This window comes from Aquarana catesbeiana, linkage group LG13 (genome assembly GCF_042186555.1).
Source record: "Aquarana catesbeiana isolate 2022-GZ linkage group LG13, ASM4218655v1, whole genome shotgun sequence".
Lineage (NCBI taxonomy): Eukaryota > Metazoa > Chordata > Amphibia > Anura > Ranidae > Aquarana > Aquarana catesbeiana.
This window is the reverse complement of record NC_133336.1, coordinates 233,137,341-233,281,519: the sequence shown is the minus strand read 5'-3', so window position 1 is coordinate 233,281,519 and position 144,179 is coordinate 233,137,341. Positions and strand designations below refer to the sequence as shown.

The window sequence follows — 144,179 nt, the reverse complement described above, 5'->3', positions numbered from 1 at the left end:
GCCCCCTTTAACAAGGGGACCCCCAGATCCCAGCCCCTCCCATTTGAAATGGTAACGGGTACATTGTACCTGTACCATTTCACGAAAAAAGTGTCAAAATATAAAAAAAAAACAATACACACCTTGGGACAAGTCCTTTATTAAAAAATAAAAAAATAAAAATGTCCCATGAAGTCCATTCATCTTCTTCTATGGCTCCGCCGATGGACTGAAAAATAAAATAAAAAAGATCCGCCTCCATGGGAGGCACCCGCCATATGACGCTTCAGCGCCGATGACAGTTCTTTTATAAGTAAAGGCGGGGCCACACTGTGATGTACCCGGGTCACTCCTACCCCCTCTGACACAGGGGACTTCCCAATGGTTTCCCCGTGGCATCAGAGGGGGCGGGGCCACCCGGGTGCGTCACTGTGTGGCGCCGCCCTTACTTATAAAAGAACTGTCATCAGCGCTGAAGCGTCATATGGCAGGTGCCTTCCATGGAGGCAGATCTTTTTTATTTTATTTTTCAATCCATCGGCAGAGCCATAGAAGAAGATGAATGGACTTCGTGGGACATTTTTATTTTTTAATAAAAGGACTTTTCCCAAAGTGTGTATTTTTTTTTTTTTAACATTTTGACATTTTTTGTGTGAAATGGTACTGGTACAATGTGCCCGTTACCATTTCAAACAGGGGGGGTGAGATCTGGGGGTCCCCTTGTTAAAGGGGGCTTCCAGATTCCGATAAGCCCCTCACCCGCAGACCCCCACAACCATCGGGCAAGGGTTGTGGGGATGAGGCCCTTGTCCCCATCAACATGGGGACAAGGTGCTTTGGGGGGCTACCCCAAAGCACCCTCCCCATGTTGAGGGCATGTGGCCTGGTACGGTTCAGAAGGGGGGGCGCTCTCTCGTCCCCCCTCTTTTCCTGCAGCCTGCCAGGTTGCGTGCTCGGATAAGAGTCTGGTATGGATTTTTTGGGGGACCCCCACGCCATTTTTAAAAAAAAATTGGCGCAGGGTTCCCCTTAATATCCATACCAGACCCATAGGGCCTGGTATGGAATTTGGGGGGACCCCTACGCAATTTTTTACAAAAATTTTGGTTCAGGGTTCCCCTTAATATTTATACCAGACCCTGGATATTGGACTGGGGGGGATCCCATGCCATTTTTGTCAATGACTTTTATCTGTATTGCTGGGACCCAACAATTCATTATAGCCGCGAGTAGTTTTAAATTACTTTTTTTTCCCTTAGAAATGTCATTTTGTAAAGGGACTGTTCTAAACACAGGAAAAATGCACCACTTTACAGGCATACTATAGACACCCCCCAGGTATGAAATTTAAAGGAATATTTCACTTTTATTGTTTCACTTTAAGTATTATTAAAATCACTGCTCCCGAAAAAACTGACGTTTTTAAAACTTCTTTTTGCATTGATACATGTCCCCTGGGGCAGGACCCGGGTCCCCAAACACTTTTTATGACAATAACTTGCATATTACCCCTTAAAATTAGCACTTTTGATTTTTCACGTTCGTGTCCCATAGACTTTAATGGTGTTCACGTGTTCGAACAAATTTTTTGCCGGTTTGCATGTACTTCTGCAAACCGAACTGGGGGGGGGGTGTTCGGCCCATCCCTAGTTGTGCGTTTAGTAACACTTTAACCACTTCCCGCCCATGGACATCATATGATGTCCTTAGGATGAAGTGGTGATATCTGAATGATGCCTGCAGTTACATCATTCAGATATCTTTGTTTTCAGCCGGTGATTCCCTATAATGTAAAAGCCGGGCTCTCCCGTGCGATTGGGAAGCTGGATTACTGATCTGGCGATGCCGCAAAATTATCATAGAGCTGGCTGTGGACCGGATGGTCTCTGGCCATCTCTATGATCCTGGGAGGCCGGAAGCGACATCATGACTTCACTTCCGGCTCTAGCTGATGTAAACACTGCCATTTTTCCCCCCAGAAAACAGAGATCAATGTTTTTTTTTTTACCTCCTGCTTTTCAGGCTAGAGGAGAGATCTGGGGTTTTATAGATCCCAGATGTCTCCATAAAGAGGACCTGTCATGCCTTATTCCTATTATTTTCTCTTATGCCTCGTACACACGATCAGATTTTCGGACGAAGAAACTGGTGTTTTTTGTTGCATGCTAGTCTCATGTGGAAAGTGAAGAGGTTACTCACAATATGAAAATTTTTGGATGACAGAATACAACATCAGAAGTGTTGAAAAGTTTTGTATGTATCGTGCATAGTCTTCCGCTTTTGATTTTTTTCATACAAAAACCGTACTAATTAAATGAAAATCGGACATTGATTTCACATCCAACAAAAATTTTATAGTCTGCACATCCAGCTTTTGTCTGACGTAAAAACAAAATTGGCTGTCGAAAGCACCGTACTAACGATCCGAAAATCTGCAGATTGTTCGTCGGACGAAATTTGTCTTCCGATTTTCGTATTGTGTGTACGGGCCTTTAGACGGTAAGCTCTAACGAGCAGGGCCCTCTGATTCCTACTGTATTAAAGTGTATTCTTTATGTTCTGTCTACCCTCAAGTTGTAAAGCACTGCGTAAACTGTCGGCACTATATAAATCCTGTATAATCCCCCGAACCTGTTCTTCTGGGGTCCCTCGGCGGCTGTCTCGGCTCCCCCCCGCAAGGACTCAACACCTTTATGCGAGCTCCCTCGCATGGTGTTGAGTGCTTGCGGGCGCGCTCCCGTGAAACAGCCGGCGACCATAGCCGCTCACTGTATCACTCGGCCGCGCCCCTCCGGCGCGCCGCGTCATTGAATGTGATTGACAGCAGCGCGAGCCAATGGCTGCTTTCAATCCATCCACTGTAACCAATCAACGGCCAGGCTGAGCGGCGAAGAGGATGTCGGGGGTGAGCGTGGGACTTTCGAGGGGTCAGGTAAGTAAAACGGGGGGCTGGGGGGGGGCGGTATTGTTGGATGTTTTTTCACCTTAATGCATAGAATGCATTAAGGTGAAAAAACTTTTACCTTTACAACCCCTTTAAGGGACAGTTTAAAAATAATTAAAGGAGTTGTAAAGTCTCAAGGTTTTGCATTCTATGCATTAAAGGTGAAAAACCTTCTTTGCTGCAGCTCCCCCCAGACGCCCCCTTTTTCTTACCTGAACCAGTTCCTTCCACTGATGTGCATGAGCCCAGTGACTCCAGCCGCTGTCTCTGGCCTCATTGGATAGACTGATGGCAGGAGTATATAATGAAATTGGCAATTCTAGAGGAAGGCTTCAAAAATGCATTGCAATTTAACTAAACCCATTGGATTTTAGTCAACCAAAATGCACTGGAGATTTTAGTGGATTAAAATATTACTAAAACGAAAACAATTCAGATGACTAAAATATGACTAAAGCTAAAATAGCATTTTAGTCAAAAGACTATAACTAAAACAAAATCAAAATTTGACGTCAAAATGGTCACTAGTGACAGTATTAAGTATAGTATGTATACGAGAGGATGGGGGCAGGAAGGTGTTAAAAAACAAAAACAAAAGCGGCCACAGGCTAATTTAATTGTGAGAAAGGAAGGGGGTGGACAAATAGGTTGTTATATAGGTAAAGGTTTAACCCTGTTCACATCGGCGCGATTTAATATGTCAAATCGCATGCCAAATCGCAGCCTATTGCTGGCAACGGCACCGTCCCAATCCTGCACTACTTTTGGCGACTTCTGGGGCGATTTCAACAGACATCTGTGCATGAACCCGCACAGGTGTCTTTCCAAACCCCCACAGGTGTCTTTCCAATCGCCCCTGAACTTGCGCTGAAATGCGGGTTTGAAATTGTGCGAGTTCAGCTGTGCCAAATTGTAAAAAGTCCTCCGGTCATTGAGCTGCCAAATCCTCCGGGGCTGAAGTGGTTAAAACCGCAGAGGGGATCAAATACCACCATTTTTGATTTAACAATCTTAACATGTCTTATATGTGGCTTCAAATTCAAAAGTTGCTTCATATGTAAAAAAGAAGAACAAACAAAAAACAGTTGTTAGCAGAGACAAATACAGAGAGAGATTCACCTACAAATCTCTCTTAATATACACGGAATGATCGTTCCCACCAGAGGTACTACTCCTTCTGTTATATAGGGGTTAAATTTTAACTCACCATAAAGATCAGACGTGAACAGATGATGTGGGAGTTCTGAATCTGAACACGGAAACAAAATGGAGAATATTGGGTGGAGAAAAGATTGGAATGTGATTTCTAATTATCAGATTCACAGGAAGCAGATCTCATCTACATTGAATGTCGTACGCTTTAAAGTACACAGAGCAGGGCAGGTTATCCTGGAGCTCAGATTCAGCTTCTGATTTAGATTGATTGAAGAGATGTCACCTAAGGGTAACTCCACTTTTGTGGGAAAAAATAGCAAAAAAAAAAAAAAAAAAAAGTTAATATATTGTATACAATTGCTCCACATGTCATATTGTAATGCTCATAGCTCCCAACTGTCCCTGATTTTGAGGGACTGCCCCTGATTTGGAACAAAGTTCCTCTGTCCCTCTTTACCCCCCATTTGTCCACTCATTTGTCCCTCATTTTGGTTTGATCTATATCAGGGATATGCAATTAGCAGACCTCCAGCTGTTGCAAAACTACAAGTCCCATCATGCCTCTGCCTCTGGGTGTCATACTTGTGGCTGTCAGAGTCTTGCTATGCCTCATGGGACTTGTAGTTCTGCAACAACTGGAGGTCCGCTAATTGCATATCCCTGATCTATATAGTTGTATATAAAATGCACTATTTATCTTTCAGAAAGCGTTTCCCAGCGCTAAACCTTTCATCCAAATTTCTGTAGTGCTGCATTTGTAAATTTCAAAAGCCAGTATTAGGCTCGGTTCACACTGGTGCGATGCAGGAACCACCGCAATTCCTGTATGCGGGAACACTGCTCTCTGAGTACTGCTGCGAGTGTCAATGTAAAGTTAACGACACCCCCAAATTGATTCGCAGAATGCAGTGCGAATAGGGTTGCCACCTTTTCCTTTTTTTTTTTTTTTTTTTTTTGGGTGCTATGATGATGTTCTTTTTTTTTTATTATCAAATTTTTTATTTAATTTTCCATTATATACATTACTTCATACTTTGAATCTACAATATTCAAGTTTATCCAAATAGATACATTTATCTTAACAATTAAAGCGGTTGTATACCCGCAATTTTTTATTTTTATTTTTTAACCCTGTAAAGCAAAAGGCATAATGAGCTAGTATGCACCGCATACTAGCTCATTATGAAATACTTACCTTAGAACGAGGCTTCAGTATCTTACCTGGTCCACGCCGAGCTGTCATGTTGCCTCTGCGTGTCTTCCGGGTATCGCGGTTCCAGCGCTGTGAGTGGCTGGAGCCGCGATGTCATCACTCCCGCGCATGCGTGCGGGAGATTTCTTACTCGGCAAGGTCCGGCAGCTGCCGGGCTTCAGCCAAGAATCCCCTGTGCGAATGCGCCGCTGCAGTCAGCGGCGCATAGCAAGGGGAATATCTCCTAAACCGTAAAGGTTTAGGAGATATTTTTTTTACCTACAGGTAAGCCTTATTATAGGCTTACCTGTAGGTAAAAGTAAAAAAAAGACTATACAACCGCTTTAACAATTCTTAACAATTCTTCCCCCTTTCAAGCACAAAAAAAAAAAAAAAAAAAAAAAAATAAAATTTAAACACCTTCCCCCTTCCTTATTTCTCCCACCCCTACACCAGTAGTGCTCCCTCCCCCACTCGTCTCATCTCTTCCTCTAGATATAGTGTTTCCATTGTGCTCCACACTTCCCTTCCATATCCACAAAATTGAAAAGTCATTTCGTCCTTGTGATAGAGAAAAAAAAAAAAAACCCTCAGCCTGTACAAAAAAATTCTGTTTAGGAGGCTACTAAGCCAATTCAAATCACTCTTAAACGTCAACCTTAATATCCCAAAAAAAAAATAGAGAGAACTATATGAGGCTTCTATGAGCCATACATCCTTCATAATCAGTGAGTAAATATGCCCTCTTCCCTTAAAGCGGAGTTCCGCACAAAAATGGAACTTCCGCTTTTCGGAACCCTTCCTCCCTCCGGTGTCACATTTGGCACCTTTCAGGGGGGAGGGGGGTGCAGATACCTGTCTAAGACAGGTATTTGCACCCACTTCCGGCATAGACTCCCACGGGAGTCTATGCCTCTTCCTGTCCCTCCGCGCTGTCTCCTGGGAAACACACAGGTCCCAGGAGATAGCGGGGACCGGTTACGACGCGCAGCGCAACTCGCGCATGCGCAGTAGGGAACCGGGAAGTGAAGCCGCAACGCTTCACTTCCTGATTCCCTCACCTAGGATGGCGGCGGCAGCTGCTGAGAGTCGAGCGATTTATCGGCGTCGGCTGCCGACATCGCTGGACCCTGGGACAGGTAAGTGGCCATGTATTAAAAGTCAGCAGCTGCAGTATTTGTAGCTGCTGGCTTTTAATATTTTTTTTTTTAGGTGGACTCCCTCTTTAACTATATCTGTTCAAACTATCCCTTCTCTTCTGTGCCCCCCTTCCTCCCTAAGTGTTCTATCCCTTCCCATTTCCCCACCTCTTATCCCTTCCCTGTATTCAACCCCAGGTGAAAGGTGAAAAAAACTAATGAGGGAGAAGAGGAGAAAAAAAAAAAAAAAAGGAAAAGTATTATATCTCCCCCCCCCCCCCCCCCGGGACACCCACGATCGAATCGAACCCAGAGACCACACTGCTCGAACAGTTGCCACCTTTTCTTCAAGTCAAACCCAAACACTTTTTTTTTTTTTAAATCAGAAAAGAGTTTTTATTTTAACTTTCACAGTACATGGTATATGACATTCAGCATACAGTAGCAAAACAGAGATGTAAAACGTTCACCATTCTATAATATACTGTCAATTGGTACAGTGTATAGAGTCTTATAAGTGCTTTTTCTAGTACTGTGTTATATAGTGAAATAGTATATGAAAAAGGGAAAAGAAAAGAAAAAGAAACAAACAGTTAAACTCCCTCAGAACCCTGAGGGTGTGATAAACAAATAAGAATTATCAGAACAAATAAGTTACCCTGACCCACCAGGGTTTTCGGTATCCCTTGGGATTGTAGATGTCGCCAAGCATTGATAGACACTAATTCATATTTCACGAGCCTCCTACCCTTGTAAGAGCCTGTCCTTAATCAGCTGATGTGGTGCCAATCCTGGGACATCTAACCAGGCCTGCCATAATGAATAAAATTTACGTGGGACATTTCTGTGTTGGTATGTTAATTTCTCTTTTATTAGTAGTTTGTTAACTTGTTCCACCCATTGCTTCCTACTAGTGGGCACCCTGGGGATGATCCACAGTTGTGCAGTTAATTTGCGAGCAACATACAGCAATCGTAAGACCACCGTATGAACCGATGGGGTTAAGACCTCCTCGTTCGGTGCGCCCAATAGACATACAACTGGTTCTCATGGAATAGTTATCATATAAATCTGTCATATCACATCTAAGACTTCCTTACAATAACGGAAAAGTTTGGGGCACTTCCACATCATGTGGATTAGGTCCCCATGGTCACCTTCACATTTCGGACAAAGTGGAATATCGCTAATCCTCCATTTGTGCAGTCGTACGGGAGTCCTATATACTCTGTGTAGCATGTATACACCCTGTTCCAAATTATTATGCCAATGATATTTTTCTCATTTACCTAAATAATTTATGTAAACAACAGTCAGCATAATTCTATTAAGAGTAAAATACAAATTTTATTGAACAAACCTCCTAATGATAACAGTTTGTTTTTTTCAAAATAAAAAACTTACAATGCACTGTTCCAAATTATTACACACAGTAAGTTTCAAAACACTTTATAGGTTGTAAAGAACTGAAAATTGTCATTTGTTGTGTTTGCAGCATATTTACTGAAATCAAAAGCTATTTCAATCAAACTTTGAATAACATTTTAACTTTTTAAACATTGTAGCCTCCCTGGCGGTAATCCCGAGTGTGGCTCGGGGTTAAAATTCAGTACCATTAGCGGTAACCCCGAGCCACACTCGGGATCGCATTGCAGGATCCTGGGGCGGCTTTACTTACCTTGTCCCCGGGATCCTGCGATGTCCCCCGCAGTGTCCGAGGGCTCCGTCCTCCTCCGAAGCCTCTCCGTGCCAGGCTCCGTTCCCTGCGAGCGGCGCGACGCATGGGGGCGGAGCCTGGCGGCAAATTCAAAAAAATGTCAAAATCATAACACATACAGTACTGTAATCTTACAGATTACAGTACTGTATGAAATGATTTCACATCCCTTTTGTCCCCAGTGCTCTGGCCCATGCCCTGCATGCAGTTTTACATGATATACACTGTTCTTTCTGCCTGGAAACGAGATTGTCCATAGCAACCAAAAAGTGTCCCTTTACGTCAAAAGTGGCTTTAGACCAGCTAGAAAACAGCGATAGTAAATTAGAACACTTGCAGAATTGAGCGATAGTGAATTGTGGGGAAATTTATTTTATTACTATTTTTTTAAAATTTTTTTTAATTATTTATTTTTATTTATTATATTATAATTTATGTTTTTGTGTTTCAAACTTTATCATACCCGGGATATCTACTAGACTCTGGTTTGGACAGATTTAAGTGTGTTATTGTTAAGATTTACAGACCTACAATATAAAACGCCAAATTTCCATGCAAAATAATTGTACCGCTTTCAGCACCTAAAATCCGAAAGAATCATACCGCCAGGGAGGTTAACAGGTCACGTTACATTTTAACATAAGACCCCTTATTTGATAGAAGTTTCACAAGTCTTGCATCCATTGAACTTAAGAGTTTTTGGACAGTTTCTGCTTGAATTTGTTTGCAAGATGTCAGAATAGCCGCCCAGAGCTGCTGTTTGGATGTAAACTGCCTCCCACCCTCATAGATCTTTTGCTTGAGGATGATCCAAAGGTTCTCAATAGGATTGAGGTCAGGGGAGGATGGAGGCCACACCATGACTTTCTCTCCTTTTATCCCAATAGCAGCCATTGATGCAGAGGTATTCTTTGCAGCATGAGATGGTGCAATGTTATGCATGAAATGGATTTTATTACGGAAAGCATAGTTCTTCCTTCTGTATCAGGGAAGGAAGTGGTCAGTCAGGAACTCCACATACTTTGCAGAGGTCATCTTTACACCTTTGGGGACCCTAAAGGGGCTGACCAGCTCTCTTCCCATGATTCCGGCCCAAAACATGACTCCACCACTGCCTTGCTGACGTCGCAACCTTGTTGGAACAGGGTGGCCATCCACCAACCATCCACTACTCCATCCATCTGGACCATCCAGGGTTGCACAGCACTCATCAGTGAACAGGACTGTTTGAAAATTAGTCTTCATGTATTTTTCTGCCCAATGCAGCCGTTTCTGCTTGTGAGCATTGGTTAGTGGTGGCCGAATAGAAGGTTTATGCACAGTTGCAAGACTCTGGAGGACTCTACACCTTGATGTCAGTGGGACTCCAGAGGCACCAGCAGCTTCAAATATCTGTTTGCTGCTATGTAATGGTGTTTTAGCAGCTGCTCTTTTGATCCGATGCATGGATCTGGCAGAAATCTTCCTCAATGTGCCTTTATATGTACAAAACCCGTCTGTACTCTGAATCAGCCACAAATCTCTTAATAGTGAGATGATCACGCTTTCATGAAATATGTAATGTTTTCATACCTCGTCCAAGACATTGAACTATTTCACTCTTTTCGACAGCAGTGAGATCCTTTTTCTTCCCCATATTGCTTGAAAATGGTGCTCTGCTTAATAATGTGGAACACCCTCCTTTAGTAGTTTTTCCTTTATTTGGGCTCACCTGGCAATCTAATTATCACAGGTGTCCGAGAATGTTTTCAGTGATCAAAAGAGCCCTGAGACACAATGCCATCCATGAGTTAAACTGAAAAACAAAATATTTAATCTTTGTGACATTGAAATAGAATTTGCATAATAATTTGGAACATGGTGTAAATGTGACAACTTCTGAGAGGCGGATACCGACACCAAAGGGGCAGATGAGACACAGATCCCATGTTTCCCCATCTATGGTCCCTATATCCCCCTCCCAACCTCGCTTACAGGGCAGACTGGAAGGGTCCTGTATGACGTTAAGAAGGATATTATAACATCTAGAGATCATTCCCTTTTTATTGTGTTCAATAAAGATCCCCTGTATCAATGCATGGTCGATCAGCTGGAGGGGAGCGTGGTTTGATTGTGTTTGTAGTGCGAGACATAACTGCAAATATTTGAAAAAGTTGGTGCGTGCTATGTCAAATTGCGTTTGGATTCCCATAGAGGACCATAAAGGCGATTTGGTCCATTGTATAGTTGGAAAAGATAGCAAATTCCTATCATTTCCCAATTCCTGAACCCCTTGAGCTTCAGTATTTCTTTGTACTTTACATTGTGCCATGTTAGTGTGTGACTTAAAAAGCCCTTTATCCCCAACATTTTTTTTGTATATGCCCATAAAGTTTTTAGCATCCTCACCGTGGGGGCTCAGGGTCCAAGTGCATGTATCCTGCTTCCAGGCACACAAGAGCTGTCATATTCTCATCCTGCGTGGCTAGGAGTCTGTGTATGGGGTCAGCTAGATCCATCACTCCCCAGCCCCCCAGTTGCTGAAGCTGGGACACTAGGTAGTAGGCTCTGGAAAGAGGGACCGCCAAACCTCTCTCATCTTTCCTATATTGAAGTGTCGATAAACTAATCCTCGCTATTTTTTTGGGCCAGATCAATTCCCTAAATTGGGAATCTATCTGATCAAACCATCTTCGAGGGATCCATACCGGGGAGTTTTTGAACACATATAATAATTGTGGTGCCCATACCATTTTTATAAGATTAATTCTCCCTACTACTGACAGCGGCAGTTTGCACCATGAGGTATATTTTTCACGGAGTTTGCTGAGTGGAGGGACTAGATTAAGAGCAATGTATTGAGACAGGTCTGGGGACACCTGTATACCTAAGTAGCGAAAAGAGGATACTATTTGCACCATATCCGCACCTTTAGGCAGTGGGTCTGTTATGGGATCAACTGGCAGTAGCACAGGCTTATTCCAATTAATGGAAAAGCCAGACAGTTCTCCAAAGTCTTTGATAAGGGACATGACGTTTTGTAGGGTACCCTGCGTGTCCCCCAAGTAGAGTGGGGTATCATCTGCGTACATTGATACCACATCTGTGCCCATGTTCCGCTTAAACCCTATTATCTTTGTGTCCCACCGTATCTGTGCCGCCAGGGGTTCCAAGGCTAGGGCAAACAGCAGGAGTGACAAAGGGCACCTGGTGCCTTGAAACAGTGAAAAAGGTTCCGACAGCTCCCCATTAATTCTGATCCTAGCCAATGGTGCGGCTGTAGGTTCAGGAAAAGCCTCCTAATGTTTTGGGCCATAGAACTGGTGGGGATGAACCCTGACTGGTCCCTGTGCACTAATTTGTGTATAACTTGAGCTAATCTGGTTGCCAGCATCCGAGCCAGTAGCTTAATATCTGCTGTGAGCAGGGAGATGGGCCTGTATGAATCTGGCAAGGCAGCATCTTTACCTGGTTTCAATAAAACGATGATGATCACCTCGTTCATAAAGCTTGGAAGTGTACCCTCTTTAAATGCCTCGTTGTATACCTTTAATAACTCGGGTAACAATGTAACTGCATAACACTTGTAGACCTAGGACGGAAGGCCATCCATTCCGGGAGATTTGTTATTATGTGAATGTGCTAAGGCGGCTGATAATTCCTCCTCAGACAGTTGCGCATTAAGCAGGGCAGCATCCAAGGCCGACAAGCGAGGCATTTCACACTTCTCTAATGCCCCGTACACACGGTCGGACTTTGTTCGGACATTCCGACAACAAAATCCTAGGATTTTTTCCGACGGATGTTGGCTCAAACTTGTCTTGCATACACACGGTCACACAAAGTTGTCGGAAAATCCGATCGTTCTGAACACGGTGACGTAAAACACGTACGTCGGGACTATAAACGGGGCAGTGGCCAATAGCTTTCATCTCTTTATTTATTCTGAGCATGCGTGGCACTTTGTGCGTCGGATTTGCGTACACACGATCGGAATTTCCGACAACAGATTTTGTTGTCGGAAAATTTTATATCCTGCTCTCAAACTTTGTGTGTCGGAAAATCCGATGGAAAATGTGTGATGGAGCCCACACACTGTCGGAATTTCCGACAACAAGGTCCTATCAGACATTTTCCGTCGGAAAATCCGACCGTGTGTACGGGGCATTAGAATTCATCTATCTGCGTCCCTGTGGGCTGAACTTTAGAAGTGTACAGAGAACCAGAGAACGATCTAAAGATTTGCAGTATAATTGTGGTCTGGGATTGGGGGGTTCCCTGATCATCACAAATGGCCGAGATGAGAGAGGAGGACCTCTGCGCACGCGCCATCATAGCCAGCATGTGCCCAGTTGCCTCTCCCTCTTCAAAATGGCTCTGTTGTAGAAAAAAACGTGAATTCTCAGCCAGTTGTAACGCCAGGTTCCTGGACATGGATTGAGCCCCCAACCGTGCTCTCTTTGTGTCCTCAGTAGGGTTGGCGATAAATCTATTCTGCGTTTCTGTAACCTTTCCTCTCACCATTATTTCCCATGCCTTGGTGTCTGTTTTAATGTGGGTTATTAGCTTAATAAATTGGCCTCTCATATATGCCTTTGCTGTATCCCATACAACATTTAGTTTGGCACTTGCTATGTTGTCTTGCAGAAAAAACTTCAGTAAATCCCGCATGGGATCTGGCTCCGGGAATAGGGAGAGCCAGAAAGGGTTTAGTTTCCACCCTGTTTTTTTATCAGTGCCAGGGAGTGAAATAGATACCTAGAGCGAGGAGTGGTCAAAGATGTACCTATCGCTGTAATCTGATGCTGTTACCAATGGTAGTAGTGCATCATTACCCAGGCCCATATCTATCCTGGACAGTCCCCCATGTGATGCTGAATGATATGAGAATTTTTTAGTTGTTGGGTGCCCATGTCGCCATATGTCCGTCAGTCCAAGCTCCCCCAGTAGTCTGGCAAAGGGCGTATGTCCCTCACCTCCAGAAGGTGCATGGGTGGGAACTGGTATTTTGTCCCATTGATAATTTATATAGTTGTTATAGTCTCCCATCGCTAGGAGTGGAATATCTGGGAATTGAGCCATAAACCCCGCCAAACACCTGAGGACCTCGGACGAGAATGGTGACGGTATATATATTCCAGCTATTATACATGATAGACCAATAACTTTGCACAGTAAGAGCACATATCTCCCCCCTGGGTTTATAACCTTATGGGAGCATTGAAACCTGACATCCTGACGTATCAGGATGCTAACCCCCTCCTGGATTATACAGAGTAGGTCTAATGGAATTGGGTGTATATATATGCGGGAGCTGAAACTAGTTGCAGTATCAAAGGGGAAGTGGGTTTCCTGTAGGCATACAATGCCAGCACCCACAGACTTAAGGTGTCTAAGGACCGCCAATTTCTTCACTGGGTTATCAAGTCCTCGAACATTCCAGGACATAAATTTCAAATTTACCCCCATAAGGGAGTACATCTATCAATAGCAGTGGTAAGAGCATATCTACTATATAAGCAACTTACAACATTGCATCTACCATTAAATGTAATTAAAGAGTGTAAAGCATTTGTCAAACCAATATTACCATATGCATAGGTGGTCAGGCAAGTGGAATCTATAAAGTCCATGCCGGAGATAACCAGTGGTGGGTCAGAGCAAGAGCAGTAAATATAACATAAATCAAATAAGAAAAAAAGGGTTAACTGTTGGGGCCAACAGGGCTCTGTATAATCCGTCCCCAGGGCTCATCCATGTGGGGGGAACCAGTGGAAACTCCCGATGAGATGGTAAGGGGGTTTCACTTCTGCAGCGTGCGTGGGACGGCCACGTAGTAAATAATTCCAATGTTCTCCGTTATCCGCCTTGTCCAGGGGTAACGAATCAGCTTATTAAAACAGCAGAGAAAAGAGTGGGGTCAATAGACCCCGTGCCTGTGATCAGACAGCCATGAGGGGGAATCAAGGGGGAAGGATAACTTCTCACCTGCCACCCTGTATAATGTCAGTCTTTCAAGCAGGGGCATTGCGCTGCAACTTTAAGCACTCTCTCGATCCAACCATTGCGCTGCTGAGGTGAGGCGATCAAAGAAATAGATCTCCCCAAGGCAGCCACCCTTAGGCATGCAGGATACAGCATTGCATATTGTACATTGAGATCCCAGAGCCTCTTCTTCACATCGAGTTGCTTTTGCAGCTCTGCCGAAAAGTCTGGAAACAGAGATATCTTGGAGTTATCAATGGCCAAATTGCCACTCATGGCCCTAACTTTGGATAGGATAGCGTCTCTGTCCTTATAATTTAGTAGTTTGAAAAGAAACGGGTGTGGATGGTTGCCCGGTGGCAGGTTGCGTGCTGGGACTCTGTGTGGCCTTTCTATTGCAAAGAGTGGGGAGAATGCCTCCTTGCCAAAGGTAGTTATCAGCCATTGCTCTATAAAGGTGACAGGGTTTTTGCCCTCGGCCCGTTCAGGGATGCCTAGAGCACGTACATTATTGCGCCTCATGCAATTTTCTAGGTCATCTAAGCGTGCGGCGTGCTGGGCTGTGAGATGACAATTGTATTGCAAGTCTCTTTGCATGGGGGCTATATCATCCTCTACTGTACTCATTCTGCCTTCTATGGCAGATGTGCGTTCCCGCAATTTCTGCATGTCATGGCGCACAAACGAAATTTCTGCCTTTACCCTTTTAAGTTAATCGGCTAGAGCATTGATAGACATATTGCAGGATGTCACTGCAGAGAATATGTCCCTAAGAGTGGGTTCTGTATTATCTGTAGCTGGGGATGTAGTTAGTGGCCCTGTGAATATATCCCTGGGAGTACTCACCGTGTTCCATACAGGCAAAAAGGAGGAGAAAATGGGACTTTAAATGAGGCAAAGATCAGATGTCTCTAGCCTCCATCCCGGTTATATTGGAAAAAGGAAAGCAAGGTGGAACTTTAAATGACACATGCAGTCACCAATAGGGGGTCAAAACACGGCATATTTAATGTAAATCATTAAAAATTCATACAGAAAATGCATAATAAAACAGTAAAATTCATAATGTACATAAAAGGAACATGAATTACATGACAGTGTGTAGAGACTTGGATTACATCAACTGAGAAACTTCCCATATGTTAGAAAACACTGATAGCATTACAAATGTCCATATGAATAGAAATAAGATACATGATCGGTGAAGCATTGCATAACTAAGGCTCTACGCGTTTCGTGGAGTATTATGTTCCACTCGTCAGGAGCAGCAATGTATATTTATTACCACTATGTAGAGGTGCCAACTTGAGAACTGGAGGCTCCCCATAGGGACATCTTGTCCGGGAGCTGTGGCAGCTGTGGCAGCGTGTGGTACAAGCAGGTCCCCCCCACAACGGCCCCATGTGCTAGGGTAACTGTCCGTACAGCAGTGGCACATATAAAGCATTGACAGGTGGTGGCTAGGCACCTTTGAAGTAACTCTGGTATTGAGCTGCAAACAGCTATAATGTGCATTGAATAAGTGCTAGCCAAGTGATGAAAACGAACCATCAAAGTCACCGTGTTCCATACAGGGGACAATCCATCTGCATCCTCCAGTGGGACCATGTCATCTGTTTCAAATTGGCCTCCTGTAGCTTCCCTTTGAGCAGATGGAGAGGGCTGAGGGTCTTTGGGAGGCTTACCACCAAAAAGAAGTCTCTGTGCAGCCACCTTGTACTTCTCTTTTGAGGAGCGCTGTGCCCAGGTGCCATCTTGGCTGGAGTCACCCATGAGGCTTCTGGACTCTTTATTTCTCTTTGCCATGCTTACAACTGCAGCTATATAGCGGCGGTTCGGGTCGCGATCGTGGAGGTATCGGTTCCAATCGGCAGAGGTCCGGGAGGGACCGGTAATAATGTAATGCAGGATGGCTTATCCTGATTCTCAGCGGAGAGGGAGACAGATGTGACCATCTACATCTGCAGCTAAGTTGCGCCCCCTCAAACCCGAACACTTTAGCTGCGCACAGAAATTTGTTTTTTTTTTATAGTATAAACTATACATATATTTTGCAATTAAGTAACATTTCTAATGATATGAAGTTAATCACAAGAGTCACAAGGAGACTCCACAGAGTTCCCCTTTTACATCTGAATCCACTTGCAGAGTTATCTTACACTGTAAGGGGGGACTCTGCAGACTCTGATGTAAGGGAGAACTCTGGGGAGTAAGGGATGCTCTGGGAACCTTGATGTAAGGGGGAACATTGAGAACTCTGATGTACGGAGAGGACTCTGATGTAAGGGGGAACACTGTGGCCTCTGGTATAAAGGGGAACTCTGATGTAAGGGGTGCTCTGAGAACCCTGATTTGCCTTGATGTACTCACTCAGAGGCAGGAGAGAGAAGGGAGGAGACTTCAGTCACAAATAGGGATGGATGGTGAGCTCACTCACCCCTTGGACATATATGTGTCACCGGCGCAAAATATAAAACTATAAACCTTAAGTACCTATCAAAAGAATATTAATATAAAATTGAGTTGCTGCAATCAAAAAAACACCACTAGGTGAAAAAATAAAAAGTAAAATATGTGTTGGGTGCGCTACTCTAATCTGGATACACCACTCTTTTAAAATTCATACCTGTGCAAACATCATAACCCCAAAACCTTATGTCACATGCAATAGTGCATTATTATCCAACCAACTAAATATATCCTAAATATATCTCAACATAAATAAGTACAAAATTGATATTCAAACTATATTATCCAAATTATTGTGCAATGTGCAATATGCAATAGTTGCAGAGGTTTCTGTGAAAACCTTCCTTTGAATTTGTAACGTGTATCATCCGTGACTCTTCGTGACAATGCCACCACCACATGGATTAGCCACTCACCAGATGCCAATGAAAATGCGCCTTTGGTTCATTTAGTAGGGATAACCACTCCACCTGCAACATTTCTTTGCTGACCCCAATGCGCTATATTATGAACCATGTCCTCCTCATAAAAAATAGACAGCGATCATTGTGCAATATGTAAAAGCTGTTTATTTATAACTAGGTTAAAAAAGAGACTGTACACTCACAGTTCATGGTGCTCGCATAGGTGTGCGCAGCCTATTGCATTAGGGTGTGCACCCCCAAAACTCAAACACATTTGCATGTGTATATATACTGACGGTGTCAGTAGGGAAGAGATTGCTTGCAGTAGTTTTTACTTTTTACAATTTTTTACTTTATCTTAAAACATTTTTGGAGCCTTTAGGGGTCTTAACAGGGGAAATCTGCACCACACGGGGTGATTAGGGTGTGCCCAGGCACACCTGGCACACCCTGTGCGCACGCCTATGGGTGCTCGTAAGCCGGCACCAAGCTATTCCAGCAGTTTGTAATGGGTGTAGAGATGGCGTCGTATGATTCCTGTGCCGGCGTGCGGTGCAAGCCTCATATTCACCCGACTTGCGCTTCAAACCTCGCTTTCGCCTAGCCCGGAAATGACGTATTGACGTGGTGAAAATCTCCCAGCAGCCTCTACGCGTTTCGTTTCAATGTTTGCGTCATCAGGAAGTGACATAAGGTTTTGGGGTTATGATGTTTGCACAGGTATGAATTTTAAAAGAGTGGTGTATCCAGATTAGAGTAGCGCACTCAACACATATTTTACTTTTCACTCGCCCTTTGGCAGTCAGCACCTCTCATCCAGCTCTTCTCCTGTGTGTGTGTGGGGAAAGGAGGGGTAATTGTTAGCACTGGCTTTGTGCAGTGTGAAAGAGAATGTAGCAGACAATCTTGGCTTAGACAAGCTTTGTGTTTTTATGGGTTTTTTTGGAAAATGTGTTGGGCAGATTTAAAAACGCAAATCGCAGCAAAATCGCAGTAAAAACATGGTAAAAAAAAGTCCCTGACCCTTTCCAAAAAAAAACGCAGAGGCACAAACATTCATTGATGTGAACGTGTTCCATAGAAACCCATGTTGAAAAAAAATGTCCTGCATTTCTGCAAAAGGCAAAAAACATGAAAAAAAAAAACGCAGTAGCGTGAAAAGAGCCTTAAGGGGGCGTGGCAAGGGGTGTGTCCTATGCTTACATACTTTTGCTAAAAGTATTGCTAAAAGTATTGCCTCATTGTCATCTCAAAAAGTTGGGAGGTATGTAATTGAATTGTATTAAAAAGTGACCTTTCCTTTTCAGTCTGCAGCTCTGTAATTGTGAACACAGATGGTTTACAGGATGCCCCCCAGAAATGTAATTTCCTGCTTGTGTGATTGGCTCGCTGACCTTCCCAGAAGTCTGCACTGAGATACAAGTCAGATTTCAGGCATCCCCTGCAGCAAAAATTTCATTTTTGGTAAGACACTCCCAATAGGAACACGTCTAAAGGAATGCAGACCCTGACACTTTTCCTCATTAGAGCCTTACAGGTGCAGCAGCTGGTTGATAATTATAAAATCTCTCCCATACAGATTCACTTTCCACATGGGCACAGACAAACAAACAGCTATTTCTTCAGAATAACAAAAGGGTAGGAATCTGCAACAAAGTTTGATAAAATCCCTGCAATGTACAGAGATCACCCAGAGGGGGGAGGGTTTGTTTCTCAACAGAAGTGGAGTTACATTTTAAAAGTGAACGTACACTATCCAATCTGATTGTACAATCTTTTTTACATCTACCATCAGCTATAGAGCAAAGGATGCCTGTCTTCAATGGATTGTTTAGATGTGTCCTCTTATTATATTGTTTTGGTAGATCTAAAGTTGGGTATACATGTACTGAAATTCAGGCAGTTCAGCAGGAAACAGCCAAATTTCGGTCTGTGTGTACCACTGTCTATTAAGTAGAGGATGATCTAACAACTGATTTCTGATGAACTGTTCTGCTGGAAAACCAGCATTTGATCAGAGCTTGCAGGCAATGGCTGCAGCACTGATCTATGTATTCTAATGGGGGGGGTTACCTTGGCAAAATACAATAGGGCAGTTGGGGAGATCCCTGCATCGCTTGTGTTCATGCAGGGTTCTGTTCATGCAGTGCAGGGTTCTGTTCATGCAGGGTTCTGTTCATGCAGGGTTCTGTTCATGCAGTGCAGGGTTCTGTTCATGCAAGGTTCTGTTCATGCAGGGTTCTGTTCATGCAGTGCAGGGTTCTGTTCACGCAGTGCAGGATTCTGTTCACGCAGGGTTCTGTTCATGCAGTGCAGGGTTCTGTTCATGCAGGGTTCTGATCATGCAGTGCAGGGTTCTGTTCATGCAGGGTTCTGTTCGTGCAGTGCAGGGTTCTGTTCATGCAGGGTTCCGTTCAAGCAGTGCAGGGTTCTGTTCATGCAGGGTTCTGTTCACGCAGTGCAGGGTTCTGTTCATGCAGGGTTCTGTTCATGCAGGGTTCTGTTCATGCAGTGCAGGATTCTGTTCACGCAGGGTTCTGTTCATGCAGGGTTCTGTTCATGCAGTGCAGGATTCTGTTCACGCAGGGTTCTGTTCATGCAGTGCAGGGTTCTGTTCATGCAGGGTTCTGTTCATGCAGTGCAGGGTTCTGTTCATGCAGGGTTCTGTTCATGCAGTGCAGGATTCTGTTCACGCAGGATTCTGTTCACGCAGGGTTCTGTTCACGCAGTGCAGGGTTCTGTTCATGCAGGGTCGGTTGCGTTCTCTCAGTCTTTTTTGTGTCTATTCAGTAAACCAGGCATGTATACCCTGCCTAAAATGACGATACAGAGATTGTACAATCTGATTGTATAGTGTATGTCTAGCTTTAGACTAACAAAACTGAACTCCAGATAACACCTTTTAAGCAGTTAGGACTCATTCTCACTAGTGTACAAAAAAAGAGGGGAGAGAGAGATTTCCCAAGTAATTCTTCAACAAGGAACAGCCGGGTTTATCAAAATATATATAAATCTTTCTTGAAAAAATCCACACAAACACTGATAGCCAGTAAAAAATATGTGTATAGCAAAACCTCCACCACATACATTGGGCAGCACAGTGGTGTAGTGGTTAGCACTCTCACCTTGCAGCAATAGAGTTGCTGGTTCGAATCCCAACCAACACTACCTGCCTGGAATTTGCATGTTCTCCCTGTGCCTGCGTGGGTTTCCTCCGGGTTCTCCGGATTCCTCGCACACTCCAAAGACATGCTGGTAGGTTTATTGGCTTCTGTCCAAAAATTGGCCCTGGTGTATGGGTGTGAGTTGGGGACCTTAGATTGCAGACCCCTTGGGGATGTGTGTGGAGCGCTGTGTAGATTGATGGTGCTACATGGGTACCATAAAAAAAAAAAACTAACTATATAACTATACAATAAAAAATAGACAACATTGTCTAAGGACAGACACTAATCACAAATATCATGAATTATTAATCCACATAATGAAATCCCAGTGTGGACATGAATGGATGTAATCTTAAGCTTGGATTTTCCAAAGGGAATTGTGTGAGGACAGGCTGTTGGCTGAAAATCCGACTGTGTGTACGCTCCATCGGACAAATGTTGGATGGCAGGTTTTAAAATTTTCCACGGAAAAATGTCTGTTGTCGGATTTTCTGAGTGTGTGTACACAAGTCCATCAGACAAAAGTCCAAAGTACAAACACGCATGCTCGGAAGCAAGGACGAGCCAGAAGCGGTCGGTCTTGTAAACTAGCGCTCGTAATGGAGAATTAACATTCATGACATGGCAAATGATGAAATCTCGAAATGCAGCGCACAATTCTCTTCTTCTTTAATGGGACAATAATGAAGCAGCTTTGCTGGTGATACTGATGGAGTTATTGCAAATTAATTTTAAAAAGGCTTTTTTTTCTAGTTATATCAAGAATAATATTATTATGTTTTTTTGGGGGGGCAAGTTACCACAACACCATTATCCCGTTCAAGATCAAAGATACAACTATGTTGGTGTCCCTTGTTAATTTTACACTGTATTTTTTAAAATGTAACTGCCTACTCCCAAACTGTCATTTCAAGTAAAACACAAAGCCAAGTATTATTCTACACATTTTTTTATTGTGCATTAAAAAAATAAATAAATAAAATTAGACATGTTATCTGCCAATAGAACTTAACCAAAAAGTGCATTCTATGCATCCAAAAATATAGAAAATATAACAAATCAAATCAATATTATTCAGCCAAAAAATAAAATAAAAGCCTCATGCATGTGTCCTGCTTCTTAATATAGGGGGTCAACAATGCCAAGAGTTGGTGAAAGCAGGGGTCCGTCATCCGGAGATAATTCCGAATATCATCCGGATTATTCTCCTGGAGCTCCCTCAGCAAAGGCATTTGACAGAATTGGTCACCATTAATTAAGCAAACAATTTTTTGGTCCAATAACTCCTCCTCCTCCTGTTCCTGGACTTGACTTGGGTCGAAGCAATAACTCCAAGACCAATAATAAAAAACACGTTATCTCCTCCGATTCCGCAACATGTCTGGTTGACAAACGGCCGCTCAGTAACTAACTGAAAAGCACAAATCAGCACTCACCAAACTTCTACTAACACGAAATTAGCAGAAGGAGCCCAAAGGGTGGCGCCTGACAATTAAACTTCCTCTTTTTTGGCTCGTAGTACGTCACTACGTTCGTGTTTGTTGGCCGACAATTCCTTGCCATTTGCATGCAAGACAAGTTTTGGGCCAATGCCCTTCGGACAAAAGTCCGAGGCTTTGTCTGCAGAAAATCCGATTGTGTGTACGAGGCTTTAGAGCAATTGGCTCAGTATCTCGTGGGTACCACACAATTAGTGTTTTTCCTGTCCACAGCTGAGTTGGGTAGACGATATAGGAGGAATTCACAAATTTAAGCCCCCGGTAAGGCAAGATGAAAAATTAAAGAGGCACGAATAGCAGATGTAATAGTGGGATAGGAGTACAGTTTAGTAATAGTATAAATTGAGCATGCATGGACACGGCTCACTAGTGGTTGAAGAGTGGTAAAACCCTGCAGATAAGCCACGTTTTTAGCTGTAGAGGCAGTGGCCAGGAATGTACACATGTTGTGGTTGTGATGCTTCGCGGACATGGCAGGAATTATACCCCCTCCCCCCCGGTTGATTTCAGAGGTCATACCTCCGAATGTGACCCATTCAAGTAAATGGAATCACTTTGCAAGCACCCTACAACCACATGCACTGTCCACGTTGGGGCATGCTAGTGCTGGTTCAAGGTTTTACAATGTGTCCTCACTTCCTGTAAAATTCTCTCTGAAGAGTGACTGGAATGTGGATCCAACTAGGATGGTGTGAAAAAGCCATACAGAAACAATTTTATTTCCTTTTGTAAGAATGATTTTACATAAATAATAATAACATTGCAGCACATGAAATAGTGTAACATGCAATCTTCTGCATAGCACGCAGAAATGCGGGTGGGAGCGCACGCAGTCCTGCATTGTGGTGATCTGAAAGGAACCTTAAAGTGGTTGTAAACCTCAGACATGACATATGAACAAAGCATATCCCTCTATAGTGTGCACTTGTCTCCATCCAGTGTCATTTATGTCCATTACCTTCTTCCTCTGCTATCAGCATGAGTCATTTCTGACAAGGTTTCATGACACCAAGAGATAAATGGTGACAGGGGAGGGGCACAGTCTGTAATTGACAGCCTCGTCTCTGTTCCTGTGTGCTGTGTGAATGGGGTCCCCCTCATCCATTCTGAGACATACAAACAAATAGCAGGTAGACTCAAAATCTGTTAACTGCAGCAGATCAGGCAGCGATTGCAACTGGTTGCCAGAGGTTACAGCCTATCATTACCACCAACTGACAGGTTGCTGGAGGTTACAGCACATAATTACTGCTTGGTTGCTAGGGGTTGTAGCACATAATTACAACTCACTGATTTGCTGCTAAAGATTACAGCAGATCACTACTGTTCACTAATTGGTTGCAGTGCCCCCAACCTCCAACAGTGTCACGCAGTGCCCTCCAACCTCCTACAGTGCCCCCAAACTCCAACAGTTTCACACAGTGCCCTCCAACCTCCTACAGTGCCCCCGACCTCCAACTGTGTCACACAGTGCCCTCCAACCTCCTATAGTGCCCCCACCTCAAACAGTGTCACACAGCGCCCTCCAACCTCCTACAGTGCCCCCAACCTCCAACAGTGTCACACAGTGCCCTCCAACCTCCTACAGGGCCCCAACCTCCAACAGTGTCACACAGTGCCCTCCAACCTCCTACAGTGCCCCCGACCTCCAACAGTGTCACACAGTGCCCTCCAACCTCCTGCAGTGCCCCTGACCTCTAACTGTGTTACACAGTGCTCTCCAACCTCCTACAGTGCCCCCATCCTCCAACAGTGTCACACAGTGCCCTCCAACCTCCTACAGTACCCACGACCTTCAACTGTGTCACACAGTGCTCTCCAACCTCCTACAGTGCCCCCAACCTCCAACAGTGTCACACAGTGCCCTCCAACCTCCTACAGTGCCCCCAAACTCCAACAGTGTCACACAGTGCCCTCCCACCTCCTACAGTGCCCCCAACCTCAAACAGTGTCACACAGTGCCCTCCAACCTCCAACAGTGTCACACAGTGCCCTCCAACCTCCTACAGTGCCCCCGACCTCCAACAGTGTCACACAGTGCCCTCCAACCTCCTGCAGTGCCCCCGACCTCCAACTGTGTCACACAGTGCTCTCCAACCTCCTACAGTGCCCCCAAACTCCCAACAGTGTCACACAGTGCCCTCCAACCTCCTACAGTGTCCCCAAACTCCAACAGTGTCACACAGTGCCCTCCAACAGTGTCACACAGTGCCCTCCCACCTCCTACAGTGCCCCCAACCTCAAACAGTGTCACACAGTGCCCTCCAACCTCCAACAGTGTCACACAGTGCCCTCCCACCTCCTACAATGCTCCCGACCTCCAACAGTGTCATACAGTGCCCTCCAACCTCCTACAGTGCCCCCAACCTCCAACAGTGCCACACAGTGCCCTCTAACCTCCAACAGTGTCACACAGTGCCCTCCCACCTCCTACAGTGCCCCCAACCTCCAACAGTGTCACACAGTGCCCTCCCACCTCCTACAATACCCCCAACCTCCAACAGTGTTACACAGTGCCCTCCCACCTCCTACAGTGCCCCTAACCTCCAACAGTGTCACACAGTGCCCTCCCACCTCCTACAGTGCCCCCAACCTCCAACAGTGTCACACAGTGCCCTCCAACCTCCAACAGTGTCACACAGTGCCCTCCAACCTCCTACAGTGCTCCCTACCTCCAACAGTGTCACACAGTGCCCTCCAACCTCCTACAGTGCCCCCAACCTCCAACAGTGTCACACAGTGCCCTCCCACCTCCTACAGTGTCCCCAACCTCCAACAGTGTCACACAGTGTCTTCTAAATTCCTACAGTGCCCCCGACCTCCAACAGTGTCACACAGTGCCCCTCCAACCTCTTACAGTGCCCCCAACCTCCAACAGTGTCACACAGTGCCCTCCAATCTCCAACAGTATTACACAGTGCCCTCCCACCTCCTACAGTGCCCCCAACCTCAAACAGTGTCACACTGACCTCCAACCTCCTACAGTGCCCCCGACCTCCAACCATGTCACATAGTGCCCTCCAACCTCCTACAGTGCCCCCAACCTCCAACAGTGTCACACTGTGCCCTCCAACCTCCTACAGGGCCCCCAACCTCCAACAGTGTCACAGTGCCCTCCAACCTCCTACAGTGCCCCAACCTCCAACCGTGTCACACAGTGCCCTCTAACAGTGCCCCCAACCTCCAACAATGTCACACAGTGCCCTCCAACCTCCTACAGTGCCCCCGACCTCCAACAGTGTCACACAGTGCCCTCCAACCTCCTACTGTGCCCTCCAACCTCTGTAGGCAGTTGTAGAATACTGTAGGAGGTTAGGGGTACTGTAGTAGAGTGGAAGGCACTGTTGGAGGTTGGGGGACACTATGGAGGGCTGGAGGCTCTGCAGCAGGCTGAAGGAACTGCAGGAGGTTGGATGACATTGTAGGAGGTTGGAGGGGGGGGCACTGTAGGAGGTTGGAGGACATTGTAGGAGGTTGGAGGGAGGGCACTGTAGGAGGTTGGAGGACATTGTAGGAGGTTGGAGGTGGGGGGCACTGTAGGACGTTAGTGGACATTGTAGGAGGTTGGAGGGGGGGCACTGTAGGAGGTTGGAGGACATTGTATGAGGCTGGGGGGGGGGCACTGTAGGATGTTAGAGGACATTGTAGGAGGTTGGAGGTGGGGGGCACTGTAGGATGTTAGAGGACATTGTAGGAGGTTGGAGGGGGGGGCACTGTAGGAGGTTGGAGGACATTGTATGAGGCTGGAGGGGGGGCACTGTAGGATGTTAGAGGACATTGTAGGAGGTTGGAGGGGGGGCACCGTAGGAGGCTGGAGGACATTGTTGGAGGGAGGGGCACTGTAGGAGGTTGGAGGACATTGTAGGAGGTTGGAGGGGGGGCACTGTAGGAGGTTGGAGGACATTGTAGGAGGTTGGGGGGGGGGGCATTGTAGGAGGTTGGAGGGCATTGTAGGAGGTTGGGGGCCCTATGGAGGGATGAAAGCTCTGCAGCAGACTGAAGAAACGGTGGGAGGCAGTTTAAGAGGCTGGAGGTCACTGTGGGTGCTGAGGACTCTCAGGGGGTCTGGAGGCACTATGAGAGGTTGAGGGTGCTGTCACACTACTCTGCTGAAAAATACATAAACAATGCATGTGCATTTTTGCTGTATTTCCGGTGTGATTTCTGGTTGCCTTACTCCCAGCATGCACCTGTGAAACATGTATGTGACTTAAAGAAACACACCAAAAAATACAAGCGTAATGCATTTTGATGCATTATCCATTCATTTCAATGGGGACCTGTATTTTGCAGCATTTAGGACTTATCAAAACGCACCGCACTGATGTGAAGAATCCTATAGCGTTTAAAAGACAATTTTTTTGCATTTTCTTGTGTTTTTAGCAAGGTAAAAATGCAGCAAAAACACATCAGTGTGAGGGGCCCCAAGAGGATTACAGCTGAGGGAGGATGAAGGGAGGCCGGGGCCTGGCAGTGCTCTGTATTCTGGTGGTTGAGAAGCTCGGCTCTACAACATGGTGAGGGAAGGTGGACGGTCCAAGGCTGAAGAGAACAATATCAGATACCCCCCCGAAGGGGGACTTCTCATTTCATTTACTTACATCTGACCTGACAATAATTCAACTTCCTGTTATTCTTTACACTCCCCTCCCCCAATGTAATAACATTATATCACATTAAGAGACAAATTAAAGATTATACAGAACTCACCTCACACAGAACACTGTGATGTCACACTCTTTCAGCTGACCATTTATCTCTACAGACATCTCCTCATAGGTTGATATGTGTGTCTCATGTCTGGGAGGGGAGTGAGAGGATTTTCTCAGCCAATCACAGAAGAGTATCTGAAAGGCAGTAAGAGCTGTGAGCCAATCACAGGTGAAGAGCTGGTTGGAGGGAACATCTGAGGTAAGAGCTGTGAGGTGAGTGAGAGGCCTCCACAACCAATCACAAGAAAGCAGCTGGGAGGCTGGAAAACCTGAGGTAACATCTGTGTGGGGAGTGTCAGACTTTCCTCAGACAAGAACAAGAAAAGAGCTTGGAGGCAGGGCCACCTGAGGGGACAGCTGTGAGGTGAGTGAAGGGGGAACTCAGCCAATCACAGGAGAGAATCTCAGAGGCGGGAAAACCTGAGTGGACAGCTGTGAGGTCAGTAACAGGTGTTGTCAGCTAATTAAGGTAAGAGGAGTTGTGAAGTGGGAACACCTGAGGAGACAGCTGTTAGTGACAGGTTGTCTCCAGGCAATCATAGTAGAGGACAGAGTCAGGAACAGCTGTGAATTGAAGGACAGGTCTCCTCAGCCAACCACAGAGGAGGAGCTGAGAGGTGGGAACCCCTGAGGTAACATCTGTGAGGGGAATGACAAGTCTCCTCAGCCAATCACAGGTCTGGATGTTTGAGGGAAGTGGGCGGTCTCTCTCAGAAGATAACACTCCTCCTCCTAGCGATGAGCCCCCTAGACTCAGTGAAGTCCCCTCCTCCGGGGCAGTGCTCTGTGTCCTGGTATAGAAATCCCCCCCTCCGCATATACACACACCCTGACCCCTCCCCTCCTCATATACACACACGCTGACCCCTCCTCATATACACACACACACCCCTCCCCCTCCTCATATACACACACCCTGACCCCTCCCCTCCTCATATACACACACGCTGACCCCTCCCCCTCCTCATATACACACACCCTGACCCCTCCCCCCTCATATACACACACCCTGACCCCTCCCCCTTCATATACACACACCCTGACCCCTGCTCATATACACACACCCTGACCCCTCCTCATATACACACACCCCTCCCCCTCCCTCTCTTTATATACACACACCCTGACCCCTCCCACTCCTCATATACACACACCCTGACCCCTCCCCCTCCTCATACTCACACCCTGACCCCTCCCCTCCTCATATACAGACACCCTGACCCCTCCCCCTCCTCATATACACACACCCCTCCCCCTCCTCATATACACACACCCCTTTCCCTCCTCATATACACACCCTGACCCTGACCCCTCCCCAAATACACACACCCTGACCCCTCCCCCATCTCATATACACACACCCTGACCCCTCCCCCTCCTCATATACAGACACCCTGACCCCTCCCCTTCCTCATATACACACACCCTGACCCCTCCCCTTCCTCATATACACACACCCTGACCCCTCCCCCTCCTCATATACACACACCTTGACCCCTCATATACAGGCACCCCTCCCCTCCTCATATACACACACCCCTCCCCCTCCTCATATACACACACCCTGACCCCTCCCCCTCCTCATATACACACACCCTGACTCCTCCCCCTCCTCATATACACACACACACACTGACCCCTCCTCATATTCACACTCACTGACCCCTCCTCCTCCTCATATACACACACCCTGACACACCCTGACCCCTCCCCCTCCTCATACACAAACACCCTTACTCTTCCCCCTCCTCATATACACACACCCTGACTCCTCCCCCTCCTCATATACACACACCCTGACCCCTTATATACAGGCACCCCTCCCCCTCCTCATATACACACCCCCTGACCCCTTATCATATACACACACCCTGACTCCTCCCCCTCCTCATATACAGACACCATGACCCCTCCCCTCATCATATACAGACACTCTGACCCCTCCCCCTCCTCATATACACACACCCTGACCCTCCCACTCATATACAGACACCATGACCCCTCCTCCTCCTCATATACAGACACCCTGACCCCTCCCCCCTCATATACACACACTCTGACCCCTCCCCCCCATATACAGACACCATGACCCCTCCTCCTCATATACAGACACCCTGAGCCCTCCCCCTCCTCATATACACACACCCTGACCACTCCCCCTCTTCATAGACAAACACCCCTCCCCCTCATATACAGACACCCTGACCCCTCCCCCTCCTCATATACAGACACCCTGACCCCTCCCCTCCTCATATACAGACACCCCTCCCCCTCCTCATATACAGACACCCCTCCCCCTCTCCAGTACACTGCACCTTATACCAGTATAATCGTTTTACAAAACGGATTTGTTTTTTTCATGAACTTTACTAGGTCTTATATTCGGGGTAGGGCTTATTTTTGGGGAAACACGGTAGTAGGTGTCCCTCGTTCCCCTCTCAAAAAGTTGCGAGGTATCTATAAAAGGTCAGCTTGTTTAGCTAAGCCTCGCCCTCTTTATCAGGACTTGGAGGACACAAGATACTAAACATGAACAGATATCAAATATGTTTCAGTCATTTTGTTGAACTGGTAAAAGCTCATCTGTAGCTCGTTGTTGCAGTCTGTGGCTCTGATGAAGGGGTCAGTTTAGCTCCCAAAATGTGATGACCATAGGTGTGCGCAACCTATTGCATTAGTGTGTGCACCCCAAAGCTCCAACACATATGTGTTTGACATACTTACTGGCCTTTTCCCCGCTCTCCATCCTGAAACAATGGGATGAAGGGGGAGCAAGGGAGCACATGGGGGACCAGGGCAACAGAAGGAAGAGGAACAGGGAAAGGAGGGGTGGCATATATTAGTACCAATCCCCTATATTTTCCTCCTGTGGCAGCTGAATGTTGACAAAAGGGAGAGGAGGAGAAGCCTACTTTCACCTACTGCAGGAGGAAAATACAGATCGGATCCACTAAATTCCATCTCCGCCGCCTCTCCTGTCCAGGTTCTGAGGATCGGTAAGAAAGGATTGCGGTTTACCTGTCACCTGCTCACCATTAACAGGTTGCCAACCCCAGGATTAGGGTGTGCCCAGGCACACCCCTTGCGCACGCCTATGGTGAAGACCTTTTCTACAGTTTCCACCTGAATTCAAAATGGAATAAAATCTGTGTTTGGACTCTTACAGTACTGTCTGGTGCCTCAGTCTTAGCCTTTCCTATTTTATCCACAAGGCATGTCTGCGCATTGGTTTTTATTATTCATCAACTTAAAGTGATACTATAGGCAAAACTCCAGTGTCGGTAACACCCCCACTACCTCCTTACAGGTGTCTGACTGACAGCAGGAGGAGCTTATGGCTTCACTGCCTTTGGTTTCTCCTATGAAAGCAGGAAGTGAAGGGAGCAGTGCTGGAAAAATGACAGGAGCCAGGTAAGTGTTTAGGGGTAGAGGGGGTAGGACCGGTAGTGGGGTGCTTTTACCTTATTGCAGAGAATTTATTAAAATGGTTGCAAACGTCAGACATGAAAAATGAACAAAGCATATCCCGCTGTACTGTGTATTAACCTAAACTCAAAGCACCAAGTCTGGTTCCTCTCTGATCTTTCCTCTGCTATCTGCATTAATCACTCTTAATAGATTAAGCAACACCTCAGCCTCCTGTGAGATGGGTGCTGCCCCCCCCCAGTATACAGAAGCTGATTCATACCCTCAGCAATATGTTTCTCAGAGCCTGTGATGAGGGGGGTGTCACTTCCTACACTCAGCTCTCAGATTACATCCAGCTTTGCGCTGTAGCTCTGTAGTGTGTGTGTGACATCATATCCCACCCCCCCACCCCTGCTTTCTGCTGCTGAGAAAAATCCTTTCCTCTGTGTGTTGTAGAAGGCTGTACCGGACAGATGGCTGAAGATAAACAGGTGCAACTTATGTAGGAGAATTTGTTTCATCTCTGTGTTTCACCTGAGACCAGTCACTTTACTGGACATATGTAAGGGTTTACAAACACTTTAAAGTGGTTCTAAAGCCTTAAAGATTGAGTCCCACGAAAAAAAAAAAAAATTTAAGTCAAATACTGCAGCTGCTGACTTTTAAAATATGGACACTTACCTGTCCCAGGGTCCAGCGATGTCGGTACCCGAGGCCAAACCATCCCTCGGTCCTCAGATGCTGCCGCCGCCATCTTCGGTATGGGAATCAGGAAATGAAGCCTTGCGGCTTCACTTCCCGGTTCCCTACTGCGCATGCGCGAGTCTGAATGGTCCGTGCTGTCTCTGGGACCCGTGTGTGTCCCAGCAGACAGCGCGGCGGGACAGGAAGACGCATAGACTCCCGTGGGAGTCTATGCCCGGAAGTGGGTGCAAATACCTGTCTTAGACAGGTATCTGCACCCCCCTCCCCTCTGAAAGGTGCCAAATGTGACACCGGAGGGGGGGAGGGTTCCGGAAAGCGGAGGTTCAATTTTTGTGTGAACCTCCGCTTTAAGGTTTTTCACCTTAATGCATTCTAAAACTTCTGTTCTGCAGCTCCACCCCCAATCCCCCCTTCTCTTACCCAAGCCCAATCTGATCCAGCGATGTGCAAGAGTGCAGCGACTACCACTCTCCCACCTCAGTGGACTGATTGATAGCAGCGGGAGCCATTGACTTCTGCTCCTGTCAGTCAAAAGCTGTGACACAGGAGTGGGGGGCGGGGCTGAGTTCTGCTGTCTGTGTCAATGGACACAGCAGCATGGCTTGGGAGCGAGCATGCATGGGTGCCCCCAGTAAAAGTAGCTTTAGATGGGGGCACCCGCCGAAGAGGATGGGCTTGGAAAAGAAAAGGATCAGGGCTTCTCTGTGCATAAGCATTGCACAGAGGAGGTAAGTTTGGGCATGTTTGTTATTTTGATTGAAATAAAACAGGGTTTAATACTGCTTTAGGGTAAAAACATTTAGGCTTTAGTACCACTTTAAAGGCCCATTCACACCAGAATGCGTGCATGTTTTTGTGTGTTCCTGTGCAGTCCATTTCTGACAGCCCATTAATTTTAATAGGCTACCAAACGCACAAGAAGTATGGCAGATGTGTGACTTTTAAAAATGTGCCACACCAAACTGTATGGTATTGAAGTGCTATGCAGTTTGGTGGCCACAAAACACGCATGTTTTCTAGATGCATTTGGGGTACCATTAACAATTCATGGCACCAATGCATGTCTAGAAAGGGCAGCCCGTTCCAATGCAATGCAAGAAACGCACTCCAAATGCATGTTTCCTGTACTGCATATGGTGTGGACCAGCCCTAAATCAGCTTTCTCTTCTTTTTGATGCTTTAAATAAAATGAAATTATAGAGAAAGTAAGATGTTTGTACAGATATTTGCTTTATTTATGTATTCTGTTCAAATACAAGATAAAATACCATTTTAACCCCTTCCCGACCAGCTGCCGCAGTTGTACTACGGCAGGTTGGCTCCCCTGGGCGAAACGTTACCTTACATTGCTTTGCCTTTTGGCCACTAGGGGGCGTGCACCGCTGGAGGCACGCACCCGTGGCTCGCCGCCGGAGCTGATGCGAGTGCCAGGCAGGCGCGATGACTGCCGGGCATCTGCGATCGCTCCTGACAGAGCAAAAACTGGGATACCGGTTCTCTCAGGAGAGAGGAGACTGATTGTGTGTTCATATGTATGAAAACCGATCTCTGTCTCCTCCTAGTCAGTCCTCCCCCACCTCCCCCCACAGTTAGAACACACATTAGGGAACACAGTTAACCCCTTGATCGCTCCCTAGTGTTAACCCCTTGCCTGCCAGTGACATTTATACAGTAATCGGTGCATTTTTATAGCACTGATCGCTGTATAATTTTCACTGGTCCCAAAGATGTGTCAAAAGTCTCCGATCTGTCCGCTGCAATATCGCAGTCCCGATAAAAATCACTGATTACTGACATTACTAGTAAAAAAAATAATAATAATAAAAATGCCATAAATCTATCCCCTATTTTGTAGACGCTATAACTTTTGCGCAAACCAATCAATATACGCTTATTGCGATTTTTTTTTAACAAAAATATGTAGAATATATATCGGCCCAAACTGAGGAAAAAAATAGTTTAAAAAAAATAATAAATTAGGATATTTATTATAGAAAAAAGTAAAATATATTGGGGGTTATTTACGAAATGACGTTTCCTCACGTTGCACGCTGGTGGATGATTGTATCTCGTGTGCGCGTGCTTATGTCCAGCTGTTTTTCGTTTGGTGGATCATTTCCCCTCTGATCCACTTATCAATTTTCTTATTTATATGGCGTGCGGTGATCAGTGAAGCCATGTCTCTGAAGACATCCGTTGGGATGAAACATGTCAGGCAGGTTGACACCAGCACGCTGAACGATGCAGCCGATTGTCTTATTTGATGTATGCATTTCTGAACTTAAACTATTTGAAAGTCCCACTTCTGATCCGATTTCTGGGAGATGTTGATCTGTGTAGAAAGCCATCTGGATGTTGTTGTCTGTATTGATTAGGGGTTCCAGAGAGCTGAATTTGCTGGATGTTACTGAGAGTATCTATACATGTCTACTTTTTACAGCCATCTGGTAAGCAGACTACATTATCACGTGGTGTCGAGTGCTCCTTCATATCTGCACTATACCTGGTGATTGGATTTCTCCTACTCTTCAGACCTTCCTTGGACTGTTTTTTATTAGTTAGTGCCGCATTACACACACTTTTGGTTATTTACGAAAGGCAAATCCACTTTGCACTACAAGTGCAAAGTGCACTTGAAATTGCACTGAAAGTGCACTTGGAAGTGCAGTCACTGTAAATCTGAGAGGTAGATCTGAAATTAATGGAAGCTCTGCTGATTTTATCATCCAATCATGTGCAAGCTAAAATGCTTTTTTTAAATTTTCCTTGCATGTCCCCCACGGATCTACAGCGACTGCACTTCCGAGTACACTTTCAGTGCAATTTCAAGTGCACTTTGCACTTGTAGTGCAAAGTTGATTTGCCTTTCGTAAATAACCCCCTGTGTTGAATAAAACATTTTATATATAAAAAAATAATGTAAAAAACACATAAATATGTTTTCAAGAAAAGAGTGTCCAAGCACTGGTAGCTTTACCACTAGTAAAGTATACAGAGAGCAGCAAAAATCTGATTCTCTGTCCTCTCTTTTTCATATCTTTCCCCATGAATGGGTGTATTCTGGCTTCTGATTGGCTAATGCTGATATTGACAAAACAGAATCCACAAGTAGAGAGACCAATCACCTTCCAGGTGAGAAAAGGACTGCTCCTATAGGTTACACTCCTCACTGCAATTGTTGACAGACACGATGAGGACAATGGTGTTGGTGGTGGATTGAAGGGGGTTTAGGGTTGCTGGAACAGGTTCCGGAGCCTAGCAGCAGTCAATGTATGAAGGTGATATAGGGTGATCATTGTATTTATTAAGGATTCTCCTACTTTGTGCTGTCTCTTCATCAATAAACCTGTATTATCTCTGGATGAGTCTCAGCTCCTCTTAAAAATAATAATTCCATCAGTCATAGGCAGTGTTAATTTCATCGCCGAAAAAGTTTTCGTCAAAATTTTCATCAGTGGCCTTTATACAGTGACGAAAACGAAACAAAAAAACAAAATTTCCACTGATGAAAACTATGACGAAAATCAATTCCAATTTCATTAACAAACGAAAATGAAACAAAAATGTGAGACAGGGACGTTTACCCTCATGAACTTCTGGTTTCCACAGAGCTCTACTTGCTTCTGCTCCCAGCAAGCAAGTAAGCTAGTTGAGTCCGTAGCATGCTCCGTTTAGCCGCAGTTGCAGCACTATGCATCCAGCATTACAGGCCCCTGAGTCTTCAGACGACTGTCCAGAGAGCACTGTGAGTGTGTACATTACAATAACAGGCCTGAGGCCTCCCCTCAGACCACCATCCAACCAGAGCATTGTGTGTGCATTACAGGCCTCCTCAGACCACCGGCATCCAGAGCACTGTTCATACAGGCCTCCCCTCAGACCAACATCCATCCAGAGCACTGTGTGTGCATTACAGGCCTTCTCTGACCACTGGCATCCAGAGCACTGTGCATCACAGGCCTCCCTTCATCCCTGAAACCACTATCCAGCACTGTGCAGAATTACAGGCCTCCTAAGACCAATGTTCAGAGCACTGTGGGGCATTGCAGCCACTGTCCAGAGCACTGTGGAACATTGCAGCCACCGTCCAGAGCACTGGTCCTCAGAGCGCTGTGGAGCATTAAAGGTCTCCTCAGACCACTATGCAGCATTACAGGCCCCCTCAGACCACCGTCCAGAGCACTGTGGAGCATTACAGGCCTCCTCAGACCACTGTGCAGTATTGCAGGCCTTCTCAGGCTCAGACCACAATCCAAAGCACCGTCCAGCATTACAGGCCTCCTCAGACCCCTGTCTAGAGCACTGTGCAGCATTACAGTGAATGGCAAAAGCTCACATCATTGCATTACCTACTGCTGCCTTTTGCGTAACATACTAAAACCCTCCAGAGTGACACCATGTCAATGTCCCTGGCTGTCCCTGCCCTCTTTGATCTACTCAGCCACCTTGAGCACTTTAAACAAAACACTAGCTAGCAAGACCTTGCCACAATTGCACAGGCAATAAAAAGGAATGTAAACCAGCAGTTTGCTTCATTCTTAAGCCTCGTACACACGATTGAATTTTCTGCAGACAAGGCATCGGACTTTTCTCTGAAGGGCGTTGGCCAAAAACTTGTCTGGCATACAAACGGCACACAATTGTCGACCAACAAACACGAATGTAGTGATTTACTAAGTGAAATTTCAGCTCTTGGGCACCACCTTTTGGACACCTTCTGCTAATGTTATGTTTGGTGAGCATTGCTTCTGAGCATGCGTGTTTGTACTTTGGACTTTTGTCCGACGGACTTGTGGACTTGTGTGAAAAAATTATAAACCTGCCATCCAACATTTGTCCACAGAATCTTGGCCAACAATTGTCTGATGGAGCGTACAAACGGTCGGATTTTACGCCAACAGGCTATCAACACACAATTCTCATCGGAAAATCTGATTGTGTGTACGAGGCCTAAGATCCAACGGATGTGTTCTCACCACTTGCAGCAGCTGCTTGTTTTGTCAACCCTATAGGGTATATACAGAATATACAGGTACTGCTTAAAAAGGTAAAGGAGTATGCCCGTGGCATAAGAAAATCCACATTGCCCCCACACAAAGAGGGTATTCAGTGTCACAGATGACCTCTCTAGAGGCCGGTGGAATAGCGCAAGGTTTATGTTGGCACAAAGTGCCTTTCTTAAAATGAATCAAAACAAATAGAAGTGTTTTATTCTCCGGTTATTTCTATTTCTAACATAAGAACCATACCTATTACTTGTGGGTTGTGCTTATTGGGATAGGAAGAATCAATATTTTCAACAACAGTTTTAATTGGCAATTTAAATTTGTAGGAAAAATGCGCAGGCTACAAATGCCATTAGTATGTTGAACTAGAACAACAACCACTTTTTATCAACTACCCTCTCTCTTAGCATTGACAAATTTGAGAATAGAAATATCACACTGCTGAAAAAGAAAAATAGATCAGTAACTGTCAAAAAGGGCAGCCTTATGTCGGTGTCCTGCCCCAAGTATTCTTTTTAGTGTAATATTTACCTTTATTGTCATTGCTAATGCTGAGAGAGAGAGGAGTTTATAAAAAGTGGTGACTGTTATAATCCACACACTAATGGCATTATGGACTGTGCACTTTTTCTTTGAATGTATCTGAGAATTAGAACTGTTGAAATAATAAACTGACAGTAAACTGATTCCAGTGGCGTCACTAACGTGGGGCCAGAGGGGGCCCTCACCCCCCAACATTATGCTGTGTCCCCTCATGTGCCCCCCAATTAAAATGCCTTTTGTTGCAACGGCCCGCATCTTGCTCGTGCCGCCATCAGAATAACATAGGCTCTCCTGAGAAGGAGAGCGTCCTGTCACTTCTGCGGGAGATCCCCCCCTCCCTTCACTCCCTCCCTCTCCATCCACGCTGACAGTCTGCGATCTGAGAGAGAGCCGCCCAGGTGTTCAGAGTGCAGCACGGGGAACACAGCGATAACAGCTTTCATTTCAATGCCGTGTTCCCCGACGCTCGCTCTCAGATACAGCCCCTCCTCATGGTCCCGGGAGTTTGAAAAACAGATCACCTGTCCAATCCCAGTGACGGGTGATCTGTCAATCAAAATTCCCCGGCCAGGGGGCAGGGCTGTATAAGACGTTGCGCGGTGGGAACATGGCAATGAAATGAAAGCTGTTTTTTACAGATGATGGGGGGTTTTGGACACAGACAGGAATTGGTTCAGACGAGTCTCCCAATCCCTAATTGTATACAAATAAAACTAAAGTTGTGATTCTTTCAAGAAAATGGGATTTTTGTAGGGACATGGTATGTCTATTTTCCAGTAGGCATAAATAAGTAAAATAGTTAAAATATAATTTTTATTTGAATTGTAATGCCGCGTACACACGGTCGGACTTTCCGGCATACTTGGTCCGGCGGACCAGAGTGTGCCGGACAATCCGCCCGTGTGTAGGCGCCGGCGGACTTTTCCGGCGGACTTTTTCCCAAAAGCCCGCCGGACCTAGATTTGAAGAAAGTTCTAAATCTTTCCGCCGGACTCAGTTTCGGGCGGAAGGTCCGCTCGTGTGTGTGCTGGTCCGACGGAAAGCCCGCTCGTGTGTATGCTGGTCCGACGGACCAGATACGACACGAGGGCAGGGTATTGCATCTCGCGCTCGCTGCAATAGGAAAAACACATTTTCCTATTGCGGCGAGCGCGGGGCATACCAGGCCCTTAGGTCTGGTATGGATTATAAAGGGAAGCCCCTACGCCGAAAAGACGGCGTGGGGTCCCCCCTAAAATCCATACCAGACCCCGATCCGAGCACGCAGCCTGGCCGGTCAGGAAAGGGGGTGGGGACGAGCGAGCGCCCCCCCCCTCCTGAACCGTACCAGGCCGCATGCCCTCAACATGGGGGGTGGGGCGCCCGCGGGGCCCCCCCCACCCCAAAGCACCTTGTCCCCATGTTGATGAGGACAAGGGCCTCTTCCCGACAACCCTGGCCATTGGTTGTCGGGGTCTGCGGGCTTATCGGAATCTGGGAGCCCCCTTTAATAAGGGGGCCCCCAGATCCCGGCCCCCCACCCTATGTGAATGAGTATGGGGTACATGGTACCCCTACCCATTCACCTAGGGAAAAAGTGTAAGTAATAAAACACACTACACAGGTTTTTAAAATATTTTATTAAACAGCTCCGGGGGGGATCTTCCTCCGGCTTCGGGGGTCTTCTTCCGGCTTCGGGGGTCCCTCCGCTTCATCTTCTCCCGGCGTCCGGTTGGTTCTTCTCCCGGTGTGCCAGTTCTTCGGCCGGCTCCTCTGCTGTCTTCAGGTAGCTCTCTTGCCAGCAGAGGTCCGGACTTCTGGGCTTCTGGGCTTCTTCTCTTCTCTTCTCTTCTCCAGATGTTGACACAACGCTCTCTCCAGCTGGACTGCTCTCCGAGGGCTGCGTTGTGACTTATATAGGCGGAGACCCCGCCCCCTTTTGATGTCACAGTCCCTGGGCATGCTGGGACTGTGACGTTTTAGGGGGCGTGGTCACTGGGTGATGTTGACCACGCCCCCTAAAACGTCACAGTCCCAGCATGCCCAGGGACTGTGACATCAAAAGGGGGCGGGGTCTCCGCCTATATAAGTCACAACGCAGCCCTCGGAGAGCAGTCCAGCCGGAGAGAGCGTCGTGTCAACATCTGGAGAAGAGAAGAGAAGAAGCCCAGAAGCCCAGAAGCCCAGAAGCCCAGAAGTCCGGACCTCTGCTGGCAAGAGAGCTACCTGAAGACAGCAGAGGAGCCGGCCGAAGAACTGGAACACCGGGAGAAGAACCAACCGGACGCCGGGAGAAGATGAAGCGGAGGGACCCCCGAAGCCGGAAGAAGACCCCCGAAGCCGGAGGAAGATCCCCCCCGGAGCTGTTTAATAAAATATTTTAAAAACCTGTGTAGTGTGTTTTATTACTTACACTTTTTCCCTAGGTGAATGGGTAGGGGTACCATGTACCCCATACTCATTCACATAGGGTGGGGGGCCGGGATCTGGGGGCCCCCTTATTAAAGGGGGCTCCCAGATTCCGATAAGCCCCCCGCCCGCAGACCCCGACAACCAACGGCCAGGGTTGTCGGGAAGAGGCCCTTGTCCTCATCAACATGGGGACAAGGTGCTTTGGGGTGGGGGGGGCCCCGCGGGCGCCCCCCTCCCCCAAAGCACCCACCCCCCATGTTGAGGGCATGCGGCCTGGTACGGTTCAGGAGGGGGGGGGGGCGCTCGCTCGTCCCCACCCCCTTTCCTGACCGGCCAGGCTGCGTGCTCGGATCGGGGTCTGGTATGGATTTTAGGGGGGACCCCACGCCGTCTTTTCGGCATAGGGGCTTCCCTTTATAATCCATACCAGACCTAAGGGCCTGGTATGCCTCGCAACGGGGCTCGCAAGGTGTCAATCTCGCCGATAAAAGCGGCAAGATTGACATCCTTTGCTAGTCCCGTCGCACCTGAGTCACGTTCAAAATGAACGGACTTGTCCGTGTGTGGGCAAGTCCGTTCATTCTGAAAGTCCGCCGGAACTCCGGCGAAAGTCCGTCGGAAAGACGGGCGGACCTAGCCCGCCGGAAAGTCCCGGCGTGTGTGGGCAAGTCCGTCCGTTTTAAAGTCCGGCGCACCTGGCGGACAAAGTCCGTCGGAAAGTGTGCCGGACCAAGTAGGATAGAAAGTCCGACCGTGTGTACGCGGCATTATAAAAAAAATTACAAAACAGATATTAATATATACAAAGGTATGACCATCCAGTATTGTGTTAAAAATTCATAAACAACAAATAAATAGACTTGCACCAGTAGGTGAGACTACTAGATTGAAGGTTTTGATTAAATATTTTTGCACTTTATGTGGTTACATAATTATGTATGACCACCATATAACTGTAGTTTATTTATTTGTTGTTTATATAGTTCAAATGAACCAGTGATGTCGATTTATGCCCTGATGAAGCAATTAGTTTTCTGCGAAATATGTTGGCTGACAGTCACAAATGAATTTTGAACACAATACTGGATGGTCATACATTTGTATATATTAATATCTGTTTTGTATATTTTTTTTTTACAATTCAAATAAAAATTATATTTTAACTACTTTACTTATTTATGCCTACTGGAAAATAGACGTACCATCTCCCTACAAAAATCCCATTTTCTTGAAAGAATCACAACTTTCGTTTATGTTTGAAATGAAAGCTGTTATCACTTTGTTCCTCGTGCTGCGCTCTGAACACCTGGGTGGCTCTCCTGTTCCTCTCCTCCCCTGCAGTGCGCAGGTAGGCTGCATAGTGGATATAATAAAGGTGTACACTGCGCTAAATTGAAAGAATATATGGTGCGGAGCAGCTACTTACAAGGTGACAACAACCAAAGAAACATGTGAAAATGAAATAAAAAGTAGCGCATAAATGGTGCCAAAAGTCTTCAATCAAGAAAACAACTGAAAAAAACAAATGTCCACAAATAATAAACATAACAGTGAAAAAACTTGTAAGTCTCTCAATATAGGTGAATAAAATCCTGTCGGTGAATAGGAAACAAATGACATGGAATGTCCCACTGAAAACCATGCATGGATGCAGGGAGACAGAAGTTAAAACGCAGGTGAATCAACAAATCATCCCCAAGTTGTATCTCTCAACAACATGCGACTTGGTAAAGGTGGTGTGTAAGAAACTCTTACTAGATATGATGGACTCCCTTGTCAGCGACAGGGAGTCACTCGAGCGGGTTGCCTCTCAGGGCCAGTGAACGGACATCACAGCTCTGCGAACCTTCTGGGTCAAACTCTGCGCGGATCTCCCGGGGTCGCCAGGTGGGTCCTCCCAAAGGATGGCCAAGGTGCGGATCAGAGGGAACAATGCGTCACGTACAAAGGCTGGAGTGAAGGCTGGTTGAATCTCTCAGTAAGTATGTGGAGAAAAAATAAACAAGCTCCACATAGTGTAGATGAGCAAAAATAGGATTTTTATTGCTAAAAACGCCAGGTAACAATAAAATGTGATCACAGAGTATAAAATCGAAAATGGGCAACAAGGAGGATGCTGGAAGCGCCCAGCATCCTCCTTGTTGCCCATTTTCGATTTTATACTCTGTGATCACATTTTATTGTTACCTGGCGTTTTTAGCAATAAAAATCCTATTTTTGCTCATCTACACTATGTGGAGCTTGTTTATTTTTTCTCCACATACTTACTGAGAGATTCAACCAGCCTTCACTCCAGCCTTTGTACGTGACGCATTGTTCCCTCTGATGCGCACCTTGGCCATCCTTTGGGAGGACCCACCTGGCAACCCCGGGAGATCCGCGCAGAGTTTGACCCAGAAGGTTCGCAGAGCTGTGATGTCCGTTCACTGGCCCTGAGAGGCAACCCGCTCGAGTGACTCCCTGTCGCTGACAAGGGAGTCCATCATATCTGGTAAGAGTTTCTTACACACCACCTTTACCAAGTCGCATGTTGTTGAGAGATACAACTTGGGGATGATTTGTTGATTCACCTGCGTTTTAACTTCTGTCTCCCTGCATCCATGCATAGTGGATACAAGAGTGCATTGGTGGGCACAAGGCTGCATGGCGGACACAAGGCTGCATTCGTGGGCACAAGGCTGCATTGGTGGGCAGTGGGCACAAGGCTGCATGGTGGGCGCTGGGCACAAGGCTGCATGGTGGACACAAAGCTGCATTGGTGGGCACAAGGCTGCATTGGTGGGCACAAGGCTGCATTGGTGGGCACAAGGCTGCATTGGTGAGCACTGGGCACAGGGCTGCATGGTGGATACAAAGCTGCATTGGTGGGCACAAGGCTGTATTGGTGGGCACAAGGCTGCATGGTGGGCACAAGGCTGCATTGGTGGGCACTGAAAACAAGGCTGCATTGGTAGGCACAAGGCTGCATGGTGGGCACTGGGCACAAGGCTGCATTGGTGGGCATAAGACTGCATGGTGGAAACAAGACTGCATTGGTGGGCACAAGGCTGCATGGTGGGCACTGGGCACAAGGCTGCATTGGTGGACACAAAGCTGCATTGGTGGGCACAAGGCTGCATTGGTGGGCACTGGGCACAAGGCAGCATGGTGGAGACAATGCCGCAGAGGAAGATGGACAGGACGAGAGGGCAGGTGAGCTTACACTTTAATGGCTACTGGAGCGATACTAAAAAAAATCAATTTATTTAAATAGGCAGAGGGATTTGGGATAGTGCGCAGGTAACTTTCTCCTTTGTTTTTTATTGTATGTATTGGGGCATTGTTGCAGGAGTACAGGGCTAATATTGTATATTTTTATGCATTTTATACCCATTGTCAGGATATATAAAGCTATATATATATATATATATATATATATATATATATATATATATATATATGCTTTCTATAGTTGGCCCCCCTACTTTTGTCCCTGTCCCCCCATGTGCCCCCCCTAAATAAGAAAGCTGGAGACGCCACTGACTGATTCTTATTATAGAAGTAAGCATTACCCTCGAGTATCAGTTTATTATGCTGTGCCAGACTGCCAGTGACAGTGCCTGTGCAGTGTGGTGTGTGCTTGTAGCCGCTGAAATGATTTGCTGTGTTCTGTTCCATTTCTTGAACTGTTAAAGTTCATGTAAATGTGCACTGCATGGTGGCATCATCACGCAAAGACTTTTTTTTTTTTAATTAGTTTTTTTATTTTAACGTTACACTTCTGTCAAAAAAGCAATATTCCTGGAATGAAATTTGGTTTTACTTAAATAAAGACGCTATATAATGACTAAATCTGTGTCTGTAGTGCATGTTTAACCACTTGAGCCCCGGACCATTATGCTGCCTAAGGACCAGAGGTCTTTTTCCAATTTGGCACTGCGTCGCTTTAACTGCTAATTGCGCGGTCATGCAATGCTGTACCCAAACGAAATTTGCGTCCTTTTCTTCCCACAAATAGAGCTTTCTTTTGATGGTATTTGATCACCTCTGCGGTTTTTATTTTTTGCGCTATAAACGGAAAAAGACCGAAAATTTTGAAAAAAAATGATATTTTCTACTTTTTGTTATAAAAAAAATCCAATAAACTAAATTTTAGTCATACATTTAGGCCAAAATGTATTCGGCCACATGTCTTTGGTAAAAAAAATGTCAATAAGCGTATATTTATTGGTTTACGCAAAAGTTATAGCGTCTACAAACTAGGGTACATTTTCTGTAATTTACACAGCTTTTAGTTTATGACTGCCTATGTCATTTCTTGAGGTGCTAAAATGGCAGGGCAGTACAAAACCCCCCCCAAGTGACCCCATTTTGGAAAGTAGACACCCCAAGGAAATTGCTGAGAGGCATGTTGAACCCATTGAATATTTATTTTTTTGTCCCAAGTGATTGAATAATGACAAAAAAAAAAAAAAATATTTACAAAAAGTTGTCACTAAATGATATATTGCTCACACAGGCCATGGGCCTATGTGGAATTGCACCCCAAAATACATTCAGCTGCTTCTCCTGAGTACGGGGATACCACATGTGTGGGACTTTTTGGGAGCCTAGCCGCGTACGGGGCCCCGAAAACCAATCACCACCTTCAGGATTTCTAAGGGTGTAAATTTTTGATTTTACTCCTCACTACCTATCACAGTTTCGGAGGCCATGGAATGCCCAGGTGGCACAAAACCCCCCAAAATGACCCCATTTTGGAAAGTAGACACCCCAAGCTATTTGCTGAGAGGCATATTGAGTCCATGGAATATTTTATATTTTGACACAAGTTGTGGGAAAGTGACACTTTTTTTTTTTTTTTTTTTTGCATAAAGTTGTCACTAAATGATATATTGCTCACACAAGCCATGGGCATATGTGGAATTGCACCCCAAAATACATTTAGCTGCTTCTCCTGAGTATGGGGATACCACATGTGTGGGACTTTTTGGGAGCCTAGCCGCGTACGGGACCCCGAAAACCAATCACCGCCTTCAGGATTTCTAAGGGTGAAAATTTTTGATTTCACTCTTCACTGCCTATCACAGTTTCGGAGGCCATGGAATGCCCAGGTGGCACAAAACCCCCCCAAATGACCCCATTTTGGAAAGTAGACACCCCAAGCTATTTGCTGAGAGGCATGGTGAGTATTTTGCAGCTCTCATTTGTTTCTGAAAATGAAGAAAGACAAGAAAAAATATTTTTTTTTTCTTTTTTCAATTTTCAAAACTTTGTGACAAAAAGTGAGGTCTGCAAAATACTCACTATACCTCTCAGCAAATAGCTTGGGGTGTCTACTTTCCAAAATGGGGTCATTTGGGGGGGGTTTGTGCCACCTGGGCTTTCCATGGCCTCCGAAACTGTGATAGGCAGTGAAGAGTGAAATCAAAAATTCACGCCCTTAGAAAGCCTGAAGGCGGTGCTTGGTTTTCGGGGTCCCGTACGTGGCTAGGCTCCCAAAAAGTCTCACACATGTGGTATCCCCGTACTCAGGAGAAGCAGCAGAATGTATTTTGGGGTGTAATTTCACATATTCCCATGGCATGTTTGAGCAATATAACATTTAGTGACAACTTTGTGCAAAAAAAAAAAAAAAAATGTGTCTCTTTCCCGCAACTTGTGTCGCAATATAAAATATTCCATGGACTCGACATGCCTCTCAGCAAATAGCTTGGGGTGTCTACTTTCCAAAATGGGGTCATTTGGGGGGGTTTTGAATTGTCCTGGCATTTTATGCACAACATTTAGAAGCTTATGTCACACATCACCCACTCTTCTAACCACTTGAAGACAAAGCCCTTTCTGACACTTATTGTTTACATGAAAAAGTTATTTTTTTTTTGCAAAAAAATTACTTTGAACCCCCAAACATTATATATTTTTTTAAAGCAAATGCCCTACAGATTAAAATGGTGGGTGTTTCATTTTTTTTTTTCACACAGTATTTGCGCAGCGATTTTTCAAACGCATTTTTTGGGGAAAAAACACACTTTTTTAAATTTTAATGCACTAAAACACACTATATTGCCCAAATGTTTGATGAAATAAAAAAGATGATCTTAGGCCGAGTACATGGATACCAAACATGACATGCTTTAAAATTGCGCACAAACGTGCAGTGGCAACAAAATAAATACATTTTTAAAAGCCTTTACAGGTTACCACTTTAGATCTACAGAGGAGGTCTACTGCAAAAATTACTGCCCTCGATCTGACCTTCGCGGTGATACCTCACATGCATGGTGCAATTGCTGTTTACGTTTGATGACAGACCGCCGATTGCGTTCGCCTTAGCGCGAGAGCAGGGGGCGACAGGGGTGCTTTTTTTTTTTTTTTTTTTTTTCTTTATTATTTTTCTGCTTTTTTTATCTTATTTTTAAACTGTTCCTTTCATATTTTTTTTTTTTTTTATCATTTTTATTGTTATCTCGGGGAATGTAAATATCCCCTATGATAGCAATAGGTAGTGACAGGTACTCTTTTTTTAAAAAATTGGGGTCTATTAGACCCTAGATCTCTCCTCTGCCCTCAAAGCATCTGACCACACCAAGATCGGTGTGATAAAATGCTTCCCCAATTTCCCAATGGCGCTATTTACATCCGGCGAAATCTAAGTCATAAAATGCTCGTAGCTTCCGGTTTCTTAGGCCATAGAAATGTTTGGAGCCACTCTGGTCTCTGATCAGCTCTATGGTCAGCTGGCTGAATCACCGGCTGCATTCTCAGGTTCCCTGTTGAGACAGGAGAGCCAGAGAAAAACACGGAAGACGGTGGGGGGGGGGGCATTCCCTCCCACGGCTTGTAAAAGCAGTCTAGAGGCTAATTAGCCGCTAGGATTGCTTTTACATGAAAGCCGACCGCTGGCTGAAAAGAATGATACCAAGATGATACCTAAACCTGCAGGCATCATTCTGGTATAACCACTCAAAGTCGTGAATGGCGTACCTGAAGACAAAAAAATGGTTAACAATAAAGCACAGTAAATGGTAAAGTATAAAAAATTGCATACCTGAAAAAGCAAACATGATAAAACATAATAACAATAAAACATTGCAGAATAGAATACAGTAAAAAAGAGCAGAACAATAGAGAGAGAATAGAGAGAGAGAACAATAAAACGACAACTATTTTTTTTTATTTTATATATATTTTTTTTTTGACACTTTTTTTGTAACTAACTTTTGTAACTGTAACCGGTTCCAGGTTCGGGTCTCTCAAAATGCGATGGCATCTTGGGAGACCCTGTGAAAGTGTGCCTAGTCTGTGCAATGCTGTACCCTACGCTAATACTCAACTAGTGAATGGTAGCGTTCAAAACATTCACCAATGCAAAGACCAGGATTGTCGGGACAGGAGGGACAATAATAGCGGGTGTCACGCCTATATCCGCGCTTCCTGCAGACACGACATCTTTTTTGGGGGGGTTCGTTGGGTAGGGGTACTCGGGAGGACATAAAAATGCCTCTCATGCAGCCGACTGCATTTGATTGGGGATGTGAATGGGGGAAGTACGGGCGCTGCAGAAGTGGTGGGTTCCCAATTAGGATTGGCGAATGCAGCAGGAAGGGCACTATGGGCACGACGGGCCTGTGTTTGTCTTCTTGGTGGCAGCTGGACACTACTTGTGCTTGCCACCTCACCAGCTTGAACTGCACTTATGGGGCTCGCCACGTCACCAAGTGTTGCTGCAGTGCTGGTTTGACTACGACCGGGGTGTACTAGGCCGCTGGTGCTTGCCAGTTCACCAAAACACTACCAAAAAAACTGCTAGCGATCGCAGGGATCAAAGCCTGACTCTGCGAATGCTGCAGTTATGTGTTTAGTGTTTTGTAAGTGTCAGTGATCGATCGATACTGCACTTGGGTGGGCTGGGCTGGGCTGGGCTGGGCTGGGCCGGGCGGAGGGGCAAAACACAGGTGCTAGCAGGTATCTGGGCTGATCCCGCTAACACTGCGTTTTTGGGAACCCTAAACTGCTGGGGACGCTAGTATAGATCTGATCGGATCAGATATTGATCCGTTCAGATACTATACCACTAAGGGAGGTGTATGCTGCGTGCGTGGGTGTTAGCGGTACTGGCGCTAACCTGACGCTGCCTGGGGCTGGTGCTTGCCAGTTCACCAAAACGCTACCAAAAAAACTGTTAGCGATCGCAGGGATCAGGCCTGACTCTGCGAACGCTGCAGTTATGCGTTTAGTGTTTTGTAAGGGACAGTGATCGATCGATACTGCACTTGGGTGGGCCGGGCCGGGCGGAGGGGCAAAACGCAGGTGCTAGCAGGTATCTGGGCTGATCCCGCTAACACTGCGTTTTTGGGAACCCTAAACTGCTGGGGACGCTAGTATAGATCTGATCGGATCAGATATTGATCCGATCAGATACTATACCACTAAGGGAGGTGTACGGTGCGTGCGTGGGTGTTAGCGCTACTGACGCTAACCTGACGCTGCCTGGTGCTTGCTTGCCAGTTCACCAAAATGCTACCAAAAAAACTGTTAGCGATCGCAGGGATCAGGCCTGACTCTGCGAACGCTGCAGTTATGCGTTTAGTGTTTTGTAAGTGACAGCGATCGATCGATACTGCACTTGGGTGGGCCGGGCGGAGGGGCAAAACGCAGGTGCTAGCGGGTATCTGGGCTGATCCCGCTAACACTGCGTTTTTGGGAACCCTAAACTGCTGGGGACGCTAGTATAGATCTGATCGGATCAGATATTGATCCGATCAGATACTATACCACTAAGGGAGGCGTATGCTGTGTGCGTGGGTGTTAGCGGTACTGGCGCTAATCTGACGCTGCCTGGGGCGACGCATATCACCGCCGGGCGATCAGGGGGCTAAACCTTTATTCGGTAATAAACGGCGGGTGCCCTGACACTATAATAAATAAACGAACTAACCAGCGTCACCCGTAACACTTATACGGTGATCAGTGGTGAAAGGGTTAACTAGGGGGCAATCAAGGGGTTAAAACATTTATTAGATAGTATATGGGGGTCCCTGACGCTATAAAACGCTGACGGCGAACCTAAATATTTACGTCCCTAACTAGCGTCACCAGTGACACTAATACAGCGATCAGAAAAATGATCGCTTAGCGACACTGGTGACAGGGGGTGATCAAGGGGTTAAAACTTTATTAGGGGGGGTTAGGGGGGTACCCTAGACCTAAAGGGGGGTAATACTCACTGTCCCAACACTGTAACTGTCACAAACTGACACTATGCAGTAATCAGAAAAAAAAAAAAAAAAACCTGCTTGGTGTCAGTTTGTGACGGGGGGGGGGTGATTGGGGGGGGATCGGGGGGCAATCGGGGGGGGGATCGGGGTGTTTTGTATGCCTGGCATGTTCTACTGTGTGTGTAGTGTGTTGTGCACTTACATTGATGTCTTCTCCCCTCGGCGCTGGAACGGAATACCGAGCTGAGGGGAGATGACATCATTTCCTTTGCTGCTGTTTAGCATACAGCAGCAAAGGAATGTTCCCATTGGCCGGCGGCGATCGCGAGGGGGGGGGCACGAACGGATGGCCTCCCCCTCATCTCGGATCGCCGGGGAACAGAACGGGACCGCTTCGGGCGGCGGGGGGGGGTCCGATCGGACCCTCCACCCGCGGAAGGCAAATCACGTACATGTACGTGATTTTGCCTGCCCGTGCCGCTTTGCCGACGTAAATCGGCGTTAGGCGGTCCTTAAGTGGTTAAAGGAGAAGTCCAGCTTAAGGTTTTTAGGCTGGTCTTCTCCTCTGGGTCACAGGAGTGCAATTCGTTTTGCACTCCCGTGACCCGTTTTCAGCGGAGAGGGGTCTGAAGTCCGCTCTCCGCTGACGTCACTGCCATCAGTCGCGGCAGTGCATCATCACGATTCCAAGTCAGGATCCGCCAGCTGCCCTGATTGATGGCAGTCTCAGTGAGCCTTTGAAACAGCCTCTCCCCCTCCCCCTCCACAGCTCAGCGCTCCAATGAATGTGGAGGAGCAGAGAGGAAAGACGCTGGCTGACAGTCAGCAGCTTTCCTCTTGGGGATCGGCTATGTTCGGTGGCTCGGTTCTCAGTGCAGAGACGGCGGGGGACAGATGGAGCATTGGTCTGATGCTCCATCCACCGAGGTAAGTATGAATAAAAAAAAAAAATATATAACCCATACTTACAAATAATAACATATTCAATTCTTCACTCCAGGAGCATATAATGAGTTTGGAAATTGTAGAGAAATGCTTAAATAATGCATTACAATTTAACTAAACCAATTAGATTTTAGATGACTAAAATGAGTTTTAGCCAACTAAAATGATTTTAGTCAACTAAAATGTACTGGAGATTTTAGTCGACTAAATACGACTAAAACTAAAACAATTGCAGAAGACTAAAATGGGACTAAAACTAAAATGGGATTTTAGTCAAAATACTAAAGCCTCGTACACACGATCGGATTTTCCGACAACAATTGTGTGATGGCAGGGTTTTGTCGGATTATCCGATCGTCTGTACACAAGTCCGTCAGAATAAAATCTAAAGTACAAAACACGCATGCTCCGAACCAATGCTAACCATCAGACAACTGATTAGCAGAAGTTGCCCAAAGGGTGGCACTAAAGAGCTCACGGCCAACACCCTTCAGACAAAATTCCACAGATTTGTCCGATGTAAATCCAATCATGTGTACAAGGCTTAAGATTTAAACTAAATCAAAATTTGCTGCCAAAATGAACACTTCATAGGGTATTGTGAGAGGGCAGCCAGCTATGTAAATTAACCGCTTGCCGATTGGCTCATGACGATACACGTCGTCAGAAGGGCACGTACAGGCAGATTAACGTACCTGTATGTTGCCCTTTAGGAAGCGGTTTGCGGGCGCACGCACGCGCGCCCGCCACGACCTCCATGAGTGTGATCACGGGTCCCGCAGACTCGATGTCATATCATATCAAGGAGAGGTGGAACGGGGAAATGCTGATGTAAACAAGCATTTCCCCATTCTGCCTAGTGACAGGACACTGATCACCGCTCCCTTTAATCGGGAGCGGTGATCAGTGTCGTGTCACACGCAGCCACGCCCCACCACAGTTAGAATCACTCCCTAGGACACACTTAACCCCTTCACTGCCCCCTAGTGGTTAACCCCCTTCACTGCCAGTGTCATCTACACAGATATCAATGCTTTTGTATAGGACTGATCGCTTTATAAATGACAATGGTCCCAAATATGTGTCAAAAATGTGTCCGCCATAATGTTGCAGTCCAGATAAAAATCGCAGATCGCCGCCATTACTAGTAAAAAAAAAAATTAAAAATAAAAATGCCATAAAACGATCCCCTATTTTGTAGACACTATAACTTTTGCGCAAACCAATCAATAAACGCTTATTGCGATTTTTTTTTTTTTTTTTTTACCAAAAATATGTAGAAGAATACGTATCGGCCTAAACTGAGGGAAAAAAAAAATTATAGATTTTTTTGGGGATATTTATTATAGCAAAATGTAAAAAATAATGTGTTTTTTTTCAAAATTGTCGCTATTTTTTTGTTTATAGCGCAAAAAATAAAAACCGCAGAGGTGATCAAATACCACCAAAAGAAAGCTCTATTTGTGGGGAAAAAAGGACGTCAATTTTGTTTGGGAGCCAATTAGAAACAATTAGGCTCGGTTCACACATGGGCGGCACGACTTGCAGGTCGCCTCAGCGAGGCGACCTGCAAACGACTGCCGGGGCGACTTGCGAGACGACTTCTGCATAGAAGTCTATGCAAGTCGCCCCAAGTCGCCCCCAAAGTAATACAGGAACCTTTTTCTAAGTCGGAGCGACTTGCGTCGCTCCGATTAGAACGGTTCCATAGCACAGAACGGGAGGCGACTTGTCAGGCGACTAGGTCGCCTGACAAGTCGCCCCAGTGTGAACCGAGCCTTAGCCTAACAGCTGTGCTACTAAGCCACTTTATAGGGAAAATGTTCATGACTGACTGGAGTGTGCCTTTCACCCGCTTCATGCTCGGAATTATTGAAGACTAAAAAATATTAAGAGCCCTCTCAATCCTGTCCTGGATGTATTAGTTCATCTATGATGATCCATTCTCCTCTTGGGTTGGGTTTGTCATCTCTAAATCTCGTTCTCATCATCATCCAGAGAAATGTTCCGGCACAATTCACAGCTGTGACAGAGATTCTTCCTCAGGGGTCATCATATGATAACTTTTAGTCCTGGCCGGAGGGATTCCAACTTTTCCCGTTCTCTATAAGCTTCATATGACAAATGACTGTTTTTGATCCTAGAAGAGAGGATAGAAATGGTCATCAGATTTCAACAGATCACTCTAATATCCTTTATTCCCTGAGTATTCCCTAATATTATTATTATTCACAGGCCTAATTACTGATAACGGACCTCTTGCAAAATGACTAACATTTTGTACATCCTTTAACAGCCAATCAGGATCTGCCTTTCCAGAACCTGAACACTGAGAAATTATTATTATTATTATTATTATTATATTAATTTATGGGGCTATAATTATACCCCTCTATCCAGAATCTTTTATATCAGAGTGTATGTTATGCTGTATAATACACCAAAACCTGCACAGATTTATGGGCAGAGATGCAGAATGACATGATGGTGGACACTGAGATGAATACACATACATGGACAGACAGATACACCTGGGGTATTCTGGGTAAAATAAAGTCGCACCGTTAAAACACTTATTCTCATTTTGATCAGAGATATGAACGTGAGATCAACGTGTCAACCGTAATTAGCCCCATGACTGGAAAGAAATAATCAGGAATCGGTGTGAAGGAAGTCAGTGTGTGAAGTTAAAACGACAGACATGATTTGCAGGAGAGGAGAACCATCAAGGATGGAGGTAAAGGACAGGTACTCTTTTTATGCCCTGTACACACGATAGGATTTTCCAAAAAACAAAATCCATGTTTTTTTTCAGATGGATGTTGGCTCAAACTTGTCTTGCATAGGTTTTACATGTACTGTATATCTGCTTTATATATTCTTTAGAAAGTGCACATCATTTTAGAGATTCTCCCTTCTTGTTCAGCACTGGGAGTGGATTCTTGGCACACAGCCAAGACAGCTGATTGGAACAAAGGCACACACCCCCACTCCACATAGGCAGAAAACAGAGCTGTGCTGTGACAAGTCAAGCTCTCTGCTAATCCATTTATAACAATCTCCCTCAAAACAAATTTCAGGCTATTTTTATCTTGGTTAACAGAGAACTTGTCAGAAGTTATCATGCTGATAACAGAGCAATGAAACAGCAAAAACACATGGGACTCAGGGCTTTGGAGAGAGATAAGAAAACACTACAGATATATGTCAATTTTCATTAATCAGGTTTACATCCACTTTAATACCAAAATAATAACATGTTATTAGATTTTTACTCCAGGAGTATATTATGAGTTTGGCAATTCTAGAAAAATGCTTAAGTAATGCATTGCAATTTAACTAAACCCATTGATCAGGTCCACCGCATACCAAGCACACTCAACCCTGCCGTTGTCCAACCTAGAGATGTACTATGTAGTGTGCATTTTTATAAATGTAAAGAGGAAATCCTACATAAAGCACACAATCATGGTCCCGTGGACTCTAATGGTGCCCAAATTACGCTCTATTCTGTTCTCTCTCCCCGAACTCTTGCAAGTCGGAGATCCTTACAGTCGGAGGGCCCTGAGCTGGTATAACTTATATATATAACTTAAAATTGGAGGTATCCTTTCCATCTTTCGGCACGTAAAAATGGCCATGCATATAAATTTCAATCACCATTGGACCTTCTAGCCTCTATGAAAATTTGGACATCCTGCAAGTGGAACATGACCCTTGGCCTGATCCCCCCATGTCACATCTCTGTCACATCCCTGAGCTTCTGCTGTGGGAACCATGGATTCCAGCAAAATCTCCATCACATTGTAATTATTCCCTTATAATTATTGGTCTGAGAGATTTTTGGTGAACACAGACTTTATTTGGTACACTGACCTTATCTGCTATAAGGAGTTTATCCAGTGGAAGGGATTGAGAAGAAAAAGAAAGGGAGAGGGGGAGGTGAGCAGGGAGGAAGGGGAGGAAAAAAGGGAAATGTGGGTGAGGGGAAGGAGGGTGAGAGGGAGGGGTGAATAATAGGGTTGTCCCGATACCACTTTTTTAAGACCGAGTACAAGTACTGATACTTTTTTCAAGTACCCGCCGATACCGATTACCAATGATTTTTTTTTAATGTCATGTTACAGTTTGACTGATGGGCACTGATAGGTGGCACTGATTGATGGCTGGCACTGATAGATGGCAATGACTGATGGGGACTGAAAGATGGCACTGATAGATGGCACTGACTGATGGGCACTGATAGCAATGATAGGCAGCACTTATGGGCACTGATAGGTGGCACTGATAGGTGGCACTGACAAGTGGCTGGCACTGATGTATGGCACTGAGAGGTGGCACTGACAGGTGGTTGTCACTGATGGCTGGCACTGATAGATGGCACTGACTGATGGGGACTGAAAAATGGCACTGATAGATGGCACTGATTGATGGGCACTGATAGCAATGATAGGCAGCACTTATGGGCACTGAGAGGTGGCACTGACAGGTGGTTGTCACTGATGGCTGGCACTGATAGATGGCACTGACAGGTGGCTGGCACTGATGGCTGGCACTGTAGGGCACTAATAGATGGCACTGATAGGCGGCACTTATGGGCACTGATAGATGGCACTGAAAGGTGGCTGGCACTAATAGATGGCACTGATAGGTGGCACTTATGAGCACTGACAGGTGGCTGGCACTGATGGCTGGCACTGATGGGCAGGCACTGAAATGCAGCAATAAATGACATGAGGAAAGGATTTCTTTTGCAATGCTATGCTGTGACGCCCATCTTGGTAAACCCTGCACTCGGCCACGGTAAGCAGCAGCAGACATCTTGTTACACCCAGCCCAAACTATATGGGCTGGGTGTAACAAGATGTCCGCTGTTGGCTTACTGTGGCCAAGTGCACGGTGTACCAAGATGGGCATCGGGATGTCCAAGCTGACGGCGACCGAATGTGGTGACTCCGGTCACTGATCCTGATGCGGCTGCGCCCTGTGCCCTGCACCCTGCCAGCTTACCTAGCTAGTTCCACTGCATGTGAGGACTTGCTCTCCGCCTGTTAGCTATTCTATGGGAACCTCTACCTCAAGCGCACATCTATGTGCCAGACGTCTCGCAGGGATTCCCTGACAGGCAATGCATTTTGGTATAGAAAGAGGCCGGCGCCAAACCAGCTGTGGGTACTTATGCTTCCTCTGACACTGGGCTTCTTGACCTGAACTGAGAGCGATCCTCATCCAGGTCCCCAGCTAGCAAAAATGGTATCACTTGAGCTTCTAGCCCTTCTGCCAAGCTCACAAATTCAGACCACAATTCAGTATAGCCACTCTCCATTCTAACAAGGTATAGGTGCAATCTAAGTCAAACTCGGTTCTCATATCTACATGACAGGACCTTTGTTCTGGCACAGCCTTCCTCACCAGCTGCCATTGGTCTACTCGACTCGGGGTATCTCTACCACTGTACACAGCTCCAACCGACTGCTTTGCTCTTGACCCCAAACAGCTCCTGCGGCTTAGTCTATCCTTCCTTCCACTCTTGACTCATCACACGACTTGCTTGAATGAGCCCCCAAATGTAGCGCCACCCCCTATGAGGGCTGCTTAAAGATGATTGACCCCAAGAATTGCCCTGACCTTGCAAGTCCCCTGACACCTCTGACACTCTGGGTTCAGACATTTCTGAATGAAAATGCAATTATATAGACACTAGATTATGACACAGTAATCAAGTATATTTTTACTTAGAGTTCTGCAGTCAGACAAATCAACAAAATGTGGCTTAGGCAAATATATTGTTAGTATCAAACGCTTAGCACCAATAAACAGGAGAATTATGAATATAGAGCTTCAACAGAATGGAGGGCAGAAACCAGTGACCTGGATAAGGTCTATGGCCACAGGTAAGAAAAGGAAAGAAGAATGACTGTCTTTATGTTAGACTAGTCCCTTTTGCCCATTGATGCCACAACCCAAACTAAACACAGACACTCAAGAATATTCCAACAGATTACTCAAATATAATATCCTGGTCTCTAAAAAGAGTTCCTTATTAATATGGAGATGTATTGTACTCAATGTCCCTTTAGTGGGGGGAGAAACAGAGGGATCCTTGTGTTGTGGATGTTCTTTATCTTCATCTAGCTCAAACAAGGGCCCAGGAGAGTTCCTGTATAGTGACATTCAATGTCCAAGTAGTAAATGTAAAATGTCTCCTTATTAGGACTTTAGCAAAGAGAAATAAGGTAAAGGTGTCAGCATGCAGTGTCTCTTGGGGTGTAAAAAGGGTGGGCTTTTGCACGGTCACCAATCCAGATGATACCAGACTCAAAGGAATAGCGGGAAGATCCTGAAGCAGACTGCTGGAGATTCTGTAATCAGGAAAAAGGTGCTTGACTGCTCACCCTGCAGCGCTGTTGTACAGCCAGATCTGTGATGCAGGTGATGAGAGTGACCCCTGATTGTGACTTGACTGATAGGAAGCTGCTGATGATGGATGTGCTCATACATGGCCCCTGAAGGCTCTCCCTTGATGTCTAGGCCGCAATGCCAGCTCACATCCCCCTGCCTGTCTGGGTCTCTGCTTACAGCTGAAGGCCATGGTCCCAAGAGACCAACTCCTCCCCAACACAGGCTATTCATCACCTCTCCTAGCATTCTGTTCTCTCCCTCCAGCCATTGGAACTTGTAGTCCACGATGATTAGTCCTCAGTGTAGATTTGTCTTTTTGGACTACATGTCACAAGATAATTGATAATTTGGTCTTCTGTAGGTTCTCACTCTGCAGTCAGGATATGACCCTGTAAAGGTCTAAGCTGAGTGCTGGAGGAAACAGCCTCACTGTGGCTAATGTTGTAAAATGCCACCCACCCTCCCGCCGGATAATGACACAGGCAATTAGGTCAGCACCAGGCTAGACTGTAATTTCCTGCTATTTTTCCTGTAAGACACACATTGAAATGGAGAAGGAAATATTACTTTATATCACTTCAAATACCAACTTCTACCATATTATATAGTTTGCCTTAACTTCCTGCATACAAGAAAAATATTCATGATTATATGATGAAAATTGTCGGCAGTGATTGCCTGTGCTTTATTTAGGCCAGGCATAGAGATATTTAGGAAGTTTTTAATGTGAACTGTCCCAGACTATTGTTGTCTCAGTCAGTCCTGTTATACTCACAGTAATTTCTCTATCCGGCTTGTTGTCAGAGCTGCCATCAGATCCCTGAACTGAGGACCCCCCAGATTGTTCCCAGACAGGCTCAGTGTCCTCAGTGTCTTGTTATTTCTTATTCCAGATGCCAGGTGGGGGCAGGAACTGTCTGTTAGGTGATTATTATCCAATCTGTATAACAAGAGAAGAATGTTACCAGAAGAAAATGAATTTATCCCCCATAAATGAATGTAACTATTCTTTACATGAATGGAGCTAATTTCTCTTTATTGGAATAATTTATATCAGAACTTTATAAAACTTCAGTATATTTAATTTTATAAGAAAAATGTAATAATGGAGTAGACCCTCCAATATTATCATCCATGTGTAGAGATGGTGATATCTCCATACACAGGATGAGCACACAATACCACTGACATGACTTGTATTGTGCTATAATCTCCTTGTGTATGGAGCATGAATGATATAAGCAGACATTGTGAGGCTGGCATCAGCATTGCTAGTGATTGGATTTTTATCTGATATTCTATTTATCTCTGCAGATAAGAGCTCTGTACCCATAGGAGGTAATGGCGCTATATAACAAATGTTCATTAATGGGGAGGTCTTCCAGCACTGAATAGCAGATGGTCACGCGGATGAAAAAAAAGTTGTATGAGACTCTGATCACTCACTGCATTAAGATCAGATTCTCGGAAAGACAGATGTGCAGCTGCTCCGAACATAACAGGGTAATCTAGGAACTCTGTCCCACTCCAGCTGTTTCTGACCCACCACAGCTATTAGACCGTGCTGCCCCGCTATCATTACCTGCTAGAGATCGCTGAGGGACTCTGGCTTGCTCCCATGCCGGGTGGGTCCACTAGAAGGACCTGTCCCGCCAGCTGAGCTCTGGCTTCCTGGCACCTGAGGCCTCCAAGATTGTACCCGCAGCTCCAGATGGAGCAGACACAGAGGGTGAGGACACTATGGCAGACATGAACTCTTCCTCCCATGCAGCTCCTGATCCAGCAAGCCCTGCAGTTAGTAACCCCAATCCAGCTGTATTTTCTCCGGCCTCTACTGAATCCCTCTTGGAGAGGACCCTTGATGACCTATTACTATCACCTATGAGGGATGTGGCTGCAAACCCATCCATGTTGGATATGAATGCTCAGATCCCTCCAGCTACCCCTATGGATATTTCATCAATAAAGGCCACATTTTCCAAGATGTTGTCCAGTGGATTCGCTGAGATTGCCAAGCAAATCACCTCTGCCATCCAGGCCTATTTACAAAACCAGGGATAGAGACCATAGAACAAAAAGTGACACACACACAGTCACCAGGGCCAACTAGAATACTGCTAGACTACAGGATCTGCAGGATCAACTGGACTTTGATGATCTTGAGAACAGATCTAGACAATATAATTTTTGAATCAGAGGCCTTCCTAAATCTATTAAGGATGTTCATCCAGTGACCCACTCCTTTATTAAGGACCTAATTCTAGACATTCCTGCCCATTGCTTACAGACACTACGTTTAGATGGGCTCCCTAGGGGCATAGGGGTTAAGCCCCATTAGTACCAACTAAAAGAAGAAGTCATGCAAATCTCTGGAAACGCAGACCAACTTTACATCCAGGGCCATCCTAGTCAAGTCTTTGCAGACCTTTCTCTCACCACTATCTAGAGGAGGCACTCCCTGAAACGTCTTCTGCTAGCCTTGTCCCAAAAGACCATTAAGTTCTGGTGGTCCTTTCCATTCCATCTCAGCTTTATTTTTCTGGAACAAAATGTACAGATTTTCATCATTCCAGGATGGAGAACGCTTACTTCTCCAGTTGGGCCTTAGTTCTCAAGATCCTCCATCAGCATCCTCTCATAAAGGCCCTGGCTCATCAAAGAGGCCTTCTCCACTGAGCCCACTTATTACTGTGTGGCAGAAACAGCAACCAAAGAAGTCCCGGGACTCCTGTCCCCCCTATTCCAGAGATCAATGTCAGGGTGAAAAGATGTCTCGATTTCTTGGTTTGGCCTTCGGGAGTTATCCTTTTACTCCTGATTCTGCATGATGATATTGAAAGAACTTTGTTTTTTATTTTATTTTCCAGTTAGCGTTTTACAGTTTTATTCCATCCTGTAGGGCTGTTACTCTCCCGAGGGGACCTTTACAGTACTCTATATGTCTTATACACTGATATATGTTATTTAATACATTTGATTGTTTGCCTAGAGTGCACTCATAGGTGTCTGTTTCATTGAGAGTTCTAACTCTTTTAAAAAAAAAGTATTTCCTTTTGGGGGCTCTGGTTGGAAATAGGGCCACCTTTATTTACTGAGATGGCCACTTTCTGAACTGATGCTCCTGGGAGGGGCTTTGAGTTACTGTGGTTTTTGAACCTGGGGGGAGAATGTATCCTCCTAGGGCAGGGGTCTTCAAACTACGGACCTCCAGTTGTTCATGAACTTCGATTCCCATCATGCCTAGTCATGTCTGTGAATGTCAGAGGTTTTACAATGCCTCATGGGAAGTGTAGTTCTGCAACAGCTGGAGGGCCGTAGTTTGAGGATCCCTGTCCTAGGGCATGTAATTAAGGTGGTGTAAAGGACCAGAGCAGTTGTCTTGCACCTCCATTGTGTTGTGTACTCTAGTGGGAATAGGCTGGGTCTTTCCTACTCCTTTGGGGGGGGGGTTGGGGGGTATTTGTTTTGGATACTCCCTTGTCTCTATGATTTCTCTCTCCTTTCTATTCTACTCCCTCCATTCCTTTCCTTTCCTTATTTCCTTTTTTAGTCACCAAGTGGTCAGCACTAGTAAGAAGTCCCCTGAACTTGGTACCATTTACTAATACTTCACCAAGACAGAACCGGCCTGACAAGGGTAAGTCTCTATTTTGTTGTGCAGTTAACCTCCTCTCCTATCAATGCACCTGATTGCGACTGACACCTCACCTCTCCGTATTGTGTCACACAACGTCCAGGGACTAAATTTGCTGATAAAGCACTGGAAATTCTTTCAGCACTTTCACTTTCAAAAGATTGATGTGCTCCTCTTGAAAGAAACACACTTTCAGAAACAATACAATCCTTCCTTTATCCATCAAAAATACCCACAGTTCTATTTGGCCAATGATGAGGACAAAACGAGGGGGGTAGCGATACTTTTTCCTAGACGGATGACTTTTTCCCCCTTGAGAGAAATTAAAGACCCTGATGGTATATTCATCCTTCTGTCTGGTAAAGTAGATGGCAAAACTTACACCTTTGTTTCTTACTATGCCCCAAATCGTGGCCAAGCAACCTTTTTCTCTTCCATGTTGGAATCCCTATCATCTTATTTAGAGGGCACGGTAGTGATGGGCGGTGACTTGAATGTTGTCTTAGCTTGGTTAATATCTGGAGGGAGTTTAACCCGATCTCCAAAGATTATACACATTATTCAGCTCCACATCAGACCTATGCCAGGATAGATCATATCTTCATTACTTCTGTTCTCACATTTGTATCTAAATTCCTTATAAGGGATTTACCCAATACCACTTTATCTGACCAATTCTATGGTCCTTCTGATCCTTAAGCGACCCCAAAATGCGGAGGGGCCGTTCCCTTGGCACTTGAATGAAGCTCTGCTTAGCGACCTAGTACAGTGTACTACATTGGAGAGGGAATTAGTGGAATTTTTTCACACAAATGATAACAGAGAAGTCTCTCCAGAGTCGCTTTGGGCAGCCCACAAAGCCGTGATTATGGGAAACTTATTCAGATATCCTCTCAACTGAAAGGTGGATGACAGCCAGAGCTAGTCAAACTCGAACAGGAATTTTGAAAACTATGCAAACTTCACAAGCAGAATCTTACAAGCGATTCTTGCTTTCAATTAGAATCCGCTAATTGTATATGGCGCTGACCATAGTGGCGGAAATAGCCTTTGTTGGACTACAGTGAGTTTCTACCTCCATGGGGACAAAATAGATCCTAAGCTAATGCCTAGATTGACACCCAAACCTCCCTCTTTCTATTTTCCTAAACTCCATTTTACCTCCGGTACACTCACCCAAAATCCTCAACGTATTATTTTGGCCTTCAACGATTTCTACTCTAGGCTATACAGGGCAGAAAACCAGCTCAGTCTCCTCTCTTAGCTGACTATCTACATGAGATCACTCTCACCAAATTGGCTTTAAAACACAGATCTAGCCTTGAAAAACCCATTGCGGAATCAAAGTTATTAGGCGTTATACAACACCTTAAGAAGGTGTTATTCGGAACCTTTTGATACTTCTAAAGGAACGACACAGGGCTGTTCCCTCTTACCCTTAATTTATGCGATTGCAATACAGACGCTGGCTATAGTAATCAGGAATCATCCTGACTAGGGATGAGCTTCGAGTTCGAGTCAAACCCATGTTCGACCGTTCGTCGAATTACGAACGATATGGGCCGTTCGCGCCAAATTCGAGTGTCGCATCATGGCCCACAATACACTGCAGCATCGCAGTGCATTGCTGGCTGATGATTGGCCAAGCATGCACTATGACCCACATGCTTGACCAATCACAGCGCCGTCTTTACAGAGAGCCGTAATTGGCCAAAGCCAGGGTGGCTTTGGCCAATTATGGCACAGGGGGTTTAGTGCACAGGGGGTTTAGTACACGCCCAACACTATATAAGGCCACCTGCATGTCAGCCCTGTGTAGTGTGTTCCAGCTTTGAGAGAGAGATAAGAGAGAGAGAGACAGTGTAATTTGATTTAAGTTAGATAGTGTGTATGTGTATATATATATATATATATATATATATATATATATATATATATATATATATACACAGTGTATTCAGTTTAGCTAGATCCATTTACAGTTAGTGTAGTGCGTCCTCTGCACAGTGTGCACCTAAAGTTACCTGAAGAAAATTGGTGGTGTTCTTCTGATCCTATTAGTACCGCAGGCAGCTGCAGTATTTACGAGTTAGTGTAGTGCGTCCTCTGCACAGTGTGCACCTAAAGCTATCTGACGAAAATTGGTGGTGTTCTTCTGATCCTATTAGTACCGCAGGCAGCTGCAGTATTTACAAGTTAGTGTAGTGCATCCTCTGCACAATGTGCACCTAAAGCTACCTGAAGAAAATTGGTGGTATTCTTCTGATCCTATTAGTACCGCAGGCAGCTGCACTATTTACAAGTTAGTGTACCGCCTCCTCTGCACAGTGTGCACCTAAAGCTACCTGAAGAAAATTGGTGGTGTTCTTCTGATCCTATTAATACCACAGGCAGGCAGCTACAGTATTTACAGTTAGTGTACTGTGTCCTCTGCACAGTGTGCACCTAAAGCTACCTGAAGACAATTGCTGTTGTTCTGCTCCTATTAATACCACAGCCAGGCAGCTACAGTATTTACAGTTAGTGTACTGTGTCCTCTGCACAGTTTTGCACCTAAAGCTACCTGAATAAAATTGGTGGTGTTCTTCTGCTCCTATTAATACCACAGGCAGGCAGCTACAGTATTTACAGGTAGTGTACTGTGTCCTCTGCACAGTGTTCACCTAAAGCTACCTGGAGACAATTGCTGGTGTTCTCATACTAATAATACTACAGGCAGGCAGTTGATTCTGCTAGCTGCAGCATCGGCATATATATACATCCCAGCTTTGTGTAGCTACATCTCACTGCAGGCCATTAGTATGTCTGGATGGCCAACAAGGAGAGGCAGACAGTCACAAGCCAATAAAAGAGGGCAAGCAGGCTCTGTGTCTAGAGGCAACAGTGCTGGTCGTGGAGATGGCGCATCCTCATCAGCACGTGACCGTGGGACACGCTTGTCCTTTTTTTCGGCAGTTGGCCATGTTGAGCAGCAACATGCAGAAGACTTAGAGTGGATGACCAAGCCGTCCTCATCCTCCTCATCCTCTCTCACCCAGGCTCAGGGTACTTTGTCTGGCAAAGCAGCTGCCAACGCGGCCTCTTCCCTTGGCTCAATGGCATCAGTCACTCCTTCCCTAGCCCCACCATGTCCTCCTCTGAACTGTTTGACCACAGTGTTGGGTACATGCTGCAGGAGGACGCCCAGTGTTTTGAAGGCTCCGATGATGGTACCCAACTAGAGGAAGGCAGTAACGTGAGCCCAGAGAGAGGGGGTGCCCAAGAAGGACAGCAATCTGGCAGTCATGTTCCCCCAGCTGCAGCATACTGCCAGCTTTGCTCCAGTGATGAGGAGGGAGGGGATGATGAGGTCACTGACTCCACATGGGTGCCTGATAGGAGGGAGGAGGAGGAGGAGGCACATCACCAGCGAGGCAGAATGCCCTCCAGGGGCCAGCTTAAGGGCAGCACACCGACTGCATCACCACACCGCAGAGCTCCGCTGCTGTCTCTGCACGTTATTCCAAAAGTTCTTTGGTGTGGGCCTTTTTTGAGACAAGTGCATCAGATCCCACCGCTGCTATTTGCAACATATGTCTCAAGCGTATCTCGCATGGCCAAAACATCACCCGCTTGGGCACCACATGCTTGACCAGACATATGTAGACCTGCCATGCAGTTCGTTGGCAAGTGTACCTAAAAGACCCACACCAAAGAGGACCTCTCCTTGCTCCTCATCAGCTGGGATCTCCAACCCCACTATACCTTCAGTCCTCTCTGAGACCTGCACTGAGAGGAATGAAGGTGTAGAATTAGGTGTGTCACAGCCAGTACTTTGGGGCAATCTGCTATCGGTACACCAACGTCAGATTGTACCAGGCAAATTTCCCTGCCTCAGCTGCTGCACCGCCAAAAGAAGTTCGCTCCCAGCCATCCACATGCCCAGCGGTTGAATGCTAGCTTGGCTAAATTGCTAGCACTCCAACTGCTGCCTTTTCAGTTGGTAGACTCTGCCCCCTTCCGTGAGTTTGTGGAATGTGCGGTTCCTCAGTGGCAGGTTCCCAAACGCCACTTTTTCTCACGGAAGGCGATTCTGGCTCTCTACCGGCATGTGGAAGGCAATGTCTTGGCCTCGCTGGACAGGTGGTCAGCAGTAAGGTGCATATTACCGCTGACTCATGGTCCAGCAAGCATTGATAGGGATGTTACCTATCTTTCACGTGCACTGGGTGACTCTTCTGGAAGTTGGGAAGGATGCAGGACAGGGTGCAGTAGTGTTGGAGGTTGTTCCGCCACCACACCTCCAAAATTCTACTAGTGGTGATTCTGCTACACCTCTCTCCTCCACCCCCTCCTCTTCTTCTTCTTCCTCCATGGCCTCTTCCTGTGCTGATTTATCCTCGGAACCAGCGGTGCTCCGTAGGCGTTCAAGGGGCTATGCAAGCACACAGGCAAAAAGATGCCATGCGATGTTTGAGCTGGTGTGCTTGGGGGACAAGAGCCACACTGGGGCAGAGACTCTGTCAGCTCTGCAGGGGCAGGTTCAGAGGTGGTTGATGCCACGCCAGCTTAAGCCAGGTATGGTGGTTTACGACAATGGCACCAACCTCCTCTCCGCCCTCTGACAGGGACAACTGACCCATGTGCCCTGTTTGGCTCACATCCTTAATTTGTTGGTACAGCGATTCTTGGGCAGGTACCCGGGCTTACAGGATGTCCTGAGGCAGGCCAGGAAAGTCTGTGTGCATTTCTGCAGGTCATATAATACCAGTGCTCGGCTGGCTGACCTCCAAAAGGAATTTAACCTGCCCAAGAACCGCCTAATCTGTGACATGCCCACCAGATGGAACTCAATGTTGGCCATGCTGCAGCGGCTGCACACGCAGCAGAGGGCCATCAATGAGTACCTATGCGACTATGGCACCAGGACAGGGTCTGGAGACCTTGGTTTTTTCCCCACGCCATTAGGCTATAATCAGGGATGCATGCACTGTCCTGTCACCATTTGAGGAGGCCACAAGGATGGTGAGCAGTGACAGTGCATGCATCAGTGACACTGTACCTCTTGTCCACCTGTTGGAGCACACGCTGCGTTGAATAATGGAGAGGGCACTTGAGGCAGAACAGAGGGAGGAAGAGGAGGACTTCCTTACCTCTCAAGGCCCTTTATCCAGACAGTGTTCCTGTGTGCCCGCCGATCACACAGCAATAGGACGATGTGGAGGAGGAGGAGGAGGATTGTGTCAGCATGGAGGTGGAACCTGGCACTCAGCATCAGCAGCAGTCTTCAAGGGATCATTTACAGTCCCAAGAAACCCATGGACTTGTATGTGGCTGGGAGGAGGTGGCTGCGGATCATGTCCTCCTTAGTGACCCAGAGGACTCCGGACCGAATGCCTCAGCAAACCTACGCTGCATGGCCTCCCTGATCCTGCAAAGCCTGTGGAAGGATCCTCATATTCGTGGTATCAAGGAGAGGGATCAATACTGGCTGGCAACCCTCCTTGATCCACGTTACAAGGGTAAGGTTGCGGACCTTATCTTGCCGTTGCAGAGGGAGCAGAGGATGAAACATCTTCGGGAGGCCTTGCAGAAAGGTCTGTGCAACGCGTTCCCAGAGACTGGTAGGTTACAAACTCCTGTTCCTGGACAATGTGTTGCTGAGGCTTCGGTCAGTCAAAGAAGAAGCGGTGGAGAAGGTGGCCGTCTGACCGATGCATTCAGACAATTTTTTAGTCTGCAGCCCCAAGGTATGATTGGTTCCAGCAACCATCGCCAGCGTCTATTTTACATGGTGCAGGAATACCTAGGGGCAAGATCTGACTTGGACACCTTTCCCACCGAAAATTCTCTGGGTTACTGGGTCTTGAGGATGGATCACTGGCCAGAGCTTGCACAGTATGCAATTAAGCTACTGGCCTCTCCTGCATCCAGCGTTCTTTCAGAACGCACATTCAGTGCTGCTGGAGGCTTTGTAACCGATCACAGGGTGCGCCTGTCCACCGACTCGGTCGATCGACTGACCTTCATAAAAATGAATCAGTCTTGGATCACCACCAGCTACCAGGCACCTGATGCTGATGTAACCGAATAATTTTTTTTTGAAATGTCAGATCCCTTCAAGACTGCCTATGCTGATGCTGAGTGACTATCCTGTTATGCTGAGTGATTATCCTCTTACTCCTCAATGATCATGCTGATAGCTTGTAAGAACATTTTTGGTTCTGGGCGCTGCCACCAGTGGCTAAGCCCAATTTTTCAGCCCCTGTTTAACAGGGGTGTGTAATTACAATTTTTGATGCAATATTATGCAGGAGGGTTCGTTGCTGCGCTCAACTAGAGTATCTGTGAGGGGTTGCAGTGTTGTGGCACCAGCACCAGTGGCTAAGGCCCAATTTTTCAGCCCCTGTTTAACAGGGGCATGTAATTACTATTTTTGATGTAATATTTTGCAGGAGGGTTCGTTGCTGCGCTCAATTAGAGTATCTTTGAGGGGTTGCAGTGTTGTGGCACCAGTGCCTAAGGCCCAATTTTTCAGCCCCTGTTTAACAGGGGTGTGTAATTACAATTTTTGATGCAATATTTTGCAGGAGGGTTCTTTGCTGCACTCAATTAGAGTATCTTTGAGGGGTTGCAGTGTTGTTGCACCAGCACCAGTGCCCAAGGCCCAATTTTTCTGCCCCTGTTAAACAGGGACATGTAATTACAATTTTTGATCTAATACTTCACAGCAGGGCCCATTCCTGCGCCCACCAAGGGTAACTGTGAGGGCTTACAGTGTTGTGGCAACACCACCACCACCAAAGGCCCAATTTTTCTGCCCGTGTTCAACAGGTGCATGTAATTACAATTCTTGATATAATATTTCACAGCAGAGCCCGTTCCAGCGCCCACCAAGAGTAACTGTGAAGACTTACAGTGTTGTGGCACCAGCACCACCACCACCAAAGGCCCAATTTTTCTGCCCCTGTTCAACAATGGCATGTAATTACAATTCTTGATCTAATATTTCACAGCAGGGCCCGTTCTTGCGCCCACCAAGAGTAACTGTGAGGGCTAACAGTGTTGTGGCAACACCAGCACCTAAGGACCTAATTTTTGCAGAGTATATCCAACTTACAAACGACTCCTACTTGAAAACGGAAGGAGACAACAGGAAGTGAGATGAAATCTACCCCTAGGAAGGGAAATTCTCTCCTATAAGAGTTAATATGGGGAAAAATGTGTCTGCTCTCCACTGATGCTTTATCACCAATCCTTGTTTCACTAAAAACCCCAAATTTTCAAAAAACATTTAAACATTTGTCATTGGGACAGAAAGTGAGGTGAAATCTTCTGAAGAGGTGCACAGACAGCAAAACAAATGTTTCAGGGGTTATAACCCTTCCCTATGTTTTCCAAAAAGCTTAAAAATAGATTTTTTTGGCTGGAGTTTAACTTTAAAAATGTACCAGTTCAAAATTACAAACAGATTCTACTTAACAACAAACCTACAGTCCCTGTCTTGTTTGCACTGCCTGTATACTGCTGTTCAGAGTATATAGGGCCTGGTGGCCCCATGCCTTTCCTTTTTTTAATTTAGGTGAGGGGTTCCCCTTAATATCCATACAAGAAAAGGGCCTGGTAATGGACTGGGGGGGGGGTACCCATGCCGTTTGTCAAACTGATTTTCATCCAAATTGCCGGGACCCGACATTACATTAAAGCCGCAAGCAGTTTTAAATGACTTTTATTCCTTTAAAAATGTCATTTTGTGCAGGGACTGTTCTAAGCACGGGAAACACGCGCCACTTTACAGGCATACTATAGACACCCCCCAGGTACGATATTTAAAGGAATATTTGACTTTTTTTTCACTTTAAGCATCAATAAAATCACTGCTCCCGAAAAAACGTCAATCTTTAAAACTTTTTTTGCATTGATACATGTCCCCTGGGGCAGGACCCGGGTCCCCAAACCCTTTTTAGGACAATACCATGCATATTAGCCTTTAAAATTAGCACTTTTGATTTCGAACATTCAAGTCCCATAGACTTTAATGGGGTTTTAAAGTTTGCGCGAACTTTCGGTCCATTCGCAGGTTCTGGTGCGAACCGAACCGGGGGGGGTTCGGCTCATCCCTAATCCTGACATACATAGGGTTTAATGTGGCCCTCAGACACATAAATGCACTCTATTTGTTGATGACCTCCTCCTGTTCGTTACTTCCCCCTTATTTCTACTCCCAATATCTTCAAACTTTTAAATGACTTGGGTATATTGTCCGTTCTCCAGGTTAACATGTCTAAATGCATAGCACTGAATATTTCTGCCCAATCTTCACTGGTTGAAAGCCTACAGGTCCGACCACTTCTCATTTGCTTGGAGCTCCTCTTCTATTCCATATTTGGGTGAGAATCTAGCTGCCAGTATTGATCAATTTTACAAGGCTAAAAATCCCCTGCTTTATAAAAAAATTGGGCGATGACCTGGGACAATGGTCTCGACATCATCTGTCCTGGCTTGGTTGGGTTAACTGCATATAAATGACTCTTTTATAACGCTTACTCTACCTATTCCAGTTGCTGACCATACCAATTATAATATTCCACATGAATAGCTTCCAATCTAAAATCTTACGCATTATTTGGGGTAATAAAGTTCATTTTTGCCCCAAAAGTGTGCCATTCAGATTGAGATCTCAAGGGGGCCTATCCCCTTTTAATTTATGGTGGTATTACCAAGCAGCGCAATTGGCACATATTTCCACTGTTTACCCATGAGGTTCAAAACCAGATTGGGTCCACATAGAGTGAAAAGTGGTTCCCCGTCATAGCATAGATATTTTTAATTTGAAGAGAAGGCTCCAGATTCTAGCACCTACCCTCCCACACTCCATGGTCTTATGTGACTCCCTTCACAAACATTTATCGTTAACCTCACTGTTTCACCCTTTAGCCCATCTTTTCCATAATTTGAAATTTCCTCCAGGCTTAGATATTAAAGCTTTCCAATGGTGGTTAAACAAATGATTGTTTAGGATTGGCCATTTCATTTCCTCCATGGGGCCTTTAACGGTGAGCTATTGTGTTAGTAAATGACATGTTTACATTTTAAAGCTTATAGGGTCACCATATGTGTTATAATCTGATATTATGCTCTTTCTACAACTTTAATTCATTTGTGGACCTACCCATTCTATCCAGTCAATTTGTATCCAATTAGGACTACATAAGAAAAAAAAAACAATATTCCCAGCGCTACCCTTCCCTGTCTAAATATAATAAAAGCTAAAAATAACTGAAAATAAATGTCCACAGAATGGTATAGTGCATAGTCCACATAAATATCAGGGGCATAGACCTTAATATAAGTCCAGAAATTGCCTGAAACAGGTAATAAATTGCTGACTGTGATCCAAGGTGGAAGCAGGGCTACCTAATCCAGAAGGGCTAGGACCCCACACTGCAATAGGGGTCCTAGGGGGAGAAAGGCACCAAGCGACCACTTGGTGTAGCACAGTTTTATTTAAACCAGTTTAAAAAATACATAAAATGTTCCACTCACAAAGATGACAGGTTCAATGTAGTGTGTAACCACGGAGAGCTCAGAGTGTTTCCTGCCCGTGTCTGGGCTGTTAATCCATGCGGCTGTGGCAGCTCCAATGGTGGTGGGTGTCAGAAGACGCTGTGGTGCGAGCTTGCAAGAGCACCACCTGTCAAACCTCAGGGAGGAACAACCAATGAGAACACATTTCGAAGGCTATCCATACCTCCTCCCTCAGCCAGTGGGAAGGAGGCATGGCTAGCCCCTGAAATGCACACTGTGTGTGGTGAACTTTAGCCATAGATTATACAATAGTCTCTCCTTCCACTATGGGTGGAAGGAAAGAAAATTGCTCAATTCCCCCATCAACATATTCGAGGTTGATGGGGGAATCACTCCCACTGCACTATTGTGTTCAATCGACAGGGAGCCTTCCGTGCCAGCAGAACACAATGATCAATGCTAGCTGCTATAGACCACTGGCAGTGATTGCATGAAAGAAATCTGAGAGGCGGGTTTTACTGAATTCAATTGATGAATCAACTTTAGTACAATCAGCCTGCCAATAGATGGATCAAATCTCGGCTTGTCCATGCTGAACCGGTTGAGATGAGATCCATTTATGGCCAGCTTTAGAAAAAGTCTAATTTATAGATGTTAACAGAGTTAAATAAGATTCTAAGATTTAAAAAACTGAATGTTAAACTGTCCCAGAATATTATTGTCTCAGTCAGTCCTGTTATACTCACAATAGTTCCTCTATCTGGCTTGTTGTCAGAGCTTCCATCAGATCACTGAAATGAGGACCCTCCAGATTGTTCTGAGACAGGTTCAGTATTCTCAGTGTCTGGTTATTTCTTATTCCAGATGCCAGGTGGGGGCAGGAACTGTCTGTCAGGTCATTATAGGACAAACTGTAGAAGAGAAGAATGTTACCAGAAGAAAATGGATTTCTCCCCCAGGAATGAATGTAACTATTCTCTACATGAATTGAACTCATTTCTCTTTATTGGAATCATTTATAATAGATCACTTTATAAAACTCCAGGAAACAGAACTTTATAAGAAAATGTTATAATGGAGTAGACCCCCCAATATTGTGATCCATGTGTAGAGATGGTGATATCTCCATACAAAGGATGAGCACAGAATACCACTGACATGACTCATATTGTGCTATTATCTCCTTGTCTATGGAGCACAAATGATATCAGCAGACAGTCTGAGGCTGAAATCAGCATTGCTAGTGATTGGACGGGATGGTTTTTAGCTGATATTCTATTTATCTATGCTGATAAGAGCTCTGTACTCATAGGAACTAATGGGGAGATTTCTGAAATTGAACAGCAGATGGCTATATCAAGTAAGGCTCTGTTCACATTTCGGATGTGACTCGAGTCATACAGATTTGCATGACAATGGAAATCACATTGTTTTCAATGATGCCAATTCACATCCATGCAACTCAGCATGGTGCAATTTTTGAAAAGGTTCCAGTACTACTTTTGTGTGATCCCAATGCAATTTTGGCCCTTATAGAATATGCAAACCACATCTAAATTGCTTCCAAGTTACACATGGTACATAATCACACTAAAAGTCAGATCTAAATCAGATTGCAGCAATGTGAACCAATCCTAAATGAAATTATGTATTAGGCTCTAATTACTCACTGCTGTAAAATTAAATTCCCTGTTTATGATATAATATAATCTTATCTCAGATATCCACATAAACTCATTATAAGACTTTAATAAGATGTTAGGATGTTAAGATGTTTTTTATAAATTTGGGATATAAAACCAGAATATTATTGTCTCAGTCAGTGCTTTTATACCCACTCTAATTCCTCTATCTGGCTTGTTGTCAGAGCTTCCATCAGATCCCTGAAATGAGGACCCTCCAGTTTGTTCCAGGACAGGTTCAGTGTCCTCAGTGTCTGGTTATTTCTTATTCCAGATGCCAGGTGGGAGCAGGAACTGTCTGTCAGCTGATTATAACGCAATCTGTAGAAGAAGAGAAGAATGTTACAAGAAGAAATTGAATTTCTTCCCCAGGAACAAATCTATTCTCTACATGAATTTAACTCATTTCTCTTTATTGGAATCATTTATATTAGATCACTTTATAAAACTCCAGGAAATAGAATTTTATAAGAAAAATGTTGTAATGAAGTAGACCCCTCAATACTGTCATCCATGTGTAGAGATGGTGATATCTCGATACACCGTATGAGCACAGAATACCACTGACATGACTCGTATTGTGCTATAATCTCCTTGTTTATGGAGCATGAATGGTATCAGCAGACAGTGTAAGGCCGGAATCAGCATTGTTAGTGATTGTACGGGATGATTTTTATCTAATATTCTATTTATCTTTGCTGATAAGAGCTCTGTACTCATAATAAGTAATGGGAAGATCCCCTGACACTGAATAGTGATTGGTCATGTCAGGTAACAGGAAGCTTATATGAGTCTCTGATTGTTCATTGCAATAAGATTAGATTCCCCATGTATGACCTACAATAACCACTTGAGCTCCAGGCCTTTTCTGACACGTTTTGTTTACATGTAATTTTAGAAGGCCCAAACATTATATATTTTTTTATTCAAAGCAAAGGCCCTAGAGAATAAAGTGGTGGGTTTTACAATTGTTTATGTCACACAGTATTTGTACAGCAGTTTTTCAAACTGTTTTTTTTTAAAATACACTTTTTTGAACTTTAATGCAAAAACATCATCTTTTTTTTTTAAATGATGGCTATTGGCCAGCCCACAAACTACAAAGGCTACTCAGCAGCTATTTGTCAGTGCATTGGAGTTTAATGAGAGAGGGGAACATCTGACAAAGCTTTTAGCCCTGTTCACACCGGTATGACTTGTCATGCGTTTTGACAGTTCCAATTCGCATGACAAGTCACACCCTATTTGCCTATGGAACTATGCTTTATGCACTGGTGCGCAGTCATGTTGGAACAGAAAGGGGCCATCTCCAAACTGTTCCCACAAAGTTGGGAGCATGAAACAAACAAGAATCAAAAATGTCTTAGTATGTTGACACTGGAACTAAGGGGTCAAGCCCAACCCCTGAAAAACAACCCCACACCATAATCCCCCTCCACCAAATGATTTGGACCAGTGCACAAAGCAAGGTCCATAAAGACATGGTGTCAGGACCTGGGCTTGAACCTGGGACCTCTTCTGGTTCTGGCATTGACTCTTCCTACTGAGCTATCTGGAATGCTGGACAGCTCCCTGCCTGATCTGCTGGACAATCCTATCCGATTCATTGGACAAGCCTGCCTTGTGTCTTGATTGCTGTTGAACCTTGAACTCCCTGTTCCTCCCATGAACTATCTATATAAGCCTTGTCTCAGTACTTCCTCTTTGCCAGGTTATTGTGCCTTCTTAGCCAGTGGCTTGCCCTTGTCTTCCCTGCTGCTGTCTGTATTGCTACCACTCGTAATTGACCCTTGGCTTGTTCCTAGACTAGTCTACTGCCTGATCCCAACCTGCAACTATTCGTTACCAACCTTTTGGCTTGTTTACTGACCACACTGCTGTTTGATCCTTATCTGCTCATCCGCTACTGGACCCCGGCTTGCTCACACCCTGGTGGGTCAAACCTGAGGACCGCGACCTGGTACTGGCATGCAGCTAAATCCATCTCCACCATCAGGAGGTCTGGTGAACACCAGCTAGTACTTAAACACCCACCTCAGGTGAGCCTGTTTCATCTGCCAGGGTGATTGCCTGTGCACCTATCCTGCTGGTCAGTGGTATTCCTGCAACTGCTATAGCAACTGGTCTTCAAGCCTGACGCCTGATCGTGACACATGGATGAGCAAGTTTGGGGTGGAGGAACTTGACTGGCCTCCACAGAGTCCTGACCTCAACCTGATAGAACACCTTTGGGATGAATTATAGCAGAGGCTGAGGGCCAGGCCTTCTTTCCAACATCAGTGCCTGACCTCACAAATGCGCTTCTGGAAGAATGGTCAAACATTCCCATAGACACTCCTAAACCTTGTGGACAGCCTTCCCAGAAGAGATGAAGCTGTTATAGCTGCAAAGGGTGGGTCAACTCAATATTGAACCCTATGGACTAAAGCTGGGATGCCATTAAATTTATTGTGATTGTAAAGGCAGGCGTCCCAATACTTTTGCCAATATAATGTATGTAGCAGAGTACATATTGGCCTAAATTGATGAAGACATTTTTTTTAATTATTGGATAGGTTTTATAACAGAAAGTAAAAAATATATATTTTTTTGTTTTTTGTTTTTTACATTTCCGGCCTTTCTTTTTTATACTGCAAAAAATAAAAACGCAGTGGTGATCAAATAACCACCAAAAGAAAGCTCTATTTGTGGGAAAAATAAATTACATTTTATTTGGGTACAGCATTGCATGACCGCACAATTGTCAGTTAAAGTAAAGCAGTGCCGTATCGTAAAAAATGGCACATAGCCCTGATCCTCCTCTTCTTAGGCAAAAAAATGTAAAGATGGCAGTGAAAGTGATAAAATTATATCTGCAATTACTCTATAATTATAACTAAAACAAGCATTTCAATTAAAGTGAAATTATATTTTTTAAATAAAAATACCCCTATAATACACAAGCTTAATGTATTCTAGTAAAGTTAGTCTGTAAACTAAGGTCTGTTTTGTTAGTTTATAGCAGTAGTTTGTTATTTTATAAACTTCCAGCAGGCCGTGGCCATCTTAAGTGTGGGCATCTGAAGACAGACTGTATTTCTTCCTGGATCTCATCCTTGCAGATCTCGCACATGCTCAGTGCAGCACAAGCAGTGTAATAGGTTTCAGGTCAGGTTTCCATAGCAACGGCAGTGTCAGAGGAAGTTCCCGCCCCTTCCCAGAAGGCATTGCAAACAGGAAATGATGCGATGGGCCACGGCCAGGAAGGAGGAAGTGAAAAATGAATACAGCAGATATACACTAGGTGCTGAGAAAATTTTTTTAAAAATATCCAATTCGTTTACAGTGCGCAGTTTAGTGAGGGATGTTGAAGAGTTGTAAAAGTGGGTGGAACTCTACTTTAAGTCATCTTCTTGGCTAATTATGGATGGAGGATTTCCTTCTGTGGTCACACATAACAGTAAGGATTCTTATATTCATACTTTTTCACATTTTCCCCTTTTTCCTTTTAGGGATTGCCTTTTTTTACATCCCTTTTTACATATCTGCATCTTTGCACACATTTCTCCTTGGCCTCATTATAGGTCCTACCATCTCAACAGATTGGTTTTTACATGCATTCCATTATATACTTCATGGTCATTTTGCTAATTTAGCAATGTTTGATTACATACATATTATATTATATTATATTATATTATATTTGACACCTGAACGGATTATCCAAGGGTGGAGCCCGCTGAAGCCCTTGTGGGGTTATAAATGGGAGAGCACACGTGGTTGGGATTTTTCATTTCACTCTTTCACTTCACATGGGACAGCTCCTTCTGCTGCTGCAAGCTGCTGATGCTACACAGGTACATATATCGTTCATCCTTCACATTGAGCACTCCATTGTGTCTGGTCATTGTCAGACTTTACTTACTAGACCGGTGAGTCCGCTTGGGCAGAGGGTGGTCTCCCGTATGTATCCCACTTGCGGCCCCTGGTAGAATGGACAGGAGGCACGGGAGTAAGGAATGATAAGTGACCCTGATGAGGGATCCAGGTGCTGGATGGAAGAGGAACTTCAAGCAGCAGATGGTGAACTGGAACACAGGCAAACAGGTGCTGAACAGGAGCAAGCAGGCAGGTTAGGATACAGGCAGAGTTCGGCAACAGACAGGCAGCACGGTACAAAGGAGCAGGCAGAAGAAGGGTCAAACAAACCAAGGTCGGGTACGGGCAGCAATCAAAGGAGAGTCAGAGGCAAGCCGGGTCGTCAGGAGATCAGGAACACAGGAACACTGGAACAGGTAATGGGGAGCTAAGGAACCGGAAGCTGATGATCAGGCAGCACCGAGCAGAGTGCATGGCAAACCTAAATAGGCCGATTGTCGCCAAACAGCGCGCACATGTGCACACCGATGCTCACAGGCACGCACGCGCGTGCACACGCACGCGCTCGCAGTACACCGATTAGCGCCTGCAGGGACATGCACAGCAGCACACACAGGAACGTGCGCGCCAACGCGCCCCAGCGCGCACCGCTGCGCACCGTCGCGCACCAGCACCGCGACCAATCAGGTGGGCTCTCTGACAGTGCCCCCTCCTAAAGGGCAGCCTCCAGATGCCCAGCTGAGGCAGCTTGGAGGCATGAGCGTTCTTGAAAGACCGTAAAAGTTCTGCGGCATGCAAATTGCTCTCAGGCTCCCAGGATTTGTCTTCCGGCCCATACCCCTTCCACTTGATGAGATATTGAATTCTGTTGTTCCTCCTTCTACAATCCAAGATTGCCTCAACCTCAAACTCTTCCTCATCATTAATTATGACAGGTTTAGGTGGGGCGGTCCTACGGCCAGTAAAGGGATTCGGAATAGCAGGCTTCAACAGAGACACATGAAATACCGGATGTATTTTTAAAGAATCAGGCAGATCAAGCTCATATGCAACATCATTTATCTTCCTCTTTACAGGGAAGGGACCCATGAATTTGGGGCCTTGTTTCCTTGAGGGACAGGCCATTTTTAGGTTAATGGTGGATAACCACACTTGGTTGCCGGTTTCCAGGATCAGTTCTCCACGCCTCTTCTTATCATACATCCTTTTGTTGTACTCTTGAGACTTGGCCATCGTTTCCTGCAAAAGCTTATTGGTAGAGGAGAAAAAATCCATGGTTTCAACAACTGCAGGAACGGTACACTCGGGTAAAGAGCTCGGCAAGAAGAAAGGATGAAAACCGTAGTTAGCAAAGAATGGCGTTTGGTTGATAGCTGAATGAAATTAGTTGTTGTAACTAAACTCTGCAACAGGTAGTAGAGAGACCCAGTCGTTTTGCGAGAATGCAGAGAAGCAGCGAAGGTATTGCTCTAGGGTTTGATTGGTTCTCTCTGTTTGCCCATTTGTCTGGGGATGGTAGCCTGATGAGAATGCCAACTCTATTTCCAGGGAACCACAGAGAGCCTTCCAGAACCTCGAAGTAAATTGGACTCCGCGGTCAGAAACAATACTTGCCGGGACTCCATGCAGCCTCACCACTTCTTTAACAAAAATCTTTGCAGTGTCCATAGCCGAGGGTGTGCCCTTCATGGGCAAGAACAGTGCCATCTTGGATAGCCTATCGATGACAACAAAAATGGTGGAAAATCCCTCCGACGGAGGGAGTTCTACGATAAAGTCCATCGATATCCTTTTCCATGGTCTCTCTGGAATGGGTAAAGGTTTTAGTAGGCCCCAAGCCTTTGTCTGGCTGTTTTTGCTTTGAGCACAAGTGGTGCATGAGTCCACATAACTTTTGCAATCACTGGACAGTTGGGGCCACCAAAAGGTGCACTGCACTAACTCTATAGTTTTCAACACGCCAAAATGTCCAGCTAATTTATAGTCATGACAAAGTTCCATTACCGTCACCCATAAAGGTGCCAGGACTACGATTTTATCTTCATGCCAAAACAGGCCGTCACTCAGATTGGTTTCAGGATATGGGGACATTCCCACAGAGGCCTGTTTTATCCGGGTCAAAAGGTCCACTTGAAGGAGCAAAAAGTTTCCAGAGGGAAGGATCGTGTCAGGAGGCAGAGTTTTTTCGGAATCCAAAAACATACGCGAAAGCGCGTCTGGCTTAATGTTCTTCGAACCTGGTCTATAGGTTATATGGAATTGAAATCGGGAAAAGAAAAGTGCCCATCTGGCTTGCCGTGGTCTCAATCTTTTGGCTGTCCTCAAATATTCCAGATTTTTGTGATCTGTATACACCAAGATGGGATGAGCAGCACCCTCCAGAAGGTAACGCCACTCCTCCAGAGCCGATTTGATAGCAAGAAGTTCCCGATCTCCCACATCATAGTTCCTTTCCGAGACTGAAAGCTTGTGTGAGAAAAACGCAACTGGGTACAAAAGAGCTTTGGCACCTTGCCGCTGAGACAGAACCGCTCCAACTGCTATTTCTGAGGCATCAACTTCCAGGACAAACGGTAAAGCAGGATTAGGGTGTTTCAGGATGGTAGCCGACGTGAAAAGCTCTTTAAGTTTCTCAAAAGCTGTCTGGGCCTGAGGAGTCCAAGAGAATCGGGTTCCCTGCCTGGTTAGTTCAGTTATTGGGGCGATTATTGCTGAAAACCCCTTAATAAACTTCCGGTAAAAACCAGAAAAGCCGATGAAGCATTGCACACCTTTTTTATCCACAGGCGCAGACCAATCAAGGATGGCGGACACCTTCTGAGGGTCCATCTTGATGCCATCCACCGAGATGATTAGACCTAGGAATTGGATGCTCTGGAGCTCAAATTCACATTTCTCTAATTTTGCATAGAGGCCGTGTAGTCTGAGCCGGGTTAGGACATTCTGGACATGTTCGCGGTGATCGGCCAGTGAAGAGGAGAAGATCAGAATATCATCCAGATACACAATTACGTACAAATCCAGATAGTCACGGAAAATGTCATTGACAAAGTGCTGGAATGTTGCAGGAGCTTTGCAGAGGCCAAAGGGCATGACAAGGTATTCGAAGTGCCCAAATCGAGTGCGGAATGCCGTTTTCCACTCGTCCCCTTCCCGGATTCAAATTAAATTATAAGCTCCCCGAAGATAGCGGTTCTTAATAGTTATCCTATTCAATTCCCAATAATCTATGCAGGGACGTAGGGAATGGTCTTTCTTTTCAACGAAAAAGATGCCCGCACCGGCTGGGGAAGTAGAAGGGCGGATAAACCCTTTTTCCAAGTTTTCGTCGATGTAGGTTTTTAGTGTGCTTAACTCCTGCTCAGTTAGCGGAAAGATTCTTCCGAAAGGGACCTCAGTTCCTGGTAGAAGCTCTATAGGGCAGTCATAAGGCCTGTGCTCAGGTAATGTTTCTGCTCCTTTCTTGCTAAATACATCTGCAAAGTCTCGGTAAGGTTCAGGAATGGACTGTCATAGTTCCAGATCTGAGTCCATACAAAGGAGGGGAGAGGTTTCAGTAGAAGACCTGTACAGGCAGTGTTGTTGACAGTATTTGGAAGGAAAAGTAACTTCCCCTGTGGTCCAGTTAATGCTGGGATTATGGGCTTGCAGCCAAGGTATTCCCAAGATGATGGGAAAGAAGGGAGAGGAGATGGCATCCAGACGAAGGAGTTCCTGGTGATGGGTGCCAATGATGGCCAGTAAAGGGACGGTCTCTTGGGTGACCAGACCAGAACGTAGGGTAGAGCCATCTGCCAGGTGTAGGGATGAGCTTCGTGTTCGAGTCGAACCCATGTTCGACTCGAACATCGGCTGTTCGCCCGTTTGCCGAATTGCGAACGATATGGGCCGTTCGCGCCAAATTCGTGTGGCGCGTCACGGCCCATAATTCACTGCGGCATGGCAGTGCATTGCTTGCTGATGATTGGCCAAGCATGCACTATGACCCGCATGCTTGGCCAATCACAGCGCCGCCTGAACAGAGAGCCATAATTGGCCAAAGCCAAGGAGGCTTTGGCCAATTATGGCTCAGGGGATTTAGTACACGCCCCACACTATATAAGGCCGCCTGCACGGCGGCCCTGTGTAGTGTGTGTTCCGGCGTTCATTGAGAGAGAGAGAGAGACAGACAGTGTCATTTGATTTGAGTTAGATAGATTAGGCAGAACAGTCAGTCAGTTAGCTGCACTTACAGTGTATTGTGTATATATATGCATCCCAGGTGTTGCATATATATATATATATACACTGTATTCAGTTTAGCTAGATCCGTTCCTGTTATCTTCTAGACTATTTACATTTAGTGCAGTGCGTCCTGCTCACAGTGTTCAGCTAGATCCGTTCCTGTTATCTTCCTACTGACAGGCAGGCTTGTCTGGTTACAGTATATAAAGCTACCTGAAGAAAATTACTGGTGTTCTATTTGATCCTATTAGTACCACGGTCAGGCAGCTAGACTATTTACATTTAGTACAGTGCGTCCTGCTCACAGTGTTCAGCTAGATCCGTTCCTGTTATCTTCCTACTGACAGGCAGGCTTGTCTGGTTACAGTATATAAAGCTACCTGAAGAAAATTACTGGTGTTCTATTTGATCCTATTAGTACCACGGTCAGGCAGCTAGACTATTTACATTTAGTACAGTGCGTCCTGCTCACAGTGTTCAGCTAGATCCGTTCCTGTTATCTTCCTACTGACAGGCAGGCTTGTCTGGTTACAGTATATAAAGCTACCTGAAGAAAATTACTGGGGTTCTATTTGATCCTATTAGTACCACGGTCAGGCAGCTAGACTATTTACATTTAGTACAGTGCGTCCTGCTCACAGTGTTCAGCTAGATCCGTTCCTGTTATCTTCCTACTGACAGGCAGGCTTGTCTGGTTACAGTATATAAAGCTACCTGAAGAAAATTACTGGGGTTCTATTTGATCCTATTAGTACCACGGTCAGGCAGCTAGACTATTTACATTGAGTACAGTGCGTCCTGCTCACAGTGTTCAGCTAGATCCGTTCCTGTTATCTTCCTACTGACAGGCAGGCTTGTCTGGTTACAGTATATAAAGCTACCTGAAGAAAATTACTGGTGTTCTATTTGATCCTATTAGTACCACGGTCAGGCAGCTAGACTATTTACATTTAGTACAGTGCGTCCTGCTCACAGTGTTCAGCTAGATCCGTTCCTGTTATCTTCCTACTGACAGGCAGGCTTGTCTGGTTACAGTATATAAAGCTACCTGAAGAAAATTACTGGTGTTCTATTTGATCCTATTAGTACCACGGTCAGGCAGCTAGACTATTTACATTTAGTACAGTGCGTCCTGCTCACAGTGTTCAGCTAGATCCGTTCCTGTTATCTTCCTACTGACAGGCAGGCTTGTCTGGTTACAGTATATAAAGCTACCTGAAGAAAATTACTGGGGTTCTATTTGATCCTATTAGTACCACGGTCAGGCAGCTAGACTATTTACATTTAGTACAGTGCGTCCTGCTCACAGTGTTCAGCTAGATCCGTTCCTGTTATCTTCCTACTGACAGGCAGGCTTGTCTGGTTACAGTATTTAAAGCTACCTGAAGAAAATTACTGGTGTTCTATTTGATCCTATTAGTACCACGGTCAGGCAGCTAGACTATTTACATTTAGTACAGTGCGTCCTGCTCACAGTGTTCAGCTAGATCCGTTCCTGTTATCTTCCTACTGACAGGCAGGCTTGTCTGGTTACAGTATATAAAGCTACCTGAAGAAAATTACTGGTGTTCTATTTGATCCTACTAGTACCACGGTCAGGCAGCTAGACTATTTACATTTAGTACAGTGCGTCCTGCTCACAGTGTTCAGCTAGATCCGTTCCTGTTATCTTCCTACTGACAGGCAGGCTTGTCTGGTTACAGTATATAAAGCTACCTGAAGAAAATTACTGGTGTTCTATTTGATCCTATTAGTACCACGGTCAGGCAGCTAGACTATTTACATTTAGTACAGTGCGTCCTGCTCACAGTGTTCAGCTAGATCCGTTCCTGTTATCTTCCTACTGACAGGCAGGCTTGTCTGGTTACAGTATATAAAGCTACCTGAAGAAAATTACTGGTGTTCTATCCCAGCTTAGTGCAGCTACAGGCCATTAGTATGTCTGGAAGGCCAAGAAGGAGAGGCAGACAGTCACAAGCCAATAAGAGAGGGCAAGCAGGCTCTGTGTCTAGTGCTGGTCGTGGAGACGGTGCATCCTCATCAGCACGTGGCCATGGGACACGCTGGGCCTTTTTTTAGGCAGCTGGCCGTGTTGAGCCGCAACATGCGGAAGACTTGGTCGAGTGGATGACCAAGCCGTCCTCATCCTCCTCATCCTCTCTCACCCATGCCCAGGGTGCTTTGTCTGGCAAAGCAGCGGCCTCTTCCCTCAGCTCAATGTCATCAGTGACTCCTTCCCTAGCTCCACCATGTCCTCATGAGGATTCCCTCGAACTGTTTGACCACAGTGTTGGGTACATGCTCCAGGAGGATGCCCAGCGTTTGGAAGGCTCTGATGATGATACTGAGCTCGATGAAGGCAGTAACATGAGCATGGACAGAGGGGGTGCCCAAGAAGGACAGCAATCTGGCAGTCATGCTCCCCCTGCTGCAGCATACTGCCAGGTTTGCTCCAGTGATGAGGAGGGAGGGGATGATGAGGTCACTGACTCAACGTGGGTACCTGATAGGAGAGAGGAGGAGGAGGCGGCACATCACCCACGAGGCAGGATGCCCTCCAGGGGCCAGCCTAAGGGCAGCACATTGACTGCATCACACCCCAAAGCTCCACATGTGCAGGGCGCTGCAGTCTCTGTGCGTTATTCAAAAAGTTCTTTGGTGTGGGCCTTTTTTGAGACGAGTGCATCAGATCGCACCGCTGCTATTTGCAACATATGTCTCAAGCGTATCTCACGTGGCCAAAACATCTCCCGCTTGGGTACCACATGCTTGACCAGACATATGTTGACCTGCCATGCAGTTCGTTGGCAAGCGTATCTAAAAGACCCACACCAAAGAACAAAGAGGATCTCTCCTTGCTCCTCATCAGCTGAGATTTCCAACCCCACTAGACCTCCAGTCCTCTCTGAGACCTGCAGTGAGAGGAATGAAGGTGTAGAATTAGGTGTGTCACAGCCAAGTACTTGTGGGCAATCTGCTTTTGGTACACCGACGTCAGATTGTACCAGGCAAATTTCCCTGCCCCAGCTGCTGCACCGCCGAAAGAAGTTTGCTCCCAGCCATCCACATGCCCAGCGGTTGAATGCTAGCTTGGCAAAATTGCTAGCACTTCAACTGCTGCCTTTTCAGTTGGTAGACTCTGCCCCCTTCCGTGAGTTTGTGGAATGTGCGGTTCCTCAGTGGCAGGTACCCAAACGCCACTTTTTCTCACGGAAGGCGATTCCGGCTCTCTACCGGCATGTGGAAGGCAATGTCCATGCCTCGCTGGACAGGGCGGTCAGCGGTAAGGTGCATATTACCGCTGACTCATGGTCCAGCAGGCATGGACAGGGACGTTACCTAAGTTTCACGGCACATTGGGTGACTCTGCTGGCAGCTGGGAAGGATGCAGGACAAGGTGCAGTAGTGTTGGAGGTTGTTCCGCCACCACGCCTCCAAAATGCTGATTGTGACACACCTCTCTCCTCCACCCCCTCCTCTTCTTCTTCCTCCATGGCCTCTTCCTCGGAACCAGCGGTGCTCCGTAGTCGTTCAAGGGGCTACGCAAGTACGCAGGCCAAAAGATGCCATGCGGTGCTTGAGCTGGTGTGCTTGGGGGACAGGAGCCACACTGGGGCAGAGGTTCTGTCAGCTCTGCAGGGGCAGGTTCAGAGGTGGTTGACGCCACGCCAACTTAAGGCAGGAATGGTGGTTTGCGACAATGGCACCAACCTCCTCTCTGCCCTCCGACAGGGACAAATGACCCATGTGCCCTGTTTGGCTCACGTCCTTAACTTGGTGGTGCAGGGGTTCTTGGGCAGGTACCCGGGCTTACAGGATGTCCTGAGGCAGGCCAGGAAAGTCTGTGTGCATTTCCGCTGGTCATATAATGCCAGTGCTCGGCTGACGGACCTCCAAAAGGAGTTTAACCTGCCCAAGAACCGCCTGATCTGTGACATGCCCACCAGGTGGAACTCAATGTTGGCCATGCTGCAGCGGCTGCACACGCAGCAGAGGGCCATCAATGAGTACCTGTGCGACTATGGCACCAGGACAGGGTCAGGGGAGCTTGGTTTTTTCCCCACGCCAGTGGGCCATGATCAGGGATGCATGCACTGTCCTGTCACCATTCGAGGAGGCCACGAGGATGGTGAGCAGTGACAGTGCATGCATCAGTGACACTGTCCCCCTTGTCCACCTGTTGGAGCACACGCTGCGTGGAATAATGGACAGGGCACTTGAGGCAGAACAGAGGCAGGAAGAGGAGGACTTCCTTAGCTCTCAAGGCCCCCTTTATCCAGACAGTGTTCCTGCGTGCCCGCCGATCACACAGGAAGAGGACGAGGAGGAGGAAGATTGTGTCAGTATGGAGGTGGAGCCTGGCACTCAGCATCAGCAGCAGTCTTTAAGGGATCAGTCCCAAGAAACACATGGACTTGTACGTGGCTGGGAGGAGGTGGCTGCGGACGTTGTCGTCCTTAGTGACCCAGAGGACTCCGGACCGAATGCCTCAGCAGACCTACGCTGCATGGCCTCCCTGATCCTGCAAAGCCTGCGTAAGGATCCTCGTATTCGTGGTATCAAGGAGAAGGACCAATACTGGCTGGCAACCCTCCTTGATCCACGTTACAAGGGTAAGGTGGACCTTATCTTGCCATCGCAGAGGGAGCAGAGGATGAAACATCTTCGGGAGGCCTTGCAGAAAGGTCTGTGCAATGCGTTCCCAGAGACTGGGAGGTTACAAACTCCTGTTTCTGGACAACGTGTTGCTGAGGCTTCAGTCAGTCAAAGAAGGAGCGGTGGAGAAGGTGGCCGTCTGACCGATGCGTTCAGACAATTTTTTGGTCCGCAGCCCCAAGGTATGATCGGTTCCAGCAACCATCGCCAGCGTCTGTTTTACATGGTGCAGGAATACCTAGGGGCAAGATCAGACTTGGACACCTTTCCCACCGAAAATCCTCTGGGTTACTGGGTCTTGAGGATGGATCACTGGCCAGAGCTTGCACAGTATGCAATTGAGCTACTGGCCTGTCCTGCATCCAGCGTTCTTTCGGAACGCACATTCAGTGTTGCTGGAGGCGTGGTAACCGATCACAGGGTGCGTCTGTCCACCGACTCGGACGATCGGCTGACCTTCATAAAAATGAATGAGTCTTGGATCACCACCAGCTACCAAGCACCTGATGCTGATGTAACCGAATAATTTTTTTTGAAATCTCAGATCCCTTCAAAGACTGCCTATGCTGATGCTGAGTGACTATCCCTGAGTAATTATCCTCTTCCTCCTCAATCATCACGCTGATAGCTTGTAAGAACATTTTTGGTTCTGGGCGCCACCACCAGTGCCTAAGGCACAATTTTTCAGCCCCTGTTTAACAGGGGCGTGTTAATTACAATTTTTGATGTAATACTTTGCAGCAGGGCTCGTTCCTGCATTCCAACTAGAGTGTCTGTGAGGGGTTGCAGTGTTGTGGCACCAGCACCAGTGCCTAAGGCCCAATTTTTCTGCCCCTGTCTAACAGGGGCGTGTAATTACAATTTTTGATGCAATACTTTGCAGCAGGGCTCGTTCCTGCGTTCCAACTAGAGTGTCTGTAAGGGGTTGCAGTGTTGTGGCACCAGCACCAGTGCCTAAGGCCTAATTTTTCAGCTCCTGTTCAACAGGGGCATGTAATTACAATTCTTGATCTAATATTTCACAGCAGGGCCCTGTGAGGGCTTACAGTGTTGTGGCCACAGCAACACCTAAGGCCCAAATTTCTGCTGAGTATATAGGGCAGGACCCTACTTTCAAACATCTAACTTACAAACGACTCCTACTTGCAAACGGAAGGAGACAACAGGAAGTGAGATGAAATCTACCCCTAGGAAGGGAAATTCTCTCCTGTAAGAGTTAATATGGGAAAACAATTTCTCCTTTCCACTGATGCTTTCCAATCCTTGTTCCACAAAAAACCCAAATTTTCAAAAAACATTTTTCATTGGGACAAAAAGTGAGGTGAAATCTTCTGAAGAGGAGGAAAAACAGCAAAACAAATGTCACAGGGGTGATAACCCTTCCCTATGTTTTCCAAAAAGCTTAAAAAAGATTTTTTGGCTGGAGCTAAACGCTTTAAAAATGTACCCGTTCAAAATTACAAAGAGATTCTACTTAACAACAAACCTACAGTCCCTGTCTTGTTTGCACCGCCTGTATACTGCTGTTCAGAGTATATAGGGCCTTTCCTTATTTTAATTTGGGTGCGGGGTTCCCCTTAATATCCATACAAGACCCAAAGGGCCTGGTAATGGACTGGGGGGTACCCATGCCGTTTGTCTCACTGATTTTCATCCATATTGCCATGACCCGACGTGACATTAAACCCGCAAGCAGTTTTAAATGAGATTTTTTCCTTTAAAAATGACATTTGGTGCAGGGACTGTTCTAAACACGGGAAACACGAGCCACTTTACAGGCCTACTATAGACACACCCCAGGTACGATATTTAAAGGAATATTTCACTTTTTTTTTTTTACTTTAAGCATCATTAAAATCACTGCTCCCGAAAAAACGGCCGTTTTTAAAAGTTTTTTTTGCATTGATACATGTCCCCTGGGGTAGGACCCGGGTCCCCAAAACCTTTTTAGGACAATACCATGCAAATTAGCCTTTAAAATGAGCACTTTTGATTTCGAACGTTCGAGTCCCATAGACGTCAATGGGGTTCTAACGTTCGTGCGAACTTTCGGTCCGTTCGCATGTTCTGGTGCGAACCGAACCGGGGGGTGTTCGGCTCATCCCTAGCCAGGTGTATTGTAAGTCCTTGGGTCTTAGGTTGAAGCGGAATGCGGAGATTGGCAGCGAAAGTCAGGTCGACGAAGCAACTACAGGCACCGGAATCAATGATGGCCGTCACTGGGGTAGTCCCTCCTGGAAGCTGCAAAATGATGGAGAGAGCAAGGTGAGAACCGGTCTTAGGTACCATAGATGCACAAAACGAAGAAGCAGGAAGGCACTTACGCATCTTGTTGGGGCAGGTCCTGCCCAGGACATGTAGTGCCCAGGTTCACCGCAATACAGACAAAGATCGTGGGCTTGTCTATGCAGCTTTTCCTCAGGAGTCCGTGTGGGACGGAGCAAACCAAGCTGCATAGGCTCTGGGGTGTCTAGAGCAGGTGCGGTGGAGATGGGAGGAGGCTGACTGACCGCACTGGGAACTGGTGAGAAGACCTTTCTGACCGACATTCCCTCAAACGATGGTCAATCTGGATGGACAGGTTGATGAGTTCATCCAAGGAAGGGGGTATCCCAACACGTGCCAGCTCATCTTTTAGTGGGTCCGAAAGTCCCATTCTGAACTGGTGACACAAGGCAGCGTCATTCCAGTTGGTGTCGGAGCTCCAGCGTCTGAACTCCACCGCATAATCTTCTGCTGCCCTGCGACCCTGCTGAAGAGAGTGCAGAGCGGCTTCTACAGTCGCAGTCAACTGTGGATACTCATACAGTTGGGACATGGCCAGGAAGAAGGCATCAAAGCTATCCAACGATGCTGATTTTTGTTCCAGCAGGTGGTGGGCCCAGGTTTGGGGTTCACCGGACAGTAGTGAAATAACAAAGCCCATTTTTGTTGCTTCTAAAGAAAAGGTGCGTGGTTGCAAAGCAGAATAGAGCTTGCAGGCGTTGCAAAACCCACGGTACTTGCTGCGTTCTCCGGCAAACCTTTCAGAAGTGGGTACTCTAGGCTCAGGAGGAAGCATTACCATGGAGGGTGCAGATGAAAGTCCAGCAGAAGATGCTCCCTGGGGATCAGAGGGAGCGGAAAGGACCGAAACTCGCTCCTCCAATCTTGCATAGCCTTCCTGAAGGCTCTTCACGGCTTGGGTAAGACCCGCCAGGTGTCTGCAAAGTTCATCCATGGGGGAGGCCCCGTGCCCGGACTCGGTCATGGCTGCCTGATACTGTCAGACTTTACATACCAGACCGGTGAGTCCGCTTGGGCAGAGGGTGGTCTCCCGTATGTATCCCACTCGCGGCCCCAAGCAGCAGATGGTGAACTGGAACACAGGCAAACAGGTGCTGAGCAGGTGCAATCAGGCAGGTCAGGATACAGGCAGAGTTCGGCAACAGACAGGCAGCATGGTACAAAGGAGCAGGCAGAAGAAGGGTCAAACAAGCCAAGGTCGGGTACGGGCAGCAATCAAAGGAGAGTCAGAGGCAAGCCGGGTCGTCAGGAGATCAGGAACACAGGAACACTGGAACAGGTAATGGGGAGCTAAGGAACTGGAAGCTGATGATCAGGCAGCACCGAGCAGAGTGCATGGCAAACCTAAACAGGCCGATTGGCGCCAAACAGCGCGTGCACGTGCACGCTGACACTCACAGGTGCGCGCCCACGCACGCGCCCGCACACCAGTACACCGACTAGCGCCTGCAGGGACATGCACAGCAGAACGCACAGGAACGCTCCCCGGAGTGCACCAGCACCGCGACCAACCAGGTGAGCTTTCTGAAAGTCATGTTTTTTACATTCACACTTTTTCACATTTCCCCTTTTCCTTTTAGGGATTGCCTTTTCTGCCATCCCTTTCTTCATATCTGCAGTTTTGCACACATTCCTCCTTGATCTTATTATCCATGCTGCCATCACAACAGGTTGGTTTGTACATGCATTCCATTTTGCCAATTTAGCAATGTTTGATTATATTATATTATGAAAAAAAGAGGAAAGAAATAAAACTAGGCTCACTTATCTCCTTCCAACCCAGCGCAATGAGTTTCCAAACAGATTAACACATGCTGGCACTGTGATTAATCACAATAAGAGAGAAATATATAATCTGGCTGCCACTTAAACTAAAAAATAAATGAATGAATATGAGATACAACAGTCTGTCACATTAAACAAACAAATGTGAAAAGACACATAATATCAAAGCGGCGCTCCTGTCAAATTGCTGAGAATTGACACAATTGCATATAGGGTAAATGCACATAAAGTGGCTAAACATTGGATCGCAGATCTGACAAGTGCTGAAAATTGACACAATTGCATATAGGGTAAATGCACATAAAGTCGCTGAACGTTAAATCGCAGAACTGACAAGTGGATAAATGTGAAGGTAAAGTTCGTGGCTAGCTTCATAAGTGAATAAAGAAGTGGAGATGGTCGGATAGTGCACCAACCACTGTATTCAAACCCGTGCTCCACACGCCCCTCTGGGGTTCAAACTCACCACAAAGTTGCAGATAATAAGCATTCACGATCTCCCACTGATTTACTGCTGGGCCCGCTTGGAAATCCACATCATCAGCGTATATAAGGAAAAAAAGACAGGCTCCACATAGAGTAGTACTATTTTTCAAAGGATTTATTAAAGATGTGTGTTGTTCAAGTTGTATATAAAAAAACCTTGCTGTTTCACATAACTGCCGTCAATATCCTCTCATCCAGTGACTTCGTGTCAGGTTTCCAAGCTGACAGTGTTCAGCCAAAGGAACGAAAATGGATCGGAAATGCCAGAAAGCCGTGCGGGAGACACTGTAAACCAGTGAGCCGCTCAGTATAAATCCTTCCAAAAAACTATGCTGGACATTACATCGCAGTACATGTAGATCTATTCCATACGCCATGAGATCGTTCCCTAACTATTATACTATACCATTATATTATATTGTAGTTGACACCTGAATGGATTATCTAGGACCTCCAAGGTCACTCATTTCTACCCATGCCATGTTTTTTTTTCTCCCATTGTTCCTTGGTAGAGGTTTTTTGGTTAGCTCCACTCCCTCAGCTCCCTTCCCAAGCACATATTGCTGCCATGCTCGGTGAACACAGCCACAGGCACCTAGGCCTTGCCAATTGGTGAGTATGGGGTCCTTACTTTCTCTGCAAGGCCCCTCTGTTCATTTGTTGATTATTTATCCATGTGTTACATTACCTTTTTGGTCATTCATTTCTAGATATATCTTACATGTATCTACCCCTGAAGAGTGAGTCACATCTCGCAAAATGCGTCAGATGTTCTAGATGTCATGTATTTCAAATGCAATGTAATCTTAACCATGTGCAAAATTGTATCAGTTTACACTACTCTTTCATGCGTGATCATTTCTGCAATAAATGTTTTTATGATGTAGCACCCTGAGTTTAAGTAGGGTTGCTAAGTAAACTTAGTTTGCCAGGCAGTAGTTGCCCTGCTTAATTGTTAGTAGATCCCCTGATTCCTCTCTAGTACTGGACTTGCTGCACCTTCTCTCTTCTGTCGCTAGGTGGCATTATGCTGGTGACATTAGAAAGACAAGGGCTTAGCAAGGTCAGGTTACGAATGGATGGGGTGTCTCAGCCAATTGGTGGGGGTTTCTTTAGTCCCTTGGCCTGCTGGGAGAGCCTATTTATTTAGGTGGAGTCAGGTGATCGGGGTTCTGTGCCACCTGGACGGGTGTCTGGGTGGACATGTGTTATGCTGCCCCCAGGCTGCTAGGCCGTAAACCTGAGGCCTATCCTGGGGACATCTGACTGCTAGGCTGTCTGAGGGCCTATCCAGAAGCAGGAGAAGCAGCGCAGGGTTGGGACCCCAGGATTGGAGTCCAACCAGGAGAAACGGTTCAGCCGGAAGGGGAACCAGTTGTGGTCGGAGGTAGAGGGGAAGCTGTCACCACTAAGGGACCATCCACCTACAACAGACTATTGTGAGTAAGCTGGAGCAAGTGCCCCAGACGACGTCATTGTATGATGAAACGCGCGTCGGGCAGACAGGACGCACTGACGTACCGCGTGTGGTTCCCGGAGTGTTACGGGAGCTCGCAAGCCGGTCGGCTACCTGTAATTGATTTTTTCCATGCTTGTAAGTATTAATCTTTTTTACGATTAAACTTTTTATACGATATCACACTATGGGAAGCCCTTTTTCTTTCATGCCTTGATGACACGGTACCTGAGGGTCCTTCCCATTTAATTGAACGGTGTGCCGATCCTGGATCAGTGTTCTCTGGGAGTGTGTATTCCTAATATCCCAAAGAAAGGCCCTGGCTGGGTTTATAGCCGCAAGCTCACCCTTGCTTGCCTCTGGTAAACGTGCATTTGTTTTGGTGATTCACATTCATTGGTGACGGCACTTTTCTTTCTGTACCCAGCTATCGGCTGGTTGTTTGGACTTTTATGCCATTTTTGCCTTCTTTGTTATCACTTTATTTGGTCCCTTTCTTTTGGCCTTTTTTACATGTTATATTCACAATTTTTCATAATTTTTTATTTTATTTTATTCACTTTCCACCATATTGTTATCAATGTGACGATTTTTTCATACACCATGTACAGCTTTTGTTTATTACTTTAAGCTGGAGCAAGTACCAGAGCAGTCTTCTCACTATCAGGGGATGGTGAAGAAGTTGTAAAACTTCAGCAAGTGCCAAGCCAGGGTGTCGCGTACCTGGTAGGTAGAGCCTAGTTTATGCAGAGGAAGGCCTCTCTTGCACCTCTGACTCTGGGCCCCTGGTAATGTATACAGGTAGTGCAGGATTGCAGAGTCACACGAATGCCAGTTAAACATACTTGCTGTTGGGCTGCTGATCCAGTAGTCCGCCAGATGGCAGCGGGTGTCCGTGGGCGGGAACAGGCTGGTACTTAGCCGAAGAGCAAATCCCAAAGGTAGCTGGACAGTTTCTAGCAACTTGGTAGCTCTGGAGGGGCTGGTACTTAAGCAGAGATAGACAAGCTGGGTCATACACCAAACAATCAGTTTAAGTACAGATGCGGAGGCAGGAGAATGGTCAAAGGACAAGCCGGGGTCGATGCAGGTGGAAAACAGGAATAGTCAGAAACAAGCTGGGTCAATAGGATATTCACAGAGCACTGTAGATGAGACAGCACTGATCCTGGGTGCTGATTTAGCTTAAAATAGCCCATTTGTCGCCCTTATCTGTCACGGAATGCGCTGCGCACATTCGCGCATGCGCATATGCATTCACATTTCTGCGCATATGCATTTGCGCGTTAGCACGCGATTACGCTCCTCTTCTTCCAGGCATTCGGGGAACAGGGATTCTTCTGCAGCTATTATTCTGTCTTCTGACAGAGCCTCCCTGACACAGGGACCCAGCGGGACAGCAAAGGTGACACTTGAGGAACATCAGTGAGTGCCAAGCCAGGGACCTAGTGGGTCAGCAGGGGTGACACTTGAAACATATCTGTGAGTGCCAAGCCAGGGACCCAGCAGGGAAGCAGGGGTGACGCTTGAGGAAGATACTGAGTAATGGAAGTGGAAGAGCTCAGGGGATCCAGTGACAATTGGGTCTGAGAATCTAACGAGAGACTGGGAGCTCAGTGAGTGAAGACCTACAGTGAGAGACTGTAGCGTGCAAGGAGAACTATTCTGTGTTACCCATAGTTAAATACAACTAGCGTTAGTGACTGTTACAAGATTTGTTGCCATCCGAGACAGCGGTCCAACCTATACAGAAGTGGTGTTCCCGCTGGAGGCCTTCCACTACTGTCTAGCTGTCTACCTATAGAAGTCTGGGGTGTCCTGGCTCTTACCCTCTCTACCATAGTTCTTGTTCAAGAGACAATAAATCTCTTTACATTCAAAAAGTGTCTGGCGCCCATTACCTCAGCTTGTATTAAACCCACCATGCCTTGTAACCCACTCTACCAAGAAGGATGTCAGCTCCCCGACTCTGGAGGTCACCATTAGGTAGACATGTGCATTTGTTTTCATCCGAATGCATTTTCGTCTGAATTTCGGGTATTTTCATTATCCTTTTAACAAACGATAACGAACGTGCAGAATCCGAAAACCGAAAGATCCGACATAAACAAATGCTTTATTTTCATTTTCGTTGCGACAACAGTTCGCTATAGATAGGAGATTTGACATGACGCTGACAATAGCGATCTGTGTCCATCGAACCTGTGGTCGAATGTGCCTAACCTTAGCTCTATTAGTCCAAGATTATTCTACATAGAGAGAAAAGATTCGACATAGAGAGAAAAGATTTGACATTATAGAGACAATAGCAAAAAAGGTCGAATGTGCCTAACCTAACTCTATTAGTCCAAGATTATTCGACATAGAGAGAAAAGTTTCGACATGAAGATTCGACGAAGCAGTCGCCGCGAACGGACATTTATGGTCAAATGCTCCGCTTATAGGCTATAGAAGATTTCTAATGTTGGTTGACTAGTAATAATAATTAATAAATATAATTATTACTAGTGTCATACAACATTAGAATTCTACTATAGCTTGTAGGCGGAACATTCGACCGGAAATGTACAATTGCGGCTTCGGACAGTTTAGCTGCTCCGTCAAATTTTCTTAGAACATTCGACAGACACCATAAGCCTTCAATGACAGATTCGACCTTAATTATTTCGGTTTTCGGACGAATGCATTTTTTTAAAGAAACGAAATAAATAAAACAAATGTCGGGAGTAACTAAATAAATGTATTTTTCGGATCAAAACTAAAATTCCAAAACAAAATATTTCAGTGTGCACATGTCTACCATTAGGCCTCTAGAAGTCTAGGACTTCGCTACAATTGTATTCATATTTGTCAGTTTCATCAGAGCCAACTGTGCACACCTTATATAAAGTCCCAAAGGGTGATACCTTTGTTTTTATTACTATTAGAGATGGAGGTGTGTCACTGGTAACACCAGACCTTTCTTTTATTTAACCACTTCAGCCCCGGAAGGATTTACCCCCTTCCTGACCAGAGCACTTTTTACAATTTGGCACTGCGTTGCTTTAACTGCTAATTGCGCGGTCATGCAATGCTGTAACCAAACGAAATTTGCGTCCTTTTCTTCCCACAAATAGGGCTTTCTTTTGATGGTATTTGATCACCTCTGAGGTTTTTATTTTTTGCGCTATAAACGGAAAAAGACCGAAAATTTTGAAAAAAAATGATATTTTCTACTTTTTGTTATAAAAAAAATCCAATAAACTCAATTTTAGTCATACATTTAGGCCAAAATGTATTTGGCCACATGTCTTTGGTAAAAAAAATGTCAATAAGCGTATATTTATTGGTTTGCGCAAAAGTTATAGCGTCTACAAACTAGGGTACATTTTCTGTAATTTACACAGCTTTTAGTTTATGACTGCCTATGTCATTTCTTGAGGTGCTTAAACGGCAGGGCAGTACAAAACCCCCCCAAATGACCCCATTTTGGAAAGTAGACACCCCAAGGAAATTGCTGAGAGGCATGTTGAGCCCATTGAATATTATTTTTTTATGCCCCAAGTGATTGAATAATGAAAAAAAAAAAAAATTTACAAAAAGTTGTCACTAAATGATATATTGCTCACACAGGCCATGGGCATATGTGGAATTGCACCCCAAAATACATTTAGCTGCTTCTCCTGAGTATGGGGATACCACATGTGTGGGGCTTTTTGGGAGCCTAGCCGCATACGGGGCCCCGAAAACCAAGCATCGCCTTTAGGATTCCTAAGGGCGTACATTTTTGATTCCACTCCTCACTACCTATCACAGTTTTGAAGGCCATAAAATCCCCAGATGGCACAACCCCCCCCCCATGACCCTATTTAGGAAAGTAGACACCCCAAGCTATTTGCTGAGAGGCATGTTGAGTCCATGGAATATTTTATATTTTGACACAAGTAGCGGGAAAATTACAAACTTTTTTTTTTTGCACAAAGTTGTCACTAAATGACATATTGCTCAAACATGCCATGGTCATATGTGGAATTACACCCCAAAATACATTCTTCTGCTTCTCCTGAGTATGGGGATACCACATATGGGACTTTTTGGGAGCCTAGCCGCGTACGGGGCCCCGAAACCAATCACCGCCTTCAGGATTTCTAAGGGCGTAAATTTTTTATTTCACCCCTCACTACCTATCACAGTTTTGAAGGCCATAAAATGCCAAGATGGCACAACCCCCCCCCCCCCCCAAATGACCCATTTTGGAAAGTAGACACCCCAAGGAAATTGCTGAGAGGCATGTTGAGCCCATTGAATATTAATTTTTTATGTCCCAAGTGATTGAATAATGAAAAAAAAAAAAAATTTACAAAAAGTTGTCACTAAATGATATATTGCTCACACAGGCCATGGGCATATGTGGAATTGCACCCCAAAATACATTCTGCTGATTCTCCTGAGGACGAAGGTACCACATGTGTGGGACTTTTTGGGAGCCTAGCCGCATACGGGACCCCGAAAGCCAAGCACCGCCTTCAGGATTTCTAAGGGCGTAAAGTTTTGATTTTACTCCTCACTACCTATCACAGTTTTGAAGGCCATAAAATGTCCAGATGGCACAAACCCCCCCAAATGACCCCATTTTGAAAAGTAGACACCCCAAGCTATTTGCTGAGAGGCATGTTGAATCCATGGAATATTTTATGTTTTGACACAAGTTGCGGGAAAGTGACTTTTTTTTTTTTTTTTCACAAAGTTGTCACTAAATTATATATTGCTCAAACATGCCATGGACATTTTATGTCCCAAGTGATTGAATAATGAAAAAAAAAAAAAATTTACAAAAAGTTGTCACTAAATGATATATTGCTCACACAGGCCATGGGCATATGTGGAATTACACCCCAAAATACATTCTGCTGCTTCTCCTGAGTACAGGGATACCACATGTGTGGGACTTTTTGGGAGCCTAGCTGCATACGGGGCCCCGAAAACCAATCACCGCCTTCAGGATTTCTAAGATAGTAAATTTTTGATTTCACTTCTCACTACCTATCACCGTTTCGAAGGCCATAAAATGCCAAGATAGCAAAACCCCCCCCCCCCCATGACCCCATTTTGGAAAGTGGACACCACAGGCTTTGCTGAGAGGCATGGTGAGTATTTTGCAGCTCTCATTTGTTTTTGAAAATGAAGAAAGACAAGAACATTTTTTTTTCTTTTTTCAATTTTCAAAACTTTGTGACAAAAAGTGAGGTCTGCAAAATACTCACTATACCTCTCAGCAAATAGCTTGGGGTGTCTACTTTCCAAAATCGGGTCATTTGGGGGGTTTTGTGCCACCTGGGCATTCCATGGCCTCCGAAACTGTGATAGGCAGTGAAGAGTGAAATCAAAAATTTACGCCCTGAAGGCGGTGCTTGGTTTTCGGGGTCCCGTACGTGGCTAGGCTCCCAAAAAGTCTCACACATGTGGTACCCCTATACTCAGGAGAAGCAACAGAATGTATTTTTGGGTGTAATTTCACATATTTCCATGGCATGTTTGAGCTGCATTCTCAGGTTCCCCGTTGGGACAGGAGAGCCAGAGAAAAACATGGAAGATGGTGGGGGGGGCATTCCCTCCCACTGCTTGTAAAAGCAGTCTAGAGGCTAATTAGCTGCTAGGATTGCTTTTGCATGAAAGCCAACCGCTGGCTGAAAAGAATGATATCAAGATGATACCTAAACCCGCAGGCATCATTCTGGTATAACCACTCAAAGTCCAGCAACATACCAGTACGTTGCTGGTCCTTGTTGGGCATATATTGTAAACTTTTTTTTCATGCAGCCTGTGGGCTGAACGAAAAAAGGATATTGATCGGTGGGTATGCCCACCATTAGAATACCTCCCTTCATCTACCCACTTTTAATGATGGGCATACATGCACCATTTATATATGCGGAAGCATGGGGGCATCCTCCTGCAAAAGGTAGGAGCAAATCACTTCTCCACCCACTGCTGCCCCCACGCTTTGGCATATATGCTGAAGTATGTAACTGTGGTGGTGAAATCGCCTCAGACAGCGCTGGAGTCACGGCTTTATGTATCGTGGGAGCAAACACTGTTGCTGTCAAGATAAATAATTCCGCGCTGCAACTGAATGGCGTACCTACTAAGCAAATGATGGTTAACAATGAAACAAAGTAACATTACAGTATAACAGTAAGACTTACCATACCTGCAAAGCAAATACAAAAAAAATATAGTAAAAAATAAAACATTTAACGCAACCTGTGCCTAAAATATATATATGCTGAAGCATGGGGGCATCCTCCCGCAAAAGGTAGGAGCAAATCGCTCCTCCACCCACTGCTGCCCCCACTCTTCGGCATATATGCTGAAGTATGTAACTGTGGTGGTGAAATCACCTCCGAAAGCGCTGGAGTCATGGCTTTATGTATCGTGGGAGCAAACGCTGTTGCTGTCAAGATAAATAAATCCGCTCTGCAGCTGAATGGCGTACCTGAAAACAAAAAAATGGTTAACAATAAAATACAGTAAACAGTAAAGTATAAAAAAAATTGCATACCTATAAAGCAAACATGATAAAAACATAATAACAATAAAACATTGCAGAATAGAATACAGTAAAAAAGAGCAGATCAATAGAGAGAGAATAGAGAGAGAACAATAAAACAACATCTATTTTTGTTTTTTTTTATTTTATATATTTTTTTGTGTTTTTTTTTTTTTTTTTACTTTTTTTTTGTTTTTTCTTTTTACACTTTTTTTTGTAACTTTAACTTTTGTAACTGGTACCAGGTTTGGGTCTCTCAAAATGCGATGGTATCTTGGGAGACCCTGTGAAAGTGTGTCCTAGTTTGTACAGTGCTGTACCCTACGCTAATACTCAACTAGTGTATGGTAGCGTTCAAAACATTCACCAATGCAAAGACCAGGATTGTCAGGACAGGAGGGACAATAATACCGGGTGTCACGCCTATATCCGCACTTGCTGCAGACACGACATCTTTTTTGGGGGGCTCATTGGGTAGGGGTTGTCGGGAGGACATAAAGAAAATGCCTCTCATGCAGCCTGCTTACTGCATTTGGTTGGGAAAGGTGAGGTGGAGCACCGTCTGGAAACAGAAGGGTTCTGACGATCTCTTCCTGGAATTTAAGGAAGGATCCAGTCCATCCTGAAGCTCTGTATAGCACATAAGCGTTCAGCAAAGCCAATTGAAATAAATAAACAGACACTTTTTTGTACCAGCGTCTGGCCTTACAGGCAACTGCGTACGGCGCCAACAACTGGTTGTTGAGGTCCACCCCTCCCATGTTAAGGTTATATTCGTGGACAAAGAGGGGTTTCTCCACAACATCGGTCGCCGTAGTAATTTGGACCGTCGTGTCTGCATGAAGGGAGGTAAGAACGAAAACATTCTTATTATCCCTCCACTTCATAGCGAGCAAATTATTACACTGCAAGCAGGCTCTCTCCCCCAGCCTAAGACGGGAATCTACAAGCCGCTGGGGAAAGCCCCGGCGATTAGGTCGCACGGTGCCACATGCTCCAATCTGATGATCAAAAAGGTGACTAAAAAGCAGTACGCTCGTGTAATAATTGTCCACGTACAAGTGGTAGCCCTTTCCGAATAATGGTGACACCAAGTCCCACACAATCTTGCCAGCGCTTCCTATGTAGTCAGGGCAGTTTGTCAGCTCTACGTGACTATATTTTCCCTTGTAAACCATAAAACTACATGTGACACTGGCGACAGGGGGTGATCAAGGGGTTAAAACTTTATTAGGGGGGTACCCTAGACCTAAAGGGGGCTAACCCTAACTGCCCTACCACTTATAACTGTCACAAACTGACACCAATGCAAAAAAAACCAAACTGCTATTGGTGTCACTGTGACAGGGGGTACAGGGGGGTGATGGGGGGTGAAAAGTGTGCCTGCGTGTTCTACTGTAAGTGTAGTGTTGGTGCAAACTTACTTGATGTCTTCTCTCCTCGGCGCCGGAACTAAAAGACCGGCTCGAGGAGAGATGACATCACTTCCTCTGCCGCTGTTTACATTACAGCAGCAGAGGAAGATTGACAATTGTTGGGAGCGATCGCGAGGGGGTGGCCATGAATGAGTGGCCTCCCTCTCAGCCTGTATCGCTCCCCTAACGAAGCCGACCGCCTCGGGCACCGGATCACATACCAGGTATGTGATTTTGCCTGCCCGTGCCATTCTGCCGCAGTATTGCCCCGTACACACGGTCGGACTTTGTTCGGACATTCCAACAACAAAATCCTAGGATTTTTTCCATACACACGGTCACACAAATTTGTCGGAAAATCCGATCGTTCTGAACGTGGTGACGTAAAACACGTACGTCGGGACTATAAACGGGGCAGTGGCCAATAGCTTTCATCCCTTTATTTATTCTGAGCATGCGTGGCACTTTGTCCGTTGGATTTGTGTACACACGGTCGGAATTTCCGACAACGGATTTTGTTGTCGGAAAATTTTATATCCTGCTCTCAAACTTTGTGGGTCGGAAAATCCGATATGGAAAATGTGTGATGGAGCCTACACACGGTCGGAATTTCCGACAACAAGGTCCTATCACACATTTTCCGTCGGAAAATCCGACCATGTGTACGGGGCATAAATCTGCGTTAGGCGGTCTGCAAGTGGTTAACAGTAAGGATTCATGCATGTAACTGTGCAAGGTCAGAGCAGAGACCTCACAGACATTGGACCAATACCGTCACAGCTACGTGTCACAGACATATCAAAGATCAGATTCTGCTGCCTCTACTCTTCTGTACATTCTGTGCAATGATCTAACAATCACATAGATACCTATAGAGTTCACATATAAAAGACAACAAAAAACATCAACAATTTGTAATTTCTCTGGAGAAATTTTTGAACATTATTCATAGTTAATCCTTACCTCAAACTCTTGATGCTATGTAGAGCCGGTATAAGTTTCTTCACTCCTTCACTCAGAATTCTACATGAACGTAGATTTACTTCTGTCTCTCTGCAGGATTGAAGGATAAAAGACAGCACAGAGCAGTCCAGGGGACTGAGAGGGACGTCAGAAAAGTCAACTTTATTTGCTCCAATACATTGTGACACCAGAGCCTTATTTCTACTCTCATGGAGATAGTAGAATACATTAAGAAGATCTCTCTTATCCCCTGTATCTTTGTCTGGTTTTGGTTCTTTTCCTATTTTCCTCTGGATCCAAGTGATGACATGTCTGGAAGCCTGAGTAGACAATTCTCCCACATGAGACTTTAATATGGATCTAGTAGTAGAGTCTGAGAGACCACAGAGGAAACGGAGGAATATTTCAGCACGGCCGTCTTTGTAAGATTCAGCCTTATCAAGTGTTTTCTGTAATCTGTCAGCATTATAGTTAATAAAATGGACCAATGCAGCAAAAAACTCCTGAAGAGTGAGATGTAAGAAGGTGTAATCCACATCAGGAGGCTGACTAGATTCCATCATGAAACATGAAAAGAGATGTTTATCATTTCTCACACTGAATGACTCCAGATCACGCTCATCAAATACAATCATGTGATTCATGACTCCATGTTCTGCCATCCACCCAATAGATGTCAGCAGTTCCTGAGCAGTGTGACCGCCATCTTTATTTTGGTTGTGATTGGCCAGAAAGTTGGAAACAAACGTTACTAAGAGTTGTGTCACTGTTTTGGGTAATGATGTCATCAGCTGATCAGTGATTGTTGGTTGGTCCCTGAAGCACATTGATAACACTGTACAGATGATCCAGCAGTATGATGGGATATAACAGAAAGTGTACAGAGTGTCATTCTCCTGCACATAATGAAAAGCCTTCTTTGACAATTCCTCATTTCCAAAGAAATTATTAAAGAAGGTCAGTCTGTCTTCATGGAGAAATCCCATGATCTCAGCTATTCTCTGGAAAACACTGGTATCAACTGATGCCAGTCTGGTTGGGCGGCTGTTTATCAGTACAGAGCAACCCTTAAGAAGATTCTGCCTCACCAAACTGACCACAATCTCACCAAAATTTGTTCTCTGTTTTGGATTGGACAGTTTACTTGATCTGAAATCCATTTGGTGAACACTTTCATCTAATCCATCAAATATAAACAGAAGTCTGTCTGGATCTTGTAAAATATTTCCAATCTGACTCTCCAGATATGGATATTGATGAAGAATCATCTCCTCCAAGCTGACCTCTCCCAGTCTATTAAGGTCCCGAAATCTGAAGAAGAAGACAAAGGCAAATCTCTGGTAGTGTTTTTTGATCACCCAGTCATAGACAAATTTCTGCGTCAGTGTCGTCTTCCCTATTCCTGGCACTCCGCTCACCATTACTGCATGTGGTACACAATGTGACTGGTGGTTCCATCGGAACAGCTTGTTGGGGGAAATCTGTTCCAGTCCAGTTTGTGTTTCCTTCAAGCACTCCTCATGTTTTACCCCAGTCTGTATTAGCTCATTTTGGGAACGCTGCCTGAACTGATCGGTGGAGACTACAATCAGGTTCACATAACGCTCATTGATGAGGAATCTTTGTGGTTCCAGGGTAGTTCCTGGGGGTCTATGCTCCACTAGCATCTCAGTCTTCTCCATCAGATGTTGTTTGTGTTTTTCCTGAATATCTGGAAATATAATAAAACTATTTTAAGGCTCATGTTAAAGCAGTAATTAAGAATGTATAAGCAGTACTCCCAGTGGGAGGGGAGCTGTCAGGGACTGTCTCTACCCCCCCTTCAAAGTTCAATATATTCTTTTGGTTTCTTCCCCACATATTTCCAATAAGTACCCTATGCAGTGCTGCCTCTGCTATACTCTGTGCTAAGTGTTGGCATCTCTGGCTTTTACTTTTGTCCTTCTACCCCAGCCATCTGAGTAGACATTCCAGCCTGCCAGGCAGCATGTCCTCCCACAATGTATGTCCAACAGCACTTTCACCAAAAGCTTGTCATCAAACATGTCACTGTGTTCAAGAGTGTCCTGGAGATACTTTACTATGCAGACATCAATCAGAATCTAGGATGGAAAAGGACCTGGGGGTCCTAGTAGATGATAGGCTCAGCAATGGCATGCAATGCCAAGCTGCTGCAAACAGAATATTGGCATGCATTAAAAAGGGGATTCATTCCAGAGATAAAATGATAATTCTCCTTCTCTACAAGACTCTGGTCCGGCCGCACCTAGAGTATGCTGTCCAGTTCTGGGCACCAGTCCTCAGAAAGGATGTACTGGAAAAAGAGCGAGTACAAAGAAGGGCAACAAAGCTAATAAAGGGTCTGGAGGATATTAGTTATGAGGAAAGGTTGCGAGCACTGAACTTATTCTCTCTGGAGAAGAGACGCTTGAGAGGGGATATGATTTCAATATACAAATACCGTACTGGTGATCCCACAATAGGGATAAAACTTTTTTGTGGTAGGGAGTTTAACCACTTCAATACAGGGCACTTATACACCTTCCTGCCCAGAGCAATTTTCAGATTTCAGCGCTGTTGCAGTTTAAATGACAATTGCACGGTCATGCTACACTGTACCCAAACTAAATTTTTATCATTTTGTTCCCACAAATAGAGCTTTCTTTTGGTGGTATTTGATCACCTCTCTGGTTTTTATTTTTTGCTAAACAAATAAAAAAGTCCGAAAATTTAGAAAAAAATAAAAGTTTTGCTTTTGTTTCCTTTAAAAAAATTTGTAAATAAGTAAGTCTTCTCTTTCACTGATGGGCACTGATAAGGCGGCACTGACAGGCACTGATACTGTGGCACCGATGAGGTGGCACCAATGAGTGGGCACTGACGATGGGCACCAATATGTGGCACTGATGGGCACTGGTAGGCGGCACTGATGGATGGCACTGATATGCAGCACTGATGGGCATTGATAGGCGGCACTGATGGGCACTCATGGGTGGCACTGGTTGGCACTGATAGGCGACACTGATGTGCACTGAAAGGCGGCACTGCTGGGCACTGATGGGCACTAACAGGGTGGCACTGATAGGCAGCCATGATGGGCACTGATAGGTGGCACTGCTGGGCACTGATGGGCACTGATACGCGGCACTGATATGAGGCACTGATAGGCATCCCTGGTGCCACTGGCAGTGGTAGGCATTGGAGTGGGCACTGATTGGCAGCTGCCTGGGCACAGATTGGCAGCTGCCTGGGCTGCTCATTGTGAGGCTGTTGGAACTCAGTCCAAGTGGAACTGGTCTAAGTGGTGAGTTAAAACCAGAGTTAGAGTGAACAAGTCTTGCTTTTTGTTTGCTGGGTTGCATTTTGGGGCTTTTCCTTTTAGTTTTTCAATCACCTTTTTCTGTCACTTTTTAAATAGCTTTTTTTTTTTTTCCTTTTTTTTTTTTCTTTAGTTCCTTCAGGCTATCAATTAAGGGGAGTGGTTAATTGCTCACAGGTGTTTGCGGCCTATATAACTTTGTGTAGGACTCATCCTGAGCCTGCTCATTGTGAGGCTGTTGGAACTCTGTCCAAGTGGAACTGGTCTAAGCGGTGAGTTAAAACCAGAGTTAGTGGAACTGGTCTAAGCGGTGCATTAAAACCAGAGTTAGTGGAACTGGTCTAAGTGGTGAGTTAAAACCAGAGTTAGTGGAACTGGTCTAAGTGGTGAGTTAAAACCAGAGTTAGTGGAACTGGTCTAAGTGGTGAGTTAAAACCAGAGTTTAAAACAGGAGGTTATAACAGGGGTCATAGTACCTGTGTAGTGTGAGTACCTGAGTGTTGTCTGAGTAGTGTGTGTGGATCGTTAGTACTTGTGTATTGTGTACTGTATACTTGAGTATTGCGAGTGCACGTAGGTCTGCGACTGTTCTGCGATTGCACGTAGGTCTGTGAGTACCTGTGTATTGTCTTGTGTACCTGTGTACCTGTGTATTGTCTTGAGTATTAGTGCCAGGAAGCTAGCTGTTAGGTAATTTGGACAGGGTAAAATCCCCAATCCTCACTAAATTTAATAGGTACGAAGCCCGTGTGGAGAGGCGACTCTTTGTACATCTTGCTGCATGTATGCGTTCCTTGATCATCCGATCGAGGGCAAATACTGCTGTGCAAAATTTAAGCACATTGTTTCCCTGGAAGCCCAGGTTCTGAATCTGGGGAAGCAACTGTCAGCACTGAGAAGTCCCTCCATACTAAAGGAGAGCCAGGAACGTACACGGCAGGTGCCGGCAGGGGCCAGCACAGAGGCGGGTGGAGACAAAGAGGGATGGGGTAGAGGGGGAAGTGCCATGGAGGCCGATCCAGGACCGGAGCATCCCAATAAGTACGCTCCATTGAGTGACATTGGTGAAATCAGTCAGGGACCAGCACTGCTGGAGCTGAGGGACTCTCCTAGCTGCCGGGGGAAGAACTCCTCCAGTGAGAGTGGGGGGGCAGCAAAGGAAAAGGAAAGACAGATTCTGGTGGTAGGGGACTCAATTCTTAGAAGGACAGAGAGGACAATCTGTAACCAAGACCTGAAGCGCCGAACAGTATGTTGTCTACCGGGTGCTCGGGTTCGGCACATCACGGATCTTGTGGACAGATTACTGGGAAGGGCTGGGGAAGACCCGGCTGTCATGGTGCACGTTGGCACCAATGACAAAGACAGAGGCAGATGGAGTGTCCTAAAGAGCAATTTTAGGGACTTAGGAGCTAAATTGAGGAAAAGGACCTCCAAGGTAGTATTCTCAGGAATACTACCGGTACATCGATCCACACCAGAAAGGCAGAGGGAGATTAGGGAAGTAAACAAGTGGCGGAAGAGCTGGTGTAGTAAGGAGGGGTTTGGGTACCTGGAGGACTGGGCCGACTTCTCAGTCGGTAACCGGTGCTATAGAAGGGACGGACTGCACCTAAATGAGGAGGGTGCAGATCTGCTGGGAATGAAGATGGCCAAAAAGTTAGAGGGGTTTTTAAACTAGGCGATGGGGGGGAGGGTCCAGAGGCAGAGATAGCCAGAGCGGAAGATATTCCAGAGGGTAGTATTGGGGGCATTAGTGGTAGGTTAACCAAAGCACAAAAACACAAGGTGAGTATAGTAGCAAGTCCTAGTTGCAATCTCGAAACACCCAATACGAGGACAATATGCGACTGGTCTAAACTATGTGGCATGTTCACCAATGCCAGGAGCATGGCGGACAAGATGGGTGAACTAGAGATACTGTTGTACGAGGAGGATTTGGATTTTGTGGGAATTTCAGAGACCTGGTTCAACAGCTCTCATGATTGGCTGGCAAACATTCAAGGGTATACCCTATACCGCAAGGATAGAGAGGGTAAAAAAGGGGGAGGGGTATGCCTATATATCAAGAATAATGTACAAGTGAATGTGAGAGATGACATCACTGAGGGAGATAGAGAGGAGGTGGAATCCCCAGGGGCGTGCAGTGGCTTAATATCCTGATCACGTCATATGACGTCTGGTCAGGATATTGAAACCACTTTGCCGCCGTCATTTTGCTATATGGCGGGTGACAAGTGGTTAACAAGACTCGTGGCCACTCATTAAAATGAGAAGAAAAGAGGTTTAACCTTAAACTACGTAGAGGGTTTCTTTACTGTAAGAGCGGCAAGGATATGGAATTCAATTCCACAGGCAGTGGTCTCAGCGGGAGGCATCGATAGTTTCAAGAAACTATTAGATAAGCACCTGACCGACGAAAACATACAGGGATATACAATGTAATACTGACATATAATCACACATAGGTTGGACTTGATGGACTTGTGTCTTTTTTCGACCTCACCTACTATGTAACTATGTAAGAATAGGACCTGCAGCTACGTATAACTATTTTTGCAGCTCTGAGATGTCATGTTTGAATTTCAAATGCTTCAAAGGAAAATGATGCTGGAAGCTGAAAAGTTGTGTCACAGAAAGTCATAGTTACATAGTAGGTGAGGTTGAAAAAAGACACAAGTCAATCAAGTCCAACCTATGTGTGTGATTATATGTCAGTATTACATTATATATCCCTGTATGTTGCAGTCGTTCAGGTGCTTACCTAATAGTTTCAAAAAAATATTGATGCTCCCCGCTGAGACCACCGCCCATCCTTGCCGCTCTTACAGTGAAGAACCCTCATTAGGAACTCCTACCTTTTTCACCATGCCAACCAACCACAATAGCGGACTTTGTATGCTAGGAGAAATACAAAAAAGCACACACCCCCATCCTCCACCCAAACCTCAATAAAATTTTAAATAATATGACCCAGATGTTTCCCAATTCTCCCCTCTTCATTTATATTACCCAGATGTTAAAAATATATCTTTGACTAAGAATTTCTATGAATATTAAATATAAAAAATAATAAAAGTGGGCAATGTTTACCACTTTCCAAATACCTAATGAATACGTGTGGCAGCAAGGTGGGTAGGCCTTAATGTCCATGTGTCACACATATGTATCTATGGTGTACCTCTTTGTCACTGACAGCTTTCAGTCACTATTTATAAAGGGGGTGGTGGGGGCTCTTCATCAGAGTGGTTACATTATCAGGAAATCTGCCTCTGCCTTCTGTCATTTAAAACCTCATAAAGAGGTGGTGTTAAAGGGTTAAAAAGATATGGGGAAAAAAACAATTGTCATGGGAAGAGGGCTGACTAATTTTTCATTTTAGGTGTATGTTACCCAAACACTGCATAATCCTGATCTGTGCCTGCTGTACCATGTACTTGTATAGAAAAAAGTATCCCATTCTCTTTGTATTGTTCTTTGTGTAAAATACCAAAAAAGTGGAGGTTGAGAAAAGAAATCTGCTATCTGTCAGCCAACATCTCAATCTTGAATATGGTACAAAATTTCCCCTTATGGGTGGGACTTTAAAGGCATAGGTAGTGAGACATACAATGTAGTAAAAAATATAGAGTAGTTTTATTTAACCGCTTGCCGACCGTCCGCTGCAGTTATACTGTGGCAGAATGGCACAGGCAGGCGGATCGCCGTCGTGGTACGTCGGTACCATAGACGGCCACTAGGGGGCACGCACGAGCACCCCCTGCTCGCCCACGAAACTGATGCCAGTGCCCAGTGGTCTCGATCACCGCCGGGCTCCCGTGATCCCTCGGGGCACACGAGAACCGGGAGCTGTGTGTGTAAACACACAGTTTCCGGTCCTCTGAGGGGAGAACTGACAGATCCTCTGTTCATACAGAGTATGAACAGCGATCTGTTAGTTTCCCTGCACAGTCCACATCCCCCTTCAGTTGGAACACGTTCTAGGACACACATTAACCACTTGAGCCCCGGACCATTATGCTGCCTAAGGACCAGAGGTCTTTTTCCAATTTGGCACTGCGTCGCTTTAACTGCTAATTGCGCGGTCATGCAATGCTGTACCCAAACGAAATTTGCGTCCTTTTCTTCCCACAAATAGAGCTTTCTTTTGATGGTATTTGATCACCTCTGCAGTTTTTATTTTTTGCGCTATAAACGGAAAAAGACCGAAAATTTTGAAAAAAAATGATATTTTCTACTTTTTGTTATAAAAAAAATCCAATAAACTAAATTTTAGTCATACATTTAGGCCAAAATGTATTCGGCCACATGTCTTTGGTAAAAAAAATGTCAATAAGCGTATATTTATTGGTTTGCGCAAAAGTTATAGCGTCTACAAACTAGGGTACATTTTCTGTAATTTACACAGCTTTTAGTTTATGACTGCCTATGTCATTTCTTGAGGTGCTAAAATGGCAGGGCAGTACAAAACCCCCCCAAATGATCCCATTTTGGAAAGTAGACACCCCAAGGAAATTGCTGAGAGGCATGTTGAACCCATTGAATATTTATTTTTTTTTGTCCCAAGTGATTGAATAATGACAAAAAAAAAAAATATTTACAAAAAGTTGTCACTAAATGATATATTGCTCACACAGGCCATGGGCCTATGTGGAATTGCACCCCAAAATACATTCAGCTGCTTCTCCTGAGTATGGGGATACCGCATGTGTGGGACTTTTTGGGAGCCTAGCTGCGTACGGGGCCCCGAAAACCAAGCACCGCCTTCAGGATTTCTAATGGTGTAAATTTTTGATTTCACTCTTCACTGCCTATCACAGTTTCGGAGGCCATGGAATGCCCAGGTGGCACAAAACCCCCCCAAATGACCCCATTTTGGAAAGTAGACACCCCAAGCTATTTGCTGAGAGGCATATTGAGTCCATGGAATATTTTATATTTTGACACAAGTTGCGGGAAAGTGACACTTTTTTTTTTTTTGCACAAAGTTGTCACTAAATGATATATTGCTCACACAGGCCATGGGCATATGTGGAATTGCACCCCAAAATGCATTTAGCTGCTTCTCCTGAGTTTTGGGATACCACATGTGTGGGACTTTTTGGGAGCCTAGCCGTGTACGGGGCCCCGAAATCCAATCACCGCCTTCAGGATTTCTAAGGGTGAAAATTTTTGATTTCACTCTTCACTGCCTTTCACAGTTTCGGAGGCCATGGAATGCCCAGGTGGCACAAAACCCCCCCAAATGACCCCATTTTGGAAAGTAGACACCCCAAGCTATTTGCTGAGAGGCATGGTGAGTATTTTGCAGCTCTCATTTGTTTTTGAAAATGAAGAAAGACAAGAAAAAACTTTTTTTTTTTTCTTTTTTCAATTTTCAAAACTTTGTGACAAAAAGTGAGGTCTGCAAAATACTCACTATACCTCTCAGCAAATAGCTTTGGGTGTCTACTTTCCAAAATGGGGTCATTTGGGGGGGTTTTGTGCCACCTGGGCTTTCCATGGCCTCCGAAACTGTGATAGGTGGTGAAGAGTGAAATCAAAAATTCACGCCCTTAGAAAGCCTGAAGGCGGTGCTTGGTTTTCAGGGTCCCGTACGCGGCTAGGCTCCCAAAAAGTCTCACACATGTGGTATCCCCATACTCAGGAGAAGCAGCAGAATGTATTTTGGGGTGTAATTTCACATATTCCCATGGCATGTTTGAGCAATATATCATTTAGTGACAACTTTGTGCAAAAAAAAAAAAAAAAATTTGTCTCTTTCCCGCAACTTGTGTCGCAATATAAAATATTCCATGGACTCGACATGCCTCTCAGCAAATAGCTTGGGGTGTCTACTTTCCAAAATCGGGTCATTTGGGGGGGTTTTGAACTGTCCTGGCATTTTATGCACAACATTTAGAAGCCTATGTCACACACCACCACCCACTCTTCTAACCACTTGAAGACAAAGCCCTTTCTGACACTTATTGTTTACATGAAAAAGTTATTTTTTTTTGCAAAAAAATTACTTTGAACCCCCAAACATTATATATTTTTTTAAAGCAAATGCCCTACAGATTAAAATGGTGGGTGTTTCATTTTTTTTTTTTCACACAGTATTTGCGCAGCGAATTTTCAAACGCATTTTTTGGGGAAAAAACACACTTTTTTAAATTTTAATGCACTAAAACACACTATATTGCCCAAATGTTTGATGAAATAAAAAAGATGATCTTAGGCCGAGTACATGGATACCAAACATGACATGCTTTAAAATTGCGCACAAACGTGCAGTTTGTACATTTTTAAAAGCCTTTAAAAGCCTTTACAGGTTACCACTTTAGATTTACAGAGGAGATCTACTGCAAAAATTACTGCCCTCGATCTGACCTTCGCGGTGATACCTCACATGCATGGTGCAATTGCTGTTTACGTTTGACGACAGACCGCCGCTTGCGCTCGCCTTAGCACGAGAGCAGGGGGCGACAGGGGTGCTTTTTTTTTTTTTTTTTTTTTTTTTTATTATTTTTTTGCTTTTTTATCTTATTTTTAAACTGTTCCTTTCATTTTTTTTTTTTTTTTTTAATCATTTTTATTGTTATCTCAGGGAATGTAAATATCCCCTATGATAGCAATAGGTAGTGACAGGTACTCTTTTTTGAAAAAATTGGAGTCTATTAGACCCTAGATCTCTCCTCTGCCCTCAAAGCATCTGACGACACCAAGATCGGTGTGATAAAATGCTTCTCCAATTTCCCAATGGCGCTGTTTACATCCGGCGAAATCTAGGTCATAAAATGCTCGTAGCTTCCGGTTTCTTAGGCCATAGAGATGTTTGGAGCCACTCTGGTCTCTGATCAGCTCTATGGTCAGCTGGCTGAATCACCGGCTGCATTCTCAGGTTCCCTGTTGAGACAGGAGAGCCAGAGAAAAACACGGAAGATGGGGGGGGGCATTCCCTCCGACGGCTTTTAAAAGCAGTCTAGAGGCTAATTAGCCACTAGGATTGCTTTTACATGAAAGCCGACCGCTGGCTGAAAAGAATGATACCAAGATGATACCTAAACCTGCAGGCATCATTCTGGTATAACCACTCAAAGTCGTGAATGACTTACCTGAAGACAAAAAAATGGTTAACAATAAAGCACAGTAAACGGTAAAGCATAAAAAATTGCATACCTGAAAAGCAAACATGATAAAACATAATAACAATAAAACATTGCAGAATAGAATACAGTAAAAAAGAGCAGAACAATAGAGAGAATAGAGAGAGAGAGAACAATGAAACGACAACTATTTTTTTTTATTTTATACATATTTTTTTTTTTTTTTACACTTTTTTTGTAACTGTAACTTTTATAACGGTAACCGGTTCCAGGTTCGGGTCTCTCAAAATGCGATGGCATCTTGGGAGACCCTGTGAAAGTGTGCCTAGTCTGTGCAATGCTGTACCCTACGCTAATACTCAACTAGTGAATGGTAGCGTTCAAAACATTCACCAATGCAAAGACCAGGATTGTCAGGACAGGAGGGAAAATAATAGCGGGTGTCACGCCTATATCCGCACTTGCTGCAGACACATCTTTTTTGGGGGGGTTTGTTGGGTAGGGGTACTCGGGAGGACATAAAGAAAATGCCTCTCATGCAGCCGACTGCATTTGGTTGGGGATGTGAATGGGGGAAGTACGGGCGCTGCAGAAGTGGTGGGTTCCCAATTAGGATTGGCGAATGCAGCAGGAAGGGCATTATGGGCACGACGGGCCTGTGTTTGTCTTCTTGGTGGCAGTGGGACACTACTTGTGCTTGCCACCTCACCAGCTTGAACTGCACTTATGGGACTTGCCACGTCACCAAGTGTTACTGCAGTGCTGGCTTGACTACGACCGGGGTGTACTAGGCCGCTGGCGCTTGCCAGTTCAATAAAAAGCTACCAAAAAAACTGTTAGCGATTGCAGGGATCAGGCCTGACTCTGCGAACGCTGCAGTTATGCGTTAAGTGTTTTGTAAGTGACAGTGATCGATCGATACTGCACTTGGGTGGGCTGAGCTGGGCCGGGCGGAGGGGCAAAATGCAGGTGCTAGCAGGTATCTGGGCTGATCCCGCTAACACTGCGTTTTTGGGAACCCTAAACTGCTGGGGATGCCAGTATAGATCTGATCGGATCAGATATTGATCCGTTCAGATACTATACCACTAAGGGAGGCGTATGCTGCGTGCATGGGTGTTAGCGGTACTGGCGCTAACCTGACGCTGCTTGGGGCTGGTGCTTGCCAGTTCACCAAAATACTACCAAAAAAACTGTTAGCGATCGCAGGGATCAGGCCTGACTCTGCGAACGCTGCAGTTATGCATTTAGTGTTTTGTAAGTGTCAGTGATCGATCGATACTGCACTTGGGTGGGCTGGGCTGGGCGGAGGGGCAAAACGCAGGTGCTAGCAGGTATCTGGGCTGATCCCGCTAACACTGCGTTTTTGGGAACCCTAAACTGCTGGGGACGCTAGTATAGATCTGATCGGATCAGATATTGATGCGTTCAGATACTATACCACTAAGGGAGGCGTATGCTGCGTGCGTGGGTGTTAGCGGTACTGGCGCTAATCTGATGCTGCCTGGGGCGACGCATATCACCGCCGGGCGATCAGGGGGCTAAACCTTTATTCGGTAATAAACGGCAGGTGCCCTGACACTATAAAAAATAAACAAACTAACCAGCGTCAACCGTAACACTTATACGGTGATCAGTGGTGAAAGGGTTAACTAGGGGGCAATCAAGGGGTTAAAACATTTATTCGGTAGTATATGGGGGTCCCTGTCACTATAAAACGCTGACGGCGAACCTAAATATTTACGTCCCTAACTAGCGTCACCAGCGACACTAATACAGCGATCAGAAAAATGATCGCTTAGCGACACTGGTGACGGGGGGTGATCAAGGGGTTAAAACTTTATTAGGGGGGGTTAGGGGGGTACCCTAGACCTAAAGGGGGCTAACAGTAACTGTCCTAACACTGTAACTGTCACAAACTGACACCAATACAGTAATCAGAAAAAAAAAAAAAAAAAAAAAAAACCTGCTTGGTGTCAGTTTGTGACAGGGGGGGGTGATTGGGGGGCGATTGGGGTGTTTTGTGTGCCTGGCATGTTCTACTGTGTGTGTAGTGTGTTTTCACTCACATTGCAGTCTTCTCTCCTCGGCGCTGAAACGGAAACTACCGAGCCGAGGAGAGATGACATCATTTCCTTTGCTGCTGTTTAGCATACAGCAGCAAAGGAATGTTCCCATTGGCCGGCAGCGATCGCAAGGGGGGGGGCCACGAACGGATGGCCTCCCCCTCACCTCCGATCGCCGGGGAACAAAAGACGACCGCCTCGGGCACCGGGGGGGGGGGGGGTCCGATCGGACTCCCCACCCGCGGAAGGCAAATCACGTATATGTACGTGATTTTGCCTGTCCGTGCCACCTTGCCGACGTACATTGGCGTGAGGCGGTTGTCAAGTGGTTAACCCCTTCACTGCCCCCTAGTATTAACCCCTTCACTGCCAGTGACATTTTTACAGTAATCAATGCATTTTTAAACGCACTGATCGCTGTATTAATGCCAATGGTCCCAAAAATGTGTCAAAATTGTCTGATGTCTCCGCCATAATGTCGCAGTCACGATAAAAATTGCTGATCGCCACCATTACTAGTAAAAAAAAAAAAAAATATTAATAAAAATGCCATAAAACTATCTCCTGTTTTGTAGACGCTATAACTTTTGCGCAAATAATATACGCTTATTGCAATTTTTTTTACCAAAAATATGTAGAAGAATACGGCCTAAACTGAGGAAAAAAATGTTTTTTTTATATAATTTTTGGGGATATTTATTATAGCAAAAAGTAAAAAATATTGCGTTTTTTTTCAAAATTGTCGCTCTTTTTTTGTTTATAGAGCAAAAAATAAAAACCGCAGAGGTGATCAAATACCACCAAAAGAAAGCTCTATTTGCTGGGAAAAAAGGACGTCGATTTTGTTTAGGAGCCACGACGCACGACCGCGCAATTGTCAGTTAAAGAGACGCAGTGCCGAATCTCAAAAAGTGCTCTGGTCTTTGGCCAGCCAAATGGTCCGGGGGTGAAGCTATTAAACAATATATCAAAATTAGTGACGTAGTATTCATACAAACATGTATTTAAAAATATCTGTGCAGATAACTATCGAGTGCATAATATTTCCGAAGTAATACAGAAAACATATGCACTCAAAGTATAAGCATGTAACAAAAGATCATATGCATTCAATGTTTCCTACGCGTTGCGGAGTATAATACACTCCTTCTTCAGGGATGAACTGATATGTTATTTATTCTAAATGTAACAATCTAAAATACAAAAAGATACATATTTTCAACAACAACATAGCTCAATCAGTATTTATATCCATCTAATGGCAACAGATGGATCAAAAAAAATATGCATGTGTTGCTCATATACTCTTGTGTCCAGAGCCACGGAGAAATGGCCAGATGAGCCAAAGAGGCACAGATATAGATAGCAGGGGTTAGAAAAAAGAGTTCCTGGTAGATGGGGGAGGTGGGCACATATCTAATTTCATTCGTATTTTACTCTGCCTTTTGCTTTCAACTTCCCATTTTTCTTTTTTGGTGGAGAGGGTTATGGTGGGTTATGAGATTCATCTGTATGCGACCCCGGCACGCATAGGCCATTCTGGACGGAGTCTTTGAGCCTCTTTGGCTCATCTGACCATTTCTCCGTGTCTTTTGTCCTGTTAAATGATAGTGTCTTATTGGAAGGTCTGTGTTCTCACAGCAACCAATTTACGTTTTTTTTTAAACTACGGATTGTAACATTAAACCTCAACTCCAGGCTGCTGTAAAATTGAAATGTTTGTGAATCAGTAATGACAATGCTGTTAGCCACACCCCCAAAACTTTTTTTATTCTGTGGCAAGCACTCACAGCCTACATAAAAGTGGCAACTCTGCTCTGAATTCAGGAGCAGTGCAGCATTGTTGCCACCCCAATACAGGAAGCTGCATTGGGAGAACCCCACTGGAAGGATCATTAGGTACAGTATACTGTATGTGCGGCTTTGTAAGGGCAGATGCACTTATAATTAGGTGCTTCAGAATATATTTTTAAATGACAAGCCATAGGTCTACTTTATGGTTGTCAGACACTGTGCTGTAAGAACATTTACCACTTGTCCTCTGGAAGATTTACCCCCCCCCCTTCATGACTAGGCCCTTTTTTGCAATACAGTACTCCGTTACTCTGCTGTTTTTAATTTTTTGCGCTATAAACAAAAAAATAGTGACAATTTTGAAATAAAAACAAAATTTTTTACTTTCTGCTATAAAACACATCCACATTTAAAAAAAAAAAAATAAAATGTTTTCATCAATTTAGGCCAATATGTATTCTGCTACGTATTTTTGGTAAAAAAAAAAGCGTATATTGATTGGTATGCACATAAGTTAAAGGGTCTACAAACTATGGGATATATATATACAGTATGTAGCGCTGACAACTGTTGATTCTAGCTCTATGTGTATTATTCAGTACAATAGTTGTGTCAGTGCCATCTTGTGGACAATTGATAAAGTGTAGTAAGTTTACGTCTCAGGATTAAGTGACGTGGAAGTAATTCATTGTTTACTTCGGAAATGTAGCTCTCACCCACCCACAATGCTCCTGGACAAAGTCAGAACTGAACTGCATTGTGGGAGGATATAAAAGGGTGAGCAGCGACCATTTTATTTCTCTTGTTCCTGGGACGCGTGGCCTGTCAGCAGGACTCTGTGGGTGTGTGTGTCCCACAGGGTTGCGGCCTACCTTTGCGGAGGAGCAGAGCAGCTGCAGTATCTTGCCATCGCATCGTAGTGAGCTGGACAAGAGACGTGATCGTTCCGGAGGATCCGTGGGGAGTTAACCGAAGACTCCTGGTCGGTTGTGGACGGAACAGTGTGACGGCGTGGTGGTGCCTCTATACTGAACTGAGGACTGCTGAATCGGAGACATCCACCTGCCTGGATTTCTGTGTGGTGAGAGGGTTAACACCCAGAAGTTTAATTGAGTATTACACACACATCTTTAGAACTGTAAAGAGTGTTGCTGGGACTGATAGTCCCACGGAACAAGTTGAGAGTATTACATCCGACTAGACTTCAGCATTCAAGAGCGGGTGTCAGATGTTTTGTCTCTTCATATAAAGACACCTAGTCACTCATTTGGATTACAATTGTTTAGTGTGTTTATGTTATACTACACAGTGAAACATCTAGGAGGAACCCTTTGTGGATTATAATCATAAGAGCTAGCGAAGACTGAAGACGTCTGGACTACCTTTTTCATTGCAGGGCCCTGCATTTTAGTATAGTGACTTTAAGGCTCAGAGAAGGGGGAGCTCCCGGGTATAGGCTTATACCGTTTTATATATATATTTCTGTGATTATAATTGTCATTATCATTTCTTATACTATCACACTACGTTGATGTGACAGTATATTCATTGAAATAACTCTTTATATAAATATACTACTTACTCAAAGAAAGAAGTTATTCTTGGTCATTATTGAAGTGTTCGTGCAGTGTTGTCATTTCTCTCACAGGTGGAGTTACCAGCACCCAGGCAGAGGTACCGTATATACTCGAGTATAAGTCGAATTTTTCAGCCCTTTTTTTTGGGCTGAAAGTTTCCCTTCGACTTATACTCGAGTCCCCGCCGTCTGTCTGCATGATCAGCGTGTCATGCAGGCAGACGGCGGCCGGCGTGTGATGATAATGCTCGGAGGCTATTCCAGCTTTCAAAAGCTGCGCCTCCTGCTCTTCTGTGATAGGCTGAACAGCTGTCAGTGTACAGCCTATCACGGACATTCTCTCATCCTCGTCCGTGGTATGAGAATGAGAGAATGTCCGTGATAGGCAGTCAGCGGTCAGCCTATCACAGACGAGGAGGAGGCGCGGCTTTTGAACTGTGGAATGGCCGCCGAACAGTATCATCACACGGCCGCCGTCTGAGGATGGAGATCGCCACAGGGAGGAAGGAGATCGCCACAGGAAGGCTACACAGGACACAGGTAGGCTGCACATGCACACAGGACACACATGCACACAGGACACACATGTACAGGACACATGTACAGGTAGGCTGCACAGGACACAGGGAGGCATGCAGCTGCAGATGGGCATTATTGACCCTTTGCATTTCTCACCCTCGTCTTATACTCGGGTCAATAAGTTTTTCCCAGTTTTTTGTGGTAAATTAGGGGCCTCGACTTATACTCGGAATGACTTATACTCGAGTATATACAGTAATCATAATTGTAAGTGTATATTGTGGGTTAAAGTTAATGCTCATATTGTTACAACACTGCACTACAGTTGTGTCAAGGGGAGTGAACAATTTAAGAAGGGTGTAAAGCAAAGAGGACAGGCCCGCTTAAACCAGCAGCTCCATCGTGAGTATTGCTATATATATACATATATAAATTATATATATATATATATATATATATATATATGTATATATATGTGTATGTGTGTATATATATATATATATATATATATATATATATATATATATATATATATATATTAGTAATGGTGGCTATCACCGGTGTCACCTAACTGACACTTTTGATACTTTTTGGGAACAGTGATCAGTGACACTGGCCGGGAAGGGGTTAACATCAGGAGCGATCAAAGGGTTAACTGTGTGCGAACTATTGTTTTCTTACTGTTTGGTAGGTGTTTGTACTAGGAGAAGACATGGATCCATGTTCCTGATTTGCAGGAACACAGGATCCTTGCCTTCTGTACTGACAGAACGGCGATCTGCCTTGTTTACATAGGCAGGCCGCTGTGCTCCCTCTGTAACGTAGGATTGGCGGGTGCCAACAGACATCGAGTCCACAGTACCTGCCGATCTGCTCCCGCTGTGTATAATCACAGTGGGAGTGGGCCACCGGCTGCGCACATGCGTGCCCCAGACCCAGACGTGTCAGATCACATACTAGGTAAATTATATGGTCAGCAAGGGGTGAAGTAACATTAACAATGAGAACTAGGAATGCACATCTATGTATGTTCCTCACTGTTAAAGCGGTTGTAACCCTAAAAAAATTTAAAAAAAAGATCCTTTTCCTTTAAATCAGGATATGCTGCATAGTGCCTGTGCTGTGTCATTTGTCCCTCTCTATGTTCTAAAATGCCTTGTTAATCAGGCCTGTTCCTGTGTCCCCCTATGTAAACTGACCACACTAATCATGGCTGCTGATCCATGATACTGTGGTCAGCTTACGTGCCTTCGTGCTCCTGCTGCTCTCCTCTCCCCCCCCCTCCACCTCCCTTCCTGCCTGTCGGCTCCTGTGTCCGAGCCGATAAACAAATCAGCCCCTTCTCTCCCCTCCTGCCGCTATTAGTAGCTGGCAATAAAATCAAAGAAGGATTATTGCCAGCCCCTCTATCCTACAAAGCTTTACAACACTGTGTACTTGTTTGTTTTATTATGCCTCTAAAACACCTTCTTTTAGATTAGTTCTCTTCTGTCACGTGACCTCCAGCCACTTTCCTCCTCTGTTCCAAGGACTACAGCAGGAGGGGATGAGCGGATAGCACAGTGGTCATGTGACCTCCTGTCTGACATCAGAGAGGGATCTCAGCCCCTACCACTGTAGCCCTTGGAATGGAGGAGGAGAGTGGCCAGAGGTCACATGACTGAAGAGAACTGATCCAAAAGGTATTTAGAGGCATAATTTTAATCAAACAAGTACACAGTGTTGTATAGCTTTGCAAAACAGAGGGGCTGGCAATAATCTCTTTATTACTTTACAACCACTGTAAGGTACAGCTCCAAATCTCCTCTATTAATCAGTAACAAATCAACATGATTCCCAGATTACTATGAAATCTCTGACATTGTGATCATATTGTTTTTTTTTTTTACAAACACAACACACCCGTTGGCTTATGCGGCCTCACACTGAACGCTGAAGTCAGAAGGCTGCAGCTGTTAAAATACAATACACATGTCTGTTGATTGATGAAATTATTTTTTTATAAATCTATTTTAATATATGAGCTCCTGAACTTGGAATAAAATGTGATTTTCAAGAATTCTCATCGTAGGAAAAACCAAAAGACACTTGGGATCTGGTGTATTTGGTGCACCCATATCATCAGCTCTCAGTGGAGTAGATGATACAACCAGGCACCTACTGGCCATAGGATAGACCGGGCATTTGCCCGGTGGGCCGGGGCCGCCCGCTCCGTGGCCTGTTCCTGACCAGGTCGCACAGCGGGCGGTAAGCCCTGACCGCGGCCTGGACAGGGCTAATACAGGCCACAGCCGCTCGCTCACCTATCGCTATACGGCCATGCCTGTGTCTTCTCTGGCGGAACTACGCATGAGGTTAGCGGCTGCATGGGCTGAGCTGGGTGTCACTCTCGCACACATCTCAGCCTTAGAGCTGACGCAGACAGTTCCGCTCTCCACTTGGATGGACTGCTCCTCATCCCACCCCTCTACTCCTGTGTCTGCCTCGCCCACACATCCCCGGGGAGATGTGAAGGAAAGTTGAACCCAGAAGATAAAAGCTACAGACAGCCTGTGCCTCAGCCTCCATCCTGGGGTGAGTAAGCTCACCATCTCTCCTTCCTCCCAGTGTATAGGGTGCTCTGTGGACTCTGATGCAAGGGAGTTCCACATCCTTGCCGCTCTTACAGTAAAGAACCCTCTACGTAGTTTAAGGTTAAACCTCCTTTCTTCTAATTTTAATGAGTGGCCATAAGTCTTGTTAAACTCCCTTCCACAAAAAAGTTGTATCCCTATTGTAGGGTCACCAGTATGGTATTTGTAAATTGAAATCATATCCCCTCTCAAGCGTCTCTTCTCCAGAGAGCAGAAACCCCCTTACATCATAGTTCCCCTTTACACCACAGCAGTCCACAGCATTCCCCCTTTAATCAGGGTTCTCAGAACACCAGTTTACATCAGATCTCCATTTAAATAAGGGTTCCCCTTTACATTAGAATCCAGAGCTCCCCCTTACAGTAAGTGGAAATTCTGCAGACTATAAGGGGGGCTCTGCAGACTCTGATGTAAGAGGGAATCTGCGGACTCTGATGTAAGAGGAAATCTGCGGACTCTGATGTAAGGGGGACTGTGGGGACTCTGATGTAAGGGGGACTGTGATGTAAGAGCAGGGGGCAGGAGGAGCTGGAGATCTGCACAGTGAGCAGAGAGTAAAAGGGGGCACTAGGATTACAGAGAAAAGGGGGGGCACGATTGCAGGGGCACTGTAATATAAAAGGGACTGCACTGCAAAGGGGCACTGTCTGACTACAGTACCCCTTTACAGTGCAGTCCCCTTTATATCAGTGTCCCCTGCACATTACAGTGTGGAGGACTGACACCAGCCACCCCTGCAAATGCCTACCGACACCCCATCCCCTCCCCCCCCCCCCCCCCCGGGTCCCTTGAAAAATTGGCTGCTCAGTCTAAAATGTCCGGGCCTATTTTTTGTCCCAGTCTGGACCTAAGTAAATATTCCAACACCATCTCCACACTTTACACAAATTGAACCCTGTGTTTTATCAGATACACTATGTTTTGTTTCTTACCTGTCAGCTCTGGAGTCAGTGAGCATCCGAGTTCATTCTGCAGAATCTGACCCACCAGATGATTACCTATAGAGAGGAATATGAGATGATGGATCTGAGTCATGTACGATTGAAGCTGATCTTTTACATTTATAGCGCCCTCCTAGGTAGGTGCTAGAGTGAGTGTATATATAGTTACATAGTTACATAGTAGATGAGGTAAAAAAAAGACACACGTCCATCAAGTCCAACCTATGTGTGTGATTATATGTATTACATTGTATATCCCTGTATGTTGCGGTCATTCAGGTGCTTATCTAATAGTTTCTTGAAGCTATCGATGCTCCCCGCTGAGACCACCGCCTGTGGAAGGGAATTCCACATCCTTGCCGCTCTTACAGTAAAGAACCCTCTACGTAGTTTAAGGTTAAACCTCCTTTCTTCTAATTTTAATGAGTGGCCATAAGTCTTGTTAAGCTCCCTTCCACAAAAAAGTTGTATCCCTATTGTGGGGTCACCAGTATGGTATTTGTATATTGAAATCATATCCCCTCTCAAGCGTCTCTTCTCCAGAGAGAATAAGTTCAGAGCTCGCAACCTTTCCTCATAACTAAGATCCTCCAGACCCTTTATTAGCTTTGTTGCCCTTCTTTGTACTCGCTCCATTTCCAGTACATCCTTCCTGAGGACTGGTGCCCAGAACTGGACAGCATACTCTAGGTGCGGCCAGACTAGAGTCTTGTAGAGCGGGAGAATTAAATTATATAGTTTTTGGTTTCTCTGCCTAACAAGACAAGTAGGCAAATGTAAGTGTTGTCTAGTTAACAGAGGCTGTGATTGTTTAGCAGAGTCTGCTCAGTTTGCTCTGGTGCTGCTCATGCTGTCTTGATGTTTCACACTGGTCTAGTAGCTATGGGAGGTACTGGACAGTGGGTGTAAGCCATGCAGATAAGGGCATGAATGTCCATACATCCCTGGCCAATTAGAAGGGGATGTGCCCCAATGCATTCAGTGGATAACTGTGTGTGTGTGTGTATGTGTATATATATATATATATATATATATATATATATATATATATATATATATATTGGATGTGTACATGGGCTCTGGGTCTTCTTCTACAGAAAGTGGTCCTGGTGGGGAGGGGGCCTACCGCCCCATCTCAGGCACAGCAGGCTGCCAAGCGGCCTCAGATGGGTGACCTGAGGGCTTTAAACATTGTACCTGAAACCCAGGGTTCTCTTGCAAGCTGACTGAGGGAGGATTATCCACGGATTATCCTGTCTGGTATCATGGAGGAAGGTGACCTACAGCCAGGGCCTTGTGAGTACAGACCCCCTAAAGGGATCCTAGAGACTTGTGTTGCTAAATCCCCCCTCTTGTTGCTTAGAAATCAGTATATTGGGTGTAAACTTAAAGGGGTTGTAAAGGTTCATGTTTTTTCACCTTAATGCATCCTATATAGTTACATAGTTACATAGTTAGTCAGGTTGAAAAAAGACACAAGTCCATCCAGTTCAACCTTAGACCTATGCATTAAGGTGAACAAAACAACTGGCAATGACGGGCCTCCCAGCCCCCCCCCCCCCCTCATTTTACTTACCTAATCCTGTTTACCTGTTCGCCTCGTCCTCTTCTCCATGGAGTCTCGGCTCACACTGATATGCATTGGCAGAAGGGCACGTACAGGCAGATTAACGTACCTGTACGTTGCCCTTTAAGAAGTGGTTTGCGGGTGCCCGCCGTGAGCTCCGTGAGTGTGATCGCGGGTCCCGCGGACTCGATGTCCACGGGGATACCCGCGATCGCCTCACGGAGAGGATGTTTACATCAGCATTTCCCCGTTCTGCCTAGTGACAGGACACTGATCACAGCTCCCTGTATCCAGGAATGGTGATCAGTGTCGTGTCACACGTAGCCACGCCCCCCCCACAGTTAGAATCACTCCCTAGGACACACTTAACCCCTACAGCGCCCCCCAGTGGTTAACCCCTTCACTGCCAGTCACATTTACACAGTAATCAATGCATTTTTATAGCACTGATTGCTGTATAAATGTGAATGGTCCCAAAATCGTGCCAAAAGTGTCCGATCAGTCCGCCATATTGTCGCAGTCATGATAAAAATCACAGATCGCCGCCATTACTAGTAAAAAAAAAATCATTAATAAAAATGCCAAAAAACTATCCCCTATTTTGTAGACGCTTTAACTTTTGCGCAAACCAATCAATAAACGCTTATTGCGATTTTTTTTTTTTTTTACCAAAAATATGTAGAAGAATACGTATCGGCCTAAACTGAGGAAAAAAAAAAATTTTTTTAATATATCTTTTGGGGATATTTATTATAGCAAAAAGTAAAAAATAATGTGTTTTTTTCAAAATTGTCGCTATTTTTTTGTTTATAGCGCAAAAAATAAAAACCGCAGAGGCGATCAAATACCACCAAAAGAAAGCTCTATTTGTGCGGAAAAAAGGACATCAATTTTGTTGTAAGTGGTTAAAGTGGTTGTAAAGCCATTGTGTGGTATTGCTACAACCCCTGTGTTACATTAAATGATGTGCCCAGTGTATGTGTTTTTTTAAAAATATGCCGCTGTATACCTTATTTCATAGTGCCGATTGGCACTCATGTGACAGCTTGCCGCTCTCCTCACTTGAGCTTATAACTACAGGGGAGGGGGCTGAGAATCCCCAGCTGATGTCAGCTGGGAGGAGGGGTGGAGAGGAGGAGAACAGCAGGCGATTATGTGAGTGCTGAGCAGCACTATGAAATAAGGTATACAGTGGCATATTTTTTTAAAAACATATACCCTGGGCACATTTAATGTAACACAGGGGACTGCATCTATAGCACACAGTTATGATAGCAGCAGGAAGGGAGGGGTGTGGAGCAGATTGGCACTGTCACTAGATGACAGACAAGGAGGGGGAGAGAAGGAGCAAAGGGAGGCATGTAAACTGTTCTCGGTGTCAGGGCTCTGCAGCCATGATAAACATGGTCAGTTTACAGAGGGGAGGGCAGCACCAGGCAGGATCAACCAGGTATTTTAGATAATAGAAAGGACTAAATTACACAGCACACACACTGTGCTGTTAATGCTTTAACAGGTCCCTGACCGGCGCACGCCGATGTACGTCGGCAGAATGGCACGGCTAGGCAAAAGGGCGTACCTGTAAGTCCCTTTGAAATTGCCGCCGTGCCATTGCGAGCGCGCCGCCAGTGGAGAGCTCCGTGAGTCGGGTCGCGGGTCCTGCGGACTCGATTGCTGCGGGGATACCTGCGATCGTCTCACAGAGAGGAGAAACGGGGAGATGCTAAGGCAAACAAGCATCTCCCCATTCTGCCTAGTGACAATGTCACTGATTTCTGCTCCCTGTCATCGGGAGCAGAGAGCAGTGTCGTGTCACAGCTAACCCATCCCCCCTACAGTTAGAACACTTTCCTAGGACACATTTAACCCCTACAGCGCCACCTAGTGTTAACCCCTTCACTGCCAGTCACATTTACACAGTAATCAATGCGATTTTAATCTCACCGATCGCTGTATAAATGTGAATGGTCCCAAAATCACGCCAAAATTGTCCGACATGTCCGCCATAATGTCGCAGTCATGATAAAAATCGCTGAACGCCGCCACTACTAGTAAAAAAAATAAATAATAAAAATGCCATAAAACTATCCCCTATTTTTGTAAATGCTAAAACTTTTGCGCAAACCAATCAATAAACGCTTATTGCGATTTTTTTTTTACCAAAAATATATAGAAGAATACATATGGGCCTAAACTGATGAAAAAAAATGTTTTTTTATATATTTTTGGGGGATATTTATTATAGCAAAAAGCATAAAATAATGCGTTTTTTTCAAAATTGTCGCTCTTTTTTTGTTTATAGCGCAAAAAATAAAAACCGCAGGGGTGATCAAATACCACCAAAAGACAGCTCTATTTGTGGGAAAAAAAGGACGCCAATTTTGTTTGGGAGCCACGTCGCACGACCGCGCAATTGCCAGTTAAAGCGACGCAGTGCCGAATCGCAAAAAGTGCTCTGGTCAGGAAGGGGGTAAATTCTTCCAGGGCTGAAGTGGTTAAAGGAACAGGATCAATTTTTTTTTTTCAGGGTTACAACCATTTTAAGTTGGGTTCACACAGCAGCGAAGAGCGGCTCACAGCAGGGGGTCCGGTGCATCTCTGTTCACTGTTTTAGGTCCGACTTCAGTCCGAATTTTTGAGTGAAAACACAAAGTCCTGTTACCTCTCTGTGTGATCTCATCCAGAACTGCCAATAAATTAGGATGAGGATAATCTTTCTGTAGCGCATAGAGACATTCCCAGTGTCCGATCACAGCATCTTTTCCCCGTTCCTGAATATCTTTTAATAAGGTGTGAGAGAAGGAAGACCGGTCATTTTCCATTGACGGATATTCCTGGAAAATATATTGTTCATTATTACAATTAGAAATGGAACTTCAATATATTTGTTTAGGTAAAACATACAAAAAAATGACACTGGTTGCTCTGAACACTCCATACAGAAAATAAAGATGATGATCTTTGTGATCCCTGTGTGAGCAGATTGGAAGTGACTCACCCTATCTGTTATATTGGACTCCAAACAGAAAAGTTAAATCTGTCATAAGGAAGTTATGCTGCCTGAACGCTGCCTGACCTTTATGTGCTTTTACAGAATGGCTCCTCCCAACACCATTTAATGCTGGCAAGAGAATGGTGGTAGATAGGATTTGTACCATGCACCACAGCCCCATGCACACATTCGTATGGTCAGCCTGATCTGAAATATCAGGGGGTGTGCAAGGGGTGATGACTTTGATGTTTTTTTTTTCAGTGAATGGTCTTTCATATTTGTCTGGTGTTTTTCTTGAATATGAAGCACAGTTTAGTTTTCTTAACCACTTCAGCCCCGGAAGATTTTACCCCCCTTCCTGACCAGAGAACTTTTTGCGATTTGGCATTGCGTCGCTTTAACTGACAATTGCGCGGTCGTGCGACATTGTACCTAAACAAAATTTACGTCCTTTTTTTCCCATAAATAGAGCTTTCTTTTGGTGGTATTTGATCACCTCTGCGGTTTTTATTTTTTGCGCTATAAACAAAAAAAGAGAGACAATTTTGAAAAAAAGCAATATTTTTAACTTTTTGCTATAATAAATATCCCCAAAAAATATATACAAAAACAAATTATTTCCTCAGTTTAGGCCAATATGTATTCTTCTACATATTTTTGGTAAAAAAAAAATCACAATAAGCGTATATTGATTGGTTTGCGCAAAAGTTAGTCTAAAAAAAAGGGGATAGTTTTATGGCATTTTTATTATGTTTTTTATTAGTAATGGTGGCGATCTGCGATTTTTATTGTAACTGCGATATTATGGCCGACACATAGGACACTTTTGAGACTATTTTGGGACCATTGTCATTTATACAGCGATCAGTGCTATAAAAATGCACTGATTACTGTATAAATGACACTGGCAGGGAAGGGGTTAAACACTAGGGGGCGATCCAGGGGTTAAATGTGTCCTAGGGAGTGATTCTAACTGTAGAGGGGGATGGGCTTCCACTGACATGACAGCGATCACTGCTCCCAATGACAGGGAGCAGTAGATCTCTATCCTGACACTAGGCGGAACAGGGAAATGCCTTGTTTACATAGGCATCTCCTCGTTCTTCCTCTCCACACCGCAATCACGTGCCACCGGCGAACATTGAGTTCCCGGGACCTGAGGGAACTTCTAGTTCCAGCTCTGACTCTGCAGTAGGCATTTCTGACCTCTGCAGAAAGACCACTGCTTCCACACAGATTTCAGGGGTTCTCTGCTGTCTAATGGCCAAAGAAGGTATCGGGGGGGGGGGGTGTGAGATCAGAGTGGTGTTGTGTGGGGAGGTGTGATTAAAGTTGGGAGTATCTGGGGTTGTGATCAGATCTGGGGGTGTGATCAGGGTGGGGTGATGTGAGGAGGTTTGATTAAAGTGGGGAGTATCTGGGGGAGTGATCATAGTGGGGGAGTATCTGGGGGTCTGATCAGGGTGGGGTTATCTGGGGAAGTTTGATCAAAGTGAGGAGTATCTAGGGAGGTGTGATCAAAGTGGGTAGTATCTGGGGGTATGATCTGGGAGTTTGCTTATGGGAGGGGGGGGTCTGGGGTGATCAGGGGGTATATAATGCATAACCCCACCCCCTCATTATACACTGCCATTTAGTGGCAGTTCAGCACAGCTCAATTTTCAATGCTGTGGAACATCCTTCAAGCTGCACCCCATCTCATTCTGGGCACAATGTTATGGAGGTCCCATGCGGCTGTAGACAGTGAGGGGATGTGGTGGAGAAATGAACAGAAATGAACAGTAAGATTGTGTGCATTATTTTAATGATCTACAACATTTAATAGAAAGGTTCAAGTCCTAGAGATCATTTATAGCAGAACTTTCATAATTCAGAAAATTGGGTACTTCGAGGCCAATGTAATTATCTCAGTTCTAACTCACTTTTACTTGGACTTAAAGTGGATGTAAACACAAAATTTTTTTTTTACATATATCATACTGTAGAGTATAAGATTTCCTATCATTTGAGCCTAGTCTTGCCACAAAGAGTTAATCCAGCTCTGAGCAATCCCCTTTTATTGTTCCGTGAGATAAATCTTGACAAACAGAGAAAAACTTAGTCAAACCCTCCCCCTTGCTGTGAGTGACAGGTGATTTACATATCTCATGCACTAGCCTAAGACATGCATTTTGTTTTAATTCCCACCCCCACTCCTTTCTTCAGCAGCTCTGCAAGGATTGGCTGTTCCACACCTCAGCCTGATTTGGCATGCTAAAGTCATGTGGTTACTTTCCTGTCTTTTCACTGGATGTTAGAGATCATAGCAGAAGTTCAGTGTAAGAAATACACAGGAGAAAATGTATATTGACAAGGAGAGTGTAGAGGTGGGCGGGGAGTCTACTGACATCACGACTCCACCCACCGAGCTCCAGACAACAGACCCGCCCACAGAATCTGCAGTTTTTCAGGTCTAATAACAGACAGAGGGGAGACATTTGACAGGTAAAGATACATGCAGGAGGCGTTTATATCCTTATAGATAACCCCTATGGCAGTAGTTTAGAAAGGATGACATTGGGTTTACATCCACTTTATAACAAGGAAAATGGAGGCCTCTTGAGCCCCCCCCTTTCTGGGTCTTTCAGAAGAATTGGATGGAAGGTCAAGCAAGGACATACTGATCATTCAGCAGCCTTTTTAAACCTTCTGCATATTTTTAATTACGTTTTGTAAATGTTTTATTTTCTAGATACTGTAAAACATCCATTCAATGTTGCCAGGCCAAGTGAGGACATGTGACACACAAATGCCGGCCATGGTTATACCGCGTTTCCCTGAATATAAGCCCGGGTCTCAACAAAAGACACAGTAGGGCTTATTTTCGGGGTAGGTCTTACCATGTAATGTGCTGTCTTCTCTCCCTCCCTGCCTGTCAGTAATCCCCAGTGTGAACCGAGTAAAAGTGGTTGTAAAATCCTAGAATCCACTATATTACAATATTATATAATGTCCAATGTGTGTGTTTCTGTAATATAATTGTGCCAAATACCTTTGTTACAGCGCTGCTTGGCACATCCGTGACCCGCTGGAGCTCTCTTCCCCACTCCAAGCACTGCAGGGGGGGGGTGTGAGATCACCCGCCAACAGCTGGGAGAAGAGGAGAGCAGCTAAGCGGCGCTATACCGAAGGTATTCGGCACAATTATATTATAAAAACACACAAATTGGAATCATATAATATCGTATTAGAGTGCAATCTAGGATTTTACAATCACTTTAAGCTAGGGCTTATTTTCGGGGTAGGGCTTATATTGCAGCCCTCCCCATAAATCACAGTAGGTCTTATTTTTGGGAAAAATTGTATCTTTCAAAAGAAAAAAAAATATTTGGAAGCAAATTTTGGAAAATTTCACAGCAAAACCAAGCGGGCCAAAATTTGCTGCTCATCCCCAATAAAAATACAGAGAGTGATAAGAAGATGTCATGTCTAACATGTACTGTATATGGAGCTATGGATGTGAGACTTTTATGATGTGAAAGCATACAATGTAACACTGCAGATAATGCACTTATACAGCCATCTTTGCTGTTTTATAAATATACCCCATAGTGTATAGTTTGTATTCTGGTGGGAACAGTTTCGCTGCCTGAGCCGTTTTTGTTTTTTGCACACATGTTTAAAAAATAATTTTAGCCCTAAAGATGATGTAAAGCCCCCAAACATTATATATTTTCTGAAAGCAGACACCCTAGAGAATAAAATAGTTATAGCTTGAATTTTTTATGTCACACAATATTACAGCAAAGGTCTAGGAAACGCAAAATTTCTGTAAAAAACACACTAAAGTGAATTTTAGGGCAAACAAATCCAATAAATTACCCTCATTTTTGGTAAAAATCTAAAAGACGAGGTTGCGTCAAGTAAATAGATACCCAACATACCAAACCTTAACTTTGTGTGCGCCTGTGAAATAGCGACAAACTTCAGTATCTTTTATTTTTTCTAGGTGACGCTTTAAAAGCCCCCTATAGGTATCAGTTTAGTATTAAGGAGAAGGTCTTGTGCTAGAATTATTGCTTTCACTCTGGTGTGTGAGGCGATATGTAACATCGCAATCTACGTTTTCACGCATAGGTGCCCCCGATGTGAGCGTTTACATCTGTACATGCGTATATGTGGATGTGAGAGGGTCTCAAAAATTTTTGGGTGGGTACTTTATTCTTGGGTGTACCTTAAGTTTTTTTGCAAAAAAAAAAAACATGTTTTTTACTTAATTTTTTTCTTCATGATTTTTAGGTGACAGGCTCTCTTTATTGAGATATACAGGGTCTAAAATACCCCAATGTCTCCTTTGGACTCCACTGAATGTTTTGCAATGCAGATCGCGGATCCCCGGATGAGCTAGCTGTAGACAGCTAAACGCTGACCCGGAAGTGACGTCATGGACGTCGCTTTCTGGGTCACAACAATAAGGGGAGGAGAGAGGATGTGTGTCTGCTCTTCTCCTCCCCCTGCAGCTGCCGGCACCCGCCATAGAGCTTCCGGGCCCGCAGATGGGCAACCGGAGCCTGGTAAGCATGGCGGGGGGGATGCGCACATGGTGAGGAGCTGGTACCAGGATGTGTGAGAGCAATAGGGCGGCGGTGCTGCTTTCACCTGACAGGCAGGAGGCTGCAGCCACCGGATTGTGTGTAAAATCCCCGTACCTGTCAGGTCCGTACAACGTATGGACCTGGCAGCGAAAGGATTATATGTGGGATGTAATGAAGTGTTGATATGGTCACATTTCTCTTGTGTCTTATAGGTTCAGTTGTTTATTATCAGTATGAAGTGATATGATGTACAATTATAAAGGATTGGGGTAAGCCATGTTTACAAATATTTACTCTGGGTTTCCCTTTACCATACATATTTTACTTTAGGAAATTGGGAAATATCTTACATCTGTGTTTAAAACATTCCGAGATTTAAGTTCTACCAGGATGTAGTGAGGGCTCAAGTTCTCCAGGATGTAGATCAGATCATCTCTGTAATACTCGTATATCCTCCTCAGTGATGGATCGTCATACGCAGACAGCTGATGGTGGAAACTCTCAATGTCATCTAGAAAAAAACACACCGAAATACATTTGGTGGATTTACTAAAAACCAGCTTTATAAATGCCATGAATTAATTTCCACCACAAACATCTATCTCAATGCTGGATCAGTGTTTTGCAATGGTTGGTATGTAACAAATTACATATATACACACAGTATATACATGATGGGTATTAAAGTTTCCACACTTTTATATTTTCTTTGGGAATGGTGAGGACGGGAGGAGTAGTAGTTGGTTGTGTCTTAGAATGTCATGTGACTAGTCTGTCTGGCAACCTAGCTGACCTTGCAGTTTAGTATAATGCCGCGTACACACGGTCGGACTTTTCGTCTACAAAAGTCCAACGGACGCTGACGGACTAAAGCTGGCTGGTAATCCGATCGTGTGTGGGCTTCTCCGGACTTTCAACTGACTTTTTCAGCCTCAAATCCGACGGACTTTAGATTTGAAACATGCTTCAAATCTTTCCGACGGACTCGAGTCCGGTCGAAAAATCCGCTCGTCTGTATGCTAGTCTGACGGACAAAAACCCACGCTAGGGCAGCTATTGGCTACTGGCTATCAACTTCCTTATTTTAGTCCGGTGTACGTCATCACGTAAGAATTCGACGGACTTTTGTGTGATCGTGTGCAAGTCTGTTCGTTAGAAAGTCCGCCGCAAGTCCGTCGAAAGTCCGTCGAAAGTCTGTCGGACAGGCTGTCGGACTTTTGTAGCTGAAAAGTCCGACCGTGTGTACGCCCCATAAGAGTTGTCACGCTGTGGTGAAGATATTTAACAGAGTTAAAGCGGCGTTCCACCCTAAAAAAAATGTTTGCATTAAAAGATTCCTTTTAAACTAGAAAAAAACATTTGGAGGAAACATTTTTTTTTATACTTACCAGTAGGCTCTGTTGCTATGTAGTCTTCGTAATCTTTCCTGGTCCGCCGAGCTCCTCGTGACTTCCTCCCTCGCCTATGCTCCTGGGAAATGATGACACATCATTTCCCAGGAGTCTGTGAGCAGTACTGTACGGCCGCTGGTGAATCGTGCATGCGCGAGATCGAGAGGTGCATGCTGATTACCCAGCATGCACCTCTCCAAAGCTATTCCAGGAAGCGATCTCGATTGGGCTTCACATGCCCACATTCATGATGGAAACGGCCGCAAACGGAGAAATAAATTATTACAGTAAGCAATTTCATATTTTTAAACAATCGATCATGATCATTGTATACTCTTTTTTGAATTTCATTAGCAATAATGCTAGGATCAAAAAATAAAAATATTTTTTTTTTCCCCGGGACTCCGCTTTACAGTTTTTCTCCATTGTTTTGGCTCATTTCTTGAAACAGAAATGACATTCTCAAAACTCTAAGTTAATTTGGCAAAACAGTCTTACATTTCAGCACAACTCTATAACTCACGTGCAAAAGCTCATATCTCTCCCAAAACTGTTCACTCATGCTTCAAAACCATATTCCTTTCCCATATAAAGAGTCAGTGCTACCAAAATGGCAAAGATTCTTCTCAATTGCTTTGGCTCATTTCTTGAAACAGACCAGATGTTCTCAACTCTCTTAGTGCTTTTGCCAAAATAACCTGGATGGTTCAGCACAACACCATGGTTCACCTTCAAAAGCTCATATCTTTCCCAAAACAGTTCACTCATGTGTCAAAAATAAATTTCTTTCTCATTCAAATAGTCAGTGCCCCCAAAATGCTTCGTCCCTTTGGCATTGTGTAAGCACTGCAAGTCAAAATGTTTAGATGTTTTGTCTCTAAGGCAGAGGACCATTGAAATATCCCTCATGTCCATCTTTCAGTCTTAGCCCAGTCCTTCATTGACTATGGTTACTGTACAGTTTTTGTCTAGCTAACTGAATACAATTGTGTATAAAACTGAAAAAAAAGAAAAGATTTTAGGGTAAGAGTAGCCTCCAAGGTTTGACATCACACATTGCACTCATACTACCAAGGAAAAATTACTTTACAGTATTGTAACCATTATCATTCACACACAAAGTAACTTCCATACTTCAGAGTAAAAAGAAAATGTATACAGCATAATATACGGAAATATAAACACACAAACAAAAAACAAGGAAAAATTACATTTAGCCTACAATGCTGTAAATAAAGCTGGAGTTTCACAACTACTGTAACATCTCTTCACTGGCCACCGTCCTCACCCTCCTGCCCATCCACACGCTGTTGTCTGTCTGGCCACAGATTCTCATCAACATCGCAGCGTATATCTTCCCTTGCGATGCAATGAGGGAAGAAACGGTGTGCATGTCGCAACCATCCCCTACACTGATCTCCTGTAATATCCTCACAGGCAGCATCCATTGCATGGAGCAGGGACCTCTGATCTAGAGCCCGATGCTCATACACTCTCCACCTCCAAGCGGAGAAAAACTCCTCAATAGGGTGGAGGAAAGGAGAGTAAGGTGGTAGGAACACCATATCCATCCTTGGATGAGCAGTGAACCAGGCCCTGATAAGCAGGCCACAGTGGAAATTCACATAGTCCCATACAATTATATATTGTGGTAGGTGAGGCCCTATGAGACCTCTCTTATTTTCAGGGATCAAATCCAAATGAAGGCGGTCCAAGAAGATGAGGAGCTTCTGTGTATTGTATGGGCCAAGACTGGGGATGTGAGTGGCCACACCATTCTCAGAAATGGCAGCACACATAGTTATATTACCCCCTCGCTGGCCTGGGACATCCACCGTGGCCCAATGGCCAATAAAATTTCGGCCACGTCTTCGGCCCTTGGCCAGGTTGAAGCCAGCCTCATCCACATACACGAGTATGTGAGAGGTCTCGTTTCCTTCTCGTTTTCCTCATTATTCTCTACAATAGAGTAAAAAAAGAAAACATCAAATCAGTCATACAGAAGAGTCATACACTACAGTTACAGACAGTTACATAGGAATGTTCTACACAAGTTCAATATATTACTGGCCAGTATTCCAGTGGTTCCAAACCTGGGGTACATGTACACTATGCAGAGGTACTACAGGGGGTATTTGACAGAAAGGGGAGGGAAAAAATTATCAATGAGTAGACTTACTGAAATGTTACAGTAAAACCCACAGTATTAGATAGATTTACATGGGAGGCACTACTGTAATTGCAGCTCTTTGACCCTTTTTCTTACTGTATTGTATGTTATATTCTTCAAAATAAGGATTATAATGATAATTGCATCATACAGTAAGCTGCATTTTTTAGACAAAATGTTTATAAATCAGATATGTAAATCAAATACTTTTATACCTGGATTACCTAGATTCAGAAATCAGGTAAAGTGGGTACTGAAACCAATACATTTCGGGAACCACTGCTTATGGTAATTGTAAAAAGGTTATCTTGATGGACAACCAGTGACTGACTTCCATGTACATACTGGTACCGCAGCTCTTTCACTCTGTCAGAGTTCCTCTCAAATGGTACCCTGTAAATTTGCTTCATTGTCATCTGATGCTTCTTCAATATGCGGGCTATTGTGGAGATCTATTGTGGAGATCTATTGTGGAGATCTATTGTGGAGATGCTTATAGAGTGACATTTTGGAATATGGCTTTGTCTTGTAGGATTGCAGTGCGGATCTGTCTCAATGTGATGGCATTATTTGCAAACACCATGTTACAGATCTCTTGTTCTTGTTGTTCATTGAGAAGTTTTCCTCGGCCACCCGAGCCACGTTGTCGTCCAATCCTAGACATAGAATTCAAAGGACAACACTCCATTCGTAATTTATACCTTATGTATTCCGTACAGAATGAGTTACCAATGTAATTGTATTGTTGTTTTACTTACAGTAACTTTACCACAATTCCAATGCATCATTGCACAGTGACTGGAATACTACTGTAAACTGTATCATCAATATTGTAGAAAATAAACTATTCCATACTATTCCATAGTTTATTTTCTACAATATTTTTCTTGTCATTGTTAGTATCATACGTAACATCCCACTGAGGTAAGATACTGTAATACTGTAGGCCTATCACACACACACACACTAAATGAATACGTAAATGAGTAAATAAACATATTTGTTGCTATATGCACAGTGTCCTGTCCTATACATTATATAATTCCATCATTGACTGACTACATACCTGTTTTCCCTGTGAAAGGTTTGGATGATAGAGAAGACTGTAGAGCGAGGCACATTAGGCTGCACTCGGAGACCTTCCTCCGCCATTGTGTGTCCTTGGTTGATGACATGATCTATAATTGTGGCCCGAATTTCATCAGGGACAGCATGGTGTCTTCGTGCTCCTCGGCCTCTTCCCCCTATTCCACCACCACTCACCCTTACTCCTCTTCCTCTTCTTCTTCCTCTTCCTCGAGCAGGCAGTTGCCCTTGTTTATTTACTTGGCCAGGTGCCTCCATGTTCAGAAATTGTACTGGTCCTGCATGGTCAAGCTCTATATATACATGTTTGGCAGCATTTACAATCATGGACAGCACCTGTACGGTAACTAAACATACTGTCTGATTGGTCATCTGAGACCAACTCCAACTCCTCCTTTGTTAGTCAAGTTCTAGTTGCACCTGACTGTCAATTTCTGTAATCATTTTATCAAATGTTCCAAGAGATTCACATATGGTATTCATGGTATTATGTTCCTGAATCATTTTGACAATTGAACAGACTATTGTGCATGTGATGACTTAAACAATGAAATGACGCTGACACGTTTTGGAGAGAACAACCATTAGACTGAGAATTGACAATCAGTTTAGATCAACAAGATCTATTCACTTGGAAATTGTGCTAAATGTAGGCTACTTGTACTTAATCATTTGAGAAATGTACTGAGACATTGAGACATGCACTGAGACATTTGCAATTTTGATGAAATGAATGAGAAATTCAATTCAGTTGTGAACAATTGCCAAGTGGTTTGGAGATTTGTCCATGTTGTTTTGAGAATGTCATTTCTGTTTCAAGAAATGAGCCAAAACAATGGAGAAAAACTGTAAAACAAAAGCGTGGAAACTTTTTGAAGAGCCCTCGTATACTGTATATATACACGCACACTGCAGTACTTCATTTTTGATATTAGACGGTTCTGCTCTCCCAGGTGGAATGAAGTCCATTATCATTTATCCTAGCCGATTGGCTGCAGCTGATGAGCGATGAAGCAAACGTTTTTGGCCTAGCGATTAACTTCTGTCAAATAGGGAGGGTCACACACAGCCCTGTTGAACCAGCAGAATTTTGATCTATCTGTACCCAGCCTTACATTATCCCTAGCTTCCTTCTGCAGTGCCTAGGTGATGATGATTTTGCCATTCTTCCAGTGAGATTTAGGCCGCGCACACACAATCGGGATTTTGGATGGAAAAAGATATGATGGCTTTTCCGACGGGATTCCGCTCAAGCTTCCCTTGCATACACACGGTCACACAAAAGTTCGCTGAACTTTCAACCGTCAAGAACGCGGTGACGTACAACACTACGAGGAGCCGAGAAAATGAAGTTCAATGCTTCCGAGCATGCGTCGAATTGTTTCCAAGCATGCGTAGGAATTTTGCGCATCGGAATTGCTACAGACGATTGCATTTTGGGATAGGAACTTTTTCTGACTGAAAAATTGAGAACCTGCTCTCAATCTTTTGCTGGTTGGAATTCGGCCAGCAAAAGTCCGATGGAGCATACACACGATTGCATTTTCCCACCAAAAGCTCTCTTCAGTCTTTTGCTGGCCGAATTTCCGATCGTGTGTACGTGGCATTAGAGGAATGCTAAGTAGCATAAATCTACCAAGAATATGATCTTGGATTGTACAGCAGGATCTTCTGGTGAGGTTCAGAGCGCTCAGCATTCCCTGGGATCTCATCAGGAAGATGGTGATGCCCCCCAATGTACAGAAGCCAGGGGGTAAAGTAAATGTAATTACTAACTTTCCTCCACTGTTTTTTTTTTTTTCTTATTTTATCACAGTGTGTTTGGCACGATGCGTACATCAAAGTAAATAAGCAGACAGACCTTACTTGTATTCATCCCGAACTGAATAGGGGGAGGCCAAAAATCCTCCAACAATCACACACAATGCTCTTAATTCCATCATCACTTAACAGCCAAGCTCAGATGTAAATGTCTCTCTAGGCAAAACCTTGTATTTTTAGTTTTGGATAGTGTGTGTGTGTGTTATAGACCCTCTTTCAAGTTTTTATTGCTGCCCCCATTGTGGAGATTCACCCTTCTATTTGTACTGGTGATTGATGTCACAGAAAATGAATGTGAGGGGAAAATCCAAACATTTGGAGGGAAATCTTCCAATAGGGACACTTGTTCTGGGGACAACTGTAGGGGAGACTTTTCCTCTTTTTAGGATATTTCTCATAACTTCCTGTTATGTCTCTGGGACAGAAAGCAAGTGGGAATTTTCATAATGGTACACAAACATTAATAACTTGACTGGGGTTTAATCTCTTCCTTCTAAAATTAAAAAGTTTTGGCTATACATACACTTTGAAAAATCTGTCTAAGCAGAACCAATCATATTACCCCATGTGCCTTGATTTCCAATAGCTCAGATTTCAGCTATCCAATGACTTGTACTCTAAAATATCTCAGACTTTCATTGTTGAGGAAATCTCTACCAAAGATTTGACAGAGCTGTCCATAGTATTGGACAGAGATAGGAGAAACAGTAAAACCCAATCACTGCACACCATTACTAAACAGAAAACAGCCTGACTACCCACCATAACATTATCATCACCCACCTAATACAGAGTAGGTCCCCTTTTGCCACCAAAATAGCCCTGACCCAAGCCCGGACTGGCCATAGGGCAGACCGGGCGTTTGCCCGGTGGGCCAGGGACCTCCGGGCCACATGCCTGGCTGTGACATGCAGGGCCAGCCACAGCCGCGGGTTCCGACATGCAGGGCCGGCCGCTGATGTTCTGCGCTGCATGCAGGGACATGCAGGGCCGGCCACTGGTGGTGATGGGAGGAGCGGAGGCATTCTCTGCCTACTAAGCCCATCCATGGCAACCCAGGCTGCCGCTTCGCACATGCGCCCCGCAGCCGACAGGCACCTGGCAACCAGGATGCCAGGAGAGAAGGAGGGACAGAGAAGCCGAGTTAGAGGTCACTATGGGGAGGCGGTGCTGTTCGCCTTGTCACAAGCGGCCACGCTATGACAAGGGGAAGGTGAGCTGCGGGATGTCAGCGTATCTCTCCCGCTCGCCCCCCCCTCTCCTGTCAGCAGAGCGCGGCTCTCATCTTGATTGGTTGCCGATTTGTTTCTGTCCCCATTGGCTAGCAGTGCATCATGGGACATGTAGTACTGGAGGATTGTAAGCCCCATTGTTGTCCACAGGCAGCAGACTTCAGCCCCCAGCATGCACTCTGCTGGGGAAAAGAGTAAGAGCCTGGAACCCAGGAAAAGCTGAGTGACTACTAAAGAAAAAGAGAGGACTGTGCTGGGGGAAGTCAGAGAGAGAGCCATGCTGTACCCACACCACCAGAGAGAGAGCGCCACCACCACGCTATACCCACACCACCAGAGAGCCACGCTATACCCACACCACCAGAGAGCCACGCTATACCCACACCAACAGAGAGCCACACTATACCCACACCACCAGAGAGAGAGAGCCATGCTGTACCCGTACCACCAGAGAGAGCGCCACGCTGTACCCGCACCACCAGAGAGAGAGCCACGCTGTACCCACACCACCAGAGAGAGAGCCATGCTGTAACCACACCACCAGAGAGAGAGCCATGCTGTAACCGCACCACCAGAGAGAGAGCCACGCTGTACCCACACCACCAGAGGGAGAGCGCCATGCTGTCCAGCACCACCGGAGAGAGAGAGCCACGCTGTACCCACACCACCAGTGAGAGCCACGCTGTACCCACACCACCAGTGAGAGCCACGCTGTACCTGCACCACCAGAGAGAGCCACGTTGTACCCGCACCACCAGAGAGAGAGCCACGCTGTAACCGCACCACCAGAGAGTGCCATGCTGTCCAGCACCACCGGAGAGAGAGCCACACTGTACCCACACCACCAGAGAGAGCCATGCTGTACCCGCACCACCAGAGAGAGAGCCACACTGTACCTGCACCACCAGAGAGAGAGAGAGCCACGCTGTACCCACACCACCAGAGAGAGAGAGCCACGCTGTAACCGCACCACCAGAGAGAGCCACGCTGTGCAGCACCACCAGAGGGAGAGCGCCATGCTGTCCAGCACCACCAGAGAGAGAGAGCAGGTCAGTGTCACTGGGCAGTGTGGGCACAATAGGAGACAGACAGTACTAGCATTGTATGGCCACCATAGGATTGGGACATCGTAATATAAAGGGGACTGCACTGTAATCATTGCAGTGCCCCTTTTACAGTGCAGTCCCCTTTATATCACAATGTCCCTGCACATTACAGGTGGAGGACCGACACCAGCCACCCCCGCGAATGTCTATCGACGATCCCACAATCCCCCCACCCCCACCCAGTCCCTCTTGAAAAGTTGGCTGCTCAGTCTACAATGCCCGGGCCTATTTTTTGCCCCAGTCCGGGCCTGCCCTGACCTGTCGGATTTCACAGTAGTTTCAAAGTAATATCCTCATGAATGGCAGGATCCAAGGTTTCCCAGCAGAACATTGTCCAAAGCATCACGCTGCCTTCACCAGCTTGTCTTCTTCATCCTGGTGCCACCTCTTCCTCGAGTAAGTGACACATATGTGCCCAGCCATCCACATGATTTAATAGAGAAAGTGAATCATCAGACCCGGCCACCTTCTTCCATTGTTCTGTGGTCCAGTTCTGATGCTCACGTGCCCATTGTAGGTGGGTTTGGGTGTGGACACGGGTCAGCATGGGCACCCTGACCAGTCTGTGGCTACACAGCCCCACACACAACAAACTGTAATGCTCTGTGTGCTCTGACACTTTTCTATCAGAACCAGCATTCACCTTTTTACAGTAGCTCTTCTATTGGATCGGACTACACAGGACAGCCTTTTTTCCCCATGTGCAACAATTAGTCATCGCCACCCAGCACCAGTTCTCCATCCTTTGTGCTACTTCTGGTCGGTCCTGAACATTGCAGACCGGGAACATCCCACAGGACCTGCAGTTTTGGAGTTGCTCTTCCTAACCATTACAATTTTGCCCTTGTCAAAGTTGCTCAAATCCTTACACATAGCTCCCAACTGTCCCACATTTGGAGAGACTGTCCCTCTTTTGAGACAAAATCATTTTGTCCCTTGTACATCGAAGCATGGTTTCATCGTTACACTAGCGCGATGACTCAGTGCGTCACCTGTTCCCCGAGACAACGTCAGATTGTGACGAAATGCTCGTAGGGAGGTTGACGTGCTGACGTCATCGTGCTGTACTCAGTGGACGGGTGTTCGCTTGCTGGCCGGCTGTGTTTTACGATCGTTTTTATCTTCTATTCTGTGGTTGATGCTCGAGTCTCCCAGGCTGTTTGGTGCTTAGGACAAGCCCCTTTCGATCACTATCTATGGATAATCAACTTCTTTTTGGATAAAGGCCCTGGCTGGGTATTTAGCCGCAGGCTCCTAAAAGCTTGCCTTCTGGTAAGCACGCATTTTATGTGGTGGAGGTGCACTGTCATCCAGAGGTGTTATATCACAAGAACCCACATTTATGTGTTATTCATGGACTGTTCATTCATTGTTATCACTTATGTTGTTTGTGTATTTTAGTTCACTCACATTCACTATTTTGGACTGTTTATTCTCATTTTTTGCTTTTTATAGCGCTGCTACTTTTTATTTTGTATTTGTATCTGTGTGTATCTCACGATTTTAGCAGCTGCTTGTTTTATATATACATATGTTATTCGGCGCAGTATTTTTCACTTTACTTACCTTGTACAGCCTTAGTTGTCCCACTTTTTAGTTTGATGTGTAAAGTAAATCTGTATGCAACATGTACCATTTGACTACTAAAAGTGTAATGCCCCGTACACAGTCGGATTTTCCGACGGAAAATGTGTGATAGGACCTTGTTGTCGGAAATTCCGACCGTGTGTAGGCTCCATCACACATTTTCCATCGGATTTTCTGACACACAAAGTTTATGAGCAGGCTATAAAATTTTCCGACAACAAAATCCGTTGTCGGAAAATCCGATCGTGTGTACACAAATCCGACGCACAAAGTGCCACGGATGCTCAGAATAAATAAAGAGATGAAAGCTATTGGTTACTGCCCGTTTATAGTCCCGACGTACGTGTTTTACGTCACCGCATTCAGAATGATCGGATTTTCTGACAACTTTGTGTGACCGTGTGTATGCAAGACAAGTTTGAGCCAACATCCGTCTGAAAAAATCCTAGGATTTTGTTATCGGAATGTCGGATCAATGTCCGACCGTGTGTACGGGGCATTACATATGCTGCACTAAACATTTTATACCATCTCTATATTACTACATTTATTATTTTGAAATGCCAATATATAGAATAAAATACACTTGTGTGTGTTAGCCAAATGTTTTCTGCATATTAGATCTTTGTGGTCCATGTAACCAGGGCTGTAGCAGGAACGTGTTCTACATGCCTACATATTGTGGTTGATTTACTCAAATCTGGTGCAGCTGTGCATGGTAGCCAATCAGCTTCTATCTTCAGCTTGTTCAATTAAGTTTTGACAATAAAACCTGGAAGCTGATTGGTTTCTATGGAGAGCTGCACCAGATTGTTTCACTCTCCAGTTTTAGTAAATCAACCCCACACTGTGTGCTAAAAGGTGTCCCTCACTACCATTTCAGAAAGTTGGGAGGTGTGTTATGCTTGGCCAATTTTTTCTGCTTTCAACACACCAACTTCAGTGACAACATGTTCACTTGCTACCTAATATATCCCACCCACTTTCAGACGCCATTGTAATGAGATAATCAAAGTTATTCACTTTATCTATCATTGGTCATTAGGTTATGGCTGATTGGTGTATAGAATGAGAAAATGCGGCTGCACTTATCTAGATATAATTTATGTAAACTTATAAATAGCAATGGATTATTTTTCAAAAATAGTTAGTTAATAAAATAATAGTAAGTTAATACAATAAAAAAAAAAAACATATTTAGTCAAAACTGATCATACAGTATATAAAAGACAAGCTGTGACTGATCTCTGATTACCGGGAATGATGACTCTTCTCTCTCTGTTCTCCATCTTTTTGTTCTTAGTTTATTTTACAGCCAAATCCCAGTCAGAACGTGGAACACCTAGACACACAGATCCATTGTGATTAATGGCTACTAGTAGAGCCGCACGATTAATCGCTAAGAATAGTTATCACGTTTTTTTTCCCCCGTTGCGATCTTGACAAAATATTTCCCGATTCTTTCTATGCAGAGAATTCTCTCTGCTGTGCTAAAGCCGACAGCTGTCAAAAGAAAAGAAAAAAAAATGGGCAGTCTGTCAAGAATTGCAACATTCTTTAGCAGTGGAACTTAAGTATAAACATTGTAACAATTTGTCCTTTAGATCAAAGGAATACACTTTGATGTGTAAATGGGGAAAGTTTAACCACTTTTTCTGGCATTTGTTGGTTTTAAGTCAAAATATTTTTTTTTTTTTGCTAGAAAATTACTTAGAACCCCCAAACATTATATATATATATATATATAGTAAAAACCCTAGAGAATAAAATGGTGGTTGTTGCAATATTTTATGTCACACAGTATTTGCGCAGCAGTCGTTCAATTGCAATTTTTTGGGAAGAAATTACACTTTAATGAATTTAAAAAAAAAAACTAACCAGTAAAGTTAGCCCAATTTTTATGTAACATGTGAAAGATTTTACGCCACGAGAATCGCGACCTTTTTATTCTAAGCAAAAAAATTGTGATTCTCATTTTGGCCAGAATAGTGCAGCTCTAGCTACTAGGTTGTCTTGATCCCCCAGAAGAAAGATTTCTGAGACTTAATTTTCTGCTGAACACTGAAATCTTTATGGAATTTTATTTTTATAAATATTTTTTAGATATATTTTATAAATATATATCCAAAACTAAAAAAAACAGACAGACAAACAGCTTTTACTGAACTCCAGGCAGATATAATAGAGACACATTCATTAATAGAGCTCTGTAGTCATTAATACTTATAATGTTAAATGCAAACAATGTAAGTACAAATTCAAACAAAACATGAAACCCTGGACTCTACAAACTCATAAAATCACATATATATGTAATAATAGACCCCTGATGTATCGTTAAAGAGAACCTGTCACTTCCGCTGCGCTATAATAACAATAAAGGTAGGTAAAAAAAACAAGTTTTAAAAAATTAGTTAATAAAAAACAGTATCAAAAAGCGCAAACTTTATTAAAGCGCCCCCGCTCCCACATTCACACTCATGTAAAGACGCACGGCTACATACACAAATGCCAATTGTGCTATCTGAAACACAGATCTCTCTTTTACTCTCTGACAGAACAGGACTGTTCTCCCATTCCTCCGAACGATCAGTGGGTCCCAGCGGCCATCGCGCTCACCGATTGGCTCCTGCTGTATCCAATCACAGCAGAAGCGGTGCTCCGGTGGCCCATTCACCCCCCCCCACAGATTGTGTGCACAAAATCACGTACCTGTACATGATTTTGCACAGCTAGGCCTCCCTGCAGTATATATGTGGTGGGCGGCCCCGGAACTGGTTAAAATGGCACCTATGGGCATTTTTGGGTACAATTTTTTAACTAGTTGCCGCCCACTCACCGTCAAATGACGGTGGGGCGATGGGGCGGTGCGGCTCTCGTTCATATGACGGCATCTCAGAACGGCCGCTCTCGCGTGCCCGCGGGGGCATGCAGCGCGGCAATCGCGGCCACGCCGTGTTGCTAGGACACGACCCCGATCTCTGTAAAGAGCTGCCTCCGCGGCTCTATAACCATGTGATCGGCTGTGTCCAAACACGGAGATGCCGGTAATCAGCGGCATCTCCTCACAGGAGACATCTATACATGTAATCAGGGCACTGATCATCAGTACCCTGATAAAAATCACAGATCGCCGCCAGTACTAATAAAAGAAAATAATAATAAAAATGCCATAAAACTATCCCCTATTTTGTAGACGCTATAACATTTGCGCAAACCAATCAATATACGCTTATTGAAATTTTTATTACCAAAAATATGTAGAAGAATACATATCGGCCTAAACTGAGAAAAAAAAATTAGCTTTTTTTAAAAAAAAAATGGGGATATTTATTTTAGCAAAAAGTACAAAATATTGTGTTTATGTTCAAAATTGTCGCTTTTTTTGTTTATAGCGCAAAAAATAAAAAACGCAGAGATGATCAAATACCACCAAAAGAAAGCTCTATTTGTGGGAAAAAAAAGAATGTCAATTTTGTTTGGGTACAATGTCGCACAACTGCGCAATTGTCAGTTAAAGCGACGCAGTGCCGTATCCCAAAAAGTGGCCCGGTCATTGAGCAGCAAAATCTTCAGGGGATGCAGTGGTTAAAAAACACTGCACAGGGGGGGCGTGGCCTGGACGGAGACCTGAATTACAGCTTAAACTGATTGCTCCTGCTACCCGGGAATCAAACCTCGCTTTTTGGGAAACCTGCACCCGAAAACCATTATGAGCAGATCCACTCGGAGCGCATCTGCATCCCGCACTACCATGGATTCAGGTACGCAGCTGAGCAAGAATATCCCAGGGCTATTCCGGACCCAGCGCCAAGCCGCACTCGCGGCCTCACAGGCCCAGACCCCGAGCTCGCCTAGCGTGGCACCCGGCTCACATACAGAGGGAGCAACCCCTGTCTCGGCTCGCACCAGGAACCACTACCGAGTCTGTTTGACTTAGAAAAATTTGCCATGGACATCAAAAGCACCGTAACAGCCACGATTGCGGATATAAAAACGGACATCCAGGCAGTTGCTCACCGCATAGATAATGTAGAGCAAACCACCCAGACACACGCGCAGCCATTCGTCAAGTGCAGCACACTTACGACACTCAGCTTTCTCAGCTATTCAAGCTCCATAGGCATGTGGAAGACCTCGACAATCGAGGTAGGAGGCACAATATCAGGGTGCAGGGGATCCCTGAGAGCACAGACCCGGGATCTTTACAGCAAACCATTTGTGCAATATTTAATGATCTAATCGATCGCCCGGCTGACTCACGGATCGATATGGAAAGAGCCCACCGAGCCTTACGCCCACAACCCCGTGAGGATGAACCCCCCAGGGACATTGTCTGCTGCGTGGTTAATTTTCCACTTAAGGAGGAAATTCTACGTAAGGCAAGGGAAAAAGGCAGAATTATTCACAATGTGGCAGAAGTAAAATTGTTTCAGGACTTGTCTCAAATAACGCTCCAAAACAGAAGAGCTCTACGCCCCCTACTGGCCACTCTCCGCCCGATACATTCAATAACACTGGAAATTCCCATTTGGTCTCTTTGCGTCTGCTAGGGGGCGCTCTGCCTTATTACGAACACCGGAAGATTTACAGAGCTTTTGCGAGCAACTCGATCTCCCTCATATTGAGCTTCCGGATTGGTATGCTCTGTACTTCCCCTCGGAACCCTGGATGCCAGTATCGCTCAACCCGACACCAAAGGCACAGCAACAGAGATCACGCAGACACAGAGCAGACTTGCTCTCAACTAACGCTCGTTCCTCCCACCATAATCTCTACCAACGTAGCCCAGAATCACCCCCTTCGCCCTCAGCAAGAAGGGGACGTATGGATGCCTAAAATCACGTGCCGCTCTCCAGAACAACTGCCTGTAAGTACACAGCAAGACACAACCCGGCTTTCTCATCCTCCTTATATGTGACTTCCGTCTGATTCCCATGTCTGACTCTTTGTTCAGCCCTGTACCTATCCCCAGCCTGGCCTCCTCTCCAGGTTTGTGAATTTTTCCATTCCCCAACGCGATGGCAGCGGCTTGGACTCAGCCATGGACTGCTTACGGCCCCTTCTATCAATGCCTTCCAGGTAGAAGGCCACAATCTCAACCTACTTTGGCGGTCTACAGCTTGCTTCAACCTGAAGGAACCCACCCGGTTTGAGGTAACACCACCACTTAGCCCATTAATACGACAAGGCTGACCCTATTCCACCCACTGGATGTTCTTCTGAACCCAATCAAGTGCCCACAGATGTCCCCTTTATCCACCTCTCCCCCCCTCCACTGTTTCCACAATATGTGGCCAAGGAACGGGACTATTTTACAACCTGCCTGGTATTTTGTTTATGATGGCCACAATACCCATTACCTTCTTATGCCTGGTAAAATATGTATCCCCACACCTAGATAGGTTAATGTGGAGGCACCAGCATGAACACCTGGGATGCAAAACTTAAATTACCCTTGCAATTTCCTTAGTCTGCCCCTAAGCATCAACCGCTTAACCAATGGTATTATAGTTCCCCCCCCCCCCTTTTTTTTTTTTTTTTTATATACCCCTGGGTACCGGTGCTAGTTTTTCTTCATTTCGGCTTTAGCATCCCAGGTCTCCATTTTCTGATCCAAGTTACCTGGTTACGCTCTCATGCTAATAAGGATGGTTGCTCTACAATTATGCCCCGTACACACGGTCGGACTTTGTTCGGACATTCCGACAACAAAATCCTCGGATTTTTTCCGACGGATGTTGGCTCAAACTTGTTTTGCCTACACACGGTCGCACAAAGTTGTCGGAATTTCCGATCGCCAAGAACGCGGTGACGTCAAGCATGTACGACGAGACTAGAAAAGGCCAGTTCAGAACCAAGCGCGGCACCCTTTGGGCTCCTTTTGCTAATCTCGTGTTAGTAAAAGTTTGGTGAGAGACGATTCGCGCTTTTTCAGACTCGTGGCTTTCAGATCGTTTTCTGCCGTTCAGTTTGTGCTTGTGGGTTTGTATCTGCTCTTCAGTGCGTGCAGTCAGTTCGTATTGGAGTTTTCTGTGCGATCTTGTCCGCTCGTTGCTGTTTTTCAGGTCGCTCTTCACAGGCCTTGCTGTTTTTCAGTGCGTTCTGTTACTTCGTTCTGAGCAGCCGACCGTTTTCTAGCCATGTTTCGTATGTGTACTCCTCGTAGAGTTCGTGCTGTGTGGGGGCTTGGTGTTGGGGTCCTGACCTTGACACAAGTCCAGTCCATGAACAGAGTGGGGAGGAGTTCATGGACAAAGAATTGGTTGCTTCAGCGTGACCAGTTCTGTCATATGCCTTTGCTCCGTGAGATTCGTGAGAATAATCCTGATGATTTCAGGAACTTTCTCAGGATGACGGACCCCGTATTTCACAGTTTGTTGGCTTCGCTGACCCCCTATATCAGCAGGCAGGATACCTGCATGAGGCAAACCATCACTCCGGAGCAGAGGTTGGTCGCTACCTTGCGGTATTTGGCCACAGGGAGAAGTCTGCAGGACTTGAAGTTCTCGACAGGCATCTCCCCCCAGGCTCTGGGGATCATTATCCCAGAGACCTGTTCTGCCATCATCCAGGTCCTGCAGAAGGAGTAGATGAAGGTAAGATTTTTATCCTTTAATATCACATTTTATTGTATTGAATGATTGATAATATATTGTATTTCTTTCCTCATTCCCTAATTACCATGATTGTAATATGCTGTGAATGTCCCCTTTGTCCTCATGCATGCTGGATTTTTATGTAATTATTATTTTAGGTCCTTCATACATATTTGCCCTTCAATAACCTCCCCAGCATGGTGTCTCCTGCCCTATATTCACCTCATGTAGTTACTTAACAATGTATTTTATCAGCTCCATAGTAGTGCTTTACCCCAAACACCCCCTAAAATGTTTTGAAATGTTATTTTTGATTTAAATTCAGGCAGAGTGGCAGAGGCTTTTTTTTGTGGTGTCCCCAAATTTTTTGTAACCCTCCCTCCCCCAACTGCTAAGTCAGCTGATCCCAATTCTCTATCCTCAATCATCTATCTGCTGACTTTGCCAAACCCATACACACTATACCCATCTCTTTAGTGCTCAGATTTATGGATGAATTCCCCAAAGCATGTAGTGCAAGGGCCTGCCTGTATACTTTCCAATGGTACTGTTTAAAGTTCTTGTATCCTATTATGATCTTGATAGGTAATAGCAGAATGTCCAAATGTGCTCAAATGTGTACAGTGTGTATTTATATCTTTGTATTATGACACTTCTTACCTGTCCAGTGGGCTGTCAATAGTGTAACTAAGGAGG

The 144,179-nt window shown here is 45.1% G+C and overlaps 2 protein-coding genes across 8 annotated transcripts in view; both read right to left on the bottom strand.

The window, feature by feature from the left end:
• Window positions 1–4,243, bottom strand: part of LOC141116956 (NACHT, LRR and PYD domains-containing protein 3-like) — a 226,283-nt gene extending 222,040 nt beyond the window's left edge. For all 7 annotated transcript variants that reach the window (XM_073609480.1, XM_073609482.1, XM_073609481.1 and 4 more), the window contains exon 1: window positions 4,131–4,243. The gene's annotated coding sequence lies outside the window, so the exon portion shown is untranslated. The remainder of the gene's footprint in view (window positions 1–4,130) is intronic.
• Window positions 4,244–50,324: 46,081 nt separating this feature from the next.
• Window positions 50,325–138,405, bottom strand: LOC141116957 (NACHT, LRR and PYD domains-containing protein 3-like). The gene is made up of 9 exons (XM_073609483.1): window positions 138,140–138,405; window positions 126,842–127,002; window positions 121,588–121,759; window positions 117,350–117,415; window positions 97,423–99,133; window positions 69,921–70,085; window positions 68,829–68,993; window positions 55,717–55,881; window positions 50,325–50,679 (listed from the first exon to the last, which is right to left on the bottom strand). Exons 1-9 carry the CDS (start codon window positions 138,171–138,173, stop codon window positions 50,592–50,594), a joined length of 2,727 nt encoding a protein of 908 aa, XP_073465584.1. The 5' UTR covers window positions 138,174–138,405; the 3' UTR covers window positions 50,325–50,591.
• Between the last annotated feature and the right edge of the window lie 5,774 nt (window positions 138,406–144,179).

Coding starts and splice junctions, on each gene's coding strand:
- LOC141116957 (XM_073609483.1), bottom strand. CDS start 138,173: ATGGAGAACAGAGAGAGAAGAGTCATCATTCCCG. Junction 117,416..121,587: donor GGATGAGATCACACAGAGAG/GTAACAGGACTT, acceptor TCCTCTCTATAG/GTAATCATCTGGTGGGTCAG. Junction 50,680..55,716: donor AGCCGGATAGAGAAATTACT/GTGAGTATAACA, acceptor CCTCTCTTCTAG/GATCAAAAACAGTCATTTGT.